This window comes from Phalacrocorax carbo, chromosome 12 (assembly GCF_963921805.1).
Source record: "Phalacrocorax carbo chromosome 12, bPhaCar2.1, whole genome shotgun sequence".
Lineage (NCBI taxonomy): Eukaryota > Metazoa > Chordata > Aves > Suliformes > Phalacrocoracidae > Phalacrocorax > Phalacrocorax carbo.
The window spans coordinates 19,876,922-19,998,817 of NC_087524.1; the positions used below are offsets into that span (position 1 = coordinate 19,876,922).

The 121,896-nt window shown below is 40.0% G+C and overlaps 5 protein-coding genes and 1 long non-coding RNA gene across 9 annotated transcripts; 3 read left to right on the forward strand and 3 right to left on the reverse strand.

Moving 5' to 3' along the window:
• Positions 1-9,185: 9,185 nt before the first annotated feature.
• Positions 9,186-14,800, reverse strand: TEX36 (testis expressed 36). The gene is made up of 4 exons (XM_009506944.2): positions 14,750-14,800; positions 13,802-13,933; positions 11,134-11,214; positions 9,186-9,826 (listed from the first exon to the last, which is right to left on the reverse strand). The coding sequence occupies exons 1-4, from the start codon at positions 14,798-14,800 to the stop codon at positions 9,470-9,472; spliced, it is 621 nt and encodes a 206-aa protein (XP_009505239.1). The 3' UTR covers positions 9,186-9,469.
• Positions 14,801-17,746: 2,946 nt separating this feature from the next.
• EDRF1 (erythroid differentiation regulatory factor 1) lies at positions 17,747-45,997 on the forward strand. Of its 3 annotated transcripts, none has more exons than XM_064464367.1 (25): positions 17,747-17,941; positions 18,794-19,002; positions 20,733-20,799; positions 21,703-21,828; positions 22,332-22,456; positions 22,918-23,077; positions 24,370-24,471; positions 24,763-24,884; positions 25,879-25,990; positions 26,721-26,868; positions 26,944-27,052; positions 27,384-27,495; positions 31,604-31,864; positions 33,287-33,358; positions 33,468-33,618; positions 35,845-36,033; positions 37,078-37,278; positions 37,662-37,884; positions 39,046-39,265; positions 39,664-39,822; positions 40,108-40,257; positions 40,901-41,054; positions 41,334-41,449; positions 42,109-42,272; positions 45,151-45,997. In XM_064464367.1, the coding sequence occupies exons 1-25, from the start codon at positions 17,873-17,875 to the stop codon at positions 45,320-45,322; spliced, it is 3,693 nt and encodes a 1,230-aa protein (XP_064320437.1). In that variant the 5' UTR covers positions 17,747-17,872; the 3' UTR covers positions 45,323-45,997. The 3 variants fall into 3 exon arrangements, with proteins under 3 accessions (XP_064320437.1, XP_064320438.1, XP_064320439.1); XM_064464369.1 differs by lacking the exon at positions 17,747-17,941 and adding an exon at positions 19,371-19,627 and having other exon boundaries at positions 18,882-19,002; XM_064464368.1 differs by lacking the exon at positions 24,370-24,471.
• A 3,282-nt stretch (positions 45,998-49,279) lies between these two features.
• On the reverse strand, positions 49,280-70,018 carry UROS (uroporphyrinogen III synthase). Of its 2 annotated transcripts, XM_064464371.1 has the most exons (10): positions 69,859-70,010; positions 64,088-64,177; positions 63,209-63,292; positions 61,919-62,015; positions 60,062-60,136; positions 58,727-58,801; positions 53,887-53,970; positions 53,310-53,395; positions 50,653-50,751; positions 49,280-50,086 (listed from the first exon to the last, which is right to left on the reverse strand). In XM_064464371.1, exons 2-10 carry the CDS (start codon positions 64,148-64,150, stop codon positions 49,916-49,918), a joined length of 834 nt encoding a protein of 277 aa, XP_064320441.1. In that variant the 5' UTR covers positions 64,151-64,177; positions 69,859-70,010; the 3' UTR covers positions 49,280-49,915. The 2 variants fall into 2 exon arrangements, with proteins under 2 accessions (XP_064320441.1, XP_064320442.1); XM_064464372.1 differs by lacking the exons at positions 49,280-50,086; positions 50,653-50,751 and having other exon boundaries at positions 53,856-53,970; positions 69,859-70,018.
• Positions 70,019-70,069: 51 nt separating this feature from the next.
• Positions 70,070-82,054, forward strand: BCCIP (BRCA2 and CDKN1A interacting protein). The gene is made up of 7 exons (XM_064464370.1): positions 70,070-70,258; positions 73,436-73,510; positions 74,192-74,272; positions 75,419-75,511; positions 76,053-76,240; positions 77,962-78,139; positions 81,646-82,054. Exons 1-7 carry the CDS (start codon positions 70,124-70,126, stop codon positions 81,814-81,816), a joined length of 921 nt encoding a protein of 306 aa, XP_064320440.1. The 5' UTR covers positions 70,070-70,123; the 3' UTR covers positions 81,817-82,054.
• A 1-nt stretch (position 82,055) lies between these two features.
• DHX32 (DEAH-box helicase 32 (putative)) lies at positions 82,056-107,893 on the reverse strand. The gene is made up of 11 exons (XM_064464373.1): positions 107,341-107,893; positions 104,474-104,667; positions 102,685-103,057; positions 99,786-100,031; positions 97,444-97,543; positions 97,147-97,305; positions 87,344-87,535; positions 86,072-86,221; positions 84,797-84,987; positions 83,747-83,928; positions 82,056-82,476 (listed from the first exon to the last, which is right to left on the reverse strand). The coding sequence occupies exons 1-11, from the start codon at positions 107,680-107,682 to the stop codon at positions 82,284-82,286; spliced, it is 2,322 nt and encodes a 773-aa protein (XP_064320443.1). The 5' UTR covers positions 107,683-107,893; the 3' UTR covers positions 82,056-82,283.
• An 11,229-nt stretch (positions 107,894-119,122) lies between these two features.
• LOC135315566 (uncharacterized) lies at positions 119,123-120,932 on the forward strand. Its single transcript, XR_010375044.1, has 4 exons — positions 119,123-119,236; positions 119,465-119,552; positions 119,911-120,083; positions 120,321-120,932. It is a non-coding gene; the product is annotated as an uncharacterized LOC135315566 (long non-coding RNA).
• The last annotated feature ends 964 nt before the right edge of the window (positions 120,933-121,896 follow it).

Consider the following 121,896-nt stretch of genomic DNA (forward strand, 5'->3'; position numbering starts at 1 on the left):
GGGCTCAGGGACCCGGCTGCCTGCGCTCTGGTACCGGCAGGAAAGTGCACAGCGGAGCAACTGCTTTTGCTAAGTGCAGGATTGAGCCTTCAAAGGTCAAATAATTACCAGCCTTTCAGAAGCATGAACTGCCTTTAAAGTCAACAAAAAACTATTAGGAGATTCATCCAACATTTATCTTTTAACTTGTTATCTCCGATACATGAACTCATTCTTAACCTGTTTGCATTGCAGTGCATAAAATATTAAAATTAAAAGGCTCAGGGACTTCTGAGAGGGAAAAAAGGAGTAAAATTATTTTAGATTCAGAAACATTTTCAGTATGCAAATACATGACATATATTGATGAATCAGAGACTCCTGATTATGCATGTATATTGATTTTGGCTTTGTTTTGATTAATGATAAAACTATGATACGTCTTGCAAGGATGGAAGGCTTGAGGGAGCTTAACACAATACAAACGGTTTGTATTTTAAGAAAACCCAGTTATGCAAATAAGAGGACATTCACATGCATTTTGCTCAACCATGGTTGTAACAAAGCTCTAAAAACATTCTCTTTTATACTCCGGATAATTTGGGGAGGCATGTTTAATACAAAAATGCTGCATAACAATTACTTTTTTCTTCATTATGAATGACTTCCATTATATCACCTTGGACAAAAGAACAAGCTTAAATTCCCACTGTGTCTAATTTATTATTACTGCTCAAGATATTGTTTTGTGTCAGAGTGCATACAATATTTCTAGAAACGTATTGCAAAAATCCTTCAGGGGGAGTTAAAGGGGAGTGGGGAGAAGTAGGGAAGAAACAGCAAAACACAGCTGGCTGTGAAAGTTTTTGCACCTTTGTAAAAGAGAGCAATGTTGGCATGTTAGCCTAGTCGTGCCACTCACAAAAATGGGAGAGAGGTTCTCGTTATACAAAGGAAGCTGCAGACACTTGTTACAAGAGCGCAAAGAAAATGAAGACAAACTTCCTATGTGTAGTATACTAAGGACATCAACAGCTGTCACAGATTTTATTCATGTCTTAGATACCAGCATTTAGACCATACACTGGGCAGCGGGCTGAGATTACTCTGAATTTTTCCAACAAGACACCTGCACATCAAGATAAATAAAATTATCGGAGGGCCTGTGTTCCAACACATGAATTATTCTTACAGATCTCAGCAGGATCTTTGCCTTTATGACAGTTGCCGTATTGGCTTCTGATATCTACTCTGGCAGTAACATCAGACTCTAGATAGTTTAAATATAAGGGCAACCAGGAGGCGAGGAGGACCTTCCTTCTTAAGGTATAGTCCCAAAACATAGTTTTGGGACAACCTGACAGTCCAAAGCTGTATTGTAGAACTCATCCGTTAGAGCACAGAAGGGTTTGCCTTCTGTGGGCTGTCGGGGATGGGAACAACAGAAGACCGCTCTTCCACATCATCCACCCATGACCTAAGAATATTTGCTTCCACATCAGTTACGAGCTGCTTCATGCTGCAGGAAATCTGGTTGAATCCCCTCTGCAGGTGCTACTGTGCATTTTGAGAGAGACTCAGCCGGTCTCAGAGGGAAGAAGTGGGGTCAGCTGAACAGCAAGGAAGGGTCAGGCTGCCACACAGTCATTCCTGCATCTGAAGGACTGGATTTGTCTTAGAAATTGTGCCTCTTAATGTCTTCACTGCTTAACAAGCCCTCTTCTACTTCAGGGACTTCGTTATACGAGATAGATGAAACGTTCATCTTACTCTTTAAGCTCAAGATGCTGGAAATTTTCCTCCACTTTCAGAAGAAATAGTATGGCCCATTGAAAGCCTTCGTTCTACAATCATTACGGGAAAGCAGGACTCCCAGGTTGCAGGACAGCCTCTGTTTAACAACTCAGCAGGGATCTCCCTTTTGTGATGCTCAGGGGTTGGGAATAACAGAGCCAAACACACAGGCTGGGGAGATCACAACTGTTTTCCAAGACGGCGTTTCTGAACCTAACAGTCTGCCAGTGGGGACCTCGGCGCAAGCTCAGTGCTCAGGAACCCATCACTGCAGCGGGGTCCCTCCAAATTACTCTGCAAGAAGAGATAATCCAAGCCGTGAAAGTGCACACACGCTTCTTCCTCTGACAAACCAAGTTTCATTCATTTTTCCATTCACTTGAAGAGGCAAATATGGACTGAATGGAATTTTAGATTTCATAAGGAATTATTTAACCCAGACACTAAAGCTCTTTTATATTTAAGCCTGAATTTAACTTGAAGCATAAAGAAAACTGTAGCATAAATTAGCACATATTGAGAACTTGCAGCTAGAAAAATAAAAAGTTGCATTCAATCTAAGTAGTAAACTGAAGAATTTTGTTAATTTGCTGGCTATTGTCAGTGATTAAATAAGTAACTGCAGGCAGATTATAGGCTCTCAGAGGCAAAACAAAACAACTGTGGATTGAAAAATCTTTGAACTTTGGAAGCATCAGAAATGAACAACTGGAAAAAGATACTTAAATCCATAAAACCCATGAGACTTACATATTTCTATTTGTGTCCGAACCAATTTGTTGCATTTCTCTGACACGACTGAGAGCTCACAGATTCAAGTATAAAGCAGATAATTCAACTCACTACAGTAGATCTTACACTAATGTAACACGTATCAAAATAAAGCCGTTCAACACATCTGCCCTCCTATGGTGCCTAACTGTATTGCATAGAACAAAACATTTTTAAGATTAATTCTATTCCAAACGATAGCAAACTTAATTTAGAATGAAAGTTAACACCACACATGCACAGAAAACCTTCACAGTAATGCCTGAAAGCTGACAATGTAGAGTTTAACACCAGTAACAAAAACAGGATTAGGCATTTTTGATGGAAAAATATTCTGCTTCTGTATCAATAGTCTTCCCCACACCAACCCTCTCTTTTTTTTAAGTCTTTAAACCGGGTACTTAACTCCATCCATGAAATATTACACAATATGCTGATCATGCTGGTTTTTAATTTCAACTCAACTGAAGAAGCATTGTTAAAAAGAATCACTGTATCCCAGGGGAATCAGGAAATTAAACTTTATTTATTGGGTTTTGACTTTCCCATAAGTAGATACAGCCATATACCATCTGATTACCATCTGAGGGGAGGCACAGCTTGAAAAAGAGCACTGCCAATGTGCCACTGGGCCATTGATTAATTAAGCAATAAGATGAGAAGGTCTGTCGCTTAGGGTCATTAATGCATGCCTAAAATGCCATTTGAGGCATGAATGTCTGGTTAGTATTATAGAGCCTGATCCCACAAGAATTTACATCTGAGCACAGTACTTGATAGTTCTGTCGGTCTGTTTGCATAGTAGGCACTGCCACTTGTAGGTATTAGAATGTGCTGGACAACCTAAACACTATATTTTTGGGGGTAGAAGGGATGAGAGAGGGAGAGCAGATATTTCTTTTTAAATTTAAAAAAACACTTCCGTTTCAGAAATAGCATGCTTTGAGTTACAAAATCTGTCTCTCATTCCATAGAATATTGAAAGGGATCATAAAAACATATACACAGCCATTAGTTTCTTAAAATAACACTCTGGCAGGCAACTAAGTCTCTAACGAAGCTCTAAATGCTCTATTGCAAATCTATGCACGGGTAAAGAAGTGCTGGTTACAGCAGAAGTCTGGGAGTCAGGACTCCACTTTATCATCATGGCTTTGCTGCTGTCTGAGCAATCTCCCTCAGTACAGCATGTCACACTGAAGTCACCTGCAGAATGAGTGGTAGTACTTAAACACTTCACGGGGCTACTGTAAGGATTAATTCATTGCTATTAGGGTAGTGCTTTATGATCACATTACTATTTCCAAACATCTCACAACAAGGAAACAAATAAAATGAAGGTATCCCAAGATTCTTCTGATTTTCTGAGCTGGTTCAGGTAGTCTGGAGAAAAGATAACTCCACACCCCTTCTGCCAGAGCTGCTACATTTTACAAAAAATCGTTAAACATTGGGCTTGAAGGCAAGCATGGCGTTTTCTCTAGTTCAGTGGTCTGGACACTCATCTGCAAGCGGGCAGATCCGAGTTCCACTCTTTGCTTCAATTAATGTTTACTTCAAATTTAAAGGCCACACAAGGACCCCGACCCAGGCAGGCCCCTCTCTCTGATGGGCGCCCTAACCCCTGGGCTAGATCATCGTGCTCACTCATGTCCGCATGTGAACTTTCTCTGGTTGATTTAATGAACATCTAAACGTTCCATGCACGAGACGGCTTCAGGAAGAAGAAAGTAAAGAAAACTTGCACCATTGTGTGATGTGCCCTAACCCTATTCCTGAAACAACGCAAGAACAGGGGAAAAAGTAGAACCTATTTCAAATGAGTGTTGTAATAATTAAGCTTTTGCACACAGACATGATAATAGCTGTTCTTCATGTACCCTCTGAAGACCTTGATGTGTTTGAACGTTCTCCCAACCTAAAACACTGTGGTTACATCAGAATAATTAATTTCTGGATCTTTTCCCCACCACAGGTTTGAGCTTGGTGCTGTCAAGACTAAGACAGACTTGTCCAGAAGTAACATTTTAAGCACCCATGGAAGACTCCTGGGACATGGGTGTCTCTAGCATCTGCCCCCAGATTAACTGGAGTTCAAATATATATAGTCTCTGTAAATACTGCAGTTTCCACTTTTGCTACATACAGAATTAGCTGCCTAAGCTCAGAAAGAAGTTGAAAAATACAAACTCACCCAGCTTTCTTCTGGTTTTTTGTTTGTTTTTTTTTTTAAACCCTGTTTTACAGACTGTCCAAATAGATGATTTCAACCCATTGGCTACAAGAGAGATTAAGGTTTTGAGAATCACTTCCCATGAGCGCGCTGAGAGATGTTATTATTTCCTTAGTATTGTAGGGGAATACTGTGACCAGCTTCAGGCTGCAGAGAAATAGGACAGGATCCAGCAAAAAGAAAGATCGTCAGAGGCACATGACTCATGAAGAGAGGCTGAGGAAAATGGGTTGGTTTGGTCTGGTGAAGATGAGGGCAAGACCAGCCTGTGACTACTAGAGAAACAGTACAAAGGGGATGCAGCAAAGCCTTTTGGTAGCGTCCGATAACATGCTAAGAAGCAGCAGTCACAGAGGGCAGACTGGGAACTTCAGGATGGATATTAGGAAAATACTGCTCCCCAGTGCTGCAGCGCAGTGCTGGAACTGATCACTGGGAGAGGTTGTGAAAGCTCCCTTTTCAGGGGGTTTCTAGACTCAGATCAACAAAGCCACAGCTGAGCCGATCCTGTGCTGAGAAGGGTCTGGGCTGAGCGGGAAGTTGGATTAGACACGTGCCAGAGTCCCTGCTGAGCAGCGCTGCTTTCATTCTATTGGGCTGAAACTTAGCTATTTCAAGCAACATTTCTTTCTGTATATCACATTTAAGAAATAATAATTTGAGATATTTTACTTTCAGGTGAATATCCTGAAGTATAACAGACCACAATCAGACAAGAGAGCAAGCTGATAACATGCTTTTTATAAATGCCTCACAGCTGCCTGCCTGAAACATAGATTGGGTGCTTCTGGGATTCACTCACACCCACTATTGCCATACATCCAAATTAAGGTCAGTTAGGATTACTACCCTGTTGAATAGACTTCCCTTTAATTAGATATTCCAGAGATAATGCTTTAACAGCTTGTTATTTTATTACTTTGTTGGGGAGGCAGGCATACAAGAAATTGGGGGTGAGGCAGCTCTATAGAGGCCTTTCCCACCCCAGAGTGGAGCAGGCCTCTGTACTTGCCCCATCTACTGCTCAGTAGATAATGCAGCCACAGGGGGGAGGTTAGGGAATAATAATTTAAAAAAAAGTTTGCAGACTCTGCTTTAAAGATAGAGGTACCTAATAATCCAAAATTTCTACTTAATTTCAGAAGTTTTCTTTCTTGTCAACCAGCATGACCACAACATCAACCTTTCAATTAGATAAGGCCTATTCTTTCAGTTCAACATTAGCACCATCACAGGTATACCGCTACTTTGCTCAGCTAGGGAAAAGTAAACCAGCATAAGAACATTTGTAGAAGTTTGATATCATCCATGCTTTAACTACATCACTGCAAATAAATGAGCACCGGTTTTGGGGTTAGACACATCTCCAACAGTATTGCTGCTGCCTAACCGTGTAGCCCAGGGAAGGAAAAAGACTCTTCTTCCGTGCAGCATTTATATCGAGTTACTTCACTCAGACTAACCTTGAGAGTACATGCTAAGAAACAACATTTCAGCTACGTGGAGTGATTCAATTATGAACAGAGTGTGATTCGGTTAGCAGCAGATGACTTGGAAGTGAAGCTGCTGCATCCCCACTGAATTACCAGCTCCGTGAGCAGCAGCACTCCCACTTCCACCCAACACTCCCCACAGGCCAGGCAGTTCAGGCTTTCAGCATTTCTTTAAGCTTCTTTAGGCACCAAGTAAACAAAAAGCAAAACTTAAACCTTGCCTCCTATTGTACCAAACCAATCCTCTATCATCCAACATCAATAGTTTGCCTATCACCATCAAAATGGCTATTCAAAGCATTGCATAGGTGACAACATTTCATAAATGAAACAGCTATAAAAGGAAAGCTGACATCTAGCTACCAGGAAGCTGTGTGGTTCAAGAGACAGCAGCTTTGAGTGAGACCATTTTCTCAGATCTAGTTATGAGCAACCAGGGCACAAAAAGGAAAAAAAATAAAAGAATACAAGCCCCCCACTTTAAAGAAGAGGCCACAAGCATAAGACTGTATTCCAGTGCAGCTGAACTGATGGAACCTGAGAAGTGAGGTGTCTTCAGGCAGGGCATGGAAAGTTAAGTGACAAAGCTGCTACTCTTCAGCTCAGCCATGTTAATCACCAGCCTTAGCCTGTTGCCGGGTTCAGCTGGTAAGCATCAACTCATTAAACCAAAGGAACTTGCAGTCATCTGCCCACCCCCTTGGTTTAATTTTTTTAATCATTTTTGCTTGAGTTCTGTGAATTTAGCTAACATACTGAAAACACTTTTAAATTAACACAAAGGAGACTTCTTAAGAAAGCTGTTGAGACAGTCCCTGAACTGATGTAGCTGCTTATTCAAAAGGATTATTGTACGAAGCCTGTTGTTTCTGTGATGAGGTTTTGGCTGTGTTCAAATTGTTGACAATACGGTTCAAGGAATTTTGCAACAAACTCACTTGGTTTTGGGTTTGTTCTTTTAATAAAACAAGGCACCAAAAAGTCCATCTTTATCAGCACCACCTAGAACATGACCTCTACTCCTCCAGAGTAGTTCTTGGCTGAGTTAATGCATAGTATGTTCATCCTCCTGAGCCTACCTACACCCGTCTGATCCTAACAAACCACCAGCTGGGAGCACTTTCCTGCACTGACTAGGAACCTTCATGGGAGTTACCAGCCCTCCTCCCCTCTCCTCCTGCCTCCACTAAGGAAAAAAAAATCATATTGCAAAAATATTTTAACTCAATAGGGCCTTCTTCTCAAAGACATTATTATCACAAGATTAAACAAAACTGATGGGTTCTATCCAAACTACACAAAGCTACGACTTTCTGGAATTTAGCTGGGGATTTTATCATTCATGCTGAAATCCAGTGTGTTTATTGTATGTCATGTTATTTACCCAAGAAACACAGCCAGAGCATGAGATATGTGGGAATCACCTGTTTTGTTCAACCAGCACAGTGTATTTCAGTTTGGATAGAGGTTTCATGAGCTTTCCAGTTTCTCCTCCAGAATATTTATCACAATATCATTGAGAATATATAATAATCCACAGTTACTTTAAAAAAAAAATCTCCATGTTTGAGTAAAAATGTGAGGGGAAAAAAAGAGGGGAAAAAAAGAAATCTGGAATCTTTCTATTGGTGTTTTAAGGCATAACAAACTACAGTAATTTATTTCACCATATCCAGTTGTAATGCTAAACCACAGATAAACATTACTAATGTAGCAGGAATGTGTTTCTTCCTTCTGATGGAGGTCCAAGATTGCCCTCTCGAGTATGCCAAACAGCATGGGGTACTTCATTTACCATGTGATTGGCACACACTTTAGTTTTGAATCAGTTTGGAGATGAAATTGTTGGCTAAAGCTCTGGAAATTCTGACTTGAGAGTTGTCAGGCAGGCTGTCTTTACTTTGAGAAAAAATAATTCTTTTTAATAACACTATGTTACTTGGCTTTTTATCTGTTTTTACATTGTTCAATGGTGTCTTGCATTTCTACATATTGTGCAGCACCCCAAGAACTTTAGCGGGGGGAAATTAATACCAAAAAAAGGTTATTATTTCAGCATGTGCTAATAAAATTGCTACACGTTTGGGGAAATATGCTAATACAATCTATTTTGATGGCACACAAAAAGGTCACCCATTGTATGCTGATATAAAAAGTTGTATCTGTTCGCTGAGAGGCAGAAATAATTTCTTAACATAGCTCATTTTCAAGGCATCTCTTATAGTGCGGGGAATTCTAAGGGTTGAGGGCTTATTTTTCCATTTATCTTGTAAACAAAGGAAATGATCCCATAAACTTATGCTTGCTTTTTTTTAAGTCAACATTATTTTGCATAGCAACAAGTTTATTTCTAGTATCTTTTAAGACATGAAGTTTGGTGTATTATATTATTGATATTAATGGAAATGATCCAGAAGAGGAAAACACATTATTTGGAGGTCTGACTCTAATGCCTTCCATATCCTAAAGCCAATAAGTATTCTGGTCACTGTGCTTGGAGGATTGGTTCTGAATTCATTTCCTTAGGGACATGTAACTATAAAATCACGAGTTCTTTTCAGATCCAGTCTGAGTCAAACCTTTGTGCAGCCTTCCACTTTCAGCTTAAGTTTTTTTTTTTCCCTTACTGCCACAAATGATGCATCTGTACATACACTTGCGTTTTGCGAGGGCACGCCAGGCATGCAAACATTGCTCACAACATCCTTTTGTTCTTTACTTACACAACTGCTGTGTTATAACCCAACATCACAGTTATCTTGCATAGCAATGTAACATGCAGCTGCTTTTTTGTCTAGGTTCTCTAACGGCTAGTAACCTGCCGCCATACCCATGAAAGCTTTCAGAAAAGTTCCTCTCCTACCTGAGCGTGCAGCTTTGGCTCCCTGTTGTGGGAAACCCTCCAGGATCCAGTTCCATTCTACACTTCTGTGAACACAGGTGCTGTCAGCTGCTCGAGGTCCAGCTGCACCACTGATTCTGAGGTTGAAGGAGCTTTTGTACCAAGATGAAGGTCAACCAGCATCAAATAGCACAAGTACAATCGCTGCCTCTGTTCCCCTTATAGAGGTATTTCTAAAAATATGTACAAACATGCTTTTCCTTATAATGCTTTCGTTTAAAATTTCTACAGCAAAGTATGTCTTCAGAGTAACATATGATTGTTGATTGCAATGAACTCTCAAGTGTACTACCGCATTCACTTCACACAAATCTTTATTTCATCATCCATTTGAGTAACAAGTAGTTCAGATCTGGAGAAGAGGCTCTGATGATAAGTCAGTGCTACAAAGGTGTTTCTATAATTAAGATGACTCGTTTGGCTGCTGGGGTTTTTCTCATTCTCAGGAATGGGTTTGTCAGTACAACACTTTTCAGAATGGTGTTTTGGATATCGCCTATAAAATGGGCTCTCAGTATTTTGTTTTTTCACAAATGATGTCTGATAAATGGTTAAACCATCCTTACTGCTAGGAATGGATTCGTGAGCCCATTGGAGGAAGTTCTGTGAGTTCTGTTGCTGCCTCTCTGGTTCCACCTTCCTCCGGCCCATACCCTAGAAAAAACATGAAAGAAAAATTCATGTAAACATATGACTTACAATCACAGTTTCACAGATGAATCTTGTAACAGTCACTACCCCACTGGGAAGTTAACGAAGCTGTTACCACAGTGATTTCAAGAACTCATGGCTGATCTTCAGCAAGTTAAAAATAATATTGTCAGACTCGCCTGTATGAATATTTCTGGTTGCATATATAATAGGAAATCTGTTGACCTTCCATCTCATAGTACTAATAAGGCACTTACACTAGGCCATTCTGTAGCATACTATATACTCAAGGCTATTTAGCTATGCTCAGCTAAATTAATCTGTAGAATAACCCAAAGAAATAGGTTAATAATTTTATGTTTGGACTGCAGTAAAGAAACTGAGATGATAGGCCATGAAATCTGAATCTTCAAAACTATCCCATGTGTCCAAACAAAGAGAGACAAAGCCTGATTTCACACTCGATAGCTTGCAGGAAATTTATTGGGAATTATGGTTGATCAGTATCTCTAAAACTATGAGACAGCACACAAACTGCACAGAAATGGAGGTTACTCAGTGAATAATGAATACCAAAAAATCTAGGTCTAAGGCAGCACAAAGTCAGACCAACTTTCAATATCACAATTCACTGCTTCCTCCTCTACTCATTATCATGTGAACTGCACTATTTCTTTTGCTGCCTAGAAAGATTCCAATAATCTAAGAAAAGTGGAAAAACATGAAACTGTTGAACGTATGGAAAATCCCCAGAGAATTTAATTTCTATTTAAAGTTGTTGCTTCTGCAATATACATTTAAACAGGTATATTATAAAGAGCTGTGGATTGGAAAATAATACATTCGGGAGAAATATTGTGGGTGTCCTACAGATTTTGCTTAAGCTTACGATAAAGACGAGCCTGAACCAAATATCTGGGACTGTGAATTATGAGTGGCTGAGACCCCTACATCACAAGGCCAATCACTTGTAGCAGAGTAACAGGACATGTAACTGGGTACAAAACTGTTTTAAGACATAAAACCCAGGATCACTAGAAATTGCCTGTCAGAGACCCAAATCATGGGGGGTTTGTTTGCCCTTGGATTCTGCCACTCAATGGCCACGTGTTCTGCCGTACACCTGTGCCAGCCCCATGGGACTCCCATCTCTATACTAATAACAAGTGTGGTTTTCTTTGCTGTTTACATTTTTCTCACAGTTTTTAGCTTCTATAATTTTTGCAGGGGAGAGAAAAGATACTCTATTTAATCTCTGGCAGACTGAGAGATATGAACGTGCTTAATTTTTCTCTGTACTGGGTACTTACAAAATCAAAATACTCTCCTACATTCTGTAGACTGTGTCTGTTGTCATGAGAGGAAAATGGGAAATTGTTGCTCACTGCTCTCTGAAAAAAAGAAATTATAGCAAAAAAACCCCATGAATTTTCACATACCTTGTTTGGAGTCTACTAGTCTTAGTTCTGATGTTCTGACAGATGCTGAGATGCAGCTGCCTGTGTTCTATACCAGAAGTCATATTCACATGTTAAATCTTCAACTGCACATAAATTTATAGGGGTAATGTGGACCCTCTGTATTGTTTTTGTTGTTTTGCAGAATTATTGGGAGGATTTGCATTCCCTTGACTTGCCAAATATGTACACGATTAATATAAAAGAGAATTTTCAAATAAGAAATGATACATTCTGTCTGCAAGCAGCGAAATACTAGATACTTGTCAGGATTGCCTTGTTCGATTCACTAGTTAGCCTAAAGCTAATTAAAATGAACTACAAAAGGGACCTCAAAACTGAATTAATCTGTGATTTATGTACTGAATGTCATGTACACGGCTTGTTGCAGTGGAAGTGGAAGAGATATTAATTGCATACCTAATTTATAATCTCACTCTTTAACATAATGTTCACCCAGTCTCTAAAATGAAACTAGAGCTTTAGAAGAGAAAAAGGACAACTGCAAAAGAACTACTTTAGAAGTAATTTAACATACTTGATTTTTTTTAGCTTATTATATATCATTGCAATATTATTAAAATAGCTAAAAATTGAAACACTGAAAACTCTTCTGAACTATTAGATTGCCTCTGTTCTTCCCCAGGCATTACTTTCCTTCTTCATTGGGAACTTTATGTTTTTTCTGTAAATGCTCCAGCTATTTTTACTTTGAATGTTGTGGAATAAATTCTTCATGCTCCAAATATGATATTTACCTCCAAACAGAAGAGCAAGTTTTAATATAACACAATTTAAAAAAACAAGCATGTTTCAGGAATAAGTGAATCTGAATCAGTTCTAAGACAAATGTAACTGGAGCCCTGATCCAGCAAGAAGAATCACCAAATACAAAATTCACCTGCATGGAGTCAGCTGCACGACCATACCTTAGGGTATTTGCTGTGCTAGACAGATTCTCTATTTTTCAAGATACGTGCCACATGTTCACTTGTTTTCTCATACAGATTCAACCAGACTGTGGTTCAATGAATAAGTAAATTCAACGGATACATTCTTATATCTGTATTTAAAAACAAGCACCTTCTAAGTCAGCAAAATATAAGACTCACTAAAATATCCCACTGCAATTACACATCAGTCTTAACATTTTAGTGTTTATTACTAGTGCCTATGTGCTGCAAAATTGAAAACCGAGACAGTAAATATTGAATATGATCTCTTGGAAGGATCCCCCATATTAACTGATGTTTTAAAAAAATCTATTAATGAATAATTATAGTTATATATATAATTATATAACCATAATTATATTATACTATCATGAAGTAAGAAATAAGAGGTAATATAAGCTTGAACAGTACCATATTTCTGAGAAAATTAATTAACCTCACAGGCAGTGAGTTCCCTTGTAAAAGAGATTAGAGGCAACCAGCTTCACATGCAGTGAGCTCCCAACACTCTACCAGCACTTTTTAAAAATGTCACGTAAACAAGCTTCCCCAGATTTTTCCTGTGACATCACATTTTAGCCTTTAATGCATCTTTGTACTCTCACTGCTAACCTCATTAATTCCTGATTTGTGACAGATAGGAATTCCACTAATTCTTTTTAACAGTGAAGGGCTGGTAAATACAAGGCATAAAATACCTGGTGAACCATCATACCAGTGTTGATAAAAGGTCCACCTAACCTGGTCCTCATTCTCAGACAGTGGCTAAGGCCAGATGCTCCACAGAGAGGTGTATGTAATATCAAGATAATGTATGCTTGTGTATAATCTCCTTTTCTTTTCACCAGCCCCAAGCTCCCCTTTTAAATATTCCTTCCTAGTCCATTTGCACTCTTCTTTACAGAAAAATCTGTGAAATGAACTCAATATAACTGCTATGCTTATAGAAAATGAAAATAGACAATATTCTGTGCACAAAGTAGGTGAGTAAAGCAAAGCTCAGCGTGTTGATAAAATAAGGGCATAAAAACGTGCTTATGAAATTGTAACATTTTAAATACTCGTGATTTTAAAATACTAAAATTCTTAAGCAAGCCTTAAAAGTGTTTCAAATGGGAAGCTTCTAACTTTTTAATGACCAAAATAGAATCCCTTGCCTGAATACACAGGATTTCTGACATTCAATTCAAAAAGATAATAAAATTTCAATTCAACATCCTTACAGGGCTTTACACACAGGTTTTGGACTGAGATGGATCATAATATACTCTGGCACATAAACGTGCCTCAAACAGCGATAGTAACTAATAAAGGGAAAAGTCACCGATGCTGCAAATCAGCAGTGACTACAGCAGGACTCTGAGTAGCCAAAATTATAAACGAGTAACAGCAAAATGTTTCTTCCTTACAACAGCTAGCAATCTTTGTAATCCCTGAGGCACAAAGTCTGCCAGCCCGCTACGACTGCTTTGCTAACTACTGTAAGTGCTATTCTTACTTATAACTTAACAAGCGATATCTTGCAAAAAGGAGCTCTGTAAATTGACTGTATTGCCATAGTAACTCACCTGCTCCCGAGCTCTGTATGCTAGCAGCAATCTATCCGCAATATACTGAGCTGCTCCTGAGTTCTGGGCCTGCTTTAGTGCAGAGCTTGTAGTTGACTCAGGTTGACTCTGGCATGCTCCAACATGAGCAAACTAGAAAATAATGGAAATTGTGATCCATTTTAAACAAACAAACAAAACCGCCATCAACAAAAAACCCAAATAAATCTGATCAGAAATGTGGGGAAAATTGCATTTCCCGTTTATTTTTCATTATTTGGATTGCAGCATCACCTAGTGGCCTGTGGGAAAATCAGGAGCCTCCCCCACACAACACAACCCCTACCATAAATACCTTACAACGTAGATCAGTAAAACAGGCAAGAACATTATTTCTCCAGGAACTTTCCAAAAATCGTTTATCTAGCGATCATCCGTCTAGCAAAACCACTTATGCTATGACTTTTTTGTTTTCCACCCACTCTACTCCCGCTGTTGTACCACTGTCGGTTTGAAAGCACAAAACTTTTGGGGATCAGCTCAGCAAAACATTCAGCCCACAGGTTCAGAGACTGCGGAACAGCCTGGGCCAGGCGTGCATCAAAGTGCCTGGGGATGCTGAGACATCCCAGCCCGGGGCCTCTGACTGGGGCCGCAGCACTTCTCCTGAGGGCAAGAACTGAGGCAAACATCCGCTGGCGTCTTCCAGAGAGAAAGAAAATCAGCTGGGGCTAAATATAAAATAAGAGACCCCCAGCACTGCTGGAAAACTGGAAGAAAACTCCTGCCAGAGAATGCTTTAGCGTACTTCCTCTGAATACCTAGGGCACTTTTTCCTCATAAACATCAGGAAAGGAAACCTCCTTCCTGGCTAAAGGACAAAGTCACCCTCAGCGCAGCACTTTTTGGGGAGTTTAAGAATAAAAAAAGCCCTGCAGGAGAACACGGGGGGTCCCACCCGGCCCTCACCCAGGTGCCGGTGTGTTGCTCGCTGGGGTGGGACCACCTGCCCTTGGCCATGGCTCCCCGCCACCGCCACCTCTCCGGGACCCTGGTCACCACAGCAGCCACTTGTCCCGCTCACAGAGTGTGTCTGGGCAGGGGGAAGAACGCCCCCGCCGTGACATCACACCCTCCCTGACTGCATCACTAAGGGATTCTGGTGTTCCAGTAAGAACCAGACCAGCAAAGGTAATGCTGCTTTTACCCATCGACTTCAGAATGGAAAAAAAAAGTCGGTAAAACCACTGGATGGTGTCTTCAAATGGGAGAGAAACAGAGTTTGTTTCTATTAAATAGTTCTGCACAATTACTTCAATGACACTTTACAATCTGAATGGTAATAGCTAAAGGAAGGAGCGTCATTTTTGAGGAAAAAACCAAGGGCATTAGGTATATTATTCTTAAGATGTAACTTCATGCTCTTTTTAACCTCACTTTACACACACACGCGTTAATCGCAGATGCAAACAATATTTGGTCAAAAAAACCCTGACAGCGCCTTAAGGATATTTTTGCCTTCACATTTGAGCACTGACTTGGAAACATCTGTACTATTTAAGTGAAATTAATTCTTAAAATTATTAAAAGGGCTTGCTCGCTCTGTATAACATTTTGTAACATGTTTTTATGGATGGGGAAGTAGAGAACAAACGGAAATGTATAGCTTATTTCACAGAAGAAAACCCGAGGCACAAAGCCCTTGCTTATCGTGAAAGGAGCCTGCGGGCGAGCTGTAGACAAGGCAGAACTTCTCCCTAAACCAAGCACAAGCCAATACTCTGCCTCCTGAGCCTTGACGGACTGTAAAGGACACGACATGCCTATGCTAACTGGCCTGTTTGCCAGTATATTGATACTCAAGGCTACCTTATCTGGGAATCAAATACCATGGCTGGCAAAGGGAACCAGAAAACACGCAGTACTTGTCTTAGTTAAGTATGAGGGATTCAGAGAGTCGTAGCCATTTATTTTAAAGGCAATTACGAAGTTCCTGCAGGAAAGTCTGATTTTCCATCTTAATATCAGACATAGGTAATGATATTTGGGAATACTAGCTGCCATCATGGAGTTTTTCAAGGCTTTCTTCTAAATGACCTACTTTGTTTCTCTAAGTATCTGTTGAAGTTTTGATAATACAGGTAAGAATGATTATTTGCAACTCGCTATTATTAATGATGCCACGCTGCGGGTTACTTTTAAGCACAAAAGTAGGTAAATGACTTTTACAATGATTTACGGAGGCTAATGTAAACCTCGCTTATGAAAAATAAGCTGTTCCAGATAATGACATTTTGGTTAAGGAAAAAAAAAAAACAACAATTGTAAACAAGCTGTAAGAGCAATGTGTTTTGAAACACTTTCATGATTGCATTGCCGCCTCAGCCTTGACTGTAATGAACTGTGCTGATGTCTAAATGTGCCAGGATCAGATCAGAAGGCTGTGGAGATAACTCATGATATTTCAAGACCGAGTAAGCCAGTGATAGAGACAATTAGGGAAGGATAAAGAGCGTGACAGGCAGAGGAACCTACAATTTGTTTTCATTGCATTCTATTAATTTTCAGATGCAGTAACTTGGGGCCCACTACTGCGAACTCAAACAGCACTTTGGCTTTTGAAGCATTACTCCACTAGAATTTTATTTTTTTTTCTGAAAGGCTGCAACAGTTTTGTATTTATTGCTCTTTTCCAGTGAGGTATGGGTATCTGAAACTCAGAAAAGGTCCCTTCCTAATAATGTAAAAGGATTCTAAAGGAACCAAAAGAATAAATAATTAAATGAAGAGTCATGCCAGCCTGCATTCGCAGTAGGCATAGGACCGATATAATGGAAGTTTGACTAAAGCTACTTTAAAACATTATCTTAAATAGGTTCTAATGTGTATTTTCATACCAAAGCATACTGTTTAATTTATAATATTGCTGTTACTGCTAGAAGACATGCTTCTTGTTTCTAAGAACATGCAAAATTAGAGTATTTTAGCTTGGTTTACAAAGGAAACAATGCTTATGCAACTGCACTTTCTGTCTCTGAGATCCCATTATAATTCTGAGACCTTCAGGCCATTTTCAATCAACTTTGAGAGAGATAATTAGGATCATCTAAGCTCTATAAGGATCAGTGGCAGGACAGAGGAGTACCCCAGAAAAGGAAGGCAGGCCCTGGCTCCGTTGCTACATACGTGTATACATATACATGTCTGGGAGGATGACCACAGCCCGTCAGCATTTGTACTTCCTGACCAGTCACAAACTTTACTGCCTCTTGTGGCATGGAAACTACCATCCAAGAGAAATACAATAAATATTAAAAATCCTTTGGGCACTATTCATGGCACCATTTGTTTGCTTAGGACATCGGAGCTAAGCCTTTGCCCATTTCAGTGCGTAAGAAGAGGCCAACACACTACAGTTCCTGCCAGCCCCACACGTAGGAGCCCACCACCAAGCATTCACTAGTTCCATGAAAGCGACAGCTACTCAGCGAGGCTGCAAACCCCATCAGTAAACCCTGCCGGCCCATTCCCTTACCTAAGCTACCTAACGCGGGAATGGGCCAGTCCTTCCTCGGGACAGGGCTGCGGAACGCCGGGCAGGAGCAGCCCCAGAAGCTCGTCACCTGCCGCCACACACAGGCGCGCCCCGGTGGCCGCAGCACCTCGTTGCCTTAGTGCGGCACGCAGCGGCCTGTGGAAGGGGCCAGCTGCTGAGGGCGCAGCCCCACCGCAACCAGCCGCTCCGGCTCAGCGTCCCTGGGGCCAGGAGAACCAAAGAGCCGCTAAAGGAGGCGAGAGACACCGCAACAACCCTACACACTGCCCGCACCAACCTCATCCGCCACCCTCCTCCTCACGCCTCGTCCCCGCCCCCTCCGCGAGCCCCACCCCCCGCACTCCCCTATTGGCCAGAGCCCACCCTTCCCGCCCCTGAGGACTCCTGGGAAGTCTCGCGAGAGACGGCTGTTCCCGGCGTGAGGCGCCGCCCGCCGGCAGCGGGCGCTGGCTGGGCCCGCCGCTCCGAGAGAGCCCCGCGGGGGCGGCACCGGCACCGGACATCGCTCCGGCAGCGCACCGCAGGGCGGCCGGGGCATGGAGGAGCCCTGCGGCCCCGCGGGGGCTGCCGCCCCGCTCAGGGGAGACGCGGAGGAGCCCAAGCAGGTAACGGCGGTGAGGGGGGGGAATGTCCGACGGCTGAGGGGCGCCGCTGCCCCGCCGCCTTTCCCGGTGCTCCCCCGCCTCAGCCCGCCCCGGGCGGGCAGCGGGGCCGGGCAGGCCGAGACGCGGCAGGGAAGGGATCAGGGAGGGAGGGAGAGCCGGCAGCCGCCGGGCTGTAAACACAGCCCAGAGTACTGTGTTTGTAGTCGCCTCGTAGGCGTGTGTCCTCTTCCCAGTCTGGCCAGTAAAGCAGTGTTGTTGTCAGGACTGGAGTACAGTAGGGAGCCTAATAACTATGATTAAGCCATAATTGTAAGCAGTAGTTCTGTTGTTATGCTTAAGTGTGGTGTGCTGCGTTGTATTTACATAAATAGTGTCCTGTGGATCTGTTTTTCCCTTAATGCGTATGGGATCAAAGCCTGTCATGCGAGTGTGACAGCTGTGTGTTTTGCGGTGTTTTTAAAGAAATGTGCAGTCCGAAGGCGTGCTTGTTAGGGCAGAAATGTGTTCAGCTTTAACTTTGGTGTTAGCGAACGCTTACTTTTGCCAACCTTTGCCGCATTAGCATGAAGTACGTTCTAGTTCTGGCTTTCTTGAGTATTTTCACATTCTGTGGGGAGCTGGCCTGAATAGTGGCCCAGCATTATAACTCCTAAAGTGGAGCATATGCTTGATGCGAGCGTTGGAGTCAGGGGAGCTCAAATACTTTTGATCATGTGCAGGAGAAAGTTACGAGTGAATGCAGGACAGGGCTTTGGCCGCTTACCATTAAAAATAGCTTATCATAGAGCAAGCCTGATAGCTTTAATTCTGGTTATTTTATAAATAAAAGCCTAATTTATCTTTAAAAACTAGGGGTCGGTATTGTTTCTTGGAGGCAACGAAGTGAAAAGCAGTGCTGTGGTGAAATACTCGTCTGCCCCACCGCAAGCAGCATTTGCCCGTCTTCAGGAGAAAACAGACCTGAAACTCCCACCTGCCAACTGGTTGCGTGAAAGCGCTAAGCTGGGACCAGCGGGTACAACCATTCTTGGCAACAACAAAAAAAGTAAACCATTTTCAAGGTAAACAACAGCAGGTTCTATTTCTTCTGGGCCCTTAAGAATAATTCTAATAGTGAACTTGGACTCTGTGCAATTTGAAGTATAAAGTACAGACTTTACCATAGTAACTAACTATTGCTTTTCCTTAACCATTCTCTCTCTACTTTTTTTACCCTTAATTCTTGCCTGTATGCTATAGTCTTGTCTCCTCTCTAAACAATGTCTTCTTTCTAAACAATGCTGGTAATGCTGTTTGTTATTTTTTTCAAGTGCATATTGACACCTTGCCTGTGACAGTCAAATTGACTTCATGTTTTTCCCTGGTTGGCTGTTGTCAGTTGGCCAAAATCAAACTAGACTGGTTCAGCCAGCCATTCTGCTTTTGATAGCAGGTGAAGACGGAACAAGTGTGGTTCCCCTTGAAAGTTACAGAGCCAATTTATAGCTCTTCTGGATCTTTAGAAACTGGACCTGGCTAACTAATGGCAAAAGAATACTCAGTCATGTCAAGAGGGAATGCAGAAGGTGAAATGAGGGGCAAAACCAAAAAGCAGTGTTACCTTTCAGTATGGATGGTTTTTGAAGACTTGGATGAGTTGATTTCAGAGTGTTTGTAAATAGGTGGCTTAAATGCTGTACTGAGCAAGTAAAATCACACAAAGTCACTAGTTAGTGAAATTTAACAGTTTGCGGAGGGGCTGTGTTTAAATCCTTGTAATCTGTTCAGGAGGTGTACGTATTTGAGCAGTGTAACATGTTTCTCAGGGCTTTATAAATTTTTCCTGTTTATTTTAGATATTATGTTTGTCAAATAGAAGCTGGCAGTTTAATCTCTCGGCCTCTATTGTTGGCATTAAAAAGTTAATAGTGAAAGTATGACTTCAGATACACATCATATATTTGGGTTATAGTAATATCTGGTTTAATTTGGAAGAATTGTCTGTACATTGAAATATTCTAATTTAAAGAGCTTGTAATTTAAAGAGGCCTTAATGAGGGTGGATGAAGGTACAAGGATGTCTTATGTGAAAACATATAGGCTGGTTTTAGAAAACATAAATAAGAGGTAAAATGAAATTACAGCTGCTAAAATGAAAGAATTTAATGTCCTTAATGCCGTAAAGATAAACTCTTTGAAAAACTGTTCTCCTTTTTAGTGCTTAAAAAAAATCAATTTATCTAATTTCCCATGGGTGTCTTAACAAACAGTTTAAATAGTTCTGATTTTCTTGATTTCAGTGAAACTTAATATATATTTTAGAACATCTTGAAATTGGATCTGAGAACTTCCAATAGTATCTTTGGAAAACTCGTAGAACGTCAAAATGACTTCATGTTGCGGTTTAACCCGGCAAGCAGCTAAACTTGCTTAAACTTAACACAGCTGTTAGTTCACTGCCCCCTCTCTGCTCTGGGATGGGGGAGAGAACTGGAGCAAAAAAAAGGGTAAAACTCAATGGATTGAGGCAAAGGCAGTTTAATAGAACGGAAAAGGAAGGGAAAATAATAAGAATAATGGTAGAAGAACATAAGAAGTGATGCACAATGCAGTTGCTCAGTTTCATCAAAATTAATTTGTGATTAATATAGATGATTCTTACTGTAATTCATTATGAAGTGTAATGATCTAAATGTTTAGCTAGATTTTTTCTTTTGAAGAAAAAGCTTTCAAAGATTTAATGAGCTTTGGAGAAAGATCTCTATTTAATGTCACACTACATTTGTCTTAACTCGCAATATTTTCTAAATAGCTTTGGGATGGCGTATGACTTTATTGACTCAGTTGGAAATGATGTCGATGTTGTGTCTGATTCAGAGGTATGTATAACTTTAAGTTCCATCATTCAAACTCCTATGTTGCATAAACCTTATTTTACGATACTGTCATGGTTTCTGTCATCTTTGTGCCCCTTGAGGAAGAATAAAGATCCCCTGGTGAAACACAAACTGATCACCTAACTTTTGCTCTGTTGCGCGCGGGAGTTGTGATCCTGAGTAAGGAATACGTAGATAAAATTGTATTTCCTGTGGACTTCTACAAATAATAATCAGCTAAAATATGCAGTTTAGTGAATGCAGCACATCAGTCTTGCAGTGTAGTTTTCTTGTCTGTTTGAAATTGGTTGTTTTGATTGGTTATTACTCTCAAGAATCTTTTTTCCTCTTATCTAGAAGAGATAGCCCCCCAGCTCTAACCTTCTTGTTCTTCCCTCAGATTTTTGCCAGCTTTTTTTGGTACTGGTAATGTCTATAGAATTCAGATGAGGCTGTTCAGAAGAGGAAACGTACATGTTTTACAGGTTTTTTTTTTTATTCAGACTTAGGTCTCTGTCCAGATTCCTCTGGATAGCTACCAAAGTGTTGGGATTCCTGTGGTGAAGATAAAGCTTTTAAAATCCAAACTATCCACTTGGATTTTTTTTCCTGACTTTTCATGATACCTGGTTGTGATGATCTAAAGAGAGATTATGTTTAAACCACGTGTGTGGTTTATACTGATTACTTGGCCCCATTATCTCTGTCATTCTTGTTCCCTGACCTCCACAAATGCAACTTCTCGTGGAATGGCCACCTTAAAATCACTGGTACTATAAGGTTTTATTTGTCTGCCCTTGCCTCTCCTGTGTTAGTGGTGTATTCTTAATTATAGTTTCCTAAGAGTTGTCTTACAATGCAGTATAAATACATGGAATATAATCTCTGTTCTCTTTCTCCCGCAAGAATATTAAAAAACTTCTGAAGATACCTTATAGCAAGTCACATGTGAGCATGGCAGTACATCGCATTGGGCGGACGCTTCTGTTGGATGAGCTAGATATTCAGGAACTCTTCATGCGATCATCTCAGGTTAACCATTTGGTTTTCAAGTATGTCGTATGGTCAAAATGCATTATTTGAAGAGTAGCATAGGTTAGCGAGGAAGCATGTATGCGTCAGAGAACCATATACAAGTAAAAGGTGCTGTATTCTGCCACGATCAGTTTACCCACGAACCGCATCCGCTGTCCTATGGTAATGGTATCGTAGGATTAAAATTCCATGTCACAAATTCCTGTAATAACCTCAGTATTGCTATACTATTTTATTAATTTTGTTATTTTTTACTGTGTAATATCTTACCATGTATCTGACTTCCAAATGAAGTCAACTTTTCACTAAGAATGTAATTTTTCTAAGATACACTTTCAATAAATCACCAATTCAGGGTTTTAGCTGTGAAGTTGTTTTCTGTTTTTGGGGGGCTTGAGGGTTTTTGGCTGTTGTGGATGACTATTCATAAATTAATAAGGCACTTGGTTTACTTTGTAGATGCTTCTTAATATTAATCTCATATTTCTGGTATTGCTTAGACAGGGGACTGGACATGGCTGAAAGAGTTCTATCAAAGGCTGATTGATCAGAAGTGGCAACGAAAAAAGAAGAGTAAAGAACATTGGTACCAGAAGGCTATACTTTCTAAATTTTTGTATTACAGGTAACCTTACGTCTCCATTAATCTAGAATCCTCTACCACTTACTCTTGCCTGGTTTCTCGTCTTGAAGTAAATGTTAAAATTCTGTTATGGTCTTACTTACTGATTTATACTTATGCAGAGAAAATTGAGGGATGAAATCAGGAAATAACACGTGAATGTTTTTAACAGGAATTGAAGCATTTTAAGTATTCAAGTACACAATAAACAGGGTCACTTAATTAACTGTGGATCTCAACATCCCTTCTAAGAAGTGGGTTTGAGGGGAAGCACAGATTAAAATGTGCAAAGTAGATTGTGACACCTGCTGTAATATTGTAAGGGTTGGAGCAACTTGTCAATATAACCATCTTTTAGTATATTAGCAAACTCATTCTTTGAGAGCAGTGCATCAAACACAACAGTTCTGAAATGATTTCTGTTTGCATATTGTTTACTGAACTTTATAATGGTGTTTTGTCAGCATTAATGGTGATGGAGCTGCTCAGCCTGTTCCTTCCACTTCAAAACAACACCAGGAGGGTCCTGTTTCAGGTGAGAGTGACGAAACAGGACGGGCCTCCTGGCCAGCTCCTTTTGAAATGCCTTCTTCGTTATCTGAAGATCCAGGAGCCTCTAACCAGGTTAGCGTATATAATGTTTTAAATGACACCTTAGTTTTTGTAGGCACACACATATTGAAAGGTTTTCGGAGCTGCTGCAGCAGTACTCTTTGCTGAAAGAAATGGACAGAAGCATTAGAAGGACTTGGCAGTGTGTGTGGTTTAACTTATACCAGTGTTTCAGAGCTCCAAATTTCAGAAATATTTTTTTTTTTCTGTCACCGTTGTACTAAATACATATTGATCTATGCATTTTTGAGGAGCAAAACGTTTGGCTAGGAGTAGTCATCAATGACTTAACTAAAAGTAGGAAAATCTGGTATTTAGAAGGTGTCTGTGGAAGCCTAAGGTTTTGGCCTTTCATTTTAAATTTACAATTAAAATGAATCTGATTTGGCCCTGAATTTAGTAGGTGAAGAGGAAAATTAAGATCTATGGAAACGTTTGCAAAACAGTTAAGCAACATTTACAAGTACTTGCTATGAGATTACACAAGTGGAAGGGAGAGATGTTTATAGTAATTATGCAACAAACTATCAAACTATGACAAACTATAGGCCCTAATCCAGGGTTTCAGTCTGTGGGGTAAGCTTATTTATAAAAACTGTTAATTCCTGTGGTTTTTGAGTAACATAATACAGGAATTAGTTAAATTTTTGAGAGGTTGAAAGATATATTTTCAGTCCACATTAATATCATAATGATGCTATAGGTATTCTTAGACAGTATTACTAATTGGTATGCCAAATGACTTGGTCAGCTAACTTATAAAGGCTCTAGCCTACATTATCCATAATATTGTAACAACTTATGTGGTGGTGTAGTAATATTATAAAATGGAGAAATATATTTCAGTACTTGGAAGAGAGTCCTTCTTCTAAAAGCTTTCACCCTCTGGAGGAACTGTTGCCTGATACGGCAGATTCCTTATCATAAAGAAGCTGCTGTGCATTTGTACAGTGTCATTTAATTTATAAATAAGACATCAGGACAGAGGTTTTACATTCTGGAGACTGGTAATCTGGTGCAGACCCTGGGCTAATAAAGTGTTTTTGTAGAAACTTTCTGATTTCTTTCCAAAGAAATATAAAGTATAATATAAAGAGAATATAAAGTACAAAATTTTAGTATTAGCTACAGAAGAGAAACATTCTAGTCACTGACTAGAGGCTTTTTGTAGTTTAATAAATATTTATTTAAAGATACTAGAGGTACAGGTTTTTCCCTTATATGCTGTTGTTGTTGAGATTTTTTTTAATGGCCTAACTTTACCTCAGCAGCAGTATCACTCCTTATCCTTGTGCTTTTCACAGGGCAGTGTGCCTCTTGAACCCTCATATATAGTGGGGCATGTGGCCTCAGCCCCCAAAGAACAAAACCTGACTACTTTGTTCAATGACGGGGAAAACAGTCAGGTATGCTGTATGTGAAATTTGAGCTCAAACACTGAACCCCCAATTTAATCAAACATTTTAAAAATTGGTCTAAATTGGAACCAAGAGAAAAACAAAGCCCCCTGTAGAAGTAGCTTTTGTGGCATCTGTGATCTCAGTCTTTTAAGTTAATGTGAATGTGTAGCATAGTTCATTTTGTGCTGTCTTTTATTTGCTGCTTTTGCTTCCTGCTTTCTCATAATTCTGCAGAATGTCATAGAGAACATGTTTTATAACAGTGACTTATAGACCAATTTTTTTCTCCTAATGAAGGGACTTAAAAATGACTTTGTTCGTAATATCTTGTGGACCTTTGAAGATATCCACATGTTAGTAGGATCAAATATGCCTATATTTGGAGGTGGGAGGTACCCTGCTGTGAGCTTGCGTCTCAGGTGAGCCTTGAAGTTAATGAGAGATAGATGCCAGCCTTGACTGACTTGTTGCTTTGCTTCCTGTTTAGTCACCTGCAATTTATTTGGTTGGCTCTTCAGTTTTATGTGCAGTTTAAAGAATAAAATTAATGCTTTAGACTTAAATGGCGATGGCATTATAAAGCACTGGAAAACAGAGTCCCATAGCCATGCCACTGCACCTGGGCTTGAGATGCTCTGCTGCTTCTTCTGCCTCTGTAACTAAGTCTTTATTTGGAAGTACTGGTGGTTTGCAGCCTTTCCTGACTTCAGTGTGAGTGTTAAAACACTCCTGTGCATCTAGTCCTTAATTTCATTATATTGCTATTTTTATAAGAGGGCAGCAGTAGTTCTCTTATGGGTGTTCTGAATTTCAGTAACTGCTAGTTGGGCACTTCATAAGTACTTAAAACTTGTGACTGTAGTAGGTCTAAGTCCTGACTGTTGTACTGTTCACTAATACTTTGTTGATCACTTCATTAGGATTTTTTCCTGTTTCTGCCTATGTGTAGGCAAAGAATGAACAAAAACTTGAAACTTGCTTGATGTACTTGTCACCTTCTTAAGGCCCATCTAGGAATTAACAGTACCTTGCTCTGCAAGGGATTTTGAAAGGTCTGGGAGAAGGCTTGCCTTATGATTAGTTGCAGCTGATACTGCTTTTGCTTTAGACCTTGTTAAGTACTTGTTATCTTGGAAATGGGGACGTCTGAAGCTTGTTAAAGTTTCAGTATAAGTGTGGGTAAAAATCCAAAGCTGAGGGAATGTGAGCATATTCTGTTGGAGAGATCAAGATATCTGTTCGGTTTGATATAGTTCCTTGTTTGCCTCTTTAAAATAGAACAATTCACAAATAATTGTTTTAGTATCCATCCACTCTCAGGTGATTTACATCTAAATCCCATTAGTAAACATCCCTAATATATTCTGAAGCATAAATAAAGATTTAAATAACACTAGAAATGTTTGGTTTTAGGGATAACAACAAGCCAATAAATGTGCTAACAGGAATTGACTATTGGTTGGACAACCTAATATGCAATGTACCAGAGCTTGTGATGTGCTTTCATGTTAATGGAATTGTCCAGGTAAGGCTGTCGCTTTGCATTATGCCCACTTCATCTGATCTTCAGTTTCTGAAATTGCTCTGGTTGTAACAGATCTTTCTAATCTTACTGTTCTGACAAAAAGATTGCAAGAACCCTTTATTGCAGAATGAGAAGCATCTGCACAGCTTGCAAGTCATCCAAAAATACTGTGTTCTTTTTCTCCCTTCCATGCATGCAAGGTTCATGCTTTCCCTAATATGTGAATGAAGGCAAAAAATAAAAAATGTAGCAGCAGAAATGCATCAGTTTCTTGCGTCTTTAATATCTGTAGCATTCACTTGCCAAGATAGATATGTGCTTTTGAAACCTTTGTTTGTATTTACTGTCTTACAATAGACTACACGTACCAGCTTAGTTTCTGTTGTACCTGGTGTGTGGTTGCTTACTAGGCTGCCCAGGTTTCATTGACGTTATAGTTAGGTGTTGTATGATTTAGGGTTTTTTTGCCACCTCTTGTTCTCTTTTTACTTCACCATGTTTTTCATAGAAGTGAGTAGTCTTTAACACTTTTATTGAATAGTGTGATCAAGATGTTCTTGCTTTTAAAGTAAATAATAGAAATCAACTCAATTTGTCGTGACACTGTATCATAATAGTAGCCTTTGTTTCCTTTAGCAGTTGATAAGAGGCACTGATGTATATAGATTTTTGGGGGAGTAGGTGGCAGAAAACCCTCCTAATCTTGAGTTTTAACATATATTCCTTGCAGAAATATGAAATGATCAAGACTGAAGATATTCCCAATTTAGAAAACTCTAATTTTTCTACCAAAGTGATAAAAGATATTGCTCAAAATATCTTATCTTTTCTGAAATCAAACTGCACCAAAGAAGGACATACTTATTGGCTATTTAAGGGTAGGTAAATTTAGAAAAATTTTTAAAAAAATTACATTAATGTCATGTTGATTAATGAAAGGTCTTAACTTGCAGCAAGTGGGAGTGATATAGTAAAGCTCTATGACCTAACCACCCTTTGTGAGGAGACAGAAGACAAATACCAAAACCCTTTTACAATGCCAGTGGCAATTCTTCTATACAAGTGAGTCTTTATAATTTTTGTTGTAATACTTAATTCTTGGTGCAGTTATACTTGTTAAGAATACAGACCAAAAATTGCGATGAAATGAAAATGCATGAAATTAAAATCTTTTATGCATGAGCTTGGTAAGCCTCAGCCCTGCTAAATCAAAACAGACTTTCTCCTTTTCACTATTTCTCCATGTAAACTACACTTACTGAGTAAGTCTTGTAGACCATCATAAAGTTTGGGAGATCATCATTTGCAGTAGTGTTGTTTAAAGTTTTTTTTTTTCCTTCTGGCACAAAGAAATTATCCAGGGATTTACTATTTTGTCTTAACTTACTTTTAGAGTTGCTTGCAATATGATGCTGAAGAAAAACCAGAACAAGAAGCACTATGGTACTATCAGAACGTTGCTCCTTAATTGTCTTAAGTTACTGGACAATGGCAGACATCCACAAGTAAGAATTAAGTGTTTTCTTGTAGTTTTGTGTAAATAAAGGGAAATGCTGTCATTGTAATGCATCTGGTTATATTTTGTGTGGTACTTATTCCTCTGCCTGCAAGGGAGAGAATTTAAATGAATTTACAAACTTAGAAATTTATTTATATTTAAAGAAACCCCATTGCTGCGCAAGTCTCCTGTCTTGCCCTAAAAAGGAACTGTCATTATGCTTGCTCTTTAGCTCTCGTTCCCAAAGAGCCCTTTTGTGCCTGGGAGCTGTGCAGACGCTGAAGCAGATCTTAACTAGACTTTGTGAATATAAGAAAAAACCTTTTTATTCTAAAGGTGGTTGAATGTTGGGACAGGTCAAGCAGAGAGGTTATATCATCTCTATCCTTTGAGATACTCAAAGCCTGACTGGATGTGGTCATGAGCAGCCTGCTTTGAGCAAGGGTGTTGGGCTAGACAGTCTTCAGAGCTCCCTTCCAACCTTGACTGTTCTGTGGTAGATGTCATAAAAAGAACCTCAAACTCTTGATCTCTTCAGACCATTGTATCATCCAGCAGTACCTCGAGATGCTCTGTGCTTTCAGAAGCAGTAAGAAAAGTAATGAAAAGGAGATGAAGCTGTATTGACCTTTATTCCAGATACTTGTTTCCTGTTCTTTTCTAAGAAAAACACGAATCTAACTGCTCTGAAAGACAAATAGTTTACTAAAGTTTAGAGAGGGGAAGAAGGTGTGTGTCTTAAGTATTACTGTTGCCAGATGTGCTAGTTTCCTTTTTAGTTGCGGCAGGTAACGGGAGTGTGCTGCTTTCTCGCTGGAATTCTGACTGAGTCTGTCCACAATCTTTTCCTTGCCTTAAACAGAGAAACCTGTAGATTCAGAGTGGTATAAGGCAGTATCGGTGTATTTAACCAAAATAATAAACTGGGGTATACTGCAGGAGGCCTAGAAGTTGATTGGGCAGGAGCTGCTTTATGCAGTCTATGGTACATCAACAGGGTAACAACACTTTTACTGTTCTGTAGGCAACGCATCATAAAGTTCAAAAAGAAATATCTATACTGAAACTGCAATCTAATCCAAAGTATAACTTAATTTACATGTAAGTGGTTTAGATTTAAGCTGGTTTCAACAGAAAATTGAGCCTAAAAATGTGATGTGAAAAATCTGAATTGTAATTCAAGTGGATTACAAGAGGACATGTGGCATATATTAACTAAAGTGTTTTGTAGATTCATTCTAAAGTTGTGGAAAGCTCTCCAGATCCCACTAGAAGCTCTTAAATTATTTTTTTTCTTGCTTAAGATCCTTCTCTTGTTTGCCTCTTGTGATCTACAAGCTTTTAGAACAGGTAATACTCATGCTTTACCAGCTGGGATTTATTCTCTTCTAAACTTGATCAGGCTTGAATCCTTCTCCCTTTCCTATATGGGATTTTTAGTTCCATAATAACTTTTTTGTAGGGCAGGCGAGATTGCTTATTTGAGCTAGTTAATTTAATTTGCTCCTGCACAGTGGTGGCTTCCTTTGCCTTCTCAGCAGTTGTATATTGGTTCAGAAAACAGCCTGGAAGAATAACTGTTTTTCTGGGAATTTTTTTAAACACCTCTGCAAAAAGCCATCCAAAAGTACACAAGACGTGTAAAATGTTGTTTGCTTGGCTGTTCAGGTAAATGTCTAATGTGAAAAGGTCACTGTTCTGATGGGAAGTTATTTAACAAAGCCTACATGATATTGTATCACTACTGTGAAGAACTTGTATCTCAGTTCTGCTTTGTATGAAACTGCTGGACTGTGTTGTGGTCTGACCTCACTAGACTCCAGCAGAACCAGGGGCTAGAATGTGCCCTCTGTTACCACAACCAGGAACTGTAGATAACCATGCTGTCCTGAGCAGAGAGCTTCTGTGGCAGTAAATGTAATATCTCTTTTGAACAGTCAGAAGTACAGAGGATGGTGAGAAGCCTGGCTGCCCTATTGCTGTGTTTTAGAAATCACTTGACACTTTTATATTCAGAATGTTCAGGAAGTAAAAATGCCAGAGTTGATAATCCCCAAGGTGAATTTCAGGGAAGTTAATTGCAAGTCCTTCATTTAATGCTCACTTGGCATTGCGGGGGGTGGGGGATGGGGGTGGTGGAAGGCATCCTGAAAGCAAGAGATTTCTCTGTAAAAATGTGTTCTAGAATTTATGGCCTGCCATAATCGCTCTGTGTGTGCATGAAGCAAAAATGCAGGTCTCTTGGCAGTCAGATCCTTAAGTTGCCTGAATCTGAAAGTTCAAGCCTGAATGCTATTACTTAGTGTTTGCATAATCCTGGAGCTACCCAAGAGACACTAATTTAAGGTGGGGCCAAAGCATTTAATATAAAATTGCTCATTGCAATTCAGGGACCAGGTGCCCAAAAGTAGGTGACTTTAAGGCATGTATGTGTTGTGTGTGAGAGGTTTTTTTTAAACAGGATCTGATCCAAATTTCTTAGTAGACAACTTGCCTCTTCATGTCAAAATTCCTCATGATAGGATTGTGAGAGCTGTCTGAGCAAGAGTTCAGTCTTCGAGTAAACTTGAAGTAGAGAGAAAAGGGCTTAACGTTTATTGTAGGGATTATTATTGTATTGGTATTACTGGCTTAATTGTTAGGTGTGTTTATGGTTCCAAAATAACCTTTTCTCTAAGCACTTCTGCTCTTAAAGTTAGTGGGGAAAAAAGGTGTATGTATGTGAGCCTATAGCACATATACATATTTCTCATCTTGCTGTCTTAGTCTTTGATGCTAGTGTTGACGTATTCTGGAGCACAGTCTGATGCTGGACCAGGCTGGTTTCCAGGTGTTCATTTTCTTTCAACCTTTGAGTGGAAGGAGGGGAGGTCACGGAGCAACATGCACAGGACTGCATGGTACAGTTGGGCCAGAAATGAGGTTGAACTTTGGAAGATCTTGCCTCAAGGCTTTTTATCTCTATACAACCAAATTGAAGCATGGGGGAATGTTGCTTGCTTTAGGCTATCACCAATGTGCGTTGTATTTCTCCTGACTTACCGTAGAGTTTTATTTCCTTTCTCACTATAAAAAGCAAGCTACAGTTACCTCCACAGGTATACACTGCGTGTGCCCTGGTGTCCTGTTTGACTTCTGGAGTTTCAATTTGAATCTCATATTGGGTTGTCAGTTTGGTAGTTTTGTTCTTGAAGTTGAAATTTATTTCTTCGTGCTCTTAATTTTTAGTACTGTGAATGTTGCCACTGCTACAGGGTGACTTTTAAATGCTTATATCCAATATCTCCTCATTTATCAATGTACTTTGAAGCTCTGGCAGTGTATAATATTAAAGCATGTAGATGAATAAACGCTGAAGCAGGGTGGAATGAAATGCAGACCTGAATGCTTAGCCCTGCCAGAACATAGTTTTCATTACTTCGTTGTTTTTTTCCATGTGACAGCAGTCCAGAGAAGAGAGAGGGTAAATACCTCTTCATTGTCAACTAAGATAGCTGCTGGTATTTTTCTTATGGCAGATCTTGCCATTCTCACCTGCATTAGAACAAAATTGGAGAAAGTAAAAGCTTCTGTGGAAGGCAGCATAGCTGTAGATGGAGATAATCTGTAAAACACAAAAGACACAAAAAACTCAAGATACAAATAAACAAGTAGGTTTTCTAGGGTGGTGCTCAAAAAATAAATGGAGCGATCAAGAGCTGCCCTTATTTTTTATTCTTCTAAGAATAAAAACCCCAAAGCTGTCCTGGGCGGAGGTGGCCTGTATTCCTGATTTTACCTTTATAGTCTTACTTACAAGATTTTATCTCCTGTTCTGCAAGGTGGGGGATGAAACCAAGCATGGGCAAGCTTGATTGCAGGGGCTGCATGCACATATAGGGATAGTTGACAACGTACTGTCTGCAGTGATTTGTTTCTAAATACTGTTACAACTTCAGTGCTCAAACATATGGTCATACAGTGTGTGTGTGTACAGGCTGTATTTACAGGTTAGCAAATACCTACTTGCACATACTGTTTGCTCCTTATTTGAAGACAAATTATGTTGATGTTGCCTTTCAAAAGAAAAATGTAACTTGAAAATAAATCTCTAACTTTTTTCCCTTATTTAAAAGATTATTGCTTCAGCAAACTACATGTTATCGGAGCTTTTTCAGTTGGATGAACCTAAAAAAGAAGACAGTACAGACTTCCCTATAAATGGAAATTCTGATGAAAGTTATAGCGAGGAAGAGGAGGAAATGCCAGACAGTGATGAAAACGGTTCTTACAGTAACAGTTCTGATCCACCAGATGACAATAAAGCAGTGGCTATAATCAAGTCTGTTGGAGAGTTATCAGTACCAGAAAAGTACAAGTCTGTTCATCGAATACGTGTAAGTGGGCGTTGTGGATTTTTACAGATTTTCTTGAAAGATTCAGTTCGTGTAGCGAGGTTTGTTATTTAAATTCAGTTACCTGTTGGTTCTGTCTTTAGGTTAACTGAAGCATGAGATTGTGGGGAAAGAAGCTTTTCATGAGCTGCTTATAAAATCTCAGGTCTAGGAATTTTACAGTATAGTAGGTTTAATGTCGATTTTTCCCCAGCCATCTTGCATGCGTCCTTTATGGCATGATTCTGCTTAGCTGGCTACAGAAGTGTTACTCCTGTTCTGTCATGGCAGTAGATAAAATATTGCCAACTGTGGCCATGTGTAAGAGCTGTAGACGACCACAAGTTCGTGTGGGTACCTAAGGTATCTTGTCAACATTGCTCCAGGAAAAAATACTGTTTGTTTTTTTTTTTTTTTTCTGGGAGCATCAGCTACTTCATATTCAGAGTTAGCCTTTGGTTTCCCTCTTTGATTTGTCTTTCCAAGGTAACTGGTCAGAATACAACAATTTGATTTCCTCAAAATTTTGGTTATAGTTAATTTTAAAAAAGAGATGTAGCTTTGCTCCGCCCATGTGTACATGTTGTACCCAAGGGGCGGCTGGGTACATGACCACAGTGTTACTGAAACTTCATTGATATACGTGTGCTTCATAAATGAATCAGCAGAGGTGTAGTACTGCTACCCTCATTGCACTGTCTATGTATTGTTATTGAAACAAAATAGAGGAATACGAGAAACCAGGAAGATCAGTGCAGAAACTGTTCATAGCACTTTACTTTTTTAGTGCTTTACTTGTCTTACCTATATAGGGGTATGATCATGAAATGACTCTCATTAGGAAAGTTTTAGCCTTTGACCAACCTCTGTGCTGAGTAGCAAAGAATGAGGTTTCTTAAAATTTCTAACTCTTATTGCTATCTTAACTTCTAACACTTTGAGGTCCGTCAGCTGAAAATGTAACAACGTGTACAGGTGCAGAAGCACTCAATTTTCCCTTTCCTTTCCCCCTTCTACTCTACCCCAGAAGAAAACAAAATTACAACGCTAGAAAGAACCCCAAGGCATTGAGTTGTTCAAAGGTGATGAAAGTGCAGCTTTGACGTATAGACTGAAAAAATAATTCCTCCATAGTATTGAATCTGCTTATCTTCCTGGGTCTTGTAATTACTGTTATGAAACAGTCATCTTGCCTCCTCTCTCTGGCATTACCAGGAGAGACCAAATGTAGATGACTGGGTACTAAATTGTTCACTGAGATAAAGGAAAGAAATACTGTGGCACTCTAGAGTTTAGGGTTCAGATGTTCCATTAACAGGTTTTCTTAATGCTCTCATTTGCATCTTCTAGCCAGTAATTTTGACACTTCATAGGTTGAACATTTATTCTCTTCTTATTCCTTCCCTGCTGCCCTGCTCAATGAAGCCTAGTTGTGCATTTCCAGTCTGCCACGGCACAGAGGAGCGCTGCAGGCTAGTGCTCAACTATGTCCTGGAGGTAAGTTTACCATCAACTTTCTAATGTTTCGCCTAGTACCCAATTCTTCATGTGTTCTGTATTTGCTAAACATTGCTTTCAAGGTGAATTAAATAATTTCTTCTTGCAGGGCTTGAAGTCAGTTGACAGCAGTGTTAAGAAAGAGGGTGACCTTCCTGCAGCTGACCCCAGCACGCCAATCCCATTGAAATATGAAGATGAATCCACCAGTGGTGGTCCTGAGTGTCTGGAAAAACAGATGGCGTTATTTCTAGACAAAAGTAAGTTGTATTGTTGTGCAAATAAGACCTTTCCAGTACCAACACAAACTGCTCCTACTTTATTTTGATTGTCAAAACAGTGTACTTAGAAGTCACTAATTACACTCTTGCATAAGCAGCAGTAGTGTACTGAAAATTAGAGAACAGTCTGTTCCTTTTTAAATATGAAAAGAATAGCTCATTTGGAATATTTTGCATTTCAAAGCATATTTTATTAGTAAACACATAATTTTATTGGACCCTATTTAGTTGTGGCTTGCAGATAGGGTTTAGTATTTTGGGGTTTGGTGTGTGGAGCACCATAAGTTGTGTGGGTTGTTTTTTAAAAAGTCTTCATTCTCTTCTTGTGACTTGGAAGTTTTGTGGAAGACCTTCCTCCTTCTAGCAGGTTTTTCTCCTACATTATGCTTGCTGCTGAATTGCATAAAAAACTAACTAGGATTTGGGTTTTTTCTTGTACCTCTGCAATTGTGGAAGGGAGCAGCAAATAAAAGATATTTTGTAAATATTCAAACTCCAGAACTTTCGGACTAGAGTCTGTCTCTCATTTTTCTCTGGAGTGCCATAAAAAGGTATAGGAGAGACTCTTCTGAAAGTAGTAGAGTTCTCTGCAGGGTGAGAAGCCCTGTAAGCATAACCCAGAAAGTAATTGTCTTGCATATTTTCATTTTTTTATTTCCTTTTTCCTCCCTTCCCCCTTTGAAGATCTCTAAGCAAGTTCCATTTTGAGTTATTCATTTCAGTGTTCTCATGTTCCTCTTCCAATTTTATTATTGTCTTTTGAATGTCAATAACCTGGAGATGTATGCTTACTTTCTTAGTTTTTTGTTGGATATGCGACCACAGAATTTAACACCTCCAGCAGAAAGTTACATTGTGGTGAGCTTGCATAAAATCTGCACCGTACTGTTAATATGGACTGGGAGACTTATTTTTACCAAGATCTACTGAGAAACTTTACCTAGGTCAGCTCAGCAAGCAGAGTGTACTTATTTCAGCTCTTCTGCAGCCAGGCACTTGTATTCTGCCTTCCTAGTTTGGAACTGGTGATGCATTGCAGCTGCTTGCCAACTGGTGAGGAGGATGTCTGCGTGTTAACTTTTTCTCTTTAGAAACAAGTATTTTCTGGGGGATGTGGGAGATAAATATTACACAGGTCAGAAAAAAATATTGATTTTTGGAGCTGTGCTGGAGTTCTTCCCTGAAGTAGCAATGGTGTTACCTGTTTAGGTCTTGAGGATTAAATTCAACGTAGGGGAAAATAGTTCAAATGTTCAAACATAAGGGAGAAACTTTTGCTTCTCCAGTGTGTGGGTTGGTTTGTTTTCTGTGATGCAAATTATGTAGTTTCTCTGCTACATGTGTATGTTTACATACATATAGAAAGGATAAGTGCTCTTAATTTTGAAGAGAACTTCTGAATAGTATATAACTAGAGTATACATGCATTCTGTGTCTTTAACTGCATGAGGTGTTACTATATTAGATTTGTCTTCGTCCTAATACAAATGTGAAGTTCTTCTAATACTAAAGGTAGTGGGCTTGCAAGTCAGGCCTTGTAGGTTCACCTGTAAGCAATATCTGCACGCAGAAGTCAGTCTCTTATCAGGACAAATTCCTGTCTTTGGTATGCCTAAAGTCAGTGGCCTGTTCTCTCTGGTTCCATAACCACAGCAGCATCAGAGAAGGAACCCTCATAATCTTATATTGAGGATGTCTTGAAACTAGTGTGAGAAAGACATTGGTTTTACTTGCGGGAAGGATCAGGTTATCTGGCTCTTCTATGCTGGAGGCTAAACCCAGAAATGGAGCCTTTCTTGCTTTGAGACCATTCATGCAGAGACGGAGTGTATATCCTAAGGATTTTGTTGAGAACATGACAAATTATGCCTGTGGCTTTCCCATTCTTTTTTGCTGCTGCCTAACAGAATAGTCTCGGCCATTTCACTCGTATGTCAAAAGCTGTTTAAAGTGTGAGAGGTTAGCTGCGCTGTCACTGTGCTCGCTGTATTTGAGCATCCCACTGTCAAGTGGAGGACGTGGAGAAGTTCCAAGTATTGGGGCCATTTGCAGATGAAAAATGTGGTGGCAGACAAGCTGGCATAACTCTACTTGTGCAGAGCTGTAATAAGGCAATTTACATTCTGTCTGTATACTGATGATGTGCAACCTCTGGCATATGTTATAGAGATGAGATTTACTGATGAGGTTCTGTCCGTGTTACAGTGGGTTCATTTCAGAAGGGTAAGCATTCCAGTCAGTCAGGAATGATTCCGGGATCGTGGCAATACAAAATGAAACTCCAGCTCATTCTGAAATCGTCAAAGGCTTATTATGTCCTATCTGAAGCTGCTATGATTCTACAGAAATATGGGAGAGCATTGCGATACATCAAGCTGGCTTTACAGTGTCATGGTAAGTTGCTAGAATGTATTTGTCATCTGTTCCATTGCCTGTAGATACCTTTCATGATATTGAATAATTCTCTTGGGCATGATTTAGTCTAGTGGTGCGCAGTGACAAGCCTGGCAACCGTGTGTTTAGTTAAACTATGTCTAGCTCACTGTTCAGGAGGGAAGGCTGGAGTAAGAATAACTCTTGTCCCTGTTTGGTAGAAAAGTGCTCCCATTTCAACACATTGGGAACTTAGAGTGCAGATTTGGAACTTCAGAGCACTTGAAATTGGGAGAGTTGGTCCTGGGACCAAGACAGTATTCTGTGATCTAAGTGCTGTGGCTGCAAGCAGGTGTGTTTTGCCTGGAAATGCCTGGTGGTTCCTATTTAATTTAAAAATATTCCTGACTCTCAGAAATACCAAGCTTGTTCACCCGCTGAATTGGGTACGCCTCTAAAATGAAATACATCTTCAGGTATTACTGAGGAAAATGAAGGAAGTAAAATCAGGCTGTTTAGAATATTACTACAGTAACGAGAATAATCAGAAAATGCCATTTGCTCAGCACTCTAGTACTGCTATTTTACTTCCCTATTTGTAGGGCTTGGGGTGGGGGGAGGCTTATAAAGTAAGAACACTTGATCTTAACACAAAGCATCAATATGCTTATCAGCAATTCAAAGCATTCTTCAGCTGTCAGTCTTTTAAAGACTTGAGAATCAAGTTTAAACTATACCTTTTGGAAATTAATTTTTCAGGCTCTCTCACTTGAGTTAATCTGTAGAAGGTCAGTTTTCCTTTAGTCAAATCTGAGGTTAGCATTTGTAGTTACCAGATTCACTGCTCATCTTGAACATTATTGGTCTTTTGAAACTGTCAGCTGTGTAGAGCAGCTACAGCTTTAAAATAGGTTAGTTCTTAGAAGAACACGTGTTGTCTGCATGCAGAGAATAAGCGTGACAGGTAACATAAAACCCAATTATATTATCAATATGTGTCAAACCGTCTGATGTTTAATTCTTTTCTTTCCCACTCGCTCATCCATGGGATTTTTTTTCTAATAGATACCTACTGTTGTCTCTGCGCCAGCATGCTTCCTGAAGTATTAGTATTTCTTTGTCAGTGTTTAACCCTTTGTGGAGATATCCAATTGATGCTTGCTCAAAATGCAAACAACAGAGCAGCCTATCTTGAAGAATATAATTACCAGACAAAAGAAGATCAGGAAATATTACACAGTCTTCACAGAGAATCCAGGTGCCAAGGTATGATGCTGATGTAACTGCCATAAATCTGTTATATGACAGACAAAAGTAATTTCATTTGGCTTCCTCAAAACCATGTGCTAATATAATTTCTGGAAGAGGGTTTATTATGCTTCAGTTCTGTCTTCGTCACAGAAAGCTTATCGTGCCTGTCGTACATGAGGAGGTTGTCAAAATATTGTATGATGTGCCTGAAGCTGTAAAATAACTAAGACAGTATTTAAGTAATGGGTAAGTGGTGCATATCTGTAGAAATTGTGGGATTGTACTGACACAGGTCTTGTGCTTAGACTAGAGGAGAATGCCCAGAATGATGACCATTGCAGATTTCAGTTTGTTTGGAAATACTGTTTGACATGCAGGCTTTGCGTTGTGTTTTCTAGTGTTTGCCTGGGCTACTGACTTGTTTACAGACTTGGAGTGCCAACTTTCTGTCAGCTGTAAATGTTACGAAGCAGCTTATGAAATTTTACTATTCAGTAATTTAAAAAACCAAAACCCAGAGCAGCGTATACAGGTGCTAAAGAGGATGGGTAATATCAGGAACGAGATTGGAGTGTTTTACATGAACCAGGCTGCTGCGGTGCAGACGGAGCGAGTGGGCAAGTATTCTTTTTTTCCACTTCTTACTATTCCACGGAGCTACAACAAAGATCGTGCTCACCAACAGTGCGAGAAATCTTGAGTATTTCTCATGGGAGAGGAGACATTTAAAGAACTTCATAGTAAATACTTTTCTGTAGTTGATGTTCTGTAACTTCAATGTCCATTGTAAATATTTGTCTACAACAGATTACTGAGGCTTGTATGCTGTACGTAATCGAGCCTAAACTGAGTAATGGCACCTAGAGCTTAGGAGAAATTCTTGGGAAGTGTGTAGAATGCCCTCAAAAAACATTACAGAAACTTTAAACAACTCTGTTATAAAAGGGAGGGCATGTTGGATTCTTGACGTGTTTTGTTTAGCTCAGTGTGGACATGCATAAACTTAAACATACAAATAGTTTCAGTGGAGCCAGCCTATGATTTTTTTGGTAAATCCTTGGAAGCTTTGCTTCTGGTTTAGTTTTGGTGGACTTTTTTGCGTTTGGGCTTGTTTTGAGGAAATGGATGTTGCCTAAGCTTCTTTGTAGGGTAAGGTGTTTGGTGGGTTTTTGGTTTTTGAAAGCAAAACCAATAAGGTCCTGTCTACAAGTAAGAGTTATAAACTAGAACAAATTAGATGCTGGTCGTCAGTGTAAACAGCTCCAGTCTCCCAAATACCGGCTGTTCTCTGTGACTGCTGTCCAATTAATACTTGAAGGATTTTGGCGTTGGACTCTTAATGTTATGATTTTTCATAATCTCCCATTTTTTTGCAGAACTGCTATTTAGCTGAAGCCTGAGCTCAAATACTGAAGCTCACGTATCTGTAAAAGTCACTCTTGTTTCATACAGTAACTTTATAGGAGTAACTGCAATACTCTGAATATTACCACGGGGGGGAAAAAGTGCTCTATCCTGTTAATTACCCCAGGTTTTGTGTGTGGCGTTATCACAGTTCTTTTGAAACCATAGTATATTGAGTAGTGTAATTCAGGTACTAAGATTTTCATATGTTTGAGGTTTTCTTAAGAGTATTCACCATGAATTGAGTCTTCAGACTCATCTGCTACCCTTAAATTCTAAAAAGTCATTTCTGAGAAAAAGAATATAATGGAAATGTTTGTTCAGTATTTCTCAAGAATTTGGATGAGATGGTAAATCTTGTGTCTTAACCCTAGTGAGTAAAAACGTATCGACGACAGAGCAGCAGCTCTGGAAGAAGAGCTTCTCTTGCTTCGAAGAAGGAATTCAGAATTTCGAGTCAATTGACGATGCAACCAATGCTGCCCTTCTGCTGTGCAACACGGGAAGACTGATGCGCATTTGTGCTCAGGCCCACTGTGCGACTGAAGGTGACCTCAAAAAAGAGTTTTCCCCAGAAGAAGCCCTTTATTATAATAAGGTAATATCATATTATTTTTATAATGTCCCATACCCTAATATGCCTTTTACCATAGAGTATTTGTGAATAACGTTGCAAATACCTGTAAGTCTTGATGTAATAACTTGGGATGCCTCTCCTGCTTTCCTATTATTCTAATCCTTGCTGTATAGACTTTGGTGGTGGTGTTGAGGTTTGATTCCATTGCTCTGATATGTGAAGCGCTGTGACCTTCAGATCTTGATGTTCAACAGACTGCAGTTACACACACAATGGAGATACAATGGTCAGGAGTAAAGTTAAGACAAAAACAGGTGTAAGGAAAACCCTGAAAAAGGCGCAGACAAGTTATCTTGGAATGCTTCCATGAGAATGAGGAAACCAGTAACCATGAGCATGTATTATTTTGTAATCTGTAGGCTATCGACTACTATCTGAAGGCATTAAGATCACTGGGTAAGAGAGATGTGCATCCAGCAGTTTGGGATTCTGTCAACTGGGAGCTCTCTACTACATATTTCACTATGGCGACGCTACAGCAGGATTACGCTCCGCTGTCTCGAAAGGCTCAGGAACAGGTAATGAAGGCAGTTGTGACAACATCTGGTAAAATAAGCTATTGTCTTCCTGAAAAACTAAACAGTGAGCAAAATTGATATCGGAATAACTTGTAAACCTTTATTACATTGAAAAACTTTTGTGAAGTTGTCCTTGCAAGCCATAAAATGTTCAGTCACTTGCATTTTTAAGGCTTTGCTTGATGAAAAGGTAGTGCCGCAAACAAAGGTTTAACCCTTCCACTTGCACATAGTCTGTTCTAATTTCAAAGTAACCACCCTATATCTTTCTGGTTTATCTTGCAGATAGAGAAGGAAGTCAGTGAAGCCATGATGAAGTCCTTGAAATACTGTGATGTTGATACAGTGTCTGCGCGACAGCCTCTCTGCCAGTATCGGGCTGCAACCATCCACCACAGGCTTGCTTCGATGTACCACAGCTGCCTGAGAAACCAGGTATTAGTACAGACTACTCTGGTTTTCTGTGTAGGTTCCGTATGTAATGTGCCCAGGCTTTGTGGAGGCGGGTACTTCTCCTACCTGTAGTTGGGATATACTGACTTAAATTATTTAACCAAAGGAATGTGAGGTGGTTTATTTGCAAATCACTAAAATATGTTACTTTTAAGAGTCTGTTAGATTGCATTGAGCTTTGTGGCCCTGTCTGTTCTATGCAGTTCTGTGCTCTTATAACAGAAGCTGCTGCTGATAAATATTTTTCTTTGGTTTTGTTTTTGCTTCTGAGCCAGTCGTCTAATATTTCAGCAGGCAGCTTTCTGCTAGAACATCAGCATCCGATTTACTAAAGCCTTCCTGTAGGTTCGCATATTGCTTTCTGATTTTTTTGTTTCAAGTTGTTATTCTTTAACTTAGTTCTACTTGGTGTGAATTTGTTAGCGTCAGCTATGAGATTACAGTAGCTTCAGAGCGGGCAGGCTGGTGATGTACCCCAGAAAAGTGCAGACATTCAGGTGAACCCTTACGAAAGGAGTTGGGAATGACTGTTGGTAGCTCATGTAGTCTGTAAGCAGGTCTCTTCTGTTACCTCACAAACATAGAAATTGTCTGGGATTTACTATGTACCCTGCTTTGAGCGCAGGTTGGTGATGAACATTTGAGGAAACAACACCGTATACTCGCTGATCTTCATTATAGTAAAGCAGTACGACTCTTCCAGCTCTTGAATGATGCGCCCTGTGAGCTCCTTCGTGTGCAGCTGGAGAGAGTGGCATTCGCAGAGTTCCAGATGGCGAGTAAGTCTAGCTCTGTCTTCCTGCAGCCGCTTGCCAAACTACCTTTACCTATTTAATTTTTTTTTTAGATAACTATATATATTTAAGAGCAGGAGTAATTTGCTTCGCAGAGTAGAATCTTCTTGAAGAGAGAAGAGACACTTTTATCTGACTGGTTTTCAGTTGACTAGGGCAGTACATGTATTTTTTTGAGAACTCTTGAAATCTTTGGATGGAAGAAAAAGTGAAATCTGTAACATAAACCATTTGTGTCCTTGATTTTTACTTTTGTTTTTTTAGGTCAGAACAGCAGTGCTGGGAAATTAAAGACTTTGTTTGGGGCGCTAGATATAATGGTGAAAACCAAGAGTGCATTCCAGCTCATCAGAAAAGAGCTTGTGGCAGAAAGCGAACAGGTAAACGAAAGTCAAGGGGTCACATTATCTGCTCTGTTGTACCTTCTGCTTCCAAGTAAAACTGGTCATTTGGCAACTAAGGTATCGCTTGGTTACTTTTCAGTAGAGCTGGTTGCTTCAGTAGCGTGGCCAGGGTTTGAACTTGTTGCAGTTCATTTCTAGCCTTTAAGTGGAAGTGGATTAAAAAACCAGAACAAATCTTTTAATCTGGAGATGGATTAAAACATGTTTGTATGAGGATGTATGCTGGCTGGCTGAGTGAATGGCGTTCGGTGCAACTCCTTATTATCCCTTAAAAGTAGTCTTAAAGAAGCTTAATGTATGTACAACATAAATGGGAGTTCTCTGTGTAGTACACTTAATATTGAAATATTAAAATGTGGAAGGCTATCTGTAGCTAATGGCAACAGGTTCTTGATGCCTAAAGAAATAATTACTTACAATGCATGCTGGCACGTGTTCATCCCTTGCTGACAATTTGAGCAACAGATTTAGTCAAGTCCATAGTTTCCTGATATTTTTTTATAACTAAAAATTTATATATATATATGCACAGCATAGAGTAAGCCAACCTGCCTGTGTGGTTGCCTGGCTTCACCGAAGTGTGTTAAAAACGGTGGAGTTCAGCAAAATGGGTCTTGTGTTTTCTCCTCTTGCAGATAAGCAAGGATAAAAGTAGTGCTGAGAATACGTCACCTAATGATTCTTCTGCTGGCCTTAACAAAGAAGAAGTATTGAAACTGCTTGGTATTTTTGAGTCCAGAATGTCGTTCCTTCTCCTCCAATCCATTAAATTGTTAACTTCAACCAAAAAAAAAATCGGGTAAGCTGGACCTTGATGTGTGCATGCCGATGTGGTTCTCGCCCATGAATGTGTGCAATGTACTTGTAAGTACGCAAGGACGTGTGATGTTTATTCTTTTATGGAGGCGACTGTGTGGAGAAGGAGCCAAGATACGCCTTGATCATCTGAATTTTGCACGTTTTCTGTATGCAACTGAGGGAATAACCACAAAACACCTCTACTGAGGGTGTCTAGGTTGTTTTTTTCTCTCCTCTTTTCTGATAGAAGTCCAGGACTGAGCAAGGACAGAAATATCAGACTTGAACGGCTGTATTCAATAGGGAAATAATAGGTTGTAATCATCGTCTGAGATGCACGGTACAGCAGCACTAATGCTTTGTTCTGCTCTGTGGTATCTGACTTACGCTTTAGAGAATGTAAATCTGATGTCCTTCATGAGCATGAATTCTCACACAAAGCAGTTTCACTTGTAGCACTGTAATTTTGCTGGCACGCTTCTCGCTGGTTTTTTTAATCAGAGCGTTTGCTTAGGGAGCGAGGTACGTGGACACGGTGTCCTTTGCCTTAACTGACATTGGTCTTCATCTGTGACAGAGCACTTGGGAGTTTGCGGGGGAGAAACTCCTGCGTGTGGCTGATCTTTTGATGTATCTTGGCGATAAAAGATCTGAGACAGCATAGTTGAGCAAGCAAAATACTTGAGAATAAATGTAGGCACATCAGTATTGCTGTAAATAGAGAGGGGGGGGATACGGGGGAGACACTCACTGGTGTTAAAGAACTTTCTAATGGCAGAGGAGAAATCTTAGTCTTGCTGCTGGGCTTCAGCACAAATGTGGCTCCTCCTTGTTGTGTTGACCTTGGAGCATTGTTGGGATTCGGTGTGGCAGTGCTGTTCCTTACAGCGCCGTTGCTTCTGTTGGTTAGATCTGGTTGTGGGTGGTGGTGCTTTGGGGATCCCGAAAATACCTTTTCTTCCCTCAGCAGCAAATGTGTGGGCTTGCAGACGCTCCGGCAGCATGCTGTTGCTGCTTCTAATGTTATACAAAGCTAACTTATGAAGACATGGCATTAATCTAGTATATAGTTCTAGAGAACTTTTGTTGGAAGCTATGTTAATAGTTTTCCAGATTGAAGCACCGCTGAGGCAAGTGCTGTTTTGCTAAAAGTAAACTGTGAAACTAATTCATTCTGCACGATGTCTGCTGATGGGAGGAGGCTGGTAAATACGAGACAAGAAGGGAGCCCCTGTGCTTTCTTAGCAGTGGTTTAGGTGTGTTGCTCGGTGCTCTCACTCTAAAACAGCTTCCACAAGGTGGCAATCTGAATATGTGAAATGCAGAGGACTAAAGTACAACTCGTACATAACCAAGCAGATGCCCAAGTAATCAAGTAAATCGTTCTAGTTCTGTTACCTCATGATGTGGGTAAGGGTTGTAAAACAAAAAACTTGGGTTTTTTTTTGTTTTGGGGTTCCAGTTACCTTCCCATCGCTGCCTCCCTCAGATGTGGGTTTGTACCAAAGGTCCCCCGCAGGGAACCTCTTACAGCTTCGGTACTGGGGAGCGGGAGCGGTGCTGTAACATGGTGAGCTGAGCTCTTTTAAACAATGGTGGATTGAGGCTAAGCTTAAAACTGCCCTTCGCATCACCTTTCTAGTACCTCACGTACACCTTGTGTGCGCTTCCTCAGTTCGGCTTTGAAGAGGGAGAAGGCAACGTCTGCCTTCTGTTTTAATAATAGGCCAAAAAGGGAGGAAATGGGGGCTTGCAAATGCTGTTCCAGGGTCTCAGATGCGCTTTGGCAGAGGGCAGGAGAACGTGGTGAAATTGATAGTGAAACTTGCAGAGTAGCGATAAAACTGGATGAAATCAGTGTTTTACCCTCAAATAGAAATGCGTAAGTGTAACTGGACTTGGTTACATAAATCGGAGGAAAGAGGTAATTGAAAGTAATACTTTGTTGTGGGAATTCTTGTAACTTATCCTGGAAATACTTTGCATTTCAGTGGCTTTTTATTGACTTACCTGTTCTGGTCAATAAATAAGCCTGTCTGAATTCTGCCAAGTGTTAAAAACTTAATTTGCTTCACCATTTCTTGGTAATTCGTAAAGCATTTGCAATTAAACCAACTGCTGCTTGCAAACATAGATGCTTAATTTCTTTATAATATCAATAGCAGCAATTTTTTTCTAGTTGGGTCATATCTGTTAGCTTGGGCATGAAATGTAGCAGAGCAGGGTGGCGAAGGCAAGGGGGGGCAGCGCTGAAGCAGACCCGCACAGGTCTTAGAAGTGACTTAATGGTATTTGTCAAATGGAGAAAATGGGTGGGAGCTTAGAGACTGCGGCCTGGCGCGAGAGGGAAAGCCCTCTGTGTGGCGGTGTTCTCTGGCGTAGGGCAATAGCTTGGGTGTCTGCAAGTGAGAGGATGAGGGTGGATCATGGCCTTCAGCCTCAGAGGCGAGCGATGTCCGTAGTGGCTTCGAGGGGAGAGCGAAGGGCAGGCGCAGGGGCACAGAGCACGTCTCCTCCCGCGCGGGTGGGCGTCCGTCCGCGCCTGGCGTGGTCAGCTCGGGCACGAGCTTGGACAAAAGCACAGAGTTTTGGCAGAGACCTGGATTTTGGAGGGTTTACGACGTGACTTGGGATCAGGAGTTAATCACATGGCCCAAGTGGAGGGAAATAAGAACGGGCACAGCTGCCATGTCCCACGGGATCACCGGAGGCTCTGACTGCAGCGCTGGGAAACAGTCGGAAAGAGGAGCTACCGCACCCCAGCCAGGTGGTTTCACAGCGCTAGTCGTCAGTGTTGTTGCTCAATAATTGTTTGGGTAATTTGCAGAACAAACCATTGTGGTCAGGTTGATAGTTTCTATTGTCTGCTTTCTTTTTAGGGGCATTAATGAAGAAGAAGCTGTTCTTAAAACAAACAAGCAAGTTTACTCCCTGCTGTTGCGCGCAACCGCTAACAAAAGTACGACCCTGCTAGAACGAATAGAGGTCGTCTTAAGCTTACTGGGACAGCTCACCCAAGACAACGCGGCTGGTGGTGGAGGAATTCAGTGACTGAAATGCTGCGAAGCAGCAGAAACAGTGCCTTGCTGCGCATGGGAGCGCTGGTGGGTTTCCCCATGTGATATCTGTAGTTATCGAAGGCGTTGCTATCGCCTACGCTGTCCATCTGGGAGAGAACAGGAATTCCACCTCACCCTGCAGTAACTCTGCAGGGGTTCTGTTACCGGCCGTTCGTTGTAGGAAATGCCAGTTTGGGGGTTGGATATAAAGGTAACTATTTCTTATGTTGGAGAATTTAATGATTTTTCTCTTACCTGTAATGGGTTTTGCAGTGATAAAAATGTTTTGCATAAAAATGTAATCTCCCAGTTGCTCTGGTTTGATATTTAATGAAATACACTTTGTAAGGAAGGCTTTGTTGGGACACTTCAATCGGTAACATGAACCAAAGTTGTACAAGGAAGTTTCTGTTGACTTGGTGGACAGACAGACACATTAATTTCATTACAGTTGTGATCCTGCACAAAAATGTGTGCCTTTGCAGCTTTGATGCAAGACTCTTGCAAATATTATCCATCACTGGGATTTCATTTACCCTAGAAAGTGAATGGTTTTAGCTGTGTTTGAATTGATCAAGAGTAGTATTATCTTTTTTCAGACTTGAAACTGTGAATAAATGAGAGCATATTTTTAAATAAATTTATTTATTAAATATAAACTCATGAACCTACTGTCTTGTTCTTATTGGTTATGACCGTCATCAGAGAAGCAAAGTGCTCAGCGCAACTGAAACCCTTTGAAAGGTGGGGGGTGCTGGAACAACTCTGTAAAGTCAGGCCTAGCACCTGAGCCCAGTCTTAATCTCAGCATGGGAGGACTCTGTTTCTTGGAAACAGGTGCTATTCTCAGTTTTCCAAATTCTAACATTGGATGTTGTGATATTTTTCTACGAGTAAATGTGGTTCATTACTGTACAACACCACTGTAACACCACCACTAAAACACATTGTTATAAAGGTATTAACAGTTTTTATATGCGAGATACACAACTAGAGAGATTAAAAAAATAATTCACTACTTCTGCTTGTTTTGAGGAGGTGATTCTTCCTCTCATGCTGAGAGAAGTGTTCTGTATGGGGCATGTTTTCACCTCAGAAAACTCCAGCTAGTAGAAATTTCTATCCTGACAACTTGTATGTGGTTTTACAAATGCCTCCTTATGCCTGTCTTCAGAAGAAACCTCCTTTCTGATGCAACACAGAGCACAAGTGCGCCTGAAAGAAGCAAAAGCACCTTGTGAAAGGATGAAAGAGGATCAGTTCTGTTGCTTCTGATTTGGAATGACTGATCTGAAAAGGGTTTCTGTGTCTTTCTGCCTGCCATGCAGAGCTGGCTCCCACCACCACCCCTTACAGCCTCCTCACTTTTGGTGAGGTCAAAGCTGCAGGTTTCTGAAGTAAGACAGCTAAAAGCACCCCGCTTGAGGCTGTTACCATCAGGCAGCCTGGCAGGTGAAAGAAATACAGTCATGACAAAGTCACTTTAGAGTGGGGGGAGCTGAGGGGTGATGAAGCAAGACTGCTGAGATCAGTAACTGTCTCAGGCACTGAGGATAGAGAATTCCCTGGTCAGAGAATGGCAGGGGGAAATTCTAGCCCAAACCCTCTGGTCTGATCTGATTCAGCAGGATCCTTGAGGCCAGAGGTCAGTCGCAAGGGACAGCCTGGAAGGTCTGTCCCAAAGAAAATTGTCAGATTATGTGTAATCTCTGGTCCTCCCAGGACTGAGCAGGTGCCTAAATGGGCTTTTTTAGAAAAGATTTTTACCTGCCTGAGTGCATTTTACTGGCACTGCACAGCTCTGTGCTGAAAGGCAGTGCTCTCTCCCAAGGAAATCTGACGTAGCAGGTGCAGTTTAGGCCAAGAGGGAGGAATAGGCAAAAAATTCCCCAAACCCCTCAAGTAAAATAGGTGCTGTAAAAGAATAACCAAAAGAAAACACCCTTTATGCCTTCCCCAGTCCTGCTGATTTTAGAAGTAGCTGCGAGCACAGGTATCTTGGTATTTGGCAGGTGACTGTCAGCCAGGTGACAAGCCCCCAGCATAAGCTCTGAGACCCAGCACCAGCCTCTTACTGTGGTGCTGGGGGAAGTCGGGTAACCTCTTCTTGCCTCCGCGTAACAAAATGCAAGCGATATCTTACAGTACTTCACCAAGTGATGTAGCTCAGGTCTGTAATCTGCCAAGTTACCCGCCACTAAAAGCCTTAAGCCCCCCTGGTTGAAGGCTGCAGCAGTGCTTGGGTAGGCCGCATCCTCTGCAGGAGAACATCTCCTGCTTCTTAATGACGCAGGCAGCCTCGGTACTGCAGAGGTGGCAGCAGCTGGAGCACGGGCTCCCCCTCCGAGCAGTGTCTGCGTGCGGCTCTAAGGGCAGGCTGGTAGTCGGTGAAGCAACCAAGGGCTCAGTGTGTCCAGCCCCAGCCTGGGAGGACGCGGCGGCATCGGTGAGCTGGGAAGGGTTGTTTCAGCTGTGGAAGGGGTGCTTGGATAAAGCCAAGCCAGGCCTGTTTGTCAGCTGATCTGGCTGGAAGGTGATAAAGAGCCATTCAGCTGCTCCAGTTCTACTCCCTTTGCACTGAAACGCATCCCCACGTACGACGCGAACCAAGGTATAGAGCTGGTGCTCTCAAACCGATATTTTTCAAGCCAGTGTTCTTCACTGACAAACACATCTGAATTTCAGCTTCAGACACAGTTTATCAGTTGAGTCGCAGCAACCAGTTGTGCGGCCTCCGCATCCCGCAGCAAACGCCAGCTGGACCTCACTGCGGTTAACCCCTTCCAGCGCAGATCGAGCCTTCTGAGTTACCTGCTGTTGCCACAGGGCAAGAAGGAGCGCGCTGTCGGACGTGGCCGGTGCAGGGCAAGCTCGTCCCCGGCTCGCGCCCTCGGCGGTCTTGGGTGTATATTGTTAAGTGTGGTAAGTGTGTGTTAGTTGGCAACGGACACCAAGACAAAACCTGATAGTTTCTTTTGGAAAGACGCAGAAACAGGCCTGAGATGATGAGTGAGAAGAACAACTAGCTGTAACTTATGCCTGCAAAAGAACTGGCCATGCAGTGCAAAGGAGCACAAGCCCATGGTTGGCTTCTGTTCCCAGGTCCTGCTCTCTCGACGCCATCTCCCTTCCTCCTCCTCCCCAAGGCTCACACAAAGCTTCTCCCAGCCGTCTCTATGGCAGACTCCAGAGGTGCGAGCAGCACTGCGGGGGACCTGAACAGACTTCCAAATCCTCACTCTGCCGTGGATTTATTTTTGAATGAAGAGATGACCAGTGCTGCACGCTCTGTGTTACAATGACACTACCCAGCTGAATCTGAATGTTCAACAGCTTAACTTCAATCGTCTTAAAAAAACCAGGGGCAAAGTCAACAACTGCTGTGTAATCGTTGTCATCCTCCTTTCCCTGGGGCCTGTCTCCGCGCTCCTGCAGCCACGTCCAGTCACCGCAGCGGTTCCAGTCTCCTACAGGACGTTCTGCAGTGATCCCTCCCCCTGTTCCACATTACTTCTGAGACTCTATTTCATCTCAATAAATTGAACTGCTTTATAAAGCAAAATGGTTGTCTTACCGTGCCCGGTGTGACTGATGCACCCGAACACACCATCTGAAGTGACTTCAGTTTATATTAACGTAATTGGGTTCAGATTAACTCTTAGTCTAGGTACGGAGCACCTCACCTGATTGGAAATTCAGGTCATATACTCAGAACTAAGCTAAGAGAAACTTACAGCAAATGAGGATTTCTCTGTTAGGATAGTGCTGACGTTCATAGAATAACAACACAAATGACTTTCATGAGGATTATAATTGAGTATATTATTATTTAAATCTTCTATGAATTTCTTAGCATTAGCAAAGGTAGCATTAGCGCTAAATAGGATTACTACTTCTCCTTTTGCAGATAAACAATTAAAGCATAAACCACATCCAAACTCTAACACTATTATTAATGATGATAAGCCAGTTTATTTTTCTGTTAATAAATCCACCTTCATTACAGGAATAGAAACCAAAACCTAATTTTTTAAGACCCTCTGCTGTAAGGATATTTAGTGGGAATAGCTGACCTGCCATTAGCTCCACACTAATTGTCCTCCACAAGAATTGTGCTAATCCATTGAGAATCTACAATCATGAATTTAACATAAATATTTGAAAAGCAGAACAATAAACAATTAAACTTTATAACAGAAAATACTCATTGTAAATATGATTTTCTTCCACAAAAGAAAAAGACGACATGCACGTAAAACTGGTAACACAGAGAGATGAAAACCTACCCTTGTGTGCTCGGAGATACCCGAGGTGATATGCTGACCTTATTTCAACACACTACTCTGATGCAGGTTAGCCTCTCGCAACTACTTTTCAAGGAACGCTCACATAAAATATTTACACTGCACACATGAGAAAAGCCAGACGCTTTAAGAGATGCTGGACAAATTCTAGATTTCTTAGATATGTAGATGCAAGCTTCTCACACCAGGCCCTGACACAGACAGGGTCGCATACTCCCGAAAAATACTTTCGTGCAGGACAAGAGGTCTGCAAAGCAGAAAATCCTCCTACAGCACCATATTCACCTTAAATTCATGCTGTGCTCTTGTTTAGCTAAACAGCAGTTCTGCAAGTGAAGTGCTTTTTGGATCCCAGCAGCGAGGTCCTGGGCGGTCGGACTCTCTGCAGTACAGCTAACTGGGATTCCTGCCGCCTCCATGGCTTCCGCGGTGGTTGGACCGATAGCAGCAAACTGAAATGACATTAGGTACCGTTACAACAGCGTAGTCAGGTACGGCACCGGCTCTTACCAGTTACTAGGTACACACCCTTCCTTTGCCGACACTCAGTGTATCAGCTCGCATGGCTGAGCTTACTGAGCCGTACTCGCCATTTCAAGTCGAAGATTTTCAGTATTAAAAACTGCCTCTCAACTGAGTTACTTAAATAATAATCTTTCCTAAGTAATTTCTATCTCGCCATTAGAAACATTTAAAGCTCCTAAGAGAAATTTTATTTTCACAAAGAGAAGTAAAGCCTATACCCAGTGGCCAAGTTAGTTGGGGAAAAAAATTCTAGGTGAAAACAATTCTTCTTTTTTTTTAAAAAAAGCTCTCAGCTGTATAACAACATTTGTTTGCTACCTATGTATCTGCTACAACCTGTTTTTTCAGAGAAATAAACATTTTTTTCAGAGCAATAAAAACAAACAAAAGAGGAAAGGAAGGTTTGTAATGGGTGTAACAGCTTTCCTCTATGTCATTTGCCCACCCCAAACTTGCTCCCTATTGTATTTCACCACTTTTAAGGAGAAGATACCTTGATACGGTTGATAAAATCCCCCGAAAGCTTCTGAATGTGCTGGAGGCAAAATTTGACACCAGATGGACTGAAGAACACGACGCTTGCTGGAATTCCCTGAGCAAAAGTAACCACAGGTTGGCACAGGTTACTCGCTGTTCCAGCCGCACGTCCGTACACATTGACATGAGTCGCTTCAACTGCGTCTACATGGACGTCAAGTGTTTTTAGTGGTGAGGAGCAGCAGCTAAGCCAACAGCAAGGGATTCCTGTGGTGCAGACAGCCTGCCAACCCCCCCCATTCTACCACCGAATGCTGAAATTCAGGTGTGACTTTAACCAAACACTTTGACAAACAAGCACTTGCTGATAAATGTACTGAAAATGTTTTGGAACCGTACTCATTTTCCTGTTTAGAAAGAAAACTCAGCAAGTTATTGCCCCTAAATCCTTTCCCACCTATCTCAGGTCTGCACGTGTTCTCTGCTTCCCAGCTCACGTGGTCTGCCCGAAGTTCTGAGACGCTCTGGCAAAGAGGAGGCGATGCCCTAAAACTGCAGACCCCTGGAAGGGCTTTCGCTCTCAGAATAAGCCAGCCTTAAGATAGCAGCAGCAATCTTCTGTAGCCAAACAGAACTGCAAAATTCTGCCTGGAGTGACGGTCCCGTGCTCTTGAGCTGCGGACCCAGAGCACATGCTTTCTTTATCATGATTTCTGTCTGACAAGGAAGATACACTAGTTCCAAACTACATCTGTTGTTATTTTATAGTGCGTGACTTGGAAGCTAGCCTTAGCTCGTGGAGGCCCGAATGACAGTTTAACAGAGTGCTGCTCATTGTCTCACAAAGTGCTAAACGCTTGTCATTTTATGTTCAGCTCTCCATGCACTAAATATATAACCACAATATCAGCAGTTAAAAACAACTAAAAAGTGCATGAGAAACACATTTTAACAGCTTTACACTGAAACGAACGTCTAACTGCAGCAAGCAAGGGGTTCCGTGAAGAGTTCAGGGAGCTACAGAATGCATATGTGCTACCCACTGACTTTTATAACTGCTATAAACTAAATGCTGTGGGGTCCAGAACTGCAATATCCACCTGGGAACACCAGGATACTACAATGCATCAGTGAGACTGCCCGTGCCGTAGCCTTTTAGGACCTCTTGGAAAAGAACTTTAAAATCAATATGTAATTTAACAAGTCATTAATGCACAGATTTTAAAAAGAGGTGCGACGTGCTCAAGGAGGCCAAGTTTCTGTAAGAAGGAAAGCCTGCATTTGGAATAAAATTAATCCTACAGACAATGTGGGCTTCTACAAATGGAAAATTCAAAAAGGCAGTCTTGAAAAAATAAAGCAATCATTAGTACCTTCAAATCTTTTACTATGCACTGACCCATGATTTACTAGATTAGGTAGTTTTTAAAAAGAGAAAAATATTAATAGCAATTCTAGAAAATATATCTCACTACACTTGTCAAGAGCACGTCCCTTGGAATTCTAACGCTGTCCTGGTTTTGGCTGCGATAGACTTAATTTTCTTCACAGTAGCCAGTACGGGGCTGCGGTTTGGATGTGTGCTAAAACCAGTGTCGATAATGCGGAGATGTTTTAGTTGTTGCTGAGTTGTGCTTACACTAGTCAAGGACTTTTCCAGCTCCCCGTGCTCTGCCGGGTGCACAAGGGGTCAGGAGGGGACACAGCGGGACAGTGACCCCAACTGCCCCCAGGGCTGCCCCACACCACACGGCGTCGTGCTCAGCACATAGAGCTGGGGGGAGAAGGAAGGGGCGACGTTGGGAGTGATGGCGTTTGTCTTCCCCAGTCTCCGTTAGGCGTGATGGAGCCCTGCTGTCCTGGGGATGGCTGAGCACCCGCCTGCCCACGGGAAGGAGCGAAGGAATCCCTTGGTTTGCTTTGCTTGTGTGCGTGGCTTTTGCTTTCCTTATTAAACGGGTTTTATCTCAACCCATGAGCTTCCTCACTTCTACCTTTCCGATTCCCTCCCCCTTCCCACTGCGGGGGAGTGAGCGAGCGGCTGCGTGGGCCTGAGCTGCCGGCCGGGGTTAGATCACAACGAACACTTAAAATGAGATTACTACATTCATAAACTGGATAATCAGAGAAGTAACACTGCAACTATGCAGGGCAGTAACTACTAGCAGATCCTGATTTGTACAATACAGCAAAGATATCCAGTGATATTTCAATTACACTAATAAAAATTAATAATATTCCATATTCAATAAATAGCCTCACTAAATATAATTTCTGAGACAGTATTACTTAAAAAGCAGTCTTGTCCAGCTCAAAGCAATAACTGCATATGCAATTATTTATGCAGCTGTTTTCCAGTAATTCTGAAACATACATATATTTTGAAATTTAGATAAAATGTGCAAGGTTCTGTTTCCTCCTTCAAACGGAGGCAGTGTCTTTTAAGCTCATTTGCGATTGCCCTAACAAGTAACTGAGGGACTCACGCTCTCGGTCTGAAACTTTTGCCCAAGGATTTTCTTGGTAGCCAACAGGGAAACAAACCAAGAAGCCTACGCAGGATACTCTGGTATCACCACAAGTAGCATTTACAGACAGCTGAAAAAAGGAGTATATTCTGCCAGGTACTGTCATATACCTCAAAAATTTGCAGATTACATCAGCATCCCATACCTGTTGTGAGAAATAACGGCTCAATGATTCCTGCAGGTCAGTGTGTTGGGTTGTTTGATAAACGGTAAGGCTTTCCAGAGGTACACCTGGAATCAGAATATACATTCATAGTTAAACAGGGTTTCATCAGTTACTATTACTTCAGTAAACACCACCCTCAACACACCAACTGCACTTCAGTGTACTATTTTAGGCTAAAAAGATACAGAAAAAAAATCTGTGAAGGATTCATAGGTGTTTCTATAATTGCAAGATACACTAAAGCATCTGCAACCAGAGGACCTCAAAGCATAGTGGAAAACCAGCAAGTCTTGCGACACTTCTGCGAATAAGTCCCCTTCCACCTCACAGAAGAGACCGCAAGTGAAGAACAAGGCAAATAACCTCGCTCGTGTCACACTACAGCTCAGTCCCAGAGCCGAGGGCAGCAATCCAACCTCAGTTTTTACCCCCATCCTCTAACTTCTAGCCAACATAACAGCAAATTCAATTTTTACTTTCAAATTTGGTTCACAAGCTTTAGATACAACTTTTCGCATAACTGACTAGTCAAAAGGAGGCTCCAGGGAAGTTCAACCTTTTTCTCGAAGTGCTGTAGGAAGTACTTCTCTTTTCAGGGCTCCACAAGGAAAAAGAAGAGCTGAGGAATTAGGTTTCTCTCCTAAAAACACACAAACAAGAACGTTAATTAACTTAAGTCCTTATAAAAGAGTAAATATGGTACATTTAATACATTTTAAAGGTATCAAATGTTGAACACTGCAGGAAATGCCACGTGCTTCATCACAGCCACAGCCCAAAGATAACTGAAAACGTTTGCAGTGCAGCTGCATCCACAAGTCAGAGCACAGAGGCTACTTAGCATGTAAATTAAAAAATATTCCATAACTATAATATGAATACATTGGCTAAAAAGATCTCACAAAAGATAAGCTGCATTTCTATTCCCCTTGCCATCCTACAAAGCAAAAAAAGTACTGAGCAAGTTATCTCCTCCTCCTCAGAAACACAATCTTCCTCAATTTTATATTTTAAAAATCTTAGTCCCACGCGATATGTGACAGCTCTCTCTATGTAAAAGAATGTTCAGGCAGGCAAAGAAGACAGAAAGACTTTGCTGAAAAGGTTCAGCCTATCTGAAAGTCTTTATTTTCTTATTTCCCCAGGGTAAAATTATTCTACTTCCACTGCTAGGGTGGAAGTGGATATCCTCAGTTGCTCTTGTCCTTTAAAAGGGAAGCGACCTCCAACATTGCCAACACGTGAAAGCGCCCTGGAGATTTTGGAAGGCCCCTTCTGATAGATGGCTGTTCCTAACTCTGGGTGGACACGATGCACGTGACAGGTTTTGTATATTTCTAATACATTAGCAGAGGAGTAAACAAATTCTGCTTAAAAACCAGCACCAGGGAATGGTGTCGCCACCTCCTCCTTCCTGGCAGCCCCCCTGCCCCGTGCGCTCTGCGAGCGCCCACGCGGCGCAGAGGGGAACGTGCAGACACGGACAACCACCGCCGCACTGTGAGCGCAACCACCTGGCTCCGGAGGAATGGGAAAGCACTGTCTCTATGAGATTCTCGGTAATTCCCTGGGGTTAGGGCTAATTGTTTTGGAAAGTTTTTCACTACTAGGTTTTTTCTAATAAAAGTGAATATTGACACTTTGCAAAAGGTAAAGAGCATTTTAATCAAGGAAGAATTCGACTTCTGGAGAGGAATTTAACAGCAGACTTTTTTTTTTGCACAGTTTGCCTTTTCTAGAAATAAAAAATGCAGAGAAAGTGTCAAGATTAAATTCTACGTGGCTGCACACAACTTTGCATTCATCTTCCAAAATAAATGAGTTCCTCAACACATAATTTTATTACTAATTCAGATATGTTAATACACACATTTAAGAGATGACTACTAGAAAAATAAATGCCTTTTTTTAAGTGCTGGCAGTAGATTCTTGGTTTATAACAGCAAGCATCAGAGATGTCTCAGGGGAAAAAAAAAAGACAGCATAATAAAAATCAAATGGAAAGACCCTAGAAGGAGTCAACCCAGATATATTTGATTGTCCTAAACACACACTGAAGTGTTACTAGAAGCCACAGATATGCTTGTAATAATTCACAGGAAGGAAGAATGAACTTGGGACAGAATGTAGAAGAGATTTTAAAATAATAAGATAAACCCTAAGTATTTCAGCATTAATCCTCCTAGAACTCATGTCGGTTAATTGAAATGTCAATGTGATATCAGTAAAGAAGCACTAATCCTTTTTGACTTGTGTTTACAAAGCACAGGAAAATTCCTTGGTAGGCCTGAACAACACACCAAGCATTGGCCCTAACGGTACCCCTACTTCTGTAACCAACACAAATGTTACGCTGTAATAAAACTAAAAAAAAAATCTGCCTTAAAAAGCGAGAAAAGCTAGCTAGCTAAGGAGTAAATTCCTTATTCTCCCAAGCACTTAAGCTGAGATGGGCACCAAAGCACAAAAGGTGAGTAACAAAAGAAATATCATTGCTTCAGATTTTATTTTGTTCTGAAAATAAATTCTAATGATATAAAAAAATTAGAGCTATTCTTATCATCTCTACTTATTTTATGCATAAAGAAAAATAAATATATACATAATAGGGAACATGATGTAATTTCATCTGTACTTCAGAGGTTGTTATAAACCACTTGATAAATTGCAAGCGCATAAATACACACAATCCAGTAAATCTCTGAGTATGATTATACATATCAAGAGCAAGCAGTCTCCAATGATTGAAATTCACTGGTTGGTTATCAAAACTGAAGGGTATTCAAAGGCAGTCATTTTTGCAAGGATACCAGAAGTGTTGCAGCACTGTGCTAACTGAAACGGCCTGCTGGTGTTCAGGTACGCAACTGCCCTCAGGAGATGCTATGTAAAAGGCTGTAAAACACACAGATCTCTCCTTCCCTGTGGCGGGCAGCGAAGCTGCTGCTGGCTCTGGACCGAACTCCTCCCTGTCACCAGAAAGCGCCGCTCCCTGCCCTGCTCCCTCCGTGACCGCCAGCTCCCAGCTCTGCGGGAGCGTGCATGCGAAGCGGGGACACAGTCACGGCGTCCCGCGTGGTCAGGAGTGAGCGGGTCTGGGAACCAAGCAGCTCCCAAGGGAGAAGGAAGATCCAGGACAATCCTCAGCTGGACCCAGAAAATAACCAAGAAGAGGTTACGACACAGAAACTGCCAGTCACAGGCTCGCCATCGAGGAATTTTTCCACCCCTGGTATTACACGTGCTGTTTTCTTCAGACCTGGTCCTATGTTTTTTCACATTGATACAAGAGAGACCAGTATTTTTCTCATCTTCCTTTGCAAAAAAACCTCTTTCTGCAAACTGGCAAACATTAATTCATTAGCAAAACTAGATTTCCTAGCACTAAAAAAAAAAAAAATCAGTTAAAACCTGTCTATGTTTTAAAATATCTGTTGAAGAGTAGAGGCGGGTTATTCTTCACTTATGGCATTTGTGTGTTGAAAATTTCACTTTTAATTTTCAGAATTTATTATTTAATCTTGTGTTGACAACTATAATTTTTATCATGAAATATTCCATATAGTTAAAATATTTCCCACTGAATTACAGAGCACTCTGCCCATAAAAAACAATACTTGCCAGCTCCAATCAATTTTTCTTCTACCTATAAATCTCTGCTACTACGCAGACTTTGATAACCAACACTCTCTTTCATACCTAATGTTATGCATAAAAGCCAAAAATAACATGTCAGGGTTCTTAACATCATTCCCACTGCTGAAGCACCTAGCACCTTATTCAGCAAGTTCAAAGTGCAGCCAGCAGCAGGGCTTTTATACCAGCGGATACAATAATTCGACCAACATCTAGAATAATTGCACTGACTGTCATTTGTTTCTCTGACTCGGGTTAGCCAATGGCAGACTATTTCCCTCGACCGGCTGAATAACGTGGCTTTCAAAGCGCTGGTCATTCTCTGCTCAATTAGCAGATACTGCGTGAGCCTCTAGATGAAGGGTTCTGTTTCTCTTTTTAAATTTGGGGCAGAAAGTCCTTCAGCAAAGGACATGCCTTTGTATCAGACTGAAAGCCACCCTCTATTTCACTATGAGGCTGCGCTATACAGCTCCCCGCTTTCTCACACGAGCAGGGATGTGCCCCAGGTCATACCAAAGCACAGAGGAGGATCTGCCAGCTGACAGGCTGCTGCTGAGATACCGCTGCTTAGGTGTGATTTTCACCTGGTACAGACAGTATTTTAGCAGTGAGTTTCAGAGAGCCTGGGGACTAATCCTGCTGACTTTTGCTAACTGTTCCTCCCAGCCGAACTCCGAGGGACACTTCGAAGGCAGCATGTGCCTCAGCCGTCGATCCCCTGGAACACCACCACGTGTGTCTGAAGCTCCGAGGTCAAACTCACTGCACTGGCACCTCTGGCTTATGGCATACGTCGCCCAAGTTCTGTAACCCAGGCTGTACAAAAACACAGCCTCTTTTTTCACAGCTTGTACTGACCCATCCGTTTAAAAAATAATCAGCCCCGAAGCCTAAAAATGTTTCTTATTACTATTGGAAATTTTAATAAAATACAGTAAAAAAAATAAATGAGTAAGTAGACTAACTAGACTTTTAAAATGACCCAACAATCTGATACTACATTTAGAAGCAGCAAACACATCAGCATTACAACTTTAACCATAAGAAAATGGTTAAACAAAACACCATTTTTCACAGTGAGGACAGTCACCATTGGAATCATCTCCCCAGGGAAGGGGTTGACTCGGCCATGGTGGACACCTTTAAGACTCAGCTGGACAGGGTGCTGGGCCATCTTGTCTAGACTGTGCTCTTCCTAGAAAGGTTGGACTAGATGATCCCTGAGGTCCCTTCGCACCTGGGATTCTGTGATTCTGTGATTTTAACTAACCCCTCCTGCAACTTCTTCAAAACCACTCCCCTTTGGTGCTGAAAAATAGATTCCTCTAAAACCACGTGCAAAATCCCCAGCATCAACTGGTTTCAAGCAAGCAAAGTCCAGTCACCCGAAGTTCACAGAGAACCAGCACGTCTATAATCACAATCTTATGATTAAGCAGCAATTTCCAACCATCACAGCTCTGATCTTCTAGTAAAAAAATACCTTGTCTACTGGGACATACAGTATTATTAATCAATTACAGAGTCTAAGATTTCATGTAAATTAATATTTAGTGTAGGTATTTCAAAGTATTTTCTATCGCCTTTTAGAGAGATCACCCACATTCCCAGAGGCCGAATTCACGGGTTCTACATGTAAGAGATATATGCAGCATGTCCTTCTCTGCTTCACTGTACACTCAATTTTATTCATATGAAATCCTGAAACAACAGAAGGTGCATTAGCTTAATTTAAGTAGAAGATTTTAGATACTTACTTGAGCAAATATATTCAGCTAATTTTTCAGCATTTCCAGACTTTTCTCCTTGTGGAGTAAGGCCAATTTCTTCCACTATAACCAAAAGCAGCAAAGACAGACATTGAAATCAACAAGTCAGATTTACTGTCACAGAAACATGGGTTGAAAAGGGAGACACACCTTGATACACGCACACAAATACTTGTTGGAAAAGAAAAAAAAGTAGGCCACTTGAAGTAGTAACATGCAATCAAAAATTTGGTTTTGGCTCTAGGAAGACATACATGAAAAAGGTACAACCGAAGAATTCTGGGCATAGCTAAGCTGTTTTGGAGATGTTTTTAAACTCTTGTACCTGAAGCAGTGAAACAGAAAGCACTGCCTAACTATGCTGAACAGGCTGCAGCTCCTGGCACGCTTTGGACGCAGGTAGCTTCCCGATGAGCGCATCGCTGTTCTTTCTAGTGAAGGCTGAAATCCTATTGGCAAATCTGAGAGTATAACACTGCTCTTATTTAAGCAAGTCAGGAGGGATAAGATGAATCCCTGAGAAGTTAACTAATTTGGGACTTGATTGATGCAAGATGCTTGTTGGGTGTCACTGGTTGGTGATCCAGTATTGCTACCAGTCTGCCTAAAAAAAATCATGCTTTTCGTAGAGGTAGCCAGGACTTACCCAAATTATTTTTGGATTAGAAGCAGAAAACCATCAAGACACTTAAAATTCTCTAATGTTATTCTTTTCATAATATTTCCTATGTGGTTCAGCGGAAGCTAAAGCTACAGTGCAATTTTACAATACGAAAGGCTTTCATAAACGAAAACGTACACTGCATTTTTGTTATGCACATAGAATGTGTATTGCATCAGATTAAAACCAGCCTCAAGCCAAATGAAGCAGATGACCTGCTGAGGACAATATGTACGCTGCTGACGTCTGCTTGGCAAATGCCTCACAGGAACACTGAGGGAAAGAAGGGCCAGTGCATCAGACTCTCTACAATCTTTGACGATCACGTTATAATCCCCCTCATCCAATTTCATTTCCAAAGTGAATTAAAAAAAAAAAAACCACACATGCAAATTAAAAGTGGGTTTTTTCTTTTTTGACTAAATTTTTAAAGCAGTTATATCACATTACAATAAAAGTAATGAAAAACCAGAAGCTAGATCCTTAGCTGAAGCAAGCATGTACAGTTCTAATGTGTATAATACCATTGCCTATTTCCAAAGTTATCCATTTATAACTTACCTGTATTTTTTTCCAAGCACCCTTAAATAGCCAGTAATACTCCAAAAATCATACTTACAGGACAGATTTGTCTAGGATTTCTTTTTATAAACCCAGCTTACCTAGAGAAGCTGTAGCTTTTCCTACCACATACGCTGGTTTGGTATTCCATCTTTGTTTAAGAGATTTTGACCAGGCTGAAAAACATTACATTAAATTTAAGCACGTGGCAACAAAATATGAATGCTAAACGAGCTAAATGAGAACTCCTGTTTGTTCTACAAATACAGCAAAAAAATAATAACTAACACTCCGCCACGTATTTCAGCAAATCTGGATGTACAAAATTAATTTTTAATGTACTTTTTCATTGTGTAAATAGTGGTCTACAACATGTTTTTAAAAGCCTCATTTGCGTAAACAGTTCTTAGCTGCTTTTGTTAAGTAGCATTTTTAATGCGCATTTGCCCTATGCCAGATCACATGCAACTTGCAATGTTAATTTCTATTTTGGCATTAAGAATTTAAAAAAGCATCAAGACTCATAGGAAAAACCAGCACATAGTACAAAGGAAGATTTAGACATACAAACTGGTGGTTTTAAAACTGAAGGCTTAGGCAGAAAACAAATATAATCTTCTATGACAACAAATAAAAGGGTAAAAATCTATATCCATGCACTCAGTACTCTGTAACATAACTCTTTCTTATACAAAAACAATAGAGAAACTTATTGTGTTTTAAACATACACCAAAAATAAGTTATCAGCTCAGAAATAAAATGTACCAGAGACCAAAATAAAATTACTAGGAAATGGTTTTCCTCCTTCAGGCAGGAAGTAGGTTATGGATTACACCTCTTGGTTCCAGCTACGTGATTCCCTATGCCCAAAATCATCATGGGTCAAAAATAGATACGCTAAGTCTTTTGCTATCTTGTCTCAAAAAAGTACAGCCCAGGACGCTGAGTTCCTTTCTAGTACTCCTGGGGAAAACTAAACTTAGAAACTGCAACCATAAAAAAAAAAAGAGAAGAAACTATTCTAAAGAAGGGAAAAGATAAGGATTAGTTACCTTTGAAATGAACACAAAAGGAACTGAAGACTCATTTTGGTTAAAATATGTATTTTAGCAGCTCCCAAAACTTCTAACCAAGGTTAGGGATGAACTCTAGATAGAGATGACATTTGACCAAAAATCCAAAAACATAGCCCTCTGCTGCTGAAAATGCTAGAATAAGCTACCAGCCTCAGATGTATTTACTGCCTCCTCAAGAGTGTGACCTTACTCACAGTGCATTGGTTAGTATGGCTACAGCCCAAATATGGAGCAGATAAAGCCATAAAACAATATAAGTGTACATAGAAACTCAAAGCCAGAAGTTATGACTTAGCATAAGAATTTAGACGAGTTTACAAGGATTTGTTAGATCGTTGGTACAGTAATTTCTATTTAGCACTCTGCAGGATTCTTACTCACAACTGATCGACTGGCTTCTTCGTATCACCACTTCTTCACCACTTTTTAGCTAATATTTTATTCACCTGAGAAATGCTATATTCAAGACAGATAAATCTCTTTTGCTGTAAGACTTCATATGAATTATACAGGGACAGGAGTAGCACTGGCCAGAGTCTATAACATGCTCCTCTCTTTAAAGGAGGAAAGTAGTTAGTAAGCAGAACTAGGCACTGCAGCAAAATATTCCTTATGCAAGAACTAACCACAACTGAAAAAGTTCACACTGATTAGCACTTTGCACCAAAAGCTCTTTCCTTTCATTTTTAACAACAGCATAAGCATGGAAAACTCAATCCTTATAAGCTCAAGGTAGCAAGACGCCTGTAGGATGCCAAAGGAAGTATGAGATTGCCTTATTTTACAAAAACCTTACTCCAAACACCTAGCAGATGAAATAAAATTACAAACATCATAAAATACTGAAACAGAGAGACCAAGGAATATCAATATGCACTTACCTTCATTTTTACTGTTCTCTTTTAAACATATCTTGATGGCTTCTAATGCTCTTGGACTGGTAAAAACTAGGCCTCCATAACATTCTGGATGAGAGAGCTACTTCCAAGCAGTAAATTTAATAAATAAATAAATGAGGAAATAAATTTAAACATTCAGTTGATCAATCCTTTGTTATCTTGTGAAGAGCAGAACAGCTTCAATAAATGTCTGAAATGGGCAAGTATTTCATTACTATCAGTAGCCAGAGTATTTATAAGAGAAATGTATAATGAATCTCAAATTCGGAACAAAACTTGCGCTGATGAGATTACTTCTGAGAATCTGTAGGAACGGACAAGGATTCCTGTCCCTGAAATCAGCTGGAGGGATGGGCGAACAACAGATGAGGTACTTACAAATTCACACAAGAGAACAAAGCAGTAACACAGAGGGCACTACCCAGAGAGCTCCTTGCCCCCTGCCCCTCGAAGAACAGCTGAGGTTACTAATGGGCTCTCAAAGATCAATACAAAAATAGGGAGAAACTACTTGGATCACTTGTAAATGCAGACCATGCTACATTCAAACACCTAACAGAGTGCAGTGCTGTTGGCGATTCTCAGTAAAGGGAGCCTCCCTCGGAAAACATTTCCAACATTTTAAAATGAAATATATGCATCAAAGAAAGAGTAGAAAGAGAACGGTGATTAGGCAACTTTATTGCACATCACTAGAAGACACAGTACACAATTTCAGTACAAGTGTGAACCTCGGGTAACCTCTAGTTGTTACTACAGGCTTCTAACTTTCTGTTGTGACAAAATGCCCCAATACCTGTGACTATGGTCCATCAGCCTAAATGAGAATTCCACCTGACCAACCTAATTCTTTAACAAGTATAGCCAACATACTTGATGCGGTACACAATACTGTATTATGTTATATAAACCACGGTAGCGTATACAGCTGTGTTTGCGGAAACACAAAAAGAGGTACCATGAAGGACATTATTAAATCTAGATAAAAATGGCATCTTGGCAGCCATGGCCTAAATTCTCTTGAAAATGAGACAACTGAAATAATTCTAAAATTATTATTATTGATAATAAATTATATTATAATTTATTATCATTATCTATAGTTATATATAAATACTATGTATTATAATTATAAAAAGTATATTTTATAGAAATATATTAATTGTATACCAATTTTATAAATTATAGATGTTATACTATAATAAATATAATTATTATAATTAATGTTGAACTTATTAAATTATAAATAATAAAAGCTATTTTAAAACTTACCTTTTCAAATAGGCTTCCAAGAGATATGAATTCAAATGACAAAACTGGAATCAAAGTTGCTTCAAATCCGTGTAATCCTAATTCCTATCAACAAAAGGTTTACAGCTCTTGAAATAGATTTTAAATGGTAGCTTTTCCTTTTTCACAGAACTGACTAAGCACAAATATTTCTTCTTAAAGTAGAACACAAAGGCACCTTATTTGCCTTTACTAACAAATCTAGTTTGGCGTTGTTAGCTACTTACCATTACAACATAATACTAAGCAAGCAGCCGTGGAACTGAGGTCTCCTACACAGCTACTGGATGGTTACAGTACTCACCGGCACAGAACCCTGGAGTCCCCCAGCCACAAACACTCGCCTAGTCCTGCCACATTCCTTGTACGTCTCCGTAACTCTTCAGAGTCAATAGAACTGCTCTTATGAGTAAGACCTACTCACATGACTAAAGGCACCAGCAGAAGGGACAACAGCCACAGGTAACCTCTTTTTCACATTATGTTCCCAGTACAACTACTGACATTTTTATGTACTCTTAATTCTATCCCTATGAACATAATCATTATTAATTAAAATGAAATTGTTTTAATATCAATACTTTGCTGAGAGCTTTAACAGTTAATTCAGTACGAAGGCCCCATAACTCAATTTTTTTCAGTAACAGCAACTTTTCTAGCATCCTTTTTTTCTTAGCATAACTTGACATGCACTCCTAATTTCATGTTTTCTTAGAAAACATCATAATTTCAGTCATGCACTCCTAACTTTGATTAAGCAGGTTCTTCACTTGAAACAGTTAAATTCATCTATCTTGCTGAAAGCACGATACTGTTATTTAGTAGAGAAGTGACACAGTTGTTTACTTAAAGTTTACTCACTTTAATATATGGATCTGGTCCTGAATCTTTGTCTTTGGGATCCTTCAGCAACAGAACCTTCATTGTTTACCAAATAACTGCAAAAGAACTCTGAAATACAGTAATGGAATTTATCTAAATTAGATCTAGAGGACTTTCTACTGAACAGTGACTTTAATAGCTCAGCTTCAAAGAAGCTGGGCTGCCAACAGTTGCACTGCTCTCTATACAATGAGTAAGCAGTTAACGTACATTCTCTGGGCATGAATATCCACCCTGATAAGCCCAACAAATAACATGCTGTCTTTAGATAATACTGCTTAAGGGAGAAACGATAATGAAAGTCATCAAGGAGAATACATTTTAAAGGAGACTATTTTGTAGAAGAAGTAACAACCCCTCCAATGCAGTCATGTTCAGTAACGTAATTAGCTCCTATCTATAAAAACTTATTCTAGTCCATTAATTTCCGCATTAGTTTCCACCCTATGCTCATTCAGAATGAGTACGCAAGAGCTTATGTATCAAGAGATTTAATTTGATGCATTTGGGGTCTAACCCTTTTCATGGGGGAAAATGTGTGCAGGGCACTGTTTCAAAATTTTTTTTAAAAATACAAACATTTTTGTGTGTATTTATACACACATTTATACATCTGATTATAATATAAATAATATTCATACGCCTTCTTTGATATACCTATGGTAATCAAGGCAAGACTGAAAAAATATATTCTGCCATTACTATGGAAGTTGACAGCTCTCACTTCTTTAAAAGTTGACTTTGGCACTGAATTTGAAGCCTGTTACAACAGGTAACAGCATCAAAGTAAACAAGTGCAGTAATGCAAACAAATAGAAATCCATTCTCAAACTGCACATTTACCTTAACTATCTATGTGTTACATACTGCTTAAGTACTAGCAAATTATCTTCAAAATTAATACTTATGAATATCCAAACGTACAGGACTTCTTAAACTTTGTTCATTCGCATGACGTGTTGAAATCCTCAAAACTTCATCAAGGACAAAAAAACCTGTTCCAACAAAAAATGAAAAGAGAAAAGGCGGCTTTAGACAACAGTGGACAAAACAGGATCTGGTACAAGTAACCAGAGCTCCGTGTCACACACCTAGAGCCAGAAGCACTGCAAAATGCAGGTGGTGAAAAGGGCACCCAAAGCACCACCCCAAGGAGCTCAATATCCGACCGGGGTACGATGTTAATGTTGTGGATTTTAAACTTGATCTTTTTTTAAATCTGGGTTTTAAAATGTGGTGTCATAATTTAGGTGTTTGATTCTGACGCCTCACCATTAGAAATGGAAGTGCTCCACAAGACTTCCAGCTCTCAGAATGGACACAATGGGACCTGGTAGGGCTTTGCAGTTCTGAAACACCAAGGCCAGCGAAGTCAAAGGGAATGACTAAAAGCGCACATGGCAGAAGAAACAAGGACTTTTTCAAGGGCGTTATTCTCAAAAATTGTAATTCTTGCTGATTTCAAACTAGAGCACATGCCAAAGTAGATCCCATCCATAGCTTTCAAGAGTAAGACTCCCAAGTACTCCTGAGTATCCAGTTGTTAGTAGCTGGAAGGAGGTAAGGCTAAGTGACTTCTCTCACTTGCTTTAACATTGTAACAGTCTTCACTTTAAAAAAAACCCAACAAACAACATTCTTGTAAAAATCTAGTTTGCACACAGTTCTTTGTTGTTCTGATACTGAAGTTAGTGCCAATATTTACTGTAACTCTACCTTCAGTGCTCATGCTCGAAGTAGGACATGCTTACATTTCTACTAGTACTCTTAAAGTCTAACAGCACCAAGAAAAATTATGTTAACTCTAACCTACCACACCTTCCTATTTCCAAAACATATAATGTTGAATAACATTATGAGGTCATCAAAATGTACATACAAGGAAAAAAATGAAAGGCTTTCCAAAGTATATAATACAAGATGATAATACTTCTTGGAAAGAGCAATTTCCAAAAGTATTGTAATAAAAGCCCTGAATGACACAAGAGAGTGAGCTCAGGTACACCTGGGGAAAGGAGATTTCTAATTCATTTCTTTAGGTAGTTCAAAATGAATTAACTTCCCATCCTGTGCCTTATTGCTGTGTCAAGTAATGAATAATAAGAAGAAATGGGTAAACATCCATGCTTAACAAGGTGACTTGCAATAATCAAATTAATTTTGTTTAGATCCTGCATACAAAATATATACTGACACCAAAGAATATTTACAAAGTCATAAAATATCACAAACTACTGCAAGATGCAACTACTTAGCTGTCTCCTCCGCAAAGAAATCATACAAGCTGTATTTCGGACTCAGCATCTGGCTCACTTGTAAAAAGAGCAAAACTGCACAGCCCCGACGCCCCTAGAACCCACTGGCTTATTTTCGGTTCTGCCAGAAGGCAGCTCGGTTATTCACTCCAAAAAGGGGCTGCAAGTGTCCAACGGAAAACAAATTTGACCCGAAGAATCTGTAAGTTTGTGAACAACATGTATTTTGATCTCAACCACCCTCTGAGTGTTTTCAGTTTTACTGCTGAAAAAATTAGCCTCTTTTTCCGCAGGCATAAACCTCTCAGGCCGTTCTGTTCTTTCTGCCTGTGTTCGGACAGGCTCGCACAGATTCGGTGACTGGTGGAACATATCCATTTCCAAATGCCTGGCCGTCACATCCAACACCATGGGTACAACCCACCCAAACTTACTTTCGGGTAGCAAGCGTGCCCCGGCACCACACCGCTGTGAAATGGGGCAGAATGTCATCTTAACGGGCAAGCAGGAGAGAAGGCAAGCAAGATTCCAAAGAGGGATACACACACGTGAGCACATTTTTCAAACCAAAACTACGCCAATATGCATTCAAAGGGTGAAGAAGTTAAAACTCCATGATGGGTTCTTTTTGTGGGGAAAAAAACGTACGGAACAGTTTTTATGACTTGCTGCAATGATGCGAGGGTCCCACGGCACTGGCAACGGTACGAGAAATACAGTATTTTTACTGGTTTACTTGTGTCCTTGAGAGGTCACCAAGGAGTGCCCTACAAATGACTGAAATACAACTTTCCAACCAGCCATCTTTCTGCTAAATACAGAGTCAGGAACCCTGACAGACATTCCTACTGAATCAAAGACCATTACGAGAAAGCAAATAAATAAGACATGCAGCATCTTCAGAAATTTTTTATGTATTCTGAGGTAAGAACTTAAAATACTAAGATATATTTTAGATTACATATATTTTACCTATAAATTATACCTTATATATTTTGTATTGAATCAAGAGAGCTATGCACAGACTTCTAAATAACCATGAAAAGTTTCTGCTTAGAACAATGACTACACCTAGCAGAGTCCAGCAGTGCTCAACCTGTATCTGGAAAAGACAGCGTGTATGAATAACCTTAATAAGTTTTCCACTGCCAAGTCTTTGTTTATAGGATGATTCTGGCCACCCACTTTTGGCTCACTGAACAAGCACTTTGTTTGCCTGAGCACCAATAACAACCCTGCAAAAATCGCTCTTCGAATGTTAAAAAAACACCATTTAAAACCCATTAGGCTCGCTAATTAGAGGACAACCGATTTTCTGTGTTGAGCACACAGACAGAAAAATGAGGAAAAACCTTGTATTAGTCAGTCTGAGATTGGGGAACCATCCAATTAACTCTGGTAACAAACTATAAGAGCGACTGGAGCGTGTGAGACATTACATCGTGACAGAAGGCTAAAACCATCTTGGTGCTATTTCTCTGAGTCCACATTACTTAATTTTAAGTCCACCTTACTTAATTTAGAGGAAGGGTAATTTTAGGTCATATTGCATATTCAGAATATTATGCTTACAGATATAATTAAATGGTTCCCATTCACAGCATCACACAGTAAAATTCAACATCCCTGTGCCTTCAATTAAAATATAAAGCTGATTAGGATGTATATTCCTGATACCAGTACAATAAAAATGAGCAATACTCTCTCATTTTAAAAAAACCTTTACAGATTTTTTATATAAAACATTGTACAGAAAGAACACCCCTGTAGGTTACTCAACTTCTTGTTTCAAAAGCTGTCCCCAAACTAATTGTGAACTATCTTTAATACAGAGGACAGCTTGTAAAAAGAAATAAGTGGATCCCTTTGTTTCTTGCCACTAAGTGACACCAAGAGCTGCAAAATATATTACACTTTTCTAATACTGTTCTGATTATAAGCAACTGTATGGGTCACACAATAAGGTTTGATTGCCAAGTGCAAAAGGAATTGTCTGTTCCACCATAAACATAAATGGAGATTAATTTTAAGACACTGTTGAGATATGATTTTTAAGGAACCACTAAAAATCCCTAGACTAGGATTTTGGATCCTATGCACTTCTTACCAATGTTCTTTTACTATGATTAGGTGGGTTTAATAACCAGAGAAGAATAAAAGCCTACCTGTAAGGCTGCAATGAAGTGTGGTTCAGAAATCTATCAAAATCACAGATAACGTAACACATATCTCATCAATAACAACAATGAAAAAACATTTGAGAGTAATTCCTGCTATTTGGGTGACTATGTCACAAAACTCAACAACAGAACTAGTTCTTTGACACAGCAATCCAGAGGAGCAGCAAAGGACTTGGACCTTTTTACTACATCATGGATTTTTACCAAAAGCAATGTTAGTAATTAGTGTCATTCTTGACTGATATAGTTTCAAAAAGAAAATGGAAAACTGTATACAGATGCAGACTGCATCCCCCCAGAGGACACATCTTTCTCCACACTCTGTTCTTTCCCTGCGTACCAGCATTCACATTTTGTCAACGACCTTAAGCGCTCCCAGAGCTGACAGAGCTCTCAAAAAAATAATTAAAAAAACCCCAAACAATAAACCAACACAGAGATGTTTGATACTTTAAAGAGACACGCAAGTTCTAACCTATTTGGATTGCATTTATAAAGCCAAAATTACATCCCGGTCCCTGTGCCTTGCATTTCTTCTGGCTGGCAACAGCCAACCCCAATCCTCCTCTTCACATGACTGCATGAACACCTACCTTTCGTCATTAACTAGGGATGAAGACTTACGGTCCACATGAGGTGAGGTCAAACATTAACTTCTATACTTTTAGTGCTTATGATTTTTCAACACATTTTCCTGATTGATATTTTTATAAAAAACACATTTACGTCACGCTGACTGTATTCTGCCTCACTGCCTTTTGTGTTCGTTTGCCTGGAATTATCTCTAACTAGTCTGGGAATTAATTTTTTTAGTAAGCAGTAAGCACTTGATTCCTTTTTTAACTTGGCCTTCAGTAATTTGGCTGATGCCACAGACGCTCAGGACAGGCTCGGAGGCCGCAGCGCACCCCTTCAGCCTCAGCTTGGCTTTCTCTTCTTTGCAAGAGCAGAACTGGCAGGTCCGGCACAAACAGGCGCGACAGCGGGGCCATTTGCTGCACAACACAAATACTATCTTGCCTTTAGACCGAGGCTGCTTCGGCAGGGCCGGGAGCTGCCCCACGGATCGCTCCCAAGCGTTCCTGGAGTCCCGCAGAGCCCGGGTGACTTTCCCAGAACACTCCATGTCTCTGAAAGCAGGCGACATCAGCAGCACAAACAGGGAACCCCGGGTTTTTTAGGAGCGAGGGGCGGCCCGGGACGTGTCCTGTGTGTCTCCCCTCAATCTCCACACGCCCCGGTGACCCCCCCCAGGACTCCCCCACAGTTTAACACAGCCTTTCCCCGACATTCACCGCAGACGGGCACGACGTACCCCGGTTCCCGCCCGGAGAGCTCTGTCACCACACGGGCAGAGCCGGCGGCGCCGCCGCCCCACCGCAGGCCCGCACACCCCGGCCCGGCCCCGCGGCCCTTCCCGCAGGTCCAGGGGAGCAGCAGGGCCAGGGCCGCGCCCGCCCCGCCGCTGGCCCGGGCGCAGGGCCGCCCTCCGCACCGCCCCGAGCGGGCACCGCGCCTGCCCGCCGCCCGGCTCGCCGCCCCGGCCTTCCGGCTGCCGAGCGCCTGCGCGCCGGGACGGCATGGCCACGCCGGCCAAGCGCCGGGCCCCGGCCCAGCTCCCCGCCGGGGAGAGCGGCTCGGAGCCGGGGTCGGGGTCAGAGTCGGACTCGGCGTCGGAGCCGGAGTCGGAATCGGAGGAGGAGCGGATCGATGAGGTGAGCGGGGGGAGCGGGGCCCCTCACGGCCTTGCGCGGGGCCTGCGCCCGCTCGCCCTCCCCTCACGGCCGCCCCCGGCGCCTCCCCGTCCTGGCCCGATTCCCCGTCCCTAACGCAACCTGTGGAACGGCAGGCGGCAGCAGCCGGGTTCCCCGAGCCGCGGCTGGGGGCTGCTGGGGAGGGGGCTGCCCCCCGGGCAGCCCCTTGCAGGGGCCCGGCTCCGGTTCCCGTGGTAAAAGCGTAGGTGATATGGGAAGTGTGTGCCGGGGATCGGTGAGGTAAAGCCTGCTCAGTTAATTGTTGCTGAGAGTCGTAATTTTTTTGTGTTCTTTTTTAAATGTCGGAATCGCCGAGGCCGCAGCCAGTTTTACAGACTGCCCACGGCCGTTCTTGTGTGGGGCTGGCGGCAGCCGCTTGGAAATAATGCTCTCAGCACAGAAGATTCGCTTTAATTTCCTTTTTTTATAAGAAACGGGAGGGGGGAGAGGAAAAAAACATCAGACCTCGCGGAGATCAAACTAGAATACCTTTTCTGAGCTCTCTCTGTGTGTATCTCTGCAGCTGGACTTACGTGAAAATGCATTTAGTTGTGAAACGCAGCACTGGGGAGGGTGTCCCTCTTTCTAGGAAAGGAATAGACAGGTGCTGATGTTGCACTAAAATCTTAAAATGATAAGGCAATATGTCATTTTACAGTTGGACTAGATGATCTTAGAGGTCTTTTCCAACCTTAATGATTCTATGATTTTAACAGGGCTTAAAAGAGTAAAATAACCCAGAACTGTCCATGGGTGTTAACTTGGTATATTTCAAAATAAATATTTTTCTAATTTAATTGTTTTCACTATAATTTCACTTTAACTTGTCTTCCTTTCTTTTTCTTACATGAGGCCTCAGTTACCTTGTTAGCAAATTAAAAGTACTTTTTCTTAAAACTATGTCGCAGTAAAAAGCTTAGGTTTGTGTCATCCGTCATGCTGACGTGATGGAAAAGCACGTTTAATGTGACACACAGGGTAAACGGGTGCTGACTTAGTTTGACCTCACATAGGTTAACGAAGTTCTTAAAAAGCACTGGTAGTATTTTGTGTACAGTTTAGTGTTTGTAAATGGATATAAGATGTTGTACTAGTGCCTAGATATTATGAAATTAAATCTAATGGCAGTAGTACCTTTTTTTATATATGTAAGTGCTCAGCTTTTCTACATAATGTGGGTAGGACAGTGGTTTTTATTGTGGTGTTTGTGGATGAAGTCTCTTGAGGCTTCAGTGACAGGGGTTTTGAGGATGGTTTCTGAGTGTCCTGCACTGCTGTGCACTACTGTGCTGTACCTGCAGTTGTGCACTGGATAAAATTTGCTCTATAATGCTTATTTTAGTTTAGTAGTCAGCTTTTGAGGATGATATATCACTATTACATCTCTTTCAGTTTGGAAGCCTTGATAAAAGGATATATTGAGTTTCCCTCAGTTGTTGTGTAGGACATCAAGGTGTGCATTGCTAATGTTAAAGAAATGTACTGAACATTTATAACTGTACAAACTTAGAAATTCCTACAGTCATGAACTTACAGGGTATTTGTTTCTCTGTAATTCCCAGCATTTTATTTTTGCCATACTTCCTCTTTCCACTTCAGGTGGAAAAAGGACAATCTCTTCCTTTATGCAGATGTTTTCTTCTTACGAAGGAGCACGTGTTAGTTCTGTCAAGCTGAGCACAACAGTCTGATCACCAAATGGGGCCTGGTTGCTGAGACAGATCTTTGCTTGCTGCTGTATTGTACGTAGCAGAGTGTTGTTGCGTGTAACAGCTTGCTCTGCGGGCTCTTGCTTTGCTTTGGATGCAGTGCAAGAGGAAGAGAATAAGTGCACAGTAACAAGACAGGACATACCAAAATATATGATGAGTCTTTATTTGCCTTTTTTTTAATAGGTGAAAGGTAGTGGGTTTGTGAACTCCGTCATACCAGGCTTCTATTTTGGGTAGCGGAAAAGCCGTGAAGCAAAAGCAGCGTTAGAACATCTAGCGCTCCTGTGATTGATATCAATTTTATGGCTGTGATTTGCACAACATTCAGAACTACCGTAAACTGTGTTTTGCTCAGAATTTACTGGCTTAATCAGTCAGTGACATTTTTGAATTTTAAAGCAGTCACAAAGGTCTTGGATGCCAGGTGTGAATGCTGTATACACCAAAGCCACAGTCTGTTTTCTTATATAGGTAGCTTCTCAAGTAAATAGAGAGCTCTCAGTTACCTCTGTAGAGCTTCCTTGCTTTACTAGACCATAGCAGAATACCTAAGCATGTCTCCTGATTTTGATCACTCCCCAAAGTGGTCATATAGCTGGATGCCACTGTAAACAGGCCTTTAACGCTGTCCTCCCAGTGGACAGTAAAGACCACAACCTTGATATGGGATTGGAGAGAGTTGTAAGTCTTAACTGGTGACAAAAGCAAGGCTCCGTGTTTAGGTTGTTCAGAAAGTGGAATCCAAATTGACAATTAAAAGGCAAAGTAAATTTGGATGATCTTGAGCAGTGGTTCACTGAGGAACAGGAAGGCAAGGCAACCTTGGCAGGCAGTACTGTTAATGTAGAATACCAGTAAAACTGGTTGGTAGGCATGAAGCATTTGTTATGGAAGGAGAAGCAGAAGTTCACATTTGTTTTTTGCTGTGACTGGGTCTCATCATGTGCCTACTGAGCAGACTTCCAGAGTGGGGTTAATGATGCCATTAGGATTTGAGGAAATAGCAGAAGTATGGCTTTGGATGCAATTATTTAAATCTCTGCAGCAATCTTCATCTTTAGCCAAGGCATTACACTCCAATCCTGCAGTTTTAAGAGTTTAACTGCCTGGATCAAGCCTCTCTGCAGTAAGAGTATATGTGGCTACAGTAAACATAATTGTGTGAGCCAGATTGCAGGAGCAAAGCATTAAAAGTTTGTTCACAACACAACTTGTAAGTTAGTTTTAAGATGTTACTTTCACAGATGCTCTCTGAAGATTACAGAAGAAATTATAACTAACAATTGCTGAGATTACTGAAATATGGAAATAAGTTCCATTTCTGATGTTGACTATTACTTGTGTTCAAGTTTCTTATAGTTCATCTTTGTTTTGATGTAGCTTCTTGCCAAGTATGTTTGATATTCTCTATCTTGCTGCTTCATAGGAGGTGAATATTGAATTTGAAGCACATTCCATATCAGACAGTGACTATAATGGGATAAAGAAACTACTACAACAGGTACTTTAACTTTTTGTCAGTGTGGTTGATATGTCCGTTACTAAATAATATCTAAAGAGTAATGCAAAGTCATTGGCTCACATTATCTTTATTGATTCATAGTTTTACTGTGCTTCAGCTCATGAAGATTAAATAATTACAGCCACAGTGAGTGTCTCTCCTAAACCACTGTTTCAGGAACTTTGCTAACAAACTGTAGGGCTGTTCCTCCACGGTGTATATAATCCTTCCCTCTTCAGTGTGTTAGCTGCTGCCCAGAAAACCTCATTCAATGTTAAACAGATTCTTGGAGGGTTTTTTTGTCAATAACAGCCTTTAAAAACCAGACAAACGAGGAATGTGTCTATTGAATGTGGCAGCTTCCAGTCATCTTTTGGCTGTTTCTGTTGTAAAGCTTGTGCTCAGCAAGTGTTCAGACCATACCAAACTCAGAAGGATGCCAGGTATGCAAGTGCCAGCTTGTAGAGGGTCGAGGAGCAAGAGCTTCAAAAGCTGATTCTTTAGGTCTTTACAGTATTATATTAAAGGAAGTTAAAGAAACAAACTCTCTAAATAGAAATTAGAAATAGAACAGTGTGTTGCACAACAACTTAGAGAAGTTACCGACTGTATTTGCTACTAAGTGGCCTATGATACATCATCTGGCCTAAAACCTCTTACTACTTGTTTCTTGTTTTCCAGTTGTTTCTAAAAGCTCCTGTTAACATTGCTGAATTAACTGATATATTAATACAACAGAATCATATCGGAAGTATTATCAAGGTAAGACAGAATTTACATTTGTAAATGAAGTACAATATTTTTTATGTTGAAATGACAGACTTTCAGAAGGGGCTCCTGTCTTTGTAATTTGTATGCTTTCTTTCTTTTTTGCTTTGAGAATAATTCTTTTACGGGAGCTGAAATTTTCCATGCCTACTTTCAACCAAACAAGGAATTTGATTGATTTTTTTGGTTGGTTCCTTTTTACATATGGAACACACTGCACTTTGCTCTCTTAATTTTGGTGTAGTAGAGTAAAAACGCCGTAAATGTTGTGGCAAAGTTTGTTACCATCTCCATAAGAAGTAGGACTTTGTGATTTCCCTTCATTTCCAGGATATTCAGACATATAGACCAAAAATATCCCACATGCAGTTTTCTTTTGTGCAGAGTTCTTTGGGTATAAGAGAGGGTCCTGGAATGAGTCCTGAACAACTTTTGCTATGGCAGCGGAGCACGCTGCAGAGACCCCTGAGTTACTCCTGGCTAAGGAAGCTGTTCCATACTGTATAGTGCTCAAGATGTCATGGCCATGCTGCTTTCAAACCCAGACACGCTCCCCCCATGGCAGTTGTGCTGTTGAACCACATTGCATGGTATCATTCCTATACATTCCCTTTTTGTCCTGTGCCAGCAGTTTTTCCACTCCAGTTGAATATGATCTTTACATTACAACTGCATGACCCCCAGTTCCAGTTCTTCCCCCGAGTTTTTCATTGCAGACTTTTGTTGAGCTTTTTGTTTCATTCTCTATCAAAGCTGTATTGCTTTATGGTTTTAAAGACTTTGCAGGTTTATTTCTGTACATTAGAAACTGAAGAAAATTGGTTTTGCTTAAGATATTGCCATCCCTTGTACCGAGATGCTGCTTATTATATGTGAGCTATCAAATTTTAGTGCCTTTCAAAAGATCCTGCTGTAGAAGATGCATGTCCTGGCTCTCTGTCGAGCTGGCTCTAAGTACACAGAGATTCAATGATGTGGCACTTTCATAACCGTAATCAGAATTTGTAGGTTGTGTGTTTGTACAGATTACCTAGGTGGCTGTCATCTGCCGAGCATCTTCTGGAAAGAAAAACGTTTCTTGTTGCAGAGAGTGGAAATAGAATGTCAATATGAGTTGTTGCTTTTTCTTTCATTGAATAGCAAGCAGAAGTCCAAGAAGACAGTAGTGATGATGACGACGATGATGATGAAGTCTTTGGTTTTATAAGCTGCTTAAACTTAACGGAAAGGAAGGTTGGTATTCCTCATTAACATCTAGACAGTAACAAATGGGGCATCGTCCTGTTTTTCTGCCTTGTATAACAAGCCTAGATGGCCAGATCAGGATCTTGAATTCCACCGTGGAGGACTATGGTCTTAAAAGTTGCACATCACTTAGCTTTCTTTTGGATTTATTGCTGCGTAACTTGCTGAACATCAAACATAAAGCAAAGAGAGGAATAGCGAGTTAAAATGAGGTCTAATAGGTAGTTCCAGGGTAGCTGAGCCGTTGGTCTCTTGTATTTCTTCACTTTCATCTTTCACAGCTTTTGAGCTTTCCTGTTGAGTGTACTGGTGTTGCAGCTCCTAGCTGTGTTCCTGTCAATTGAGAACCTTTGTTTGCCTCCAGCTTCAGGGTTGGTAAATAATTTCGGAGAAATTGTACAGTGCTTTAGAGACCGCATAAGGAAATTTCCAGTAGGCCTGTAGAATATTCCCTTGAAGTTCACATTCAAGGTTTTCTTGCATAAATAATTGTTCCATAATGTAAAGAAAATATACCTTTTGATTCTAGGGTACACAGTGTGCTGAACAAATCAAAGAGCTGCTTCTAAGTCGGTGTGAGAAGAGCTGTGAACAGCAGGTAGTTGAACAACTGGATAAGCTCCTGAATGACAGTACTAAGCCTGTGGGTCTTCTGCTAAGTGAAAGATTCATTAATGTACCACCGCAGATTGCTCTGCCCATGCACCAGCAGCTTCAGTAAGTTTGTTTGGGTTTTTTTTGAGATGATGTTGAATTTTTCTTCATGTTTTCTCAGAAATCTCATGTATATAGAGCTATGATGAGACGGGTGACACTACAGATATATGTAAAACATGAGCAGAAAAAATTATTTTAATCTCAGGCAAGGTCTTTATTTTTTAAATAGTTTTTTGTATCTTTAGGCTTTTCAAACTCTATACTTTAAGACAGAGGAAATAATATAAGAATACGTGCTGTTCTGCTGCCGAAATAGCTGTGTGTATACTGTAGTTTATCTTTGTATTGCAGATTGTATTTATATTGATCTAGGCAAATTTACAAATGAGAAGTTTTTTATAGCACACTGATAATGAACAGCTTGGATGTTTCTGCTCATGTTTTAACGTCTAGCTTTGGAATGGAAGATTTGGAAGAGTTTTGGCCCATAAAAGCCATATGCAGTGTTTTGATTAGTTTCAAGTAAACGAGTGAAGCAGGTTAGGTGCTGGTTGACCTCTACCAATTCATGGATTTGTATCATAGCCTGGGTGACAGTAAGTAAATGAACCCACTGAGATACGTTACATTGTTTTAGTGCCATGTTGGATAAGGAACTCCAGTGACCAAAGGAAGATTTTTTCTTCTTTTCTCTTTTTTCTTTTTTCTTCTCTTGCCTCCCTTTTTTCTCCCCCCCCCTCTTTTTTCTCCCCCCCCTTCTTTTTTCTCCCCCCCCTTCTTTTTTCTCCCCCCCCTTCTTTTTTCTCCCCCCCCTTCTTTTTTCTCCCCCCCCTTCTTTTTTCCCCCCCCTTCTTTTTTCTCCCCCCCTTCTTTTTTCTCCCCCCCTTCTTTTTTCTCCCCCCCCTTCTTTTTTCTCCCCCCCTTCTTTTTTCTCCCCCCCCTTCTTTTTTCTCCCCCCCCTTCTTTCTCCCCCCCCTTCTTTTTTCTCCCCCCCCCTTCTTTTTTCTCCCCCCCCTTCTTTTTTCTCCCCCCCCTTCTTTTTTCTCCCCCCCCTTCTTTTTTCTCCCCCCCCTTCTTTTTTCTCCCCCCCCTTCTTTTTTCTCCTCCTTTTTTCCATCTTTTTTCATTTTATTCTTTTTTTTTTCTTTTTTTTTTTTCTTTTCTCTAGTATGATGTAAGGTTAGAAGTAAGATTAAGTTGACTGCTGTCATGGCTCATTTAAACAATAAAATAGACCTTTAAGGAATTACTGCTTTGATACAAAGGAAAATATGTTGATAGGGTTGGTCAGGAAGGTCTTTAAGGAAGAAATGAGGTGCTTGAAGGGCTGGCTTTGAGGTTTACCACTAGTACAGCACTTGTCACAACTGAAATTCAGGTCTCAGCCTCTTTGTCTTAAAGGTGTTGCAGTGTTGCAGTGACAACATGTTTAACACAAGGGTGGGCAAGGCTATCTTCTGTCTCTTTAGTTGTAGTTCCTCATGGAAGTGATAATGTGATATATTTTCAGGAGAGTTGCACTTAGAATAATTTCACAGACTCTCTACCATGATCAACTTTCTGGGGAAAGAAGGGTTAGATTGTGAGGTGTGGAAAGACATCCATATTTTTATTGTTTTAAAGTGCAAATGGTGTGTTTTGGTACTCAGAATGTGGATGCAAAATGTATTTTTTGAGGCACTTGTAAAAGAATAGGCTGCAATTCTATACTAATACATGATGTTTACATATATACTTGTTGAGGGTTTAAATTGTGTGGGTAAATATTTATTTATCTTTAGGAAAGAGCTGACCGAGGCACAGAGAACAAACAAACCTTGTGGAAAGTGCCACTACTACCTTCTTATCAGCAAGACCTTTACAGAAGCCACAAAGAGTAATTCTAAGAGGAGGGGAGGGAGAAATCAGCAAAAGGAGGAACTAATGTTTGCAAATGCAGAGGAAGAATTCTTTTATGAGGTAACATAAGTGATTCTTTTAATTTTAAATGTTTACTCTTCACCTTAAATTCAAGGGGGCCTTTTATAAAGATCTGGTCATATCTTTTAAATTAAATCCCGCTTTTTTTAGAGTAGCATCAAGAGCTAAGGAAGCAATCTATTCTTGAGTATTGAACGCAACAGCTTTTTGATTTAGAGAATCATGGAGAGGTGTGCCTTCCATAAGTCCAAATTATTAAATTAATCCTCTGTATTGGCATGAATTTACTACTGTGTTACTTGTAGCAGGTCACAGTTAACCTGACTATAAGGTGGTATGACGTGGACTGCCTGGGGCAGCGTTGTTACCTGTTAGGGTCTCCAGTGCTGTGAGGGTAATGGAAAAATTCAAATAGTACCTGAAATAAGCAGTGATTTTAGGGGAATGATCAGGTGTTACTTTGTCTTGAGGCCAGTGTCTTGGCATCAAAGAATTAACAAGCTTCATCTCTTTACTCATACAGTAATGCTGAAGAGATAGAATTGATTGTAATGATTGTCAGACTTGTTGAAATACTGTGAATGGAACATCCGCATTTGTAGGACAAACAAATGGTAACAAATCTGGATATTGAATTTAGCAGCATGTCCCAGGCCTTCTGAGTTTACAACAATATGAAGTTCTTTTTGTTTGGGGAACAGTGCAATCATCTTCTTTAAACTGAATAATAAGAAACGTGAAACGCTTGGTAAATCGCTGTGTCAGCTGAACAGAGAAGACTGGGTGCATGAGCTGCAGGAAGTGCAGGTCAGCTTGAGTATCTGTCAGTGAGATTCAAGCTAACATGCTTTACATCACAAGTTGTGGTTGAGAGTGGCAGCTCAAACAACTGGTAGTGGCTTGCGGGGGTGCTCTAACTTAATCACGTGTCACTGCTTTAAGCGCTGAGAGAATAAAGATTCAAAAAAACACAGAGGAATCTCTGTTGTTAGAGTCTGGATTGGCATCTGCAATCATGTTAAATACACAGATCTCTCTTTGTTGCCCCAACGTAGTTAGTCCTGTGGCAGAAAAAACAGCTGTTGAGCTGTTATTTAGATTTGGTAACGGAGTTCAATGCATTTCTCTGAGATCTCTTCCCAAGAAACTTAACAGATGCAAAGCTTTGTGTTTGTGTTCTTGTTGTGTTCTTGTTGGTGGAAAGCTGATTTAGCTATTTCCTTCCGGATACCTGTTACTTTTAAAAAATGCTCAGAATAAAAAACTTTTGAAGATCCAAACAAGTAGCTATCATTTCCTTTTTCTGCCCTTGTTGTACTCAGGACAAGTATATCAATAAATAGTGCTAAAATACTGAGATGAAAATACTGCTTTCTATTTCCAAGGGCAACCTGTCTGCACAGTTCTGCTGGTCCCAAGCCAAATCAGGAGAGGGGAAAATGCAGGAAATGAAATTTAAAATGTACTTCGAAATGCAAAGAATTTTTCGTTGTTCTTCGCTTTTTTTCAAAGCTTTAAAAATATTATTCTACAATATTACTGCTTTGTCAAGAGCCCCTTATTTTTCATTTCTGGCAGAGCCTACAGGATGAAGTATGTGCACATGCATCATATGGTTAATGGCTAAGGTTCCTGTTTGTAATCATTCATGGCATTCTCTGTTAGAGACGATGATGTGGCTGTCATTTTATTTCTTGGGAAGAAGAAAAGGAAAAGCGGGTGAATTTGTTGTTAGCTGTAGGGAATACTGTTGTAGCCTCTCTGCAGCAACAAGTTGGGGATTTTTTGTGTTCCTGCCACAGCAGCTTTACCAACTGAACTCGAATTCTCTGTAAACATGTTATTGAAAAACTGAAGGGGAGAAGCCCGTGATGCTCATGTGTCCACGGGTGTTACATTCTGGAAGGCCCATTTTGGATTTGTCTCTGTTTTGTTATTTTGAGTGGCGTTTTAAAGACTAATTGTGTGCTTTTATCTAAATTGCAATAATTTTCAACTCAAGTGGACAGACTCAAACCGAACAGTCTTTCTAGTGTTTTTAACAAATTCATTTTAAACATTGTGGAGGATATTAGATTAAGTGGGTCTCTGTACTTAATAATGTATACGTGTTAAATTAGTGTTGGAGTGGATATCCTCCCTGATCACACATAACCTTAATTAGATTGCCATAAAATAGTATTAAATGCAGTGAGGCAGACACTTAGGGCCATATAAAACAGAGAGAAGCCTTTTTGCACTTGTCAGTTCCTTGTGCTTTATTCTGTTCCTTAAAATGATACTGAAGGAGCAGAAGAAAAGCTCTATTATAACCAGACTTGGAAGTGATTAAAGGTTTAGGGTCTCCATTGCTCAAATTGTTTGTTCTTGAGCAAAGCCACTCCATTAATTTGATGGTTCTTCCAAAATTAAATTTACAACCTTGAGATACTGTTAATAAACAGCTATCCTAAAAGGAGACTGGATCTTAACTTTCCCTGCAAAGGGAAGAGGTTAGATAAGTTTTTCTACTTAGGAGTTCAGTTCGTGCTTCTTAATCTGACTTGTGTGAGAACTGGAAACGTTTGTTAGGTAAGTTTTTCTTATCCCTCAGGCATTTTGTCTGGGAAAGCTAATAAGAAAGGACTTTCTATCTGTATGCAGTGTATCTCACCGAAAAGAAATAATATGCATTATGGACACCTACCTATTTGAAGAAGCATCCTTTATAAATACGTCCTTCAGTGGGTACAGCCGTCCAGGGACTTTCCAAGAGCTTTTGGAAATTCTGCTCAGGATTTATTAGTGACTATCCCTTTCATATTCAATTTCTACGGGCAGTGTGAAAGGGGGAATAACTGTACCACATATTCTTACAGATAGGTTAAGTTTTAGGACTCTGAGCAGTTTTAGAGTAGGCCGTGAAAAGAGCAGAGCCTGTTCATTGCTACAGCCTTTCCACACGTTCCCTGCACCAAGCTCTCATCTTTGATGCCGGCTCTATTCTACCTGCACTGTCTCGCTGTTCCTTTTGTCTGGGTTTTGGCTGATCTGCTAATTCTCAAAATTACACAGCTAGTGGTTTCCTCTTGCTCCAGGGTTGAAGGTCTGTTAAGAGCCTGAAATTCCTGTTATTGGTTAAGGATCCCTGCTAGTTGGTACAATAGCTTCTAGGGTTGGCATTTCTTAATGTGATAATATGGAATGAGCTGCTGTCTTAAAACCACCCAAAATGGGGCACAGTAAGCATACAAAGGGGGCATTGGTATTATTTTTTTCCCCCTCCCCCTCTTAGTTTTTTTTTTTCTGATACAAAACTATAATGATAGCAATGATTTTAGAATTTAGTATGAATTATATAAATTCTCGGAAAAGCAAATAGTTTAAAACACTTAACTGTAGATTCTCCTCTAGGTTTTTTTTGGTGGACCTTTTGAGAGGGAAGAAAATAACTTCTTAATTAGCATGTGCATAATAGCTCCATTATTTTTACTTTGTTTAGAAGACGTATTATCTTCAAGCTAATTAAAAATATTAATCCTAATGCATTTATTTCTGTTGTTTAGAAAGCCTTTCTGAAGTTCAGCTACTCTGTGCAAGAGGAAAGTGACACCTGTTTGGGCGGCAGATGGTCCTTTGATGATGTACCAATGAAACCTTCGCGGACTGTTATGATAGTTCCAGCTGATGGAATTAATGTAATTATGGATAAACTCAAAGACTATCTCTCACTCTGACTTTCCTATAAAGACCAGTTTTTATAATGCAGCCATGCAGAACTATGGCTTCACAATATTTTCAGAAGACTGCTATTGAGTTAATGGTTTTGTACGGCTCAAATGCTTCCTCTGTACGCTTAGAAGACAAGTAGGTGGTACAGCTGAAGATATCAAATTACTATTTTTAAATATTGTATCTTATCATACTTTGGCATCATCAATAAGCAGTCAATAAAAACCCAATGTTTCAAGCAAACTTGAAGATCTGCTCAATATGTTTATAATCAAACCTAAATCGTACATTTTTGTTACAAGACAATGCATGCAACTCCTTTTGTTAAGAAAAGCACTTTTTCTGTATGTTTCTTCTGTTAAATACATTTATGTCAAAACTTCGAAATAATTACATGGGTTAAGATGAGGATGTTTATTGTATGGACTGTTTTTATTTATATTTGTCCAATATATGATAGTTCACTCTAAAATTACTGAATAATGCATCTTTGTTCAGTGGGATTTTGGGGAAATTTTTCATTTTCTTTGCTGTCATTGTTAGTTTTCTGTTCCTCCTTCATGGTTGAAACAGGTGACAAGTGATTGATCAGTTCCTGCAGAATATCCTTACTTTCACTAGGAGGAAGATTGCTAAAATAGTACTGAGGTACCAGCTCCACGAATCTGGTGAGGAAATAAGACAAAATATTATTAATTTATTTAATTGAGTTTTGAAATGTTTGAATAGGTATTTCCAGGCTTGTACAAAAGACACCAGCAACATGCTGACTGCATGCAGATACAAAGTTGGTATTTCAACTCAAAACCAAAACTCTCTGCAAGATGCAGTAGCAGTTTGTGCTTTCAGTAGACTTGCACTTAATGTGCTCAGTCTACCCTTCAGGTGATTGTCAGTCTGTTCTCAATGCCGCAGATTGCATTAAATAGTAATTTTTCTGGATTTGAACATACTTTTGGTTCAATAAAAGTATGAAAAAGGCTTTCTTATAAACATTGAAAATTGAAAAGATAGAACAGTGAAATATATATTCTGGGTGTAGAGATTTTTGCAGAAGGAAGACTAGACTTTTCTTGAATCCATAAACAGTTTATATGGGGTGATTTTGCTGGCTGGGTACATCAAACATGTCGAGAAAAAGGTTTGCTGGAAAATAGCTTTTCAGGGAACAAAGAAATTTCCAGCTAGATTAATCTCACTACACCACTGTGTTAACTCTTCCTTGATTTTTTTTCCTATATATTTTACTGTGTAAGAAACTTCTGTTACTTGTAAGGTGTTTTTTCAATGGATGAATTGGTTACAGTTACAGTGGCAGACATTGAGACTTACTTCAGTACCGGAACAGGTCAGCACACGTTAGGAAATACAAAAGGCTGACTTAAGTGATGTTTTGTTTTGCATGAAAACAAGAGCAAGGGTATGAGATCGCAGTTCTTCCCTTTACTTATAGTTCTGAGCTCTAATTCAGTGAGTGTTCTGAAGGAAAATGGAGAAAAGCAAAGCTACACGTGGTGACAGAACAATACTGGCAACAAAGAAATTAGATTTATTCGCATATATACACTGGTGAATATGAAAAATGTGAGAAAACACCAATTTCTTCACCCTTCCAGTGATGCCAACTCTAGGTATGAAGACTGTCCTTTTCTCTTATGCCAATTTTACTGATTTTCTTTGGTTTTGGTTTTGTTGTTGTTGTAAACCAACATCCCTACCTAGAGTGAATCAGTTATGCTTGGAAGGTTTTCTCAATAGAACCAGAAGATAGCTATTTTTATGACCGAGATAAAGGAAACGGAGAAGGTGACCGGAGTTGACCTCTCCAAGCATCGCTCTCAACATACACACACACCCTCACCCTGTCTGCGATTTAAGTTACGCTTTTGTGGTAGAGGTGTGAGTGAAGAAACAGTTTCACCATTGTTAACTTACAGATCGGGCGATATCTCGGAGACGACTCTGATGGAATTGTCTTCCGATACACTGAACTCATGGAATAAAACCCACTCAGGAATCTTTCTGGTGTTGTAATATGATGAGAAAGAATGAAGCTGGGCCACTTGTCTGTGTGTTAACATTAAGTAGTTACCTGAGCCATCCACATCACGAGCAATCTAAAAAAAATGCAAAGAGTTATCCATTACTTAATTGAATGTAAAAGATGCATAGATCAGGTTTGCCTATTGTATTAAAACCAGGAATTAAACTTGATACTTGCAACTGGAGAGCTTAAACCTCTTCCCAGATTTCTGTGGGAAAGCTAGGGGCTGGGTACTCTGAAATGAGGCTTAGAGGTAAAGAAAATGTTGATCTGTACATTTGAAGGAAGCTGCAACAGAGGAGGGCAGGCTTATACAGTCAATATCTGAACTTGGTGGTGGGCTTTGAAGGGTCTGTGTGAAAACAGATGTGTTCTTAAAGAACTCTAAGACTTTACGGTATGATGTGTGGCCAGGCACTTGAAGTAGTCTAGTTTGCAGGGGTCATTCTTGTATTCAGGTGGAACATAGTGATGCAGAGGAAAGCATGTTTTCAAGTGGGAATAAATTAATCTTTCTTGTTTATGTTTACAATCGCACTTAGAGTACCTCATGTAGTTGAGATGAAGAAAGCTGTATATTGTATATATCTAAACATCCTCAACTAGTCAATTCTCTGTTTCCAGGGTACTTTCACAAAAACATCTTCAAAAAGGAAACAATGTCTCAGAATATTACAAGTTAAAGAGTTTCCTGAGGTAAAAGGGTTCTTTGAGTGAAAGGCATATTGACAACTTTCCTCTCGCAGTGAAGTGTGTGGACTTCATGCTGTGATAGCTGAACCCCAGAAAGAAGATTGGTATTGATGGAAGTGTTTGACACACTGTGGAAAAATGGCTTTTACCCTTTCTAATGATCAAAAGATTTCACTACTTGAGTTCTCTGGAAACATTTTATATAAATTAACAATGCAGTAAGATGAAATCACAATATTTTTCCTTACGTGCATAAAGTAACCAGATAAGAGAGACTTCTTAATGCTTAGTATATTTTTTTTTGATCCAAAGTCTGGTTCTGAAATGGGAAGTTCAAGACGCTTCATAATCTCTGCTAGTTCGGCTCTGATAATTTCTGCCATCCTCAGTGCAGAACATCTTAGAAAATAATCACGACACCATTTCTCGTTACTGTAGTCTGTGGAGGAAAAAAACAGTATTTTGGCTTAAAGCAAAATCTTACTGATGGGTGCTATAGGCAGATATGGCTCTGTAAAATGCGCTTTGACTAGTGCAATAGATTAAAAACATTTTGGAGTGAGTAGCTGTGTCAGAGCTGTCCAAAATTCTGGTAACAAGACCCATACGGACAACTTAGGCTCATAGATCTTGCTTGTAAAGTGAGTGGGCAATGCTTGATTTCCTTACTTAGTTTTATGGCATTTTAGCCATATTTTTTGAATAAAAAATACTCAAAATCCCTTACTTGGTTTGTAAAAAGTAATAGCTTCAAATAGAGTGAATAGCAACTCTGTTTTCAGACTTTCTGGCTTCAGGCCCAGGTATGGCACTGAAATCACGTTTGTAGTGCTGTTGATGATCCCGCATGCTGGTGAAGGACAGGATCTCTTGGGCCTCTCAGCCTGACTGAACGGGAAGCAGTCCTGCTGCCCTGTCCTAAGTTCTTACTTAGTGTATGCAAATCTGTCTCTCCAGTGCCGAAGTACTGGACTCGGGCTAAACGAACCCGAGCAAGATGTCTGAATATAGGTGAAACACCGTGAAGAGATTCCTGGCTTTTATTTGGTTTCCTGTAAACATGAACTTCACTACTTTCCATTTTTTCCCTCAAACTTTCCCTTTACTTGACAGCTGTCAGATAAACAGCAGAATTGTTGGGTTGCTGGGGGAATCAAGTCCCTTTTCAACTGTGTTTATGTTATTTCACATCTTAAACCTGGATTATGTGCTCTTACAGGAGGAACCAGCTTTCTGTTTTTGAACAACATCACTTTGAATGACAGTAGCAATAGTGCTGAAGTATTCTTGTTTGATGAGGTGCGCTGTCCTAGGTCACTTTTAATTAGTTAATATACTAAAGCTGATATTCGTTTGTAATGGCTACTGTCTTAGGCTTCCCTTCTCTGCAAATTAGCAATTCTAGAAAGAATCATTCAAAAAAGGTTTATGAATGAAATGCCAAAAATACCTGGGTTTTGGGTTTTGTTTTTTTCCAAATTGGTTACAAAGTGCTTCATTTTGTCTGGTATGGGTACACTTACATTGGCTTGCGGAGTTCGCGCTGGCTTCCTTGAATGCGTTGAAGACATTGATAAGAGTAAAGTGATCTCCTGCGGGGTGTGAGAATTTTCGCCAGCAAGTAAGAGCAATCTCTTCTGTTCCAGGAGGTGCGTGTAAGAAGCAATTAGGAGCTTAGAAAAAAATTAAGCCAGTAGTTATTAAGACACATAGGTGCATGCACAAATACTAACTCCATTGATATTTTTTTTTCCTTTCTCAGAGCCCTTTAATCTTCAATGGTGAACCATTGCTGAAGAATGTGTTTCATTCACTGAGGTTTTATTTATGTGCATGTTCTTTCAACCTCTTGTTCAGTTAATTTGTGCTGTAAATACAAAAGAAGGTGAGAAGCATTCTCATAGAGTGATGCCAAAAATGCTTCATAATGGCATGATCCAATTTATCCAGAATCCAAGCATACGGTTTCTTTATTATAGAAAGAAACTAAATCTATGGATGTAATGTCTTAATTTGCTCATATATGTTTAAATTTGTGCCTTCCAGTACATTCCACATGCCATTTGAAGTTATTCTAGAGTCACCCTCCTCTCAGTTATCCTGAAATCTTTGGTTTTGTGCATCTCTGATGTATTGAGATTTCAAGAGCACCCTTTGCAGAATGAATAAGTTTTAAATACCTGGGTTTATGTGTTGGTTTGAAGCTCTGTCACATCAAATGACAGAAGTTCTATAGTTAACAACCTTCTAATATATATGTTCTTGCTCCAGACTTCACGTGTCCAGCACTTGGGGCCAGCTGCTTTGTCTCACAGTGCTAAATAGGAGCAGCGTGATCCATCAGGACAGAATGGTATGATGTTTACGGTTAGTTTTATAAAATTTTTTAAGTGGAGCAACAGAATCACAGAGTAAATCTTTGTAGGTCAACAGTTCAATGTTTGTGATTAGAACTTCCCCTAATTTGCTGCTTCAGTTTGTAAAGGTACACAAATATGAGATAGGAAAGTTCGTTTTGAAGGGGCGTTCTGTCCAGGCTTTCTGACAAAAGGTTGGAAGTTAATGAGGCATCCGAAGCATGGAATTGGAGTGCTGCTTATGAATTCATTACTTGTGTTTCATTGCTTGGTAAAAGTAAAGGCTTAAACAGCCGAAGATGGTAATTTACCTGAAATAAGCAGGATGTGCATAACAAAAGTTTGCCTTTGGGTTGCCCTTGTGAATAGGTTTGGAAAGAGTCTATGTGGATTTGGCAGGTGGCACAAGCTGTGCGGTAAGACACTATTCATGAGTACCTGTTACCATGGCTGCGATGGTGAGCATTTCATCAACGCACTCAAATTCACATGAAGCCAGAATTGACTTTGACAGTTGTGGATCCAGGGGAAATTCTGACATAATAATTCCAAGTTCAGAAAGGTTCCCATCGTTATCCAGGGCTGCTAGATAATCAAGATCTTCCAAAGCCTGCATCAGGCTTTCAGGAGCTAATAAAAAAGAAAGATAATTCAAATTCTTGAGAATGACTATGTATAAATGAATGCCTGAATTCTCATTATAATATTTCAGTTGTGTGTTTCATACGTGGCAGTGATATAAGTTAGCTTCTATCATTTGGCAACGGGTAAGAAGAAAAAGTAATAAATGAGATGAACAGAAGGCTGAGAACATTCTGGAGGAAGAAAATAAGGGATAACAATTACAGGGCTGCAAATAACTTTTGTTGATCTTTTTTCTGACAGAGCAGTTTTTGTCAAAAGTCTCGGTGCAAGACACTACTCAGCGCTCACTGTGTCTTGACTATGTCAAAAACTTCCACTATTGTCAGTCTTCAGGTAACTTTTTGTTCGTTCTTTTTTTTTAAAGAGGGGTAGTCAAATTTGAGGGGTGTTGAGATGTACACAACAGCTCTAGGAAAGGAAGACAAGCATTTACAGAAGCTGTAGCTGGCTTATCATTCTTGCAGGTATTTGGAGTTCTCTTGAGTGCCTTTTTTTTTTTTTTTAATTGTTATTACTTTTTTTCATAGTTTCTCATGCTGTCAGAAGAAAAATTGGAACATAGTAAAAGAAAATGCCTCCCCAGCAATTGGCTGTACTTTCTTACTGCACAAAATTAAATGTTCAATTTTCCCTTACTGTAGGTTACAACTTCCTTATAGCCTACATAGGTAGGAGTGAGAACAGTGAGGCCGAAAAAATAATGAGTGAATATATGAAAATAATTAGGCTGAGAGACTCATTTTGGGAAAAAAGTAGGAAATAAGTGAATTTGGGCCACACAGCGAGTAGGGAGCATGAGTACGAGATGGCTTGAACAGAGACAAGCGTGAAGGATATAATGAGTTAGAGTTTAGTGTTTGATATGGGGGTCTGACAGTGAAAGCAGAGGAGAACGAAGACTAAGTGATGGGTTTTGTATCTTAGATGTTAGATTCAAGTGGAGGCCTGCCAGGAGCGTTCAGTAGGGAGGTTTGCTCCAGCGTATGTTGAACGCCGAGCTTCCAGGCTAAAGTGTTCCACGTGTGTTTTTTCTGAAGACTGCTGGAGTGTCAACAATTCATTCACTTAATTGTTCAGTTAATTCAGTTTTGATCAATGGCATATTGAGCTTATTCTATGCGGAGTACCTCCAGAAATCATAGGTGTATCTTTCTCATTCACGGATGAGGGTGAATGAAATTGGCAACCCACAAGATCTGAAGACAGAGAAAATGGCTTATACGCACAGATGCAAATATGCCTTTTTCATGAGTTATCATTATATCCCATCAGTTATTTCTCGATAGACCAAAAGATGGCATTTGTAATAGCTCTTCTGAGCCTCTCAGCTGGATGGGAGTAAATAACAAAGGAGTTTGACTTGTTTGTCTCCTTTCTCATTAAGTATCTTGCTGAGTTTCTCCTTTACCATTTTTTTTTCCACTATTTTTCCCTTGCTTTTCTGTATCTGAGGCAGTGGAGGACAGAATCAGCTTATATATAACCTATCCCTTTTACTATAATTGACTGCTTTTTCTTTTGATAGAAAGTGCCAGAAGAACGTGAAGCGTTATTCTGACATTTTATGTTCAGATTTTGAAAAATTTAATGTTTTCTCAGCAATGCTTTATTCTGCTGAAAGAATGGTATAATGAGTTCAGACACTCACAGTTGCAGTGATAAGAAAGCATGTCTGAAAGGACAGGATTAAGCAAATTAGTGCTTAAACAAGAACTTGAGCAGGTCTGAAGGAAATCTGCAGTTGATTCAAGTAGGTCCCTTTGGCAAAACAAGCACGGAAGAGCTTTTTGTGCAACCATGGAGGCCACGGCTCTGGGGCTAGAGGAGGTGCACCTGAAAGCTGAGTAGACGTCAAGCCTACACCCTCCAAAAAGTAGTTGCTAGAGCATGAAAGACATTGGTGGAAATTTGGGCACTCTTGAAGTGTGAAGGTTCTTTCCGGTTGAAACTGTGAATCTGTTTCATTTTAGTTCGTATCTCTGCCTGTACAGCATGAGGGGTTTCTGTCTAGAGAGAACATTTGTTATCCGACATATGAGGTTTAATGGGATAAAAGATGAGCCTTTGCAAAAGCTAAACATCTGAGAAGAAAATACTTAGGAATTTTAAAGAAATTAAAAGCAAGAGCTGATGAAGAATAAGAGCCAGTGACAGGAAATAGGTATCAGCGATTGAAAATACAGGGAGGGTAAAATGGTCATTCAGACATATGGCAATTATTAGAAAATCATGGAAATCTGATTTCCAGAAATCAGCTAAGTAGTTTGTGCTAGAACTTACCAAATATATGGTTATATGGCAGACAATTTCAATCCCCTGATAGCATCAGTAATTTGCATTTTTATGCCCTAGAGTTAGTTGTCTTGAGATTTGTAAGCACAAATTACTTCCCTATCTTCTCTGTTACAAAGAAAAAAAACCCAAGACTCCCTGTGCTAGAAAGGACAAGATCGTAAAGGTAGATTTGAGCAGGTGAAGGAACAGTAAAAACAACAAAAAAGGGAAAATAGAATAGGGCTTTCAGATATGGGCCTGCATTTTGAGGCACAAACTCAATCAATAAAAAGCCATTGTAAGAACAGCAAACAATTTGAGAGTTCTTTATTGTATGGCTTCTATTTAAATAAAAACCATGATAAAACAAAAGTAGTGCAAATGTTCAGAGATGGAAAGCTCTTCTTTAAAGAACAAAAACCTGCATTGTCTTATAATGATTTCTAGCAAGTGTCATTATTTTTAGGGCTGCTTGCCAATGCCAACTACAGCTGCCATCGAGGCAAACCGCGAGGCTTGGTGACGCCACTGCCGCTGTCACGGGAGCAAAGGTAAAAAGCAGCTCTCAAGATATCTCCTGTGCCTTCAGCAAGAAACTGTCACATCCCTGGAAGTTTAAAAGGTATTTCCTTATCTGATATTTTCTCTCCCTTGCCTGTGTCCTTTGGCTACTTAAGACTGGGTTGCTCTGGAGTTGGTTCAGGAAACCTGACCAGTTTTATATAAATACAGATCCTACTCTTGATCATACTTAGGCTTAGTAAAGCAAACGTGTAAAGAAATGTTGTTGTTAGAACTGAAATAATTTATCTGCGAGTTTCAAGCTGATTTAAAATTATATTCTTCATTTCACAGTGTTTTGTAATTTTGACATGAGCAGGCTAAGTTATGTTTCTAAAGGTAGCTGCACCATTAATATTTTCAGTATCACATCCTACGTGGCTGAAATTGAAATGCTTAAGGTGTGATAAAATAAATACAAAAGTATTATTGTTGTTGCATAAGGGAGCAAGTGGTTTAGCGATTTGCCCAAAGTTCTGTAATAAGTGAATATTAGACATGAGAATGAAACGTAAATTTCATTATTTTTAATAGTCCCAATAGTCTTGCTAGATCTTGTTGGGGGTGACCTGCTGGAGAGCAGCTCTGCTGAGAAGGCCCTGGGGGTGCTGGGGGGCAGCGAGGTGACCCTGAGCCAGCACCGGGCCCTTGGGGCCAAGGGGGCCAGCGGTGCCCTGGGGTGCATGGAAAGGAGTGAGGCCAGCAGGGCGAGGGAGGTTCTCCTCCCCCTCTGCTCTGCCCCAGTGAGGCCACACCTGCAGTGCTGCGTCCAGTTCTGGGCCCCCCAGTTCAAGAAGGACACGGAACTGCTCGAGCAAGTCCAGCAGAGAGCTATGATGATGCTCAGGGGGCTGGAGCATCTCCCTTGTGAGGAAAGGCTGAGACACCTGGGTCTGTTCAGCCTGGAGAGGACTGAGGGGGTATCTTATCTGAAGGTTGGATGTCAAGAGTATGGGGCCGGACTCTTTTCAGTGGTGCCCAGCGACAGGCCAAGGGGCAACGGGCACAGGCTGGAACACGGGAAGTTCCCCCTGAACATGAGGACAAACCCCTTCCCTGTGCGGGTGCCAGAGCAGGGGCACAGGCTGCCCAGAGAGGCTGTGGGGTCCCTTCCCTGGAGACATTCACCCCCCGCCTGGACGCAGCCCTGTGCCCCTGCTCTGGGGGTGCCTGCTCATGCAGGGGGTGGGACGGGATGAGATCCAGAGGTGCCTTCCAGCCCCTGCCATTCTGCGATTCAGTGATCTTTTCTTTCCGTGGAAATAACTTACAAAGTTAGAGCTGACACGAATGTCAGGTGAAGGGATATTGTCTTTAAAGAGCTGATTCACTGCCTGGCAAACCACAAGTTTTCCCAGCTTCTGTTAGGCTTAACAGCATGAAGAACTGCCAAAGTAATTACTGCAGGGAGAATAGTTCTGGGGAATGGCGTTTTCTGTTACTGTTTTTTAACATTGCTCCTTGGATAACAAACTGAAGATATGGTGAAACTTAGTGCCAAGTTTTCCTCGAGTTATGCAAAGATTTTTCTTCTGCAAGGACAAGCTTCTGTGTGCAGGTTTCATCTTGATTCTCTTTCTTCCCCTATAACTTCTGAGGCAGGATTTTTTGTGAGTCTCTAATGCTCTGAAGCCACCAATTCTACAACTATTATTTTGAAGTTATAGTTATAATTGATCATTAAAAATTACTTTTGCAAAGTCATACTTTGCAGTCTTTTCATTCCACCTTACGCTGCTGCGTCACTCCTCCAGGCTGGCTGGTTATGAGCCCTACTGTGCATTTCTGCCAGCAGGGCCAGCCAGGACAGGGGCTGACCTGCATTGTCCTGACGTAGATATACCGAGTAATGTCCACACACCAGCATAGCACGGACTGTTTAGAGAAGTCAGTTTTCTATCTGCTTTGTGTCATCCTCAAAGCACATACGTGACTCTGCAACATGTATATCCACAAAGAGTATAATTTAAAGAATATTATATAATGGCATTAAAATATTTTTAATCACTTTGGTTTCTATTGTTACTCTCTAGTAAATGACATGAGAATAGTCCAGCTTTAACAGTACTGGGCCATCACTTCTCATTTAGGATGAGAGGGAATGGCCTTAATTTGCACCAGGGGAGGTTTCATTGGATATTAGGAAAAATGTCTTTATGGACAGGGCGGTCGGGCACTGCCACAGGCTGCCCAGAGAGGTGGGGGAGTCACCATCCCTGGGGATGTTCAAAAACCTGTGTAGACGTGGCACTTGGGGACATGGTTTAGGAGGCCTGCGGGTGTTGGGTTGAGGGTTGGACTTGATGATCCTAGAGGTCTTTTCCAACCTTAATGATTCTATGATTCTATGATTTTGGGGATTCCCTTTGTGTTATTGTCTCCCTATTCTAAGCAATTGGCCACATCCAGTGTGGTATGTGCTCAGTTACTGGGCTACGTATACTGCCCCGACGCTCATTCCTGATGCCTCTTGTCCCATGGGTACGGGACTGCTGCTAAGGGTCAGGTTGCCCAGTCCATACTTTGCTTCCTGTGTTTGTTTGCCATCTCGTCCTTACCTCCTCTGATTAATTTTAGGCTTTTCCACTGATTTGTGCAGTACAGACTATGAAGTACCTGGCCATGTCTATGCTATCAGAAAGCTTTTCATTAGGAGATAGATAATACTATTTAATTGATGAAATTCAGAAATTAAAACATCAAAGAATCAACAAGAGAACTTAGTAAATCTTCCATGAAGTGATCTCTGTTGAGCAGACCTTACATGGCACATTGAGTTTCTGTTTTTCACAGTCTGTTTCTAATGAAAAAATACAGAAACAAATTTTTTCTGAAATGATTTGAAATTATATGCATTTATACAAGTCTTGTCATTATGGCTATTCTAGAAATATATTCTCAGTGGGATTATAATAGCATAGCTCTCAAATGTCATGGTATCCATCACCATCAACAAATATTTTAATCTGAAAATTGTTTATGGTAATTCTGCATGAATGCAGAATCTGCAAACTGCCTACACCTTGGTTTCTTACGGAAATTTTACATGGCTTCATTTTTATTCTCATTTACATAGTTCAGATAAGGATTTTTCCAGTGATTTACAAAAATACCTAATGTCGCTGCAACCTATAGGAAAGGAGTTCTTTTGTCCCACCATATAACACAGTAAAGATCTAGCTGATTAACTGATAAAAATGTAAACACATCCCTATTGTTGTGGCACAGGAATTCAAATAGTGCACTTCAGAACTGCAGTGCCAAATACGTTTTCATATGGCTTATGCGTTCTAAAAAGGGTACCAGTCTGCTGCATTTGCTCATCTCGATTATAGCGTGAATTAAATGCAGCAGCTGTAAGTCTGACATGTTTGTTGCTTTCATAATGCAGTAATGAGTCAGAGTTAATCCAGACTTTTATTTTTCCTCAAAGAGCAGCAGAAAAAAAAAGCTTGTTCACATTGTTGTTGAGCAGAAATAAAATGTTTTACTGATGTAATTTTTGTTTCTTTCCTTATCTGCTATACGTTCTCTATTTCATGTACAGGGAACGGACTGGGAAGCACTTCTCTCTGAATTCTCGCTATGAATTTCGGTGTACTTCTGACTTGTTTGTTCACCAGTTCATGTGCTTACGTTACTCTGCCATCTCAGTGAAAACATTATTTTATTTAGGAGAAATTCACCTTGGGTTAAAAAAAGCTCCAAAGCCTCCATGTGTTTCAATTGCGAAGACAGCTTGAGAATGTTAGCTAGTGGAGGGAGATAGTGCATAGGAAAGCCTGTGGCATGCGGGAGATGCTGAAATGTGTTTTCTCCCTTTACTCAAAGGGAAATCAGTCCAAGAAGGTGAAGAGATGTGGAGTAGTCAAGCCCAGGACAAACCATCCTGGGGAGAAATAGAAAGACTATTTGTGTTTTTAGTATCTGTATACTCTGAACAGTGCTTGATCTGACCGGGTCAAATGAGAGCATACAGAAATACTGCCGTGTCTTTTTGTTTGCTTCTTTATGGGTGGGGCGGGGTTTGGTCCAGCTGATCGTGTGCCAGTTTGGTTGCGGGTAGGCAAATCGGCTTTGTATATGTTGGTAATAGATATGAATGAGAACTGTTATGCCCAGGAGTTATCTTCGGGTCAGAAAAGCCACCCTGCTTGTTTTGTGAGCTTTCTTGCTCATCTGTTTCACTTCAGTCTCAGAGACCCCTCCTCTTCTTCCTCAGCCTTTTTCATCACTTCAGGTTACAGAAGGCTTATGCAATGGAACTGACTGCAGCAAAGATAATGAAGCCTTTCTGGGAAGCAAAAATCTCTTGCTCAAGACAGGATGCTTTCCAGCTCTGATAACTCTTCTCTTTGCCGCCCCTGCAACGCTCTCCTGCAGTACATAACCCAGAAAGGTGTGACATCTATTTGACTTCATGACTAGCAATAAAAAAGCTTCAAGGCTGCCCTTTAACTGGGTACCAGAGGTATTTGGAACTGGGCAGCAAGGACTCCGTGGTGTGACTAGGGTCAGTCTCTGCTTCCGCTGGAGAATGTCGTGCTTCTTCAGCCACTGGAGACGTGTGGCATTGAGTGTGTGTGGCAGGTTGGGGCTCTCTCAGCACAGAATGAGAAAACTTAGCCTTTCACAGGCTGTGATCGTTAACCCAAAGCTCTTGGGAGGATGAAAGGCCCAAAATAAGGGGTTTTTTTGTGCTTGGAAGCTTGACATGTGTTTTGAGTTCTGTAGGTTGGTCTAATACAGTAACTAACTCCCCTCACAACTTTGCTTGTTTCGGTATTCCTATTTCTTTCAGACAAACATATTTCACGCCAGGTGCTTCAAACCGTCCGTATTCTGATAGCGTGAGCTTTATGGTCGTCTCCGGAGAATTGTGGTAGGGATATAACTCAAGTGTTAGTAGGAAAGAGGTACGTTGCCCGCTCAGAAGTGGGGAAAAAGAAAGCCCCAAGGCAAAGAAAGCCAATGTATGATCTATCCTAGGATAAAGGAAGAGCTGTAGTAGACAATTAAAACAACGTTTTGAATGTTTAATTGTGTGGGGCCTTAAGGCGGGAAGGAGACAAGGAAATTGTGCAGACTTTCCCGTCTCCTTTCAGTGGGCCCCTACAGTGTTTGTGGGATATTTTCCTTTGTTCAAACAGTTTGTCTAACATTTCTCACACTGCCTCAGTAATTCCTCAAACTTTTCAATGCCTTGACCTTGCACTATTGATCTAGTTAGCAAAAACTTTTTCATATTTGATGCCTATCCAAGTAAAGCCATGCATTCATCAAATGCCTTTACAATTTTGTCCACGTCAGCAAGATGCTTTCTTCAGCTGCATTATCTCAAAAATACAGGCAAAACTTGGAATTCCTACATCTGTGAAATCCTTAAATGCCTCTAGCATTTCATTCTCTCTGAATACCAAGTGTATGCATTGTGCCTTTAAACCCAAAAATACTGAATGCTTTTCCTAATGTAACTTTACTAATTCATTCTACAGTTCAAGAACAACTTTCTTCATATCTGGTAAAAGCACTGAAATGTTTTAGAATTTATTATTTTTTTAAACTAAAATACTTCCTAAATTTGAGTGGAAGCCAACTGCATTCCATAACCATTTTCCATGAAGGTTTCCTGGATTCCACGCGTGAGGTGACGCTCACAAGGCCAAAATACTGTGATTCTCATCAGTCTTGAATTAGTTACCACTCAGACTGGCAATGTTTTTTTCACATTTCTTTTAGGCATGTTTCTGCTAAACAGACGGACAAGGGAAAAGTGGAATAAATTCTACTCAAAAATTCCACTTACAATCTATCACAATATCCAACAGTGGGAATTAAGCTCTTTATTACTAAGTAATTACAGTGCACAACACATAGAAGACAAGTAATCGTTCTAATTTCTTGTATGTGCATGAGGAAATGGGGCATAATATGAGAATTCTTCCTATTTGCACTAGAAAATTATTATAAATTAAGCTAGGAATAGGTCACATGATCCTCAAACCAGTGAAATCTGTGCTGTTTCCTTCACTCTAATTGGTTTCTAATCGACAGCAGAATTTGCAGTGGTACTTGGGTTTTGTGGTAGGTCAGAACAGAGGAGAATATCGTTCTACAGAAAAAGCCCTAAAATATGAAGTCAGAAAAATAAATTTAAAAAAAGCAACCACTTTCTTCACACTCTTACCTCAAAATTCAGAGTATTCCCTGTCTAGTATTGAAAGTTTATTTGGGTTTATTTTATAAACAATATTGTCCCTAAGTAATAGCTTATTGTAAATTTGAGGTGGGAGATGCTGGAGGATAAGAGGAAAGCTGATTTCCTTCAAATATATCTCCTAGGTAACAACAGTAGTTTATTTGGGTTGTAAACTTTTGATTAAAGGAATATATTTTGTTAGATATCTGTACAATGCCTTGTACAACAGGACACAAATTATCTTTGTGGGTTCCAGGAATATAATATGAAACCTAGGTGAGAAGATATTTGGAATATTGATTTTTTATTTTTTTTTTAATTCCAATTCCATTCAGATACTTTTATGGTCTTTTTCAGAGCAAGCAGTTCATACACAGTACCATTTTTCTACGTGCAACTATTGCACTGTGAACTCTTCTAGCAGGCAAGCGGTAAAAGCAGTGGCAATACTATTTCAAGTATTTCAGTAAAAACCGATACTGTGAATGACAGGACAAAATGGATCTTTAAATGACTGCAAAAACAGTAATAAACATCTGGAAAATTGGTGCATCATCATTACCTGGCCTGCTTATGAAGTCACAGTGTCTGAAGCCTGCTATATCCATCCTCTTCAGGAAGAGAACCATGCTAGTTAGCTTTGATTCTTGTATTTTGGCTGGTAGATGTGGTTTCATTTCTTTGTATGTAAATTCTTCAGGATACAAGCAGAACAGTTTTCCTGGAAGAGATTTCAGGAAAATTACATTTTTTTCCTTTTCTTTTTTCTTTTTTCTTTTTTTTTTTTTTTTTGCATTGCTGCATCAATTCTATTAATAATTTGAGCTAATGGATTTAAATTTTGAGCTAATAATTCTACCTGATGAAGACATGCCCAGAATTTGTTTATGCATCTCTGCTTGACTTTTGCTGATAGGCTGCGTTATAACAGAGTCTGCTCTGATTCTAGGATTGTACACCTTTAAATGAAAGAGATATTAAGCATCAGATAAGTAAGAGAAAACTACAAAAATATTAATGGTATTGATTTTTTTTTGTCTAGGTCATTTTACAGAAAGTGCAGTAACAGTTTTATTTCTTTTTATACTACATATTTCACCAGCTTGGAAATGAGAGCAGTCATCACTTTGATAAATTGACAGACACTTATGTTTTGCAATAACTCTGTAAGTATACTCTAAGAAAAATGTCTTTTTCTGAGGAAATACACCTTACTGAAGCACAAAATATATATCTGTGGTATCATCAAGAAAAGCATCAAAAAAGATTATTTATTTCTTCCAATGACAGAATCCCAATGTTGTCTGATTACATTTTGTTCCATAATTCCAGATTTTTGTCTTATTACTAAAACCTGACATTTTAGTACAGAAGACAAGGACTCTAACAAAGATGTACAATGCCCCATTTTATTTTTTTCCTAATTGTACTTTATTTTGAATAAACTGAGGAGCCAATTTGCTCACTATTCTGACCACCAGATGATGTCCATAAGCTTCTGTAGGATATGGCAAGACGGACAACATCTGGATAAGACAACTTTCTAGTCATGTCACCTGAACTGACCTTGTCTAATTTAAGCAGGGTTTTAATAAAAAAGCCAAAACATCCCTCAGTGCAGGGAACAATTTTTTTTTTCTTCCAGGTAAATTTATTATACATCCCAACTGCAAGATTTATGTGGGATTTTGTTCTGAAAAAAACTTTGACTGTTGCCTCTATGTTCAGCTGACTTTCAGCTGTATGGGTTGAATGTGAATTTGAACTGCTGAGGAATAAATATTAGAGGACTAGACTTCAGCTGTTAGGACAAAATAATTGAACTAAAGAGTGAAAGTTGTGTAACCGATAGGGGTGATTTGATGGCCGTCAGGGCTGTGTTGAAACTGGGCTGTTCCCATCACTTCATATTTCGGATTCACAGAAGTCTGGAAGCACTGAATTTTACTTTGGGCTCCAGATTACCATGGAAGTGAGGTTAATTTCTGCCATCCAAGACAACTGTAGTTTCAGAAATAAGTTGAGTTATGCATGGTCTAATTGAAAACTGCTTTTAGGCTTTTGTTCGTTTCACACAAAAGTATGACAATTTTTTTTACACTTGGCTTGAGGCTGAGTTAGTTTATAACCTCCAAATGAGAACCATTAAAAATGACAGACACAGTTTTTGCAGTGAAAATGAGAGGTACTGGTAGTTCCCAAGCTTTTCCCTGAACTACTCTCAAGGCTAATCAGGATTAATGATCGTCAATGCAAAATTTTATGAACCCTTAACTTCCGTTTTGGTGATTCAATTCTAGGTCATATAAAGAATCTGTATTATATTGCTTCTGTTGCTTGTTACTGGAATATTTATTTCGACTAGCAGAATGCATTGAACAGTTGCAAAGCCTGTAGTGCAGTGCAGCTTTCTAATGCATGTAATGACTTGTTCCTACATAGTCACTCATTCTTTAGGACATCAGTTTTGTATCAATGAAAGAAACAAGAGCCGTGCCTTTGCAGCTGCACTGGTCCTTCCCAGGAAGGGGTAGAAAAAGAGAACTGAGGGCATAATTAGAATGAACTGTCAAAGGTCAAAGATTAATTCAATAAACTGCAGCATTTTGAGGTTCTTAGATGGAAACAGGTATCCAGAAGGAGCACAGGCAGCTTTACAGAGAAGTGGTTCCCTGTGTGAGCGTCCCTTGGCATTGTATGATCTGTGGCACTACGCTGATTACGAAGGCATTACGCGAGGGATGAGGTTCATCTACTACACCAGGTAATCTGCCAATAGGTATCCAAGAACTGTTTGTATTTTGCTCTATCTGTAAGATCCTGAAGACATAATTATGAATGACAGGCCAAAATTAAGGTGAGATGTAGTTTGCAAATGGAGTGTGATTAGTTTGGGGCCCACATGAGTGGCACTTTCAGCTGGGAGTGTTAATCTGGCTTTGGAAACTTGAAAATTTTGTCTTGTGACTGCATTTAGGAAGTAATTGTGTTTTCCTGCTTGGTTTTCCCATGTCTATGAACATTGGTAATTCAAATGGTAAAAACATTCTAGAATCTGACTTATGAAAAATAGAAAAATATTAGATCCTTTAGAAACCATTTGCACCAATCTACTGGCTGCACATTTCCATTCCCCCACCCTGAAAAAAACCTTATGCATAATTCACACATGGAATACTGATTTTGGTTAATTTTACTAACCTTTCTTCTTTCAACACCGACATCAATGACAAAGGTTACATTTTTAATCCAAATCAAAGACTCTCCAAAGCTTGTGGTGAGTAGCACTTTTCTTCTGTATATTTTGCAGCATTTCTGTTTGTCTTGATTTGGCTTGGGAATTAGGTCTTGTTTTGTGGGGTATAAAGGAACTGGGATGAGTTCTCCAAGGTCAGGATTTAAATTAGACTGTTCCTGTCTGATCATTTGGTAAGCTTTTTCAATTTCCTGTAATCAGGAGAAAGTTATTTTTTTTTCCCTCATGAGTATGAAAAACAAATATCAATATTTAATTTTAAAGCAACTTTTTAATTGTAACATGAATTTTAAGTGTATTAAAGTATAGCAACATTTAAATCTTACATGATTAATAAATAAAGGGGAGAAAAAGGGGAAAAGAATTTTGTATGAGAACTGACTGACTGTATCTGCTAACTATAGACCAGGGGAAAGCTGGGCCGTTTTTTGAAATGTCTTTTTCTCCTCTGCAATTTTCAGAATAGTCTTCTCTGGCTTTAATCATATCCAAACCAACCTCCAGGGGAAGATGGACGTGCAAAAGTATAGTATAGGAATTACAAAGCTGAGAAATTATGAAACGGTCCCTGAACTTTTTGTATATAGGACACGTAGGATGTGTCCGCAACAGTCATTTAGTGCCTAAGTTTGGTGCAAATTATCACGGGGGTGGTAATGCTGTGGCAGCTACTCAGGTACCCCGCTGGTGTGCCCCAAATGTTTTCTTTTCTGCTGGAGCCGAAGTTCTGCCCGTGGGTGCCCTGTGTGGCAGCGTCCCCTGGGAACAGCGCTCTGCATGTGCTCGGTGCACCCTGGGGCTGGCAGCAGGGGACCCCCGCTGCTGGCGAAGGTGCGAAGCGCATGGGTGCTCCTGGGCTCAGAACAGATCACAGCAAACCACTGCTCCAGCCCTCCCCAGTCCCTGCTGCCCCGGCCCTGGAAGGGCTAAAGTGGCAGAGCCTCTGTTTGCGTCAGTTGGGAAACTGCTGTTATGTTCTTGGTCCGATCACAATGCGGGAAAAGGTCCTCTCTGCTTCAGCTTAATTGTTATGTTTGAGAATCTATAAGTGTTGTAAAGGTTTGTATTGGGGTTTTTCCCCCTGCAATGATTAATAAGCTCTATGAAGACTTAATAAAGTCAATAAAATGTCCCTAAGCTGCATTAATGGAACATCACCTTTAAAACAGTCCACAAATTCAGAGGTCAAATATAAATTGTAAAAGGGTTCTTTTTTATGTTGTTTGACTTTTTTAAAAAAATATAATTTGTGTTATGAATTATTTTTTAAATTTATACAAAAATAATTCATAGACTTGTTCAGTTCAAAAAGGATTTTGTTTTTTAAAAGCGTATTTATGAGCAAATATTTTTCAAAACCAGATTGAGTTTCTATTGGAGAGTGCCACTACGTTCATAGCAGTTATAGGTTGAAAGTATTCTATAAAAATTCTTACAAAGATATGACAGTGGCATCTAATAGCAAGGCTGGCACTAAGACAACACATAAATCTTAATGTTCTTAGTTTGTTCCTATTTTTGTTCCATTTAGAAGACAGTTGAGTGCTAGGGAACAGTGAGCCATTAGCAATGTGAACCTTTAAATCAGAGTTAAGCAAAATGCACGAGATGTGAACTGTGTGGTAACAGTTCATAACGATGTTCTGTTCATCGTGACAGAGAGCACCAGGTAATCTCTTCTCGGCAACAAAGAAATTATTATTTTAGTATTGTGGGGGACTTGCCCTTCAAAAATAACTTAAACAGAAATAAATCTTGGGCCCCAGTCTTTTGAGATGGGAAGACTATGAGTTTTTTCTCTACCATTACCTATTGTAAATAAGGGAACTGATACAGAAAATTAATCAGTTCATAATTTCTGAAATTTGTGCCCATAAAGCTTACAACTGATTATTAACGTTATTAAAAGTGTTACATGTCCATCCCCCTTTTACACTGAAAAGCATAGTTTATGAAAAGGATAGTTTATGGTAATTTATCTTTGCATGTGAAAAGTCATTATCTCCTGGAGCTACTACCGTGAATTCATTGTTCTAAAGCAGATTTAATGATACAAAGTGGAAGATTGAAGATCTCTATCAGGAAATTAATAATGGTAATAATTTATAATAATAATTTATAATATTTTCAAGTCTTAAAATGTTTATTTGATGGCAGTTTGCTTTGACAGCTGTAAAGCACTGTGAAATTTTTCTGAGAAGGACATGACCATGCAATCCTGGCAGCAGTGAATTCAGGGCATCTCCGCTGCCTTCAGGGATTCAAAGTTGCCTCTATTTAGAACAGCCAGGCCCGTGGTGGTTCCTGGATTACCATTGCACCTCCAGAGAGATATCTGCCTCCTGCTATTGTGTACGCAAATGGTTTGGAAGTTTGCAGCGGTAAAGGAGAATGCAAATGGAAAGACCTTGTAAGCAGGTTTAAGATAAAAACGTTCATGTGAAGCAGGACATTTATGCAAACTGGACGTGTGTCCGTTCCTGCAAAGGAGGGATACCACAAAGCGTGATACAGTGTATTAACTCCCTGCATCCATGGCCCTTGTCCCCGTATGCTGCCTTTGCTACTTTTTGCATCACACAGAAGGTTGATGGCTTTTCTTTAAGCCTACAGAAAATCTGATCATTCCTGGTATTAGTTTATGCTGTGTGGGTATATATATATAAAATACAGCATTATGTATACCATAACTTCTTTGTAGGAAAAAACTGAATCGATAAAAACTGTTGGCAATCTCCAGCGTCTTATATACTGGCAACAACATATTTGTAGGTCATATAAAAACACAGATGTGAATTGTTTCTTGACTAAAATCAGAAATATTGAAATCTGTTAATAACTTACTTGTTCACATGCCAGAAAGATCACAATGTCACCCTTCTCTTTTGTATGGTGTATCTCAAAGAGCAGTCTCAGTGCAGACAGAAAGTGGTCTTTCTGAGCGCTGCAAGAGTACACAACCTCTACGTGGTGTTTGTTTCCCACCCTTATGAAGGGGACGCTGCCGTAATAATTCTGCAGTTTGCTGGACATATGAGGTGCAGTGAGTATTACCAGCCTCAGCTCTGGTCTTGATTTCAAGACATCTTTAAGAAGGCCAAGTAATGCATCTGTTGCAACTGTTCTTTCATGCACATCATCCAAGATGATAACACCGTAATAGCTCAGAAGAGGCGCAGACATCATTTCCCTTTGTAGCATATCATCTGTACAGTATCTGCAACAGACAAACGGAAAACTCTACAATATCCAGATTTGGTTGTAAGAAATTCATTCAGGGTCTTGGGGACGGCTTGGTTCTTTCTGTTCTAACAAGAAAGATTTGATAAGAACAGAGAGTCTATTTTGTAGATGGTATCACAGTTTCAACTAGCTGTTTAAATCCTCCTTTAAGTAGCTAGAAACTCAGTATAATTCAATGACGTTAAGTGGCACTGTGGTTGAGAGGATGCTCTAGGCAAAAGAAGAAATACTTCTGCCCTAAAATCATAACTTATATTTCATCTTCCAAACTATCTAAGCATATTGCATGCCATAACCTTAGCTCATGCCTGAGCTAAGAGCTGATAATTTTAGGTGAGGAAAAGGTGTACCCACGCGCTTGAGGCCGTGCCAGAACTGAGATGAGAGATTAATTCATACCATAAGGCCCTCCTCACTTTTCTCCTTATTATTGCTGCCACTGGCAGTATTTTTAAAAGGATATTATTTTTTGCTGTGTTGCTCAGCAGAACTTTGAATTCTTGAATCAGGTTTTGATGTGTGAGAGGATAGGATTCATCTCCCCTTCACATCTGGAGCAGCTGCAGGAAGATGTGCTGCAGGACGAAGTTTACAGAGTTCTCCATGAAAGAGAGAGGACACACAAAGGAAGGGCAGTTGAACTTGGTTTTCAGAAGTGGTGACTATGCTCTTCTCTGCGGGAAATCAATGGCTGGGAAAAAGGCTTATGATCTAGATTGTATACGTTGTGCCTGCTATTTTAAGGAACCAGAGAAAATAACTCTCCTAACTTTCAGAGAGATTCCAAGTCTGAATCCTTGTGTTGCTGCTGTCACCTGCCTGTATTTAAGGCATTAAGTGCCTAAAGGCTTTTTTCTCTTGTTACTGAATATACCCTTTTCTAGCCACAATTTTTGATTGCTTTTGAATTCCAGCTTTACTTTGTGATAGGTTATCCCATGTCCTCTTACGGTAATGAACACTCCTGTACTGGAAAGCAGAGAAGGAAAAAGTAGAATGATATGGAAGTTACTAAGGTGCTTGATGAAGTTTTGCAGAGACAGTAGCCTTGCCCTCTTAAATCTCTGCTACAATTTAGCACAGAATACCTCCTTCAAGCCTTTTACAGCTTATTGATTAATCACAAAATCTCCAGCATCTGCATTTTAAATTATTACGCACAACTCTCTATAGAGCAGTGTTGGGGTGGGTTTTTTTTGTTTTCATACTGTATGTAAAAATCTTTTGCAACTATGGCACCGCTCCCCCACGGTGGTTGCGTTACCTGTCCTGACCAGGTCAGTGCAACGAAGAGCCCAAGGACTGGAGTGCTGACCATTGCAGTTTAGCGCTTGCAGAGAGCTGTAAGCTACGTGTTAGTTTGAAGGCATTAAAAACCAAACACACAAACCTCAGGACAGTTTCTGTTGTACAGCAGCTTTCGAATGGGACGAAATACCCCACTTCGTGGCCAACGTTGACATCCATTTCGTCAGCTACGCGCAGCGCCAGCCACACCGCCGTCTGCTTGTGGACCTGGGTGCATACGACCACACCGTGTTGGTAGTGGACAGAAAGGCAATGCTCAGCACACCACTGAGGGATCTGTAAGTAAATAAGAAAACAGATGCATTTGGTATTTAACATGTTTAGCAGAGACTGTAATGTGAAAGAAGTAGGCAGTGGGGAAGAGCGAAATCACCCTGAGCACCCGCTGCTTACTCTGTGCCTGAGTACTGACGGATGAGCTGCACTTGACACAGAAATTATCTGCCTGGATAAATGTCAAGATGTTGGATCTCTTAAGAGTTCTAGTGGCACAGGCTAGAAGGTTTAACTGGGAATTTCTCAACTGGCCTCAGATTAGTTTGAATATATTGCACAAGGGATAGAGCTGGCCTCTGGGGAGCCGGTAACACCCGCGGTGTCATTCTTAAGCATCTCCTGATTGATCCAACAGTGTTAGTGCAGATGTTGTCGGGAGCTTCTCAGCTGGCTCAGCAGTAAACTGCCCCTGCTGTGCCAGATTGAGGTGCTTGACGTAAGAAACGTCCCAGGAAGAAGAGGATTTTGAGCTGACAAACGCCACAGTAAACAGATGTAATTTTGGATTAATTACTCTGTAAGCAAAGATAACTGAAGCTGAACTACTCCAGAAACTTATGCAGTAGCTGTCTAATTTATATATTTACAGTACAAAATCAACATTAGAAAATATTAATGTGTTATTGTAATGAGAAAGTAAAATTACATTATGAATATTATTTTAGTGAAAATATTAGGTTTCATATCCTTTACTTAATCAACATATAAACTAGGATCATCAGCCACATATCATTTATTTCTGTTTTGTTATTTATGTTTCTGAAAATGTTTAAAAAATAGCCATTAAAAAATGTGTTACATCTTATTAATCTTGTTCAAGGACAATTTAAAAGGTTAATAGTTTTTAGAAAGTACTTTATTATTATACAAAGTTTGTTTTGTATAAATTACAGTCAATAACAAGGGGAAAAGACTTTGCACTCCAAAAAATATTCCAGGCAGCAGGTGGGTGTGTATCGTTTTTATAGGGACATGGGAACTTTCAATGAGAAGTATGATGTCTCTACTTCAATACGTGATCTCTAGCAGTGTCCAGCATCGAAGTGGCTGGCAGATATGAGATGCTCTGCAACAGTAATTATCCTACAGCTTTACCTGCAGGGAAGTCTTCTGCTGATCCCACTCATAAACAAACATGTTTTGGCTTATAACACTTGCTTGAAAATTCTTCTCTGCTTATTGTGGGAACAGACCTAGGTTGTTACATGTCATTATGACAGAATTTGGTAGTCTTGGTGGATATTTATGTGTCAGCAGAGGTCTTGGCTTCAGTGATGTCTTTTAACATGATTTCTGCAAAATAATTATGTATTCTTGGAAAATGCATTTGCTCTTGGCTGAAGTGAGGGAAAGACCCATTACTTCTCCATGAGAAACAGCCCTACTGCTTTCAATCCTTCGTTCCCTGAGAACTTTTTCACCTTCTCCTGTGACCTGCCTGCAAATTCGCTGTATTTCTTTCCTGATATAATCAGGACCAAAACATGCTTTCCAAGTAAGAATATGCATTGAATCCAACATAGGCATTGCAGAGTCTACCACTTCCACAGGGCATTCAGTGTGATGATGGACAAAAAGAGGATTAAATGACAAGTTTAGTCGATATTAGGGAGGAGGCAATAACATTTTCCAGTGGAAAAAAATAGTGGCCAGCCAAACGTAGAAGGAATGATTTATTTGTAAAATACTAAAGCAATCTGAAGTAAGTCCTAAAGTATTTTACACTTAGCCTTGGCCTTTTGAAGACGGTAGAAATACACCTGTAATTTCAGCAGGGAAGGATTTTAGCTGATACATTCTGGAGTACATTTTAAAGTATATGGTGGACAGTTTTTCAAGGTGAGATGTGATTTTGTGATACACAAACAAAGCAATACTTTACAGTGCATGTACTCATAGATAGAAGAAAATTATATACAGTTTTTTTCCAAGGTTATGTGTATAGTTCATTCTGATTTTTAAACTATAACAGTTAATGCATGGGGTCTTCAGTGTTCAGAAAGGGCTTGATTTTTTAAATTCAGTATTTAGTACAAAAAAAAGTTGTAGCTTGACAGTTTTGTTAGTTATTTGTGACACACTGTCAGTGCTTCAGTGCTCAACTTACTCTGAAATCCAAAAGACATCATCAACCAATTGAAAATGGCTTGTAATGGACAAAGGTAAAGTAAGTGTCAACTGTCTGTGAATATTTGAAGAAAGTTATTTAAATGTATGCGTTTATATATTTTACATCTATATCTGACTGCATTAATCTTTTGTCACCTTCTATATTTCACTTTCCCTCTCTGACCCTAATACCTCAGATTACAATAGGTGGCTGCACTTCTGTTTCTGCACTGAGAACTGCTAAACTCAGTACAGCTACGTGTGCGTGCACCGCGCTGAACTCCTCAGAACTGGGGGTTACGGTATTGCAGCAGCGCACAGCACTCGGCGTAGCAAGTCCGCTGCTACCAGAAACCAGATACTAGTGTAATGTAAATCTGGATATGGATGTGCCTAATATAAAGAAAGGGCTACAGCAGTCAATTGTAAATTCATTGCAAAAAGCTTTTTCTGTTTTAAAAATATGTAATATTAGTAAAATAATAATACTAACTCTGAAAATAATACAACATTAAATGTTCTAAAAATAATTTAAACCACCCCAACGTAGTCTGTTGTACTGACCTGGGTGCTCTTGCCAGTTTTAGCATCTCCTGACACAATCACAATTTGATTACGAAGCAAACTTTCCATAAAAGTACGTTTCTCTTTCCATACTGGAAGTTCTTCTCTTTCTTTCATAAGTTTATAATAACGGGAAGAGTAAGGTAAGCCATCGAAAGGATTAAGCTCTAAATCTTCTCCGCATACTAGTATTTCCTCTTCATCACCGTCGCTGCAGTCAAGTAACTCTGAAATGCAGTGGCTCTCTGGAGAAAAGGTTAAAAACTCCATTTTTCTTACATATATTTTTTCCCAGCAACAGCACATTAGTAATGGAAGGAGTCCTTTGTATTGATTGATCATTCAGGCCCCCTTACCCCGAGGAAATACATTTCTGCTTGCTTCAGGATTAGTACTTCCCAGCTCTTCAGTTTAAAAGTTCAGTCTTGGGGTCCAGCTGCCTTCTTTGTGGTCTGTCACACTTCAAGTGGTTTAATAACCCAGGTGAGCCTCGAGAAAAGATATATTTTTAAAAAATCATCCCAACTCTTCAAAACAGAGATGATTAAACCAGAAGATGTTAAACAGAAGCTGAGTAGCTTTTGCACTTTAGTAGTATGTTAAAGTCAGACCATGAGCACCCGCCAGCGTGTTCGCTCGTGCTCCTGTCTGCGGCTGCTCGGCCAGGCTGGAGAATAATTGGGCAAGAGCACGCTGAGCCTGACCTTTATGGCTCCCGCCTGTGCCCCGGCTGCCGTGAATAGGAGGCTCCGGGGCGATTATTGTGATTGCAGAGGTGGTCATGTGGCCGGCTAATCCCGGCACAATGGGGTTCACCCCCGGGTGCAGCAAAAACAGCGCGGGGGCTGCGCGCGTGCCGTTACCGGGAGGTAACTGCTGCGTGAAAGTGTCCGTCGCAAAGAGCCAGTGCTTTTATTTTATGTTGTTTGCAGTATTTTAGAAAGTCTGAGTAGTAAAGAGGCATTTTATGTACTCTGTGTATTAACTCTACTTGGAAAACTTTCAAGGCTTCAACAGCCTTTGCAGTAATTAAAAACCTAAAATATACTTAACACGTTAAAAAAAAGCAGAGAGATGCCAATTCTAATCCTTCAAGGGCACCAGATGCGGCCTTGGAAGATGGGGGAAGAACAGATTACTGACATAAAGTAACTCCAACTCTTAGGATTCAAAAGTAGCAAAATAGAGCCTCCTAATCTTGACTGATCTGTACTGTAAGAGAAATATTAAATAACATTTTTTATTTTAGTTCCAGAGGCAAGTCTCCTGTTGAACAATGATACTGATAATGTCTTGATGAACGGACTATGAGCACAATGCCTGTGTGCTTTTTCTATATCGAGCTGCTTCTGTGCTAAGTAATATAATAAAGGTTATTGCCTCTTCTTACAAATTTTTCTTGTTTCGTACCTTCAGACCGTACCGGCTACAGTGCTATTAATGCATTCTCTGATGACAGCACCATAGAAAAGCAACAAAGAGAAGTAGGAGAAAATCTTTTGTTCAGCAGTCTGAATATCTCAATCCAAATGAGAGAAGTTTAATTATATGCTGCTCACAAAACAGACTGATCATCGGCACTGAGAGGGGCTCCAGCAAAGGCTGACAGGCTGCCCAGGCTGAGGGCCAAAACCAAACGTGGTCTTCTGGAGGAGCGTCTCTGAAAGGCAGAAGGCCCAGGTAGGTGATTTATCTGCCCACTCTCCAGCATTCGGGTACTGCAAACTGCTCCAGACTAACCATCAGTGGGGACCTACCTGATACCTGTGACGATGGCAGGATGACGTATCATGGTATCTGTGAAGATGTCACTGAATTATGTCACATCCAGCTGAACTTGGAAGTCACTTTTCCTGTGACCTGAGTGGATCTCTTGATGTCTAATGTTTTATCTCATTTTCTGTTACATCCTTCCTATTTATTGTTGCAAACTCACTACCATTGAGATCTCTGCCACTCTCATGCCATTGAAATCACTCAATAAGGCATAAATGTCATGAGGGGACTGACAGAGCACAGCCCTACAGAGGCTGTTTTTTGTGAAAGTCAGCTTAAAATGACACAAAGCAAACAGGTGAATTGCTTGTTCTTCATATGCTTAGCGGCAGTGGCAGTACGTGCTCGCTGCTTACTTCAGTTGCAGTATGGGCTTGTCTTCAAAACCTAAGAACTGGGCAGCAATATTTTCTGGTGCATTGGACAAGTTTGAGTGGTCATACCGCAGCGATCTTTTCGTTTTTCCTTTTGGTACCTGTAATGGAGGAGAGCAAATTTAAATAAGTTACCAAATCAAGAAGAATGTTTACTATTTGAAACCCACATGTTATGAAGCTAATATTCCTTTTGTGATAATGAATGTTTTAACAGAACAGGTTGTTAACTGGTTTATATTATTTATCTTTGCTGAAATGGACCATGTAACAGCTTCATCCTGATCTTCAGCCAGGTATCTGATTGAGCCTCTTCCTGCAGCATCAGCCCAACAGCTCTCTGCAGCCAGCTTCTCTGGCAATCGAGGAGTCTAATGAACACAGCCAAATACTGGGCTCGGAGCGTGATTGAGCATTGCCTTTGCAAATTAAGACATCCGAGCAGTAGCTCTTTGCTACTCAGCAGGCCTCATTGCTATAGCTCTGCCATTTTCTTCCAGAGTGCAGGTTTCTGATCTTGCCTCTTCTAGTCCTTGATTCTGACCTCTTGATGTCTGTCTATTCTGTCCTTGTCCCTGTCACTCCACCTGCTTTCGACCATTCCGGCAGATGTCTCCTGTAGTGCTGCTGCCGTTGTTCTTGGCTTTGGCTTTCCTATTTAGCCAGATCTCTTCTTCCCTTTGGAGTGTGGCACCCTTTTCTGATATAAGGCTTCCTGATCATCTCTTCTGACTGCTGTCATTATAGCATTCCCTTAAGGATTTACAAGATATACTTTTTAATATAATACAGAAGGATTTAATTAATTCTAATAAATAACAGGAACACTTGCTGCAGATGAGTGCTTTTAGTAAATTAGGGTATAAGCTGCTTTCAAAGATATCAGTGAGAACTTCACTACTGATTTAAATTATATGTTGTTGTGCAAGTGCTTATGATAATGTGCTGTAGGAAAGCAGTAAATACCACATAACATATTCTGTATCTTTAATAAAGCCTTGTTAATATATAGGTACTCTTTGCAGCTTTGCTATTAAATCTTTCAGAGGAAGAGGATTTTCTGTATGTAATTTATACAGAATTTGGATTTGTAATATCAATGGTATTACAATGTTCTTTCTTCTCTGTTTCATTTTTCTTCCCCCTTTTTGGCAGCAATAATTTGTAAGAGCAATGGGAATTAAAGGGTGTCACTTCTTTTTTTCCCTAAAGACGTTGTTTAAATAGGGTTTCAGATTAAATTTACTTTATAATGAAGCAAATGAAGCCAATGAAATAAAAATGTGAAGTATATAACATTTTAAAAAGCAAAATTATAGTTTGTAGTTGGATGGGAGCCAGCAGATGCTGTCAAGAACAGTTCCTCTTTCCATCCTGTTTCCCAGCACAAAATCTTTTGATGCCAAATCCCTCCAGCGCTTGTGTGTATGTCCACCGGGATGTGGAACTGCATCTCTGCAGCTGAAAGCGGAGGGGCTGTTCCTAACCTTGAATTACATTTTCCCTGAAGGTTTTGCTAATTTTCCTATTTAACATTAAAAAAAAAAAAAGATATGCTGGTAACATCGTATTGTTTGTGCGCCCGGAACAACGCCCACTTGCTCCCCTGCACTACAGACCAGGAGCTGTCATCTGTTTAAAGTCTGTTTTTCCTTAATGAGACCAAACGAGGGTTATGTGGAGCCAAGGCAGTTCAGAAGACAGATGGCCCGCAAAAGTAGACGTCTTTCTGGTTTACCTACCCAGATAGCTTCGTTCATTTGCTGGGACTGGATTACCCTGCCGAGCCGCCTCTGGTTTCCCGTGGCCTGAGGCTGGTGGCCTCAGCTGTGGGGCTCCAGGGCCACGAACGTGTCCAGGGCAAGGAGAAGCCCAGGCTGGTCCCTGGACCCGCAGCTCGTCGTCCACAATGCTGTGGTGCCGCCGTTCCCAGGGGGCGGCCACCCTGCCAAGGCAGGTAGAAGGGTTCAATCCCTCCTTGAATCCTTGTCGAGGGGCTTTTCTGTGACAGCAGTAGGACAGGGGATGGAGGCGGAGGTCTCCTTGTGTATAATAAAAGCTGAACCAGTAACCTGCATGCGTAAGCCGCTGGAGCTGATTGCAGCGGGAGGCAGTGCCAAGCACTAGTAGAACGTGGAGGTAAGAACATCGCCATGATTTATGGAGTCCTATTACTAAAAATGACACTTTAATAGTGTCTGCAGAATTTTTTTTGTTGTTGTTCTTTTTATACTCCTATGAATATGAATATGAGAGCTTGGTGCCTGGCCAACAGACAGCAAACAAATGTGGAAAAAACCCTCTCTCAGTTGAAGACTCTGTTAGCTTCTCTGTTGGCCTACTGACAGCAACATTTAACCTCGGTTAAACAGTAACTATATTACTGTTTATTAAGCAAAACATAAAACTAAAATAGAGAATTTCCATCATATAGGAGAGACTGTAGCAGCACAGATGAGTTGCACTTCTGTTGTGTTTTAGTTTCTACTTAAGGTGTTGTTTGCTTATAAAACATTATTAGTTTTGCATTACTGCTCTTAAAAGTACTGACAGGCAGTGATAGATTTGTTTAGAACAAAGTGTTTGAAGTCAGCAAATAAAAAAACCTCACAACCTAGTTTAACTCGCAGGTTGCCCAGCACTGAAGGAGAATGTTATGGGTTTTGAGCTGAAATTGTGCGTGTGTAAGCAGTATACTTGATTGTTTTTGAGATTCATCATTTTCACATTTATGTGAAAGTGAAGTAGAAGTAAGACACTTCTTTTTATTTCTTGTTTGCTAATTGTGGTTTGAAATCGGAATTCACTTACAAATCACAATGTAATTGTTTTACATATCCAATAATATTGAAAATAATAACAAAAATATAATATTTTAGAATTCCAATCACTTTTATTAAGAAAAGGAAGTGTGGCCTAATAGCTAGTGACTTCAGAGCATGGCTTCAGATTAGTATAATCCTACAAGATTCAAATAAGAAAATATTCTCTTTTCACACGGAGGCTTTAATGGTCAGAAGCTGTTTTACCATTCCAGCAGGCTCTGGGTACAGTGCAGTGACTTTGCTCAGCTCAGCAGCGGCAATAAATGTAAACCGCTTATTATTTCTATCCAACAAGTTACGGTGAGTTCATAATATAGTTTGTCATAAACTGACATGAAGTCTAAGTAAGTTTTATTTTTAAAAGGAGAACATGTAAATCAAATATACAGAACCAGTATTTTATAAATCCATATCCCACCCATCCCAAACCAGCAACCGGAGCAATTTTAATGATTTTCTTTAGTGATATCTGGTATCCTTTTGTAGATTAGGACAGGTAAGATTAATTTATGTACCATTTAAGCCTGAACAGTATTTCTGGAAAGACCTGGCGCTTTGTCCCTGTGGAGTGACAGGCATCAGGTTCCCATTAGTCCTGCAGCTAACACACCTGCGGAGCAAACGCAGAGCTGCCGGGGTTTTGCTGAGGCTGATGAGCGTGTCCAGTTCTGTGATGGTGGTGGGAAGAAGGTGGTGAGGAGAGAGGCTGGGAGGTTACTGCCAGAGCCCTGTGTCCCCAGGTCATCTCCAGGGGAGGACTGAGGGACGGACTGGCTTGGTACGAGACACAGGCTGAATGCCCCTAACCTTGATAATTAAAAAAAAAAAAAGGGAAAGCTCAAAACATGTTTTCTTGTGTATTACCATATTTATCACCACCATTTGCTTAATAAAACCATTGGCTATCTCATTATCTGTAGTATAGCTGTGTCTAGGACATCATCCACAAAACTGTCAGCCAGGCATCAGATCTGTTTGTTTACTCTTCGTTTGAATGATGATATGAAAAGCAAACTAGTAGCAATATTTATCTTTTGCAAGTACTTTTCTTCCTGAACTGTTTTAGAGAACGGCTTTAAGTGTTATTTAAACACCAAGACATCTTACGAAGACAGATGATAGGAGGCCTAAATGGAATTTTATTCTAATTTATTACTGCTTTTTTAATGTAATGGGATATCTTCATCTGTTTTCTATTCTCTTTATGTTGTTTAGAAAAAGCAAGACCAGCATTCTCTTTTCAAGTCATTAGTATAATATTCATCCATACTGTAGACTTAACGCTTTCCAGAGCTGAAACAGCAGGAGGAGGAGGAGGGAGAAATAGAAAAAATTCATAGGGAAGAGAATAAAGGGTATTTTGAACTTGGATTTGAAATGACATGAAGAGTCAGCTAGACAGTATTAGTACATTTTGTTCCAGATGACAGGAACCTCAGACAAGAAGTTTGGGTAGGGGCCAAAATGTCTGATGGGGCGGCAACACAAACTAGTGCTGTAGCAGCGTGGGGAAGAGAGAAACACCAGGCTGTTTGTCAGAGAGTGCTTTTGCTTTATAAACTGCTGAAAAATATTCTCTGGAAAGTCTCTTGGAACAGGTTGGGGACTACGTTTGTGAAAATATTAGCGGTGTGGTTATGTTTTTGTTTGAATGAGAAGGCTGAAGTATTTTGATGGCCTGGAATATGAATTTCTGGATTTTGGGGAGGTGAGGTGGAGCACACGGAAGGGATGTTGCACAGTGAAAGAGAAAGGTGTGCAGTATAACAATGAACAAGGTGAAGCATTTACAGATACTCCTAGATAGCAGTGGTGATAGATTTATGGGCAGCTGCTAGGGGATCAAGTGGAAGGCAAACCTTTAGTCACCCGACAGTCAGCAGGCTTTTGCAGTTGACGAAAATGGGCCATGATTTAACCCAAAGAGTTTGAGAAGGAGTTATATGGGTTATTCAAACGATCTAACCCAAAATCAGAAGATGCTTCCAACTGTAGGAGAGGTCGCTGCAGAGACGAGCAGACCTGCTGTGTCAGCAGACTGTGGCCGAGCAGTTCTTCTGTGAACTCGTGACTTCAGCTTTCTTTACCACTTTTGGCAGCAGGCATGAAACTTTGAGTGGTCGTTGCTGCTCTGATGGATGATACAATGAGAAGTCTCTTTAGAATTAACTTTCTGTACCCTAAGATATTCCAATCTCCTCTTTAGCATTTAATTGATGTGGCTATTTCTTTATATTTGCCCAATAAAATAAAAAGTAATCTCTTCCCTGTCAGGTTTTTTTTTGTCACAGGTGTCTGCCTTTCTCTACACAGAGTCCTATTCCTTTCTCTGCGGGTATGGATTTCTAATGCTTTAGATCATGCAGAATCGACAAAGCATACATAAAGTTAATCTAGTCCATTTCTTAATATAAAAAAAGTATTTTGTTGCTACTTTTTCATAAGTACAAATTTTATTCATTTGTTTCACATTCCAAAAAGTTTCATTTTTATTAGTACTTGTTTATCCTTACTAACTTTTAAGGAACTTGTAACTTAATAACTTATTTAATGCAGGATGAGATGTGAAAAAGTTGCACATTGTGGGTGTCTTGTGATAAACGAATCCTGCGCCCCTGCGAAACACAATGCTGCAGTACTGCGAATAAAAAACGAGGCAAAAGGATGAGAACTTTGCCTTTATAAAGGCAAAATCAGCATGCTGGGGTTGAACATATTTTTTTCTGGTACTGTTTGAACTGAGCTGGAGTTGACATGGCTGTTTTCCTCTGCTCACACAGTTACTGTCACTGGGAGCTGGCAAGGATCAACGTGCTCCGAAATGAAAGTTTGTTTTGTTTTGACATTAGGAGATTGTTTTCATGTGAGACCGCGCTGGCTCAGTGCCTCTCAGCTGCATGTGGTCACTGGCACTGTTGGGCCTCATTACAGAGCTGTTGTAATGCCATGGTTGTCGACTTCAAGCTTCGAAATCCCGTGTCATTGCTTTGGCCACCATTTTGCACTGATTTTGCCTGAAGTGTTAGAATATTCCTACCCTAATCAGGTCAGTAGGAGTTTTGTTGCAGATATAAATGGAGTCAGTCTTCATTCTTTGGCTTTTACCCTACAGTCGTTATTCAAGCCAAAATATTAGGGGAGTCAATGTGAATTGGCATGGCTGTACTCTGCCAAATCAAGTCCTTCTTGTTGTATATGCAGATAATGTTTAGCATGAATGTCTGCTTCATTACAGATGCAGAACTAAATGTTTGGCCTTTGAATTTAATGGGAATTTTGCCATTGATATAAATCAAGCCAAATTTTCTTCCAGAAAATGTTGTTAATATATCTGTGAGACATGTGTGATTAAAAGAATTATGGAGATGTAGCTTATTTTCTCAAGGTAGAATAACCCTTTCCATGGGTCAAACTCTCTTGTAGTTTTCAGATGCAAGCGAAAAAGTAAATCTTAGATAAGGAGTGATCTCTTCATCTTGAATTTCTGTTTACCTCCGTAGAAGAAAGCAAATATAATTTTTACATGTCAGTTAAGAAAAATACCTGCTTTATTAATTTTTCTTCATTCTCAGTAACCATGTTGTTTCTACTGAGAAAATGTCACCTTTTATTTCACCTGAAGTCTGAAACTTTCCAAAAAGATAACTTTGACTTTTTCTTCTCATAGTAGTAAAGCAAAGTGCAGCACTAAAACCTTTTTGCAGTATCTTAGGAAGGGCTATATGGTCATGGTAATGAAATCTGGTGTCTAGTATAATAATAAATGCTTCAATTACAAATTTTTTAGAGCCTCTGAAAGAGGAGGCAAATATAGTATCTTTGCCTTTTATAGGTGCGTAAAGGTAGGGTTTTTTTACGCATCAGAATATAACTGGATGGACTAAATGGTATTGTTTATTTTTAAGAGCTTTGAATGAACAGTTGAATATTCAAATTCACCTACTACTACATTATTTTCAGTTACTTTCAGTCATGGCCTTTATTGAATAACTCATTATGTACAATCTTATACAAGTAGGGCAATATAGAGCCCTGGCTCTAGCAAGGTATAAAGGAGGGGTTTTTTGTTTCTGTCTCCTGTAGGTAAGATATACCTACACCATGTTGTATATGCTTTCCTGCTTAATGAAGAGCGATGCATATTTGATTAAATCAGAGTAAAGTGAGACAAATGTGATTCGAGTTAAGTGGTGATAGGGAAAGCTTTTCAGAAATAATAGTTAAAGCAGTAAAATCATACTCATTGAAATCCAGTGACCAGATTATAGAATGATTTGAGGTAAAAATCCCAAACTGCACGCTCATCCTTCAGCCCCTCTCCCCACCTTACCGTGTGATTTCTGATCTCCGGAGCAGCAGCAATGGCACTGCATCCAGCTCGCTGTGCTCTGTGCCTCGGGCCGAAATCGGAATTGTGCTCACAGAGGCTGCTGAAGGGACACTGCCCGAAGTGGACTAAACCTGACTTCTTTCTCCTGTGCTTATTATTATTATTGTGGAAAATGTGATTTCCTTGATCAAAACGGCAAGAATTTTTCTAATTCTTTACAGATGTTATTTTTAATAACATGCAAATTCTTGATTAGTGATTAAAATTGTCTTATGCATAGCAATAGTTACAGGACAGTATTCGCTATTGCTAAAGTGTATCCAGCGGACAGGGATTTAGCTAATTCAACACTAACTGTCGCCAACAGAGATAGTATTTTCTCTTTATTTAGAGAAATGAGATTTAAGTGAGAGCAAATCATGAAATAGAAAAGCTTGGAGGTATGTACATGGTAATACAAATGCAGTGTGTGTGTGTATAATATATTCCTTTATACACAAACGGGTATAAGTGGTTTTGGTTAACTTTGAAGATCAATAGTCTCACTGTTCTAGCAAAACTTTGCTACTCAAGGCTGCAGAGAGACCAAAGGTGGGAGTAACGGTTGGACCCAGTAGTCTTAAAGGTCTTTTCCAACCTAAATGATTCTATGATTCTGTGAGGGGGGAATATAGACTTCTGATAAATTATTTGTTTATACTGTTCCTTCAAAAATAAATAGAGGTAAGATGGGATTTAAAAATCAGGAAATATTTGCATTTTTTAGTTCCTTTGAGTAGGACCTAGTTACCTAGAGAGGTTGGCAGCAGAAATGTAACCATAAAACAGGTCGGATTTTGTGATCCTCAGCTCTTTCTGAAGGCTTCTTTGGCCAAGGAACTTTGCTGGATGGAGACCTCAGACCCTCTAGTACAAGGTTCCTCCTGTTCTGGATTTTAGGATTTCTGAAGGTGGTACTGAGCCTTGAAGGCTTGAAGGCTTGATTTTGCTAATACACCATTCTCCTTTGCGTGCATCTGGAAACTACACAAATTGTAGTTGACAATGTGTAACAGTATAATGGTACATGAAGCTTAGAGGACTTTCCTTCAGATTAGATGTTGCTTCACAGCTTTGCAATGAGATACAGCTTTTCTTCAGGGAAATGAAACCATTTTCTCTAAAGAGCAGGTACCTACCAAGGTAGCTCAGGTCCTTCTAACAAGAGTTAATGTAGAGACTGCAATAATTCAGACTGTATGTTGGAAGGGAGTGTGCCCTGGAAAAGGGATGTCTTACACAGAGGGGATGAAAAAACTTGCTCAAAGCTTTTGTGCCACCTGGACGGAGAACATTAAATCAGTTATTTACGCTGTATGGATGTTGCTGAGCTTAGTTACTTTCTACCTAAGCCCACTGCTTTCGGTGGTTACCGTGTCGTACAAAACTGTTATAAGTTTTACAATCAAGGGGTATAATTAACTAATAACATGTTGAGAATATCTTTGTAAGGTATTTTTTGTCATAAGAGAAGTAGTTTAGTAGACATGTAGCTAACCTAGGCTTATATGGAATGAATGCAGAACGATATGAATCAGAGGGAGAATAATGAGTGGTTTTTGTTAAATGCAATAGGACTTATGTTACTCATTGGCTTAAAAAAATACAGTATTCATACTGTTTCGGTAGAGTGTAGTATAGCTCACAGAAAATACTATTGGCTTCCTCATAGTTGTTTCAAACCAATAAGTATATCTTGCCGTGTTTTAAAACATAACTGAAGAGCAATTTAAATTTTTTAAGGTTACTCAATTCACAGCCTCTGTCAATGGAAACTTCTTAAGGAACCCTTGCAATATTTGTGCGGAGTTCAGATAATACTGGCACCTGTAGGACTTGCTTTTTTTCCTTTATGGAAGGAAATTTATGTAAAAATGACATTTTTAAGAGTCAGCTGTAAGTGTCGATATCATTGGGCATCCCAGCTCCTCGGGGGTCTGTGTTTTCAGAGTTTGACTCTTTCACCTGCTGGCTTTTTGAGAAATACTTATTTGCCAGCCTGACTGCCAGACATCCTGATCATTTGCAAAATCAAAGGTTTTCCTCATTTTATCATTGCAAATGCATCTTCTACTCTTCTGTCATTTTATGGGATCTTGTTCTCCCTGAAGATCTATAACGCCAAATTTTCTTGTCTCTTTTCACCCTTCAGACTAATTCTTCTCATTTATGTATTTCTCTAATTTGTGTATTTTTCTCATTATATTCATACTTTTCAAGGGTCACATTTTGTTTTCAAAATTATGTTTCTTATATCCTTTCTTTGGTTTGGTTTTTGGAATTATTTAATCAGAAACAAAAATGCTGGTTGGGTTTTAAAATTGTTTGTCTTACCTGAATATGTCTTGCCTAATTTAAAATTCCTGCATACAGATTTGTTGTTTTCCTCACTTTTTGGGTGTGTATTTGTAAAACAGTGCTTTGCAAGCATAGGGCACCATGTGTTTTGTCATCCAGGCTGTAACAGCAGAAGGGCAACCATCTCTGCTTTTTGCTGTTATCACAAGAATAGAGATTTTCCTTTCATAGAGTCAGGAAACTCAGTATTTGAGGTTGAACAGTTATTGGTTCATTAAGCAGCTCTTTGTAGGCCTATACGTGGGTCTACACAATAATGATTTACATTATTTCTTAACATTATATATTATAATAACAATGTTTATTTTGTTGAGATTATATGTATATATGTGCTTTTTTAAAAAAATAAAATAGAAAAATAGACGGGAATTTCTGAATTCTTATTCATAATTTTTGGTCTTTTTTTTGTGTTTGTTTCCTAGATTTGCGTGCTTTGTGACTTGAGCTGCATGTTGGTGTGCAGGAGCCCAAAGCCTTCCTGCAAGCATGTGGCATCTCAGAAGATATTGGGTAAGAGGATCTCTGTGTGTATAGAAGTAGAGACTGCATTAAAACTGGATGTGTAGAGTCCGTATGCTAGTATGGCAACCATGCCAGGTTTCTGAAGTAATCCAGTGCAATAACTTTAGATATTATTTCTCCATCAAATAGTGAATTTGAAAGTTGATTCTGTTACTTAGATCTAGATGCAAAATACGTGCACACTTTTTGTGTGTACTTGTGGTTCTCCAAGCACCTATTATAGGTACAAGTGCCAAATCAAACAATAACATAATTTATTATATCCAAAATCCACTTTCTCATAGGTGAAAATATTTATAATCTGTACTATAAAAGTAAGGTGTTGAAATATTTATTCATTTTTTAGTGAAAAGAACCATCAATAAAACACATCCTCCAGTTACAGAGGGGACACACCACTGTATTCATTTGCTTTGGGCCCCAGAAGAAGGAGCAGATAGAAGATCATAAGGACGATGGTTATAATACTCAGCTGAAGAAAGGAGATCCAATGTTGCATGTTCACGGAGTCATGTACATGTAGGTACCAAGTTAATGTGGTAGTGTCCTCGGATTTGTGAGGCATTTTAAAGCTGAGAGATTGAAATGCCGAATGTTTGCCGTAAATGTATCTTTTGCAAAAGTAAAATGTAAAACTAGAGTTTTGCATTATTAACATTTAAAGTAAATGATTAATATATTGAGTAATACAATTTTTACTGTAAATATTATCAAGGAATATTTTTTTTACTCTACTACATGTGGATTTTCTTTCAGAAGGGGACATGGCAAGCCCTGGATAACTGCAGAGCTGTTGCATACCTAGGAAGCTGCCATGTCTTCCTTCTTCAGATCTATCATGTTGCGATTTCTCATAGAGAGAGAACGTCCATGGAGGGATAACACGCACAGCTTCTATTGACTTCTCTGGGGCTGCGGATTTTTTTTCCACCCTGCCTATGTGTTAGGTATGTCCCACATAAGCTCTTGGCAATTCTTGTAACAAACCAACACTTTCCATGTGCTTAGATGACACATTCACTTTTTAGGTACTGTCACAAATTAGTACAGAGACTCTGTTTCCCTTCCCTTTGAACTAAATATGGAGCGATGGTGGTACTGAAACACCGAGTTTGCTGATTCAATTATAAAGGCTGCATCCTCTGAGCCTTTTCCTACAGGTGAACGTGTTTTCTAGTGACACATATAATGTCCTTTGAAAACTTACATAGGAATGTTTGTCGCTAGGTGGCAGAATTAGACTGTATTAGTACTAACATTTGTTATGATTTGTCCAGTTGACTTCTTTCTATTCCATAAATACCTCTTTGACTATACCCAGCATTCAAAATTATCGAAAAGGTAAAATAAATTTTAATAAATGCAGCGCTTTTGAAGGACTGTTTTTTTAAAATAGGAGGTATGGTATGCTGGACTTCAGAACTGTTGTAAATGTTTGATTCAGAGTCTGCTTTAGATTTGTGATAAAACCTGCTTTTCTGAAATCTTCTCTCCCACATTTTAGAAGTATTTTAGTGTTCACATTTGTAGATGATCTATAAATGAAAACATGTTGTTCCCCTTTGGTGTTTTGCAAAGAACTATAATATTCAGATGTTGCTTTAACTACACGTGCAGGTGAGGCATTTATATGTGCGGATGTCTTGTCTTGTGTCTAAATGTCATTTTTCGTGTGAGAACAGCCAATTCACAGGCGCAGTTACGATTACTTACAGATTAGGTTTTTCCTGTGTGGGACAAATTAAAAACCTCTTTAGTCAGGGACATAAGCAAAACTGAAAAAGCTCTGCCTTAATTGGAAAAAACAGTGATTATACCATTTGTGTTCTGGTCTTAATTTATGATTTAGCTTATATTGAAATAAATAATTATGTTCCAATATAGTTTACATCTTGGTGCCTAGGTTTGACAGATGCATCAGTATGGGAGCAGTGATGCACAACTTGAGGACATTGTATTTTGAAGGGGTAAAAGGGGTAATGCATGTGCTTTGCAAACATTGTCGGAAGATCTCTGATCGCTTGCTATGTGCTGAAATGTTTGGAAAGAGTTTGGAATACTTGACAGAGCATATGAGACTTTTCTTTTTAGAGGATATGCTACGCAGCGTTTTACAGGTGGCTGTGAGCCAAGAATGTCCTACAGATATCGATTAAAGGTCGCTAGCCCTAAAGGAGCTTTTCTTATAGACCAGCTCCCTACTAGAAAGTAGTGTAGATTTTAAATTGTAATGAAGTGACTAATTCAAGGACTCCTTAGACAGATTTAAAGAAAAGAATGCTTAAAAAAAGTGTTTTCTGAGTGGACATTAGGGAAATCACATAATTTTACT

Coding starts and splice junctions, on each gene's coding strand:
- UROS (XM_064464371.1), bottom strand. CDS start 64,150: ATGAAGGTTCTGTTGCTGAAGGATCCCAAAGACAAAGATTCAGGACCA. Junction 63,293..64,087: donor GACCAGATCCATATATTAAA/GTGAGTAAACTT, acceptor TTTTGTTGATAG/GAATTAGGATTACACGGATT. Junction 58,802..60,061: donor AAAAGCTACAGCTTCTCTAG/GTAAGCTGGGTT, acceptor TTTTGGTTATAG/TGGAAGAAATTGGCCTTACT.
- EDRF1 (XM_064464367.1), top strand. CDS start 17,873: ATGGAGGAGCCCTGCGGCCCCGCGGGGGCTGCCGCCCCGCTCAGGGGA. Junction 21,829..22,331: donor TCTTCATGCGATCATCTCAG/GTTAACCATTTG, acceptor GGTATTGCTTAG/ACAGGGGACTGGACATGGCT. Junction 39,266..39,663: donor AAGCCCTTTATTATAATAAG/GTAATATCATAT, acceptor TGTAATCTGTAG/GCTATCGACTACTATCTGAA.
- BCCIP (XM_064464370.1), top strand. CDS start 70,124: ATGGCCACGCCGGCCAAGCGCCGGGCCCCGGCCCAGCTCCCCGCCGGG. Junction 73,511..74,191: donor TAAAGAAACTACTACAACAG/GTACTTTAACTT, acceptor CTTGTTTTCCAG/TTGTTTCTAAAAGCTCCTGT. Junction 76,241..77,961: donor CCCATGCACCAGCAGCTTCA/GTAAGTTTGTTT, acceptor ATTTATCTTTAG/GAAAGAGCTGACCGAGGCAC.
- DHX32 (XM_064464373.1), bottom strand. CDS start 107,682: ATGATCAATCAATACAAAGGACTCCTTCCATTACTAATGTGCTGTTGC. Junction 103,058..104,473: donor ACAACAGAAACTGTCCTGAG/GTTTGTGTGTTT, acceptor TGTCTGTTGCAG/ATACTGTACAGATGATATGC. Junction 97,306..97,443: donor TCTGGGCATGTCTTCATCAG/GTAGAATTATTA, acceptor AATCTCTTCCAG/GAAAACTGTTCTGCTTGTAT.
- TEX36 (XM_009506944.2), bottom strand. CDS start 14,800: ATGGCCAAGGGCAGGTGGTCCCACCCCAGCGAGCAACACACCGGCACC. Junction 11,215..13,801: donor CATACAGAGCTCGGGAGCAG/GTGAGTTACTAT, acceptor TCTTTTTTTCAG/AGAGCAGTGAGCAACAATTT. Junction 9,827..11,133: donor TAGGAGAGTATTTTGATTTT/GTAAGTACCCAG, acceptor TGTTTTTTCTAG/GGTATGGGCCGGAGGAAGGT.